This window comes from Mustelus asterias, chromosome X (assembly GCF_964213995.1).
Source record: "Mustelus asterias chromosome X, sMusAst1.hap1.1, whole genome shotgun sequence".
NCBI lineage: Eukaryota > Metazoa > Chordata > Chondrichthyes > Carcharhiniformes > Triakidae > Mustelus > Mustelus asterias.
Window position 1 is genome coordinate 1,367,358 of NC_135834.1, and position 144,179 is coordinate 1,511,536.

General features: G+C 44.6%; 3 protein-coding genes and 1 non-coding gene across 8 annotated transcripts in view; 2 read left to right on the forward strand and 2 right to left on the reverse strand.

Moving 5' to 3' along the window:
- Window positions 1-37,851: 37,851 nt before the first annotated feature.
- cdk4 (cyclin dependent kinase 4) lies at window positions 37,852-80,612 on the forward strand. 3 transcript variants are annotated; one of them, XM_078201020.1, is made up of 8 exons: window positions 37,852-38,099; window positions 55,793-56,050; window positions 60,785-60,920; window positions 61,832-61,999; window positions 62,469-62,578; window positions 66,051-66,101; window positions 67,064-67,199; window positions 69,617-80,612. In XM_078201020.1, exons 2-8 carry the CDS (start codon window positions 55,833-55,835, stop codon window positions 69,704-69,706), a joined length of 909 nt encoding a protein of 302 aa, XP_078057146.1. In that variant the 5' UTR covers window positions 37,852-38,099; window positions 55,793-55,832; the 3' UTR covers window positions 69,707-80,612. The 3 variants fall into 3 exon arrangements, with proteins under 3 accessions (XP_078057146.1, XP_078057148.1, XP_078057147.1); XM_078201021.1 differs by lacking the exon at window positions 37,852-38,099 and adding an exon at window positions 39,120-40,996; XM_078201022.1 differs by lacking the exon at window positions 66,051-66,101 and having other exon boundaries at window positions 37,878-38,099.
- On the reverse strand, window positions 79,872-98,292 carry LOC144481876 (tetraspanin-31-like). The gene is made up of 6 exons (XM_078201023.1): window positions 98,084-98,292; window positions 92,584-92,751; window positions 91,468-91,548; window positions 83,191-83,331; window positions 82,270-82,377; window positions 79,872-81,176 (listed from the first exon to the last, which is right to left on the reverse strand). The coding sequence occupies exons 1-6, from the start codon at window positions 98,144-98,146 to the stop codon at window positions 81,102-81,104; spliced, it is 636 nt and encodes a 211-aa protein (XP_078057149.1). The 5' UTR covers window positions 98,147-98,292; the 3' UTR covers window positions 79,872-81,101.
- Window positions 98,293-135,290: 36,998 nt separating this feature from the next.
- On the reverse strand, window positions 135,291-135,372 carry trnas-aga (transfer RNA serine (anticodon AGA)). Its single transcript has one exon. It is a non-coding gene; the product is annotated as a tRNA-Ser (tRNA).
- Window positions 135,373-139,766: 4,394 nt separating this feature from the next.
- LOC144481936 (uncharacterized) overlaps window positions 139,767-144,179 on the forward strand; it is an 11,676-nt gene continuing 7,263 nt past the window's right edge. The window contains exons 1-2 of one of the 3 annotated variants that reach the window (XM_078201106.1): window positions 139,767-139,792; window positions 141,101-141,203. The gene's annotated coding sequence lies outside the window, so the exon portion shown is untranslated. Of the gene's footprint in view, window positions 139,816-141,100; window positions 141,204-144,179 lie in introns of all 3 variants that reach the window. The other 2 variants (XM_078201105.1, XM_078201107.1) reach the window with 2 other exon arrangements.

Genomic DNA, 144,179 nt, shown 5'->3' on the forward strand with positions numbered 1-144,179 from the left:
TGGGCACCCCTGACCATTCCCGGGCCCAGCCCCAACCCGCTCCCCCCCACCCGGCCCAATCTCCAGCCACCCCGCCGACAGTTAACCACGTCCCCTGCAGTGCCAACTGCCCCAGCAGGCTGACCCTCCTCCCCACCCCAGCCTGCCCCGATCGCTGGCCTCCCTTCCTCTCCCACCAATCCTGACTGCAGAGAGGCAGCAGGACTCCCCACCCCCACCGATCGCCCCCTCAGCCCCATCCCCATCAGGCACAGCCGTAGGCGCCACCTCCCATGTGCACTACCCCCTTGGCACTGCCCCATGCCCGGTGGGCAATGCAAGGGGCTTGGGCATTGGCACTTTGCCCCTTGGGCAGTGCCGGGGGCACAGGCTGGAAGTGCTAGGGTGCCAATGCCCAGGTGCAGCCCCCCCACGGCACCCGACCTTTTGGGGAGCCCCGATTGCCCCCTCTTCACTCCAGCAGGGTCAGGCCGACAGTTCCCCGCAAGCGGGGAGCTACTGTAATACCCGCTGGAGTGAACCACTCTGTCGCGGGGGGGGGGGGGGGGGGGGGGAAGAGAGGCTGGTGGGCCCGGAGACCTCAGTCTCGGGCCCACTAATTGCATGTAAATCACATGCAAAATAAGATTAAAATTACTTCCATGCCTCCCTGCCAATTTCTGGCAAGGAGCAGACACCGCCGAAAATCCAGCGCTGGGAGACACTATTGCAACGGGAACACATGCAAATCCCGCATATTGTCCGCCGCGAGATTCTCCCAGCCTGCTAAAAATCAGCGCAGTGGGATGGGAGAATCCCGGCCATGGTCTTTGATATTATTGGCACACACCTACAATATTGAATATCGTCAATCAGAACAACATGCGAATACTGATGCTTTGACAAGATTGTCATTACAAATCAAGCAAGAACCTCAAGAAAATTTCATCAACATTCTATATTTCTCACAAGTGGATCGTGTACCTTTGACTTCATCTCAACTTCAGAGATGCACAAGACCCGATCCAGTGATAGGGATCGTTATGGATATGGTCCTAAAAGGAATGACAGAAGTACATCGTAAGAACCCAGACCTCAAGCCTTACATCACAAGCAGACTTGAGTTGACAGTCCAGAGCGGAGTTTTGTTATGGGGAATCCGAGTGATTATTCCTCTGAGCCTGCGTGGAAGAATCCTTGAACACGAGGGACATTCAGGTGTAGTAGGAATGAAGGAACTGCCATGTAGTTATTTTTGGTGATGATGTGGAGATGCCGGCGTTGGACTGGGGTAAACACAGTAAGAAGTTTAACAACACCAGGTTAAAGTCCAACAGGTTTATTTGGTAGCAAAAGCCACACAAGCTTTCGAGGCTCTGAGCCCCTTCTTCAGGTGAGTGGGAATTCTGTTTGTTAAACTGGTGTTGTTAAACTTCTTACTGTTATTTTTGGTGGCCAGGATTAAATGCACAAATTGAAAAGCGAGTGGGGCAATGTCAGTCCTGTGCAAAACTAAGAAACGCTCCACCACTACAACCCTTACATCCGTGGGAATGGCCAAAACAGCCATGATGTGGAGATGCCGGCGTTGGACTGGGGTGAACACAGTAAGAAGTCTCACAACACCAGGTTAAAGTCCAACAGGTTTATTTGGTAGCAAATACCATAAGCTTTCGGAGCGCTGCTCCTTCGTCAGATGGAGTGGAAATGTGCTCTCAAACAGTGCATACAGAGACACAAAATCAAGTTGCAGAATACTGATTAGAATGCGAATCCCTCCAGCCAGCCAGGTCTTAAAGGTACAGACAATGTGGGTGGAGGGAGCATTAAGCACAGGTTAAAGAGATGTGTATTGTCTCCAGACAGGACAGCTAGTGAGATTCTGCAAGTCCAGGAGGCAAGCTGTGGGGGTTACTGATAATGTGACATAAATCCAACATCCCGGTTTAGGCCGTCCTCATGTGTGCGGAACTTGGCTATCAGTTTCTGCTCAGCGACTCTGCGCCGTCGTGTGTCGTGAAGGCCGCCTTGGAGAACGCTTACCTGAAGATCCAAGGCTGAATGCCCGTGACTGCTGAAGTGCTCCCCCACAGGAAGAGAACAGTCTTGCCTGGTGATTGTCGAGCGGTGTTCATTCATCCGTTGTCGTAGCGTCTGCATGGTTTCCCCAATGTACCATGCCTCGGGACATCCTTTCCTGCAGCGTATCAGGTAGACAATGTTGGCCGAGTTGCAAGAGTAGGTACCGTGTACCTGGTAGATGGTGTTCTCACGTGAGATGATGGCATCCGTGTCGATGATCCGGCACGTCTTGCAGAGGTTGCTGTGGCAGGGTTGTGTGGTGTCGTGGTCACTGTTCTCCTGAAGGCTGGGTAGTTTGCTGCGGACAATGGTCTGTTTGAGGTTGCGTGGTTGTTTGAAGGCAAGAAGTGGGGGTGTGGGGATGGCCTTGGCGAAATGTTCGTGAAAAACAGCCATGGCAGAGGGTACACATAAATTATACTGGTCCAATAGAGGGACAGGTGTTCCTAGCAATTGTAGATGCACATTCTAAATGACCGGAAGTAGTGATCATGAAATCCACAACAGCAGAGCAGACTATTGAGAAGCTGGATGAAATACTTGCTAGATTTGATAGACCTGAGCAAATCATAAGTGACAATGGGACACAGTTCACTTCAAAGGAGTCTGAAGACTACTTGAAAGGAAATGGTATCCAACACATCAAGTCGGCTCCGTACCATCGATCTACAGATAGATTGGCCAAACGACTCGTCCAGTCACTCAAACACTCAGTCAAGGCATCATAGGACCAAGGTACATTGTCAAGACGAATAAACAACTTCTTGATATCAAACAGGAACACTGCACACACAACAACACAGAGTTCACCAGCGATGCTGCTTTTAAAAAGAAACCTAAGAACAAGTTTGACCTTTTGATACCACCTGATATTTCAGAGTGTTGAACAACACCAAAGAACACAGATTGCTTGGAGGGAACAGAACTCTAAAAAGAGAATATTTACTCAGGGGAATGAGAACTAGCAAGAAGCTGCAGAATCAGTGAAAAATGCATACCCTGGCGTTATCCTAGCAAAAACAGGTCCAATATCATACACAGTACAGATGGATGATGACAGAGTTCAGTGACATCATACTGACCAGATACCAGCCTCAGATAGTGAAATCACTGAAGCTTAACAAGAAATACTTATATTGGAAATGCTAAGTAATGATGCCTCTGAACAGAGACTAACCACAGAGACAAAACCAGATTCTGTTTCTGAAGAATCTTCAACACCAAAATAGTGTCACATGAGGAATTACCAACAGAAGAAAAACAGGACACTTGTTTGGCCAGGTTAAAAATTGCCCCTTAGAGTCCTGGGATGCGTAGGTTCGAGGGATTAGCGGGTAAATATGTGGGGGTAGGGCCTGGGTGGGATTGTGGTCGGTGCAGACTCGATGGGCCGAATGGCCTCCTTCTGCACTGTAGGGTTTCTATGATTCTATGATTCTATGACTTCAAAGGTCTTGAGTAGCCAAATTCCAGAGACTCGATGGGCCAAATGGCCTCTTTCTGCACTGTAGGGTTTCTATGGAGTACACTCGTTTGAGGTGTCTTCAGCTGCGCCATTTTTCAAAGAGTGATGGAGAACATCCTTCAATCTCAGGAACTACTGCAAAGGAACTTTTGGAGAGTTTGGAGAAGGTCTTACGGCTTTTTTCTGATGCTGGCGTCCAATTAAAAAGGGAAAAATGTATGTTCCAGGTCATAAAAGGCCATAAAAGGGGCTCCGACCCCAAGGAACTCAACGGAGTTGAAGTCTTTCCCAGGTCTCATAAATTACTACGGAAAATTGATACTGAACTTGGCAACCCTGCTGACATCCCTCCACATACTGTTGAAAGAAAATCAGAATTGGTCGTGGCAAATGCCACAAGAGAAAGCTTTTGCAAACATCAAGCAACAATCGCTGTCAACAAATATACCAGCCCATTATGATCCCCTGAGACCACTCATTGGGTAGGATTTTACGGCCCCGCTCATCCTGAAACCATAAAATCCTGCCCAAGGTCAACGGGACCTTTCCATTGCGCCCCATGCCCGCTCTGATTCCTGTGGCAAGTGGGGTGGTAAAATTCTGGCCATTGTAACCTGCGATGTCTCCCCCTATCGGTTAGGAGTGGTATGTTCACACCGGTTGGCACGATGGAACAGAATGTTGAATCGCATATGCATCACGAACCCTGGTGGGTGCAGAGGGGAGATATGCCCAGATCGAAAAGGAAGGTTTGCCATTGTAGTCGCAGTGAAAAAGTTCCACCATTACATCTCCGGTCGGCACTTCACCAGAGAGACTGATCACAAACCTCTGTTGAGCCTCTTCAAGGAAGACAAGGTGATTTCTCCCATTGCATCAGCCTGGTTCCAATTATGGGCACTGCTATTAGGTGCCGATGAATATACCTTAGAACATCATCCAGGGAGACATATAACCAATATAGATGCTTTGAGCCTCCTGCCGCTACCCACCAGTCTAATTTCTCCTCCGAAGATGGATGAAGTCTTCATGACTCTGAACTTCATGGACCAGTATCCGCCAACCAAATCCAGGTTTGGACTCAAAAGGATCCTACGCTGGCGAAACCACATCACATTGTCTCAAGTGGTAGGCTACAAGTGCATCTTATGGAGGATTTGAAACCTTATCTCTCTAAAGATCAGGAGTTGAGTACAGAAGATGGCATCATCTTGTGGGGAGCCCGGGTGCTTGTCCTGTGTCCAGCCCAGCGACCAATATTTCAAGAGTTGCACAATGACCACTCAGGAATTTCTCTAAGATGAAAATGCTCACAAGGAGCTTGGTCTGGTGACCTGGCGGAGACAATGATATCAAAAACCTGGTCAAGTGGTGCAAAACCTGCCAGGTAAACCTGAAGACCCCACCAGCAGTGTCGTTGCACCCTTGGGAATGGCTGGGGAGATCCTGGGGGCGAGTACATGCAGACTTCGCTGGGTCATTTATAGGCTCCATGTTTTTAATTCTCATCGACGCCCATTCAAAATGGATCGACATGCACCAGATGGCCTCTACTACCGCTTACAATACCATCGAGAAACCCCATCAGTCTTTTAGTACGCATGGTATATCTGAGGTTCTTGTGACAGAGAACGGGACCCCACTTACCAGTGGGGAGTTTCAGACCTTCATAAGTACGAACAGAGTAAGGCACATCTGCACAGCACCTTACCACCTGTCTTCAAATGGCCTGACTGAGCGGGCAGTCCAAACACTTAAAAGTGACATGAAGAATCAAACTACAGGCTCTCTAGAAACAAAATTTGCACGTTTCCTTTTAAAATATAGGACTATGCCGCATATGACGACGGGAATAGCCCCAGCGGAGCTATTGATGTGCCGACGTCTTCAGACTCGGCTGAGCCTGATGTTCCCAAATTTGGCCGGCAATGTTGAGTTAAAACAAGAAGCCCAGTAAAGGGGCCATGATGGTCAGAGACAAGATAAAGACTTCAAACCGAGAGATACGTTCCACGTGAGGAACTTCAACGACAGTTCTCCGTGGATCCCAGGAGCAATTCTCGAGAAAACTGGACCAGTGTCTTATAAGGTAAAAACCAGGGAGATCCCTTAAAGAAGCATGTGGATTAGGGATCACAGGGATCCCTCCGCAGAGGCAACTGTTTCTAAGAACATGCCACCATCAGAGACCTTCACACTGGCCTATGGACGGGAAACTCTGCCCTCTGAAAACTCACGAGCCAGTCCTCTGGGCGATGAAGATTCTGGCTCGGACATGGAGACAGAGGCGGCGGACACTCAGCCAAAGGTTGCACCGAAGTCGAGCCCCCTGTAGTGGCCCTTTGATGCTCTTCGCAGAAGAGGTGTTTACCTATCCATTACACGCCCCCCCAACTGGACCCTACAAGCAATGGAGATGAGGCCATGGGCAAAGAGATGGAGAAGGCCCCAGCGTTGTGGGAGCGAGGAGGAGTCCTCGGACCTGGGGGGTGGGGCAGCAGGGTGTAGGTGACAGGTAACAGTAACCCTTGGTAACAGGCAGTGGCCTACCCAGCTGGAACTCATTACCTGAGCCTTTCAGAGGGAGCACTGGTATGTACACCACGGTACTTTGCATTCTGTGATAAACGTTGTTCCTTTCCAGTCGGGTTTTCTTAATCATTATAGTCGGTATGTGCATATCAACAAGTGGGCATAAAACATCTCTCACTCAATTGTCCTGTTAACATCCCTCCATAAAATTCAGATTCTCATTGGGGCATAGTAGATCTAAATAAATATTGAATCAGCTGGCATCCCTATGATTTTAATAGTACTGTATTTAATCCATGTTGTATCTGCCCTTGGAGTGTTCGAGACTGACACCAAGTACAAAAAAGGAAAGTCAGGAATGTCACCCTGATCCTGGTCAGAATACAATTTCACCAAAAATATCAGAAAAATGGCTTTGAATGCTGGACAAAAGACACCTGGTGCATTAATGGAGAAACTCAAAAGAGAAGCCATTTCCACACCGGCCGCCTGTGCAGTTGCTGTGATGAGATTACCCACTTTGGGCCAAATTATGGGCAATCCTGTTCTGTGAACTCAGACCTCGTGGGACCTTGGCTGTGAATGAGACTGTCTGGTTCCATTTCACTTAGGACCTCAGTGAGCTGTTGGGGTAGACTTTTATCCTCTCTGTCAAAAGTGATTGGATCTCAGGTCCCAGAGGTGTAAGAGCCAACTTTAGCTCATTGCACCATGACAGCAACATCCTGAGGGATCGCCATTTCCTAAGTTTCAAGTACATGGCGGGGGCTAGGATTCTGCTTCTGAAGTCTCAAGATGTATTTTGGAATTGTGCACTCCAGCTTGTAATATGGGGGAATAAACCAAGGGCTGATACTCAAAGCTTAAAAAGAAAGTTGAAATGTATGTTTTCACACAAAAGGCAGAGTTTATCATGATTAGTGTTGTTGAAGCCAAATCTGTCAGATCATTTAAGCAAGAATTAAAGAGACCCTTGAGAAAGAACAAAATATAAAAAAGTACAGTGAAAGATCAGGGAATGGGATTGGTGTGATGGAACATAGAACATAGAACAGTACAGCACAGAACAGGCCCTTCGGCCCACGATGTTGTGCCGAGCTTTATCTGAAACCAAGATCAAGCTATCCCACTCCCTATCATCCTGGTGTGCTCCATGTGCCTATCCAATAGCCGCTTAAATGTTCCTAAAGTGTTTGACTCCACTATCACTGCAATGGATGGACTGAGTGCCTCCTTCCAAGCTGAAACTGTACAATCCAAGGATCCCATGATACTATGTGAAGAAAAGTCCCAGAGTCCTGGCCAAGCTTCCTCCCTCAACCAACACCCCAGAAAGTAGATTGTCTGTTCATTCATTTCACTGCTGACTGTCGCATCTGCCTAAAAAAGCAGCTACTGCACATCAAAATAATTTGCTGTCTATGAAGTACCTTCTGAGAGACATGATGAGACCCTATGTAATTGCCACTTCCTTTTTTCCTCTGATTAAATCAAAAAAACAGCCTGCTTGATCAGCACCCCACTCACTACCTTAAATATTCGCTCCCTCCATCAACGATGCACAGAGGCAGCAGTGTGTACCATTTACAAGATGACCCACCTACAGCAACTCGTGAAGTTTCCTTCAATTGCACCTTCCAAACCCCACGACATTTACATCCTTGAAGGACAAGGGCAACAGACGCATGTGAACACCACCACCTACAGATTCCCCCTCCAATCTGCACACCAGCCTGACTTGAAATTATATCACCGTTCCTTCACTGGATCAAAATCTTGGCAGTCCCTCCCTAACAGCACTGTGGGTGTATCTACACCACAGGGGCTGCAGCAGTTCAAGAAAGCAGTTCACCACCACCTTCTCAAGGGCAATTAGGAATGGGCAATAAATACTGGCCGAGCCACTGATTCTCACGTGCCATGGATGAATTTTTTAAAATCCAGAAAAACAAGGTAGTTTGGAGGAGCAAGGATTCTTGTTGGGACATGGGATTACCAGCGATCTCAGATGTGGAACTAGGCCATAGAGGGTGAGGGTGAAGATTTGGAAGTTGATATGCTAGAGAACAGGGAACCAATGAAGGTTGGAAAGTAAAGTGGGAAATGCATGTGCAAAACCTATTGCCTTATGACTGGCCCTTCATTGGGCTCGTGATGATGCCAAGCTGTTCTAGTTCTTCTCCTCCTCCAAAAAGTCTTTGCAATTTTCTCCTTTAAAGCAGGAGGCAATGAGGGTTAATACGCCCTTTTAATTCCAGCAGACACCTCAAAGCACTGGAGAAATATCACCAGCGGTGCCTTTGCAAGACCCTCCATATCTGGTGACAAGAAAGACAGCTCAACAGCAGCGTCCTCTCCCAAGCCGCTGGGCACGTTGCCCAGTATCGAGGTACAAATCATTCAAAACCAGCTCCACTGGGTGAGACATGTCATTCGTATGCCCGACACCAGACTTCCGAATCAATTGCTCCACATGGAATTCCCAGGATGACAATGGAAAAGCTTTAGGGATGTCCTCAAAGCATCCCTGAAGAGGTCAAACATCCCCGCCGACCATGGGAGACCCTGGTCTTTGGCCAACCAAAATGGAGAAGGCTCAATTGGGAAGGCGCCGAACAGATTGAGAAACTTAATCAGGATTGTGCAGAGGCAAGTCGAGGCATCAGAGAGGGTACACAAACCTCCAAACAACTAACCTACCCAACCCACTAAGCACCGCCTGCCCGACATGTGGCAGAGTCTGCAGGCCGCACATTGGGCTCACCAGCCATTTCAGAACCCATCAAACCAGAGTGGAAGCAAATCATCCTCAATCCCAAATGGTTCGGCACAGACAAGAAGGGCCAAAAGGCCTGTTTCTGAGCTGTAATTTTCTATGGTTCTATGGACAGCCTGAGAAGAAGATTCTGCACACTGCAGATGAAAATCACCTGTGACTGAGGCACAATTACAGTAATTAGTTATAAAATGTTATTTGTTGCTTCTGTACATTTATTTTAAGCTCGATGAATGAAGTGGTAATAAATGCACTGGAGTCTAGACACAGCACCTCTGCTGTGAATAATGTGCCTAATTACAATATGTGTTGCCCAGCTGTCCCAAAGTACGTGGGTGGAAATGTATTGCTGTGGAGATTCTTTTTAAAGTGTTTAAAGTAGAGTTGGTGTTCAAAATGCCCAAACAGCTATTCATTAGGAAAATGTAGGAATGGCTGTTTCAGCAGCGACAGAACCAAATGGAAACGAATATTAAATTTGAGCAAAAGGATCTCATGGTTTAGCTGGTAGATACATTGCCCAGGTTGGAACTGAAGCTTAAAGTGCAGGGAAGTCCCAATTCCTGGTCCATTGCCTTTTATCTCCTGTGCTCATGGAACCACTTTGGCTCCCTGTTCAGCAACATCTCAAGTTTATAATTCTCACCCTTCTTTTCAAATCCCTCCATGACCTGCCCCTCCCCTATCCCTGTAATCTCCTCCAGCCCTATAACCCTCTGAGATTTCAGCAACCCTCCATTTTGGGCCTCTTGAGCATCCCAGATTTCCATCGCTGCACCATTGGCAGTCTGCTGCCTGGACCCCTAAGCTCTGGAATTCCCTCCCTAAACCTCTCTCTCCTCCTTTAAGACACTGCTTTAAACAATCTCTTTGACCAAGCTTTTGGTCACCTGTCTTAAAATCTCCTTATCTGCCTCTGTATCAAATTTTCTTTGCTAATCACTTTCGCGAGGCAGCTTGGGATGTTGAACCGTGTGAAAGGTGCTATATGTGACAATTGTTGATGTTGTTGATTCATTACTGATCCCAATGGGGCGGTGGTAGCTATACAGTGATTGTCAGAATTGTGTCCGCCACTCTGGTACTCTGCCATTGATTGCGCCATTTGCAGAATTAGGGAACAGGGCCTGCAAGAGCAGGATTCTTCTGATGTGGTATGCGAGCATATCCATGGTGCCCCCACCAAAGACCCAGAGAAACACTAGCAGTCGCTGGTTGGCATGGAAAAGTAGGAGGGATGGCACGGCAATCTGTGTGGCAACGTGAACCCATTACAAAGGGGGTTTCCTCAAGCAATCCCACCTCACACTCAATTAACAATGCACTTGGAGCAAAGATGGATTAAAAAACTTTGTTGATAAATTTTAATTTGATGTGCCAATAATACAGAGTGAGTCAGAATTCCCGCAACCTCCTCCCCTCTACGCTCATGTCTGGTGTCACAATGCATTCCACTTTCCTTTGTTTTGAGGTTTAGTTGAAATACTGAGGTGAGGGAAGCCACATGATGACTAAACCAAATGTAATCCTTGGTTCCAGCACTGATAAATTGATGCATGACAACGTGCCATGAACATGAATCCAATAAAGCGATCAAAACAGACATAAATCAGTCAACAACAGTACACAAGATGGAACACAGCAATTTCAAAAGCAAACAGGGAGAGAGGGAAGCAAAGACACAGAGAAAACAAATTACTGACAATCTCTTGTAAAATCTCTTTTAACACTGCACCAAGATGACCTCTAGAAGTCGCTCAGCTGTAGCCTGGGTGAGAACCTGTTGCCATGCAAGAGATTGTAAAAGGGTCCCTCAAACCTCCTTGAACCGTCTCTTCAACCATACCCACATACCAGGCTCTGCTCCTGTTCTGGATGGACATGTCTCGCCTAATCCCAGAATACTTCAGGACATGGCCCTGGAAATAGTCGATCCATTGGTGGTTATTTTCCAAAATTGGACTCTGGACTGGTTCCTACAGCTTGGAGGGTAGCTAATGTAAGCCCACTATTCAAAAAGGGAGGTAGAGAGAAAACAGGGAACTATAGGCCAGTGAGCCTCACATCGGTTCTGGGGAAGTTGCTAGAATCCATTATCCAGGATTTTTTTTTTTTATATACCTTTCCAATTCAATCAAATCAAATCCAATTCAGAGTCTCAACAAGTTGAGACATTTCAGATCCAGGCTGACAAGACAGGACGGGAGACCAAAACCACCCTGTCCTGGGCCTGATCTACATGAGTCAAGCTGATTGGAGAAGGGGGAGGATCCTCCTCCAAGACTTGAGCTCATTTGCATCTTAGCCAAAAGGCCGAGATGCCACTTTTAAAAATTGCTTCATATGAAACACATGAAGCCTCAGTGTAACCTAATGACTTCAACCAAGTGCAGGCGATCCATACTACACTTGATCAACTCAGCATTTGGAAGGCAGTGGTATAATCAGACAAAGTCAGCATGGATTTACAAAAGGGAAAGCATACTTGACAAATCTATTGGAATACATTGAGGATGTAACAAGTAGAGTTGACCGAGGAGAACCAGTGGATGTGGCTTATTTAGACTTTCAGAAGGCTTTTGACAAGGTCTCATATAACAGACTCCTATGTAAAGTTAAAGCACATGGGATTGCAGGTAATGTCTTGAGATGGATAGAAAGCTGGTTAGCAGAAAGGAAGAAAAGAGTTGGCATAAATGTGTCTTTTTCTGATTGGTAGTCAGTGAGTGACTAGTGGGGTTCTGCAAGGATCTGTGCTGGGGCCTCAACTGTTCACATTATATATTAATGATTTGGAAGAGGAATTGAATATATTTTCTCCAAATTTTCAGATGATACAAAGTTGGGTGGGAGGGTGAGCTGTGAGGAGGATGCAGAGGTGTTTCAGCATGATTTGGACAGGCTGAGTGTGTGGGCATGTGCATGGCAGATGCAGCATAATGTGGATAAATGTGAGGTTATCCACTTTGGTAGCAATAATAGGGAGACAGATTATTACTTGAATGGGTGTAAATTGAGAGGCATGGATCCTCAGCGAGACCTTGGTGTCCTCGTGCATCAGTCTCTGAAAGTAAGCGCGCAGGTACAGCAGGCAGTAAAGAAAGCAAATGGTATGTTGGCCTTCATAGCAAGTATAGTAAGTGAGTATAGGAAGAGGGATGTTTTGTTGCAATTGTATAGGGCGTTGGTGAGGCCACACCTGGAGTTATGTGTGCAGTTTTGGTGTCCTTACCTGAGGAAGGATGTCCTTGCTACAGAGAGAGTACAGTGAAGGTTTACCAGGCTGATTCTTGGGATGGCAGGTCTGTCATATAAGGAGAGACTAAGTCTGTTAGGATTATATTCACTCGAGTTTAGAAGAGTGAGAGGGGAGCTCATAGAAATGTATAAAATTCTAACAGGGTTAGATAGGGTAGATTCAGAAAGAATGTTCCCAATGGTGGAGGAGTCCAGAACTACAGGTCATAGTTTGAGGATAAGGGGTAAACCTTTTAGAACTGAGGTGAAGAGAAATTTTTTTTCACCCAGAGGGTAGTGAATGTGTGGAATTCACTACCACTGAACGTAGTTGAGTCCAAAACGTCTGATTTCAAAAATAAATTAGACATAGCTCTTGGGGATAAAGGGATCAAGGGATATGAGAGGAAGAGGAAATCAGGATATTGAATTCGATGATCAGCCATGATCAGAATGAATGGCGGAGCAGGCTTAAAGGGCCAAATGGCCTATTCCTGCTTCTAGTTTCTATATGTTTCTATGTTTCTAATAAGAAAGGCTTCTGTTGTACCAAGCTATTGGCATACACTTGATTCCATGGTTATCGCTATAGATGCTTGTACCAGTTAAGCTAACTAACCCTAATCCTGACTCATTTACCTTTGCCATTTCTGAACTAGATCAAAGCTTTAAGAAAGGATTGTTTGACATAAAAAAAGTTGTTAAAGAACATTTTTAAAGAACAACCTACATCACGGCAAAGCCACATAATATTACTTTATTTTGTGCTTACAATGGTCATTGGGAGTGATCAGAAGGATCTGCTCAAAGATGTCCTGTTACAGCCATCTTTGAAACAGATCATACGAGTATATTCAAGTCTGTACAGATCTAATCACATCAGCCGTCTTTTATACAGATCTAATCAGACGGGTATATTCAATTCTGTACAGATCTAATCACATTCCTCAATACGATGGATTTCCTACCTTGTTACCCTATAGGTCTTTACCAGAATACAATTACACCCATAATTAAATTACTTATGTGGTTGGAGCTTTTTTTCCCCAGAGCATTCCATTCTTTCTATGCCTTCATTTTATTCGAGTCATGCTATCCTCTCTAACCCCTGTCAAGCCATGCGAACCCATATTTTCTGAGTTAACCCTTTACTTATATTCTACTTTCTCAAAGTAAACTAGACACATTGAATATGAGGGAGAGAAATATCTATCTTTGTCCATGAAAACTCACTGCAAAGGAATAATCGGAAGAAATTCTGTGAGTTAAAATAACCTTTTCCTTGTTTTCTCAATCCTGAAGGTGTTGTACTCCTCTAGAGTTACATCAAGTCTACAGGTCATTCCGCCCCTCTGCTCTGTGCTGATGTTTCTGCACCACATGAGCCCCCTCCCACCTCCCACTTTGTCTCACTCCCCATCACCATCTCCTTCTATTCCTCTCTTCCTCATGAGTTTATCCCTTAAATGCACCTACACCATTCACCTCAACCACAGTGGGAACAAGTCCCACCTTCTCACTGCTCTCTGGGTAAAGAAGTTTCTCGTGAATTCCCCTATTGGATTTGTTGATAGCCATTTTATGTTAATGGCCCTTAATTTTGTTCTTTCCACAAATGAAAATATATTTTATACACTTACCTTATCAAAACCCTTCATTATTGTACTACGTAAAAGTAAAGTAAAAGTGAAGTTTATTTATTAGTCACAAGTAGGCTTACATTAACACTGCAATGAAGTTACTGTGAAAATCCCTGAGTCGCCACACTCCGGCGCCTGTTCGGGTACATGGAAGGAGAATTTAGCATGGCAAATACACCTAACCAGCACGTCTTTCGGACTGTGGGAGGAAACCGGAGCACCCGGAGGAAACCCACGCAGACACAGGGAGAACGTGCAGACTCCGCACAGACAGTGACCCAAGCTGGGAATTGAACCGGGTACCTGACACTGTGAGGCAGCAGCGCTAACCACTGTGCCACCCCCGTACGTTACCCTGAGCCTTCTCATTTTTAGAGAAAAGAGCCCAGTCTGCTCCACCTTTCAGTACATTGCAGAAGCACTTGTTGCATTGGCACATTAGGTTACATAAGAACAGGGGGATTTCAATCCTCCTAGAAGTCACAATACAATGATAATTTTTAAAAGTTCATTCATGGAACGTAGGCATCAGTGACTGGGCCAGCACTTGTTGCTCATTCTGAATTGCCCTTGAACTGAGTGGCTTGTTTGGCCATTTCAGAAGGCATTTTTTTCAACCACATTGCTGCGGCTCTGGATTCACATGTAGTCCAGACCAGGTAAGGGAATTAGTGAATCAAATAAGTTTTTATGACAATCGACAGTGGTTTCATGGTAATCATTTGCCTTTTAACTCCAGATCTTTATTGAATTCAAATTTTACCATTTGCAGTGTTGGGATTCAAACCGGGGTCCCAGAGCATTAACCAAAGTCCAGTGACAACACCACTATGCCATGCCTCCCCTAATGAAGCTGCTAACTAATTATACTGATCAATTGCTATCAGTTAGTCTACAACAGATCCGGACATGACATGAGAAAAACCACAATGGTGGAGAGCTTTGGGGATCATAGGTCCTAAGTGACCTGTTCTCCCCAAGCATGCTACATTCACCACATGTCATGTCGCAAATTGTTCGTACTGGATCCAAAAAGAGCGGTTTGTTAACAACACAGACTCAATATCTTAAGTCCTGCAATGACTTTTCTCGTTAAGGCATGGAACAACATTGAGTAGGACATCCTGAACTGGGCTGAATCTAACATGCCTGCATGCATGTCAATCCTGGCTGATCTTTCATTCTTCTTCACCTGAGGTCACTGAGATTGGGATTAGCAATTAAGTTTAAAAAGAAAAGATGGCATGGACAAGTTGGGCCGAAGGGCCTGTTTCCATGCTGTAAACCTCTATGACTCTATGAGTCGAGGTGAACCAGAGCCTTGTATTTGAGTCGAGGTGAACCAGGGTTTTGTATTTGAGTCGAGGATGCTGTGTGTTCTTGTTGTCTTTTTGTTCCCAGATATCAATAATAATCACAGTGTTGGTTTGCAAAGATCAGAACTCATTGGGAGCGATTCTCCCAAAAAAGTTCTAAGTGCTGAATTGGCGGGAAAACTGGTGTCAATGATGATTGTTTTTTCAGTGGGCGTTCAGACTCGAATCTCCCACACCCTGTGCAATGCAGAGGTCACAATCATGAATATCATTAAAAGCTCGGGGTGGGCGAGGCCCATTCACACCAGAGTCTGAGAGTTCCGGAACTCTGTGCAGTGGCCCCACACTGTCAGCCTGCACTTTGCTGGGCAGCTCGATCGCTGGGCAGCCTGGGACCCCCGCACTGCTGCCCCTCCCCCCCCTCCCCCCTCCCACCGGCCCCCATGACCATTCCCGGGCCAGCCCCGAACACCCCCCTTGTCCTGGAGCACCCCGATCTCCAGCACCCCCCCACTCTCCCCAGCAGTGACTATCTCTCCCCCCGACCACCCCTAGGCAGACTCCCCCCTGGCAGACCCACCCCCCCCTAGCCTGCCCCTATCACTGGCCTCCCTCCAGCTCCGACCGATACCCATGCAGAGTGGCAGCGGGAACTTCCTACCCCCACAGATCTCCCCGTGGGCCCCACCCCCTAGACTCCTCCCCTTAGGCCCCACCCCTTTGGCACTGCCCCAAGCCCACTGGGCAGTCCTGTCTGGAGACAATACACATCTCTCTTTAACCTGTGCTCAATGCTCCCTCCACTCACATTGTCTGTATCTTTAAGACCTGGTTGGCTGTAGAGATTTGCATTCTAATCAGTATTCTGTAACTTGATTTTGTGTCTCTGTGCCCTGTTTGAGAGCAGATTTCCACTCCATCTGACGAAGGAGCAGCGCTCCAAAAGCTAATGGCATTTGCTACCAAATAAACCTGTTGGACTTTAACCTGGTGTTGTTAAAACTCTTACTGTATGTACATATAATACAGCAATATGTAACATCTCTCTCTCTTTAAAATGTAATGCCGTTAGCAATATAACGCTTCCAGTCATTAACGTTTATGTTATGATGGCTATGAAGGCCACAGGTATGTCCGAGGTGTAGACTGTCTTGTTGTACGCTGCAGGAGCTGTCCTTTTCTTTGGTACACAATAAAGGGTCTTTGGTAACGGGAAACTACCGACTGGCTGAATTACTACGAGGAGTAATTGGCGACAAAGCGAATTATTTTTCTCCATCTCTCCCTCCGGACGACATCCAGAAGTCAAGAATCTACTCACTAAGAAAAAGCCATTACGCCTCTTGTCAGAAAACTTGAACCCTATGATGAGTTTTGGGTGTGATTATTCTGGATTTGGCTGGTAGAGCACCATCTTCTGGTGGGATGTCATCTCTGCACTCTTCCAATTCTGGTCACTTGCTCTGATTTTAATCATTCCACCATTGGCAGATGTGCCTTCAGCTGCCTGGACCCTAAGCTTTAGAATTCCTTCCCTGAACCTCTCCACCTCCCTCTCTGTCCCTCAAACTTGAAACCTATCTCTTTGACCAAGCTTTTAGTCACCTGGCCTCATATTTTGTTCTGTGACACCGTGGCGCAGTAGTTATAACTGCTGCCTCACAGCACCAGGGACCCGGGTTTGATTCTGGTTTTGGGTGACTGTGTGGAGTTTGCACATTCTCCCTGTGTCTGTGTGGGTTTCCTCCGGGTACTCTGGTTTCCTCCCACACTCCAAAGGCGTGCAGGTGGATTGGCCATGGTAAATTGCCCCTTAGTGTCCAAAGATGTGTAACTTAGGTGGATTAACCATAGTAAATGCACAGGGTTATGGGGATAGCGTGGAAGGGAGGGGAGGGAACAGATTGGGCAGGATGACCTCTTTCTGCACTGTAGAGATTCTATGATTCCATGATAACACTCCAGGAAAATGACTTGGGAGAGTTTACTCTGTTAAAGGTGCTATATAAATCCAAATTATTATTGTTAGTAACCACCAGACTTAGGAGGAGACAAACAGGATCAATGGTTGAAATCTGAACACCTGTGGATGTTAAATAAAGACAGAATTACATTCAGCTGCAATTGCTTAATATCCTTTCAAAAATCGCCCTTAAAACCCACATACGAAGGCTGGACATTTAACTGAAGGATAGACGGCAGCTGTGGAACTGTAACCCCGTAAATTGAAGAGAGGGGAGAGATGCTAAAGAAAGCAATGCTCTGTGGGTTCTCAATGCAATATGTCAACGTCACAGAGCGACATCCTGTCATTATCCTTAATTACTGCAGAAAACTGCCTCCCTCTGTAATTTACACACAGAAAGAAGGAGCTATCTATAGCACAACCTTTACAAACAAGGATCTTTTCTCCTTGGTTCATTGTTAATGAGTTTCTGTACAAAACGCCAGTTCTGATTACAAATGTAACGCCACCTGTCAGAGAGGAATGATTTTGGACTTGGGGGAGTCGCTCTGTCCCAGTTTAGAAAACAATAGATTCTTTCTTCACGCTGGATTTCTCTTGTCAATAATTGGTGGAAACGGGAAGCTGTGACTTGCAGGTCAATTTGGTCATGTAGATTAAAAACTGAAAGGTAGTGCAAGGTATTAGACTGGAGATGGTGAGATTGCACTTCGCTTCTGAAGGAAGTGCAAGATCAGTAATTCACTAGCATCTGCCCGGATAACTAGCGATGAACATGTTGCCTTGTGAATGAATCATCAATGCATTGGTTTCTTTGGTCTATTTTGTTACCCGCTTCCTGTTAATTTCTTGGCCAAAACTCCAAACGGTCAGATAAAAGCAAAATATTGCAGATGCTGGAGATTTCTAAAATAAAATCAAAAAAACTGGAAAAACTCGACAATTCTGGCAGCATCTGCAAAGAGAGAAAAACTGAGTTAGCTGGCGCGATTTCCCCAAAGAAATTCTAAGTTCACGATGGGAGGGAAAACAAGAGGTTGGCCTGCCCATTTTTTGGGCGAGGTTCCTGAAATGAATTTACAGCTCTCTGGGCAAACACAGAGAAAGGTCAGGTGATTCACGCCGGATGGGGAGAGGGTGGGGCCATACAGGGAGATCAGGGCGGCACGGTAGCACAGTGGTTAGCACTGCTGCTTCACAGCTCCAGGGTCCTGGGTTCGATTCCCGGCTCGGGTCACTGTCTGTGTGGAGTTTGCACATTCTCCGCGTGTCTGAGTGGATTTCCTCCGGGTGCTCCGGTTTCCTCCCACAGTTCAAAGATGTGCGGGTTAGGTTGATTGGCCAGGTTAAAAATTATCCCCGAGATGTGTAGTTAGAGGGATTAGTGGGTAAATATGTGGAGGTAGGGCCTGGGTGGGATTGTGGTCGGTGCAGACTCGATGGGCCGAATGGCCTCCTTCTGCACTGTAGGGTTTCTATGTTCTATCAGTTGACATGCCCCCCTGACCCCCCCACAATAGGACATTGGCCCCGACCAAGCCAGCCCCACACCCCCGATGGCCTCTCCACCCCCACCCCCCATGGTCGCCCCAGCCTCTGATGGCCAGCCCTGACCTCTGGCCCCACATCAGCTCCCACCCCCCACCCCCAATGCAGACTTCCCCCTTCCCTCCCCTCTTATCCCCTCTCCCCCTGTTCTGGCTCTGACCCATCTGCCCCCATGAGGCCCCAACTCCTCGGCACTGCCTGGTGTTGGGTGGGCACTGCCAGACTGGTAGTGCCAGGCTGATGGTGCCAGGCTGGCACTGTCACAGTCCCAGGCTGGCACGGGGGCCTCAATGGTCTCCAGTCCCACCAGCGAGGCCATCACATCAGGTCCCGATTGCTGGGAGCCAAACATGATCCCCACGAATGGGAACCTTCACCGACAAGGTCGGAAATCCAAGTGAGCCTGGACAATTGCATCCCGGGCTCGCTAAATGGATTTAAATGACCTCATGAATATTGTAATCAGCCTCATGTCATTCCCCAGCGCATCAGAAAAAATGGCCCAGCTTTTGGTCTCCTACTTAAATTTCCTGCCCCGCTATGTTAGTCAACCAGCGTAGCAGGGCGGGCGAGGTGGGAAAATCGTGCCCAACATTTCAATTTCAATGTGACTCTTCTCTGGAACTGAAGAGAGGCAGAAATGTGATGGGGTTTATGCTGTTGAGAAAGGGGGAGGGTCAGGTGAGGCTGTAAAGTGCCCAGTTGGTAGATGAGGTGCAGTTCCTCAAGCTTGCATTGTCCATGCAAGATGGTGTGTTCCGGATCACTGAGTCCGGGTTGCTGCTTTTACATGCATGTTGTAGTCCATAGCTATGGATAGTGATGATTGAGGCTCCAACTTTCTTTGCACCACATGGTTAACCAGGTTGTTACTGCCTGTCGTTTTGGAATGATTTGCATGTTGATAATCAACCTGTTTGGCCATGTTATGAATGCACCTTTCTTGGCCATTAAGTCCTGCAGTGAGACTTGAACCATCTGGATAAGAATGGTTCAATTAAGCAGACGCAGCATGGATTCATGAGGGGAAAGTCGTGCTTGACGAACTTGTTGGATTTTTATGAAGATGTGACTAGTGCGGTTGATGGAGGGGAACCGGTGGATGCGGTGTTTTTGGATTTCCAAAAGGCATTTGATAAGGTGCCTCACAAAAGGTTGCTGAAGAAGATTGGGTCACACGGAGTTGGGGGTAGGGTGTTAGCGTGGATTGGGGATTGGCTATCTGACAGGAAGCAGAGAGTTGGAATAAATGGGTGCTTTTCTGGTTGGCGGATGGTAACTAGTGGCGTGCCGCAGGGATCGGTACTGGGGCCTCAACTATTTACCATTTATATAGACGATCTGGAGGAGGGGACTGAGTGTAGGGTAACAAAGTTTGCAGACGACACAAAGATAAGTGGAAAAGTGAATCGTGTGGAGGGCGTAGAAGGTCTGCAGAGAGATTTGGACAGGCTGAGTGAGTGGGCGAGGATCTGGCAGATGGAGTATAACGTTAACAAATGCGAGGTTATTCACTTTGGAAGAAATAATAGCAAATCGGATTATTATCTAAATGGAAAGAAATTACAACATGCTGCTGTGCAGAGGGACCTGGGGGTCCTTGTGCATGAGACGCAAAAACCCAGTCTGCAGGTGCAACAGGTGATCAAGAAGGCAAATGGGATGTTGGCCTATATCGCGAGGGGGATAGAATATAAAAGCAGAGATGTCTTGCTGCATCTGTACAGGGCATTGGTGAGGCCGCAGCTGGAATACTGTGTGCAGTATTGGTCCCCTTATTTGCGGAAGGATATATTGGCCTTGGAGGGAGTGCAGAGAAGGTTCACCAGGTTGATACCAGAGATGAGGGGTGTTGATTATGAGGAGAGACTGAGCAGATTGGGTTTGTATTTGTTGGAATTTAGAAGGCTGAGGGGGGATCTTATAGAGACCTATAAGATAATGAAGGGGCTGGATCGGGTAGAGATGGAGAGATTCTTTCCACTTAGAAAGGAAACTAGAACTAGAGGGCACAGCCTCAAAATAAAGGGGGGTCAGTTTAGGACAGAGTTGAGGAGGAACTTCTTCTCTCAGAGGGTGGTGAATCTCTGGAATTCTCTGCCCACTGAAGTGGTGGAGGCTACCTCGTTGAATATGTTTAAATATGGATAGATGGATTCCTGATTGGTAAGGGAATTAGGGGTTATAGGGATCAGGCGGGTAAGTGGAACTGATCCACTTCAGATCAGCCATGATTTTATTGAATGGCGGGGCAGGCTCGAGGGGCTAGATGGCCTACTCCTGCTCCTATTTCTTATGTTCTTATGTTCTTATGTAACTCAGAGCTTCTGGCTTAACGGTAGGGGTGCTACCCACTGCGCCACAAAGCTTCCTTGTAGCACCTGTCCCAAGCCTCCGCTCAGGAGCGTGAATCAGACAGAAATTGACGTGAGCCTCATAAAGACATTAGGACAGGTGACCGAAAGAGGTAGGTTTAAGGGGCGCCTTAAAGGAGGAGAGAGAGAGAGGCAGACAGGGAGAGAATTCCGGAGCTTAGAGCCCAGGCAGATGAAGTCATGATGTCAATGGTGAAGTGATGGACGTAACAGCTGGTTAAGAGTCTAGAATTGGAGAAATTCAAAGATCTCGGAGGGTTGTAGGACTGAAGGAGGTTACAGAGATTAGGAGGAGTGAGGTGGCAGCGAGGGGGGGTGGGGTGTGTGGATTTGAACACGAGGCATGAGGATGAGAATTTTACATCCACAGTAACTGATTGATTTGCAACCAACCAATATAAACGATTCACCACCATGTTTAAACCCATGCGGCAATCCATGAAACAGCCTTAATTGCAACTAAATGTGTTTTAATGGGCCGCACGGTGGCACAGTGGTTAGCACTGCTGCCTCACAGTGCCAGGGTGCCAGGTTCAATTCCGGCCTCGGGTCACTGCCTGTGTGGAGTTTGTACGTTCTCCCCATGTCTGCGTGGGTTTCCTCCGGGTGTTCCGGTTTCCTTCCACAGTCAAAAAAGATGTGTGTGTTAGGTGGATTGGCCATGCTAAATCGCCCCTCAGTGTCAGGGGGATTAGCAGGGTAAATGCGTGGGGTTATGGGAATAGGGCCTGGGTGGGATTGTGGTCGGGACAAACTCAATGGGCCGAATGGTCTCCTTCTGTACTGTAGGGATTCTATGATTCTAATGCATGGACTGGCACTTCTACATGAGAGTAAGTCGAGGTTAAAATCAATGCCAGACTCAAAGTTCCCGGTGTCTTTAGGTTGTCATTAATATACATCAGTTTTCATTTCATTTTTCTTCTTACACCACTGACAATAAATGTAATATAGTTTAACGATAAGTTGCATGCAAGAGACCTCGCTAAGCAGCATTTCTATAGCTCTTTCTCCCTCGGGCAGACACCAGCTCCTGCCAACTGTGAGCTATCCCTGAGGCAGAGAAGAGCTTGTTGCATGGGGATTTCAGCATTTCCTAATGATGACCAATATTTCAAAGATATAATTTCTTCCCCCCTCCCAATAGTGATTAATTCTAAAATATCTGATGTTTTTGCCTTCTCTCCCCACCCCCACCTCCAAATCAAAGCGTGTGTGATGTGAAACCTTCGGAAAACCCTCAAGGCTGTTGATTAGAAAATAGCAACATGCGTGTAATTTAGACTAAATTCTGCGAGATGAGAAAGTTGGAGGCTGTTTTGCTGACTTCTCAAGGCTATTTATTGTTGCAGAGTGATCCCAGGACAGTTATCATTTAAAGGGGTAAAGCATCATGACACAATGTTTGCAAACCTTTGGGGAGAGGTTCAATTTCTGAGGTGGGGAATGCATTTAGGGGGTCTGTGGGAGTGTACCCGTATCTAGAAGGGTTCCCCGGGAGTGTGTCAGTAATTTCTAGAGGTTCCTCTTGAGTGTGTCAGTATTTAGAGGGGGTCCTGGGAGTGTGTTAGTAATTAAATAGGGTCTGTGGGTGTGTGTGTGATGGGAGTGTGTAACTACAGAGAATTGCCAGGAGTGTGTCAGTATTTACAGAGAGTCCGTGGGTGTGTGTCAGTATTTATGAGGGAGTTGTAGGAGTGTGTCAGTATTTACTAGGGTCCCTGGGAGTTTGTTTGTATTTAGTGGGGAATCTAGGGAGCATGTCAGTATGTAGAGAGGATCTCCGGGAGTGTGCCAATATTTCGAGGGGATCCCCGGGACTGTGTCACTATTTAAAAGGGGTTCCAGATTGCAGCACTTGGCTTTTTGTCACCAAGAGAATGGTCTAAAGGCCTGAAGGGCCATCGTGGGCACACCACTGAACTTGGGCCTATTCAACACCCAGCCTGAAAGTCACCCCCACAATTACCGATTGGAGCTTTTTGCCCCTCATTTTCTTGATTGTGATTTTATAGCCAACATGCACAAGGTGAAGAGAACAATCTGTTTGTTCATCAATATCTCTTGTTATTCAGTACATCCACGCAAGAGCAAGGGCAAAGTGTTTGAAATATTTAACTACACTGAATGGACAAAATTTAAGAACCGTTTCCGGGAGTACAATACCAAGCTAACCATCCTGCCGGGGGAAAGCTCCGAATACACCTCCTGCTCCAATCTGAAGCTTTAGTCCACAGTAGTTTCTTTTGAAGTGTAATTTTTGTTTTGAGATAGGTCCACCTTGTGGTGCATTGTTCTTTCCCTGTGTTGTTTCTCATTTGTTTTGCCTTTGCGCCAGGTTCTGTTTCTTTACTTATTTCTCATCAGCCCAGTACTTGTGTACTGGCTGTTTTGCAGTCCATTCTCAGCTGAGCACTGCAAGTTTTGAGATGTTAGGTTTTAAGTAGTGATTTATCCTGACTTGCACCAAGTGCTGTTCAGCCATCACGCCTATGTCCCCTGACCTACACTGGCTCCCAGTCCAGCAACGCCTCCATTTTTAGAATTCTCCTTCTTGTTTTCAAGCACTTTTAGATGAAATACTAAACAGAGGCCCCATCTGCCCTTTCGTCTAGACATAAATGACACACTGCTCGATTTCAAAGAAGAGCAGAAAATTCTCCCTGATGTCTTGGGGCAGATATTTATTTGTCAACCAACACCTAAAAGCAGACATCTGGTCATTGGCACATTGCTGTTTTTGGGAACTTGCTGTTCGCAAACTGGCTACTACAGTACTGCAAAATACAGCCTATTTTTCCTGGGGAAATTCAATGTGCCTCTTTGATTAGTGCTTAAATACAGTAAGAGTGCATTGGCCCAGAGAAAAACTGTGAAGTGTGTGTGTTTATGTAATGTTTCTATCTCAGAGTAAGTCATCAAACTGGAGATCAAATCCTCCAAATTGAACTACTTCAAGAGATACAATAAAGGCATCCAAGGATTCAGTAACTTGGAGGTATAATCATTATTTTCCACTAGTGTCAACTGTGATTCAGTGGGTAGCACTGTCACTGCTGAGTCAGAGAATTGTGGCTTCAAATCTCAGTCCAGAAACCTGAGCATAAAATCCAAGCTGATGCTCTCAGTGTAATACTGATGGTGTGCTGCACTGTTTGAGAGTCTACCCTCTGTATTAGATGTTAGACTGGTGCTCTGTCTTCTCAGGTAGGTGTAAAAGACTCAGTGGCACTATTTAAGAGAGCAGGGGTTATGTGAATTAATTTGAGGTACAGTCGCTGTTATTAGGTAGGAAATACAGCAGCCAATTTGCACACAGTGGAGCCTAATAGACAGCTCATGTGCGAATGACCAACTCATCTATGTTGGTTGAGGGATGATAGTTGGCCCCAGGACATTGCCCTGTTCATCGTCAAACAGTGCCCATGGCCTGCTTATATCCACTCAAACCGGCAGCTCTGCATTCAGTTGAATGTTTGAAATTAGAGAATCTTTCAGGGTTCTTCAAAGAGGGATGGTGAAGACATACAGCTTCCGTAGATTGGGGATAAAAATGAATGGAATGGCTGCATTATATTATTTCTATCAGATTGAGAACAGCAGTTGGGAACTGCTTATTGTTTTTTATCACTTGAGGAGTTGGGTAAGCTGAATGACTATTGTAAAAATACATTGGCCAGAATTCTCCAATCCGCCCGCCACTGGAATTTTAGTGGACGGATTGCGGAGAATGTGAAACGCCATTGATGGGAATTGGCGGGAATTTCTGGCTTTTAGACCAGCGCGGCTGGAGAATTCCGCCCATTGTGTGTCACAGCTCCTGCTCACTTATTCTCTGAACTGTCAGGCAGTTTGAGACAAATCAGTCTAGTTTCTTCTACCATACAGCTATTCTACCAACTTTTGAATCTATTGAGGCTGGTTGGGGGTGGAGGCGGGGGGCAGGGGGCGGGGGGGGGCAGTCAGATGAGTGCACAGGATAAAACTAATAGTTTAAACAAGCTGAATAGCATCTTTGATGCTGGCTGTGGCTCTATGGGTAGCACTTTTGCCTTTGAGTCAGAAGGCCATGGGTTCAGATCTATGCTGACACCTCAGTGCAGTACTGAGGGTGTGCTGTACTGTCGGAGGTGCTGCCTTTAGGATGAGATTTTATTTCAAGGCCCTGTCTGCCCACTCTGGGCAGATCTTGTAACACTTTTCAAAAAACAGCAGTGTTCTAAACAATACATATCCCTAAACCTGTATCCCCCCAAAAAAGGATAATCTAGTAATTATTACATTGGTGTTTATGGAAGTTTGTTGTCTACAAATTTGTTGCCATGTTTCCTACATTAGAACAGTGGCTACATTTTAAAAGGACTTCATTGCCCGTAAAATGTTTTGTGATGTCCTGAAGTCATGAAAGCTTCAAGTTTCTCTCCTCAATCGCTATGCATGCTTGGAGTTAACTTGATATTATTCTCTTTATGAAATATGGAAACAGTCAGAAACACAGAAAGCAAAAAATATCTAGAATTAAAAAGAGTAAAGAAATTATGAGAAAGTAACAACCTGGATTGTACTCAGGTGCACCAGGGCTATTGTTTTTGGTGTCTGGTTGAATTCAGTTATCACAGAGTAATGATCCAATGACAATACCAGGGGTGACAGGACAGGGAAATATTAAAGGTATGATGTGTTCCAAATGGAAGGTTCTATTCTACACCACTGGCATCAAAACTTTATACAGGATACTCAACAGTGAACAAAATCACTGCCCAACTTTTCGGACTGGAGGCAGGTTGCTAGCGGAGTGCCACAGGGATCAGTGCTTGGTCCTCTGCTCTTTGTGATTTTTATTAATGACTTAGAGGAGGGGGCTGAAGGGTGGATCAGTAAATTTGCTGATGACACCAAGATTGGTGGAGTAGTGGATGAGGTGGAGGGCTGTTGTAGGCTGCAAAGAGACATAGATAGGATGCAGAGATGGGCTGAAAAATGGCAAATGGAGTTTAACCCTGATAAATGTGAGGTGATTCATTTTAGTAGGATTAATTTAAATGTGGATTACAGGGTCAAAGGTAGGGCTCTGAAGACTGTGGAGGAACAGAGAGATCTTGGGGTCCATATCCACAGATCTCTAAAGGTTGCCACTCAAGTGGATAGAGCTGTGAAGAAGGCCTATAGTGTGTTAGCTTTTATTAACAGGGGGTTGGAGTTTAAGAGCCGTGGGGTTATGCTGCAACTGTACAGGACCTTGGTGAGACCACATTTGGAATATTGTGTGCAGTCGTGGTCACCTCACTATAAGAAGGATGTGGAAGCGCTGGAAAGAGTGCAGAGGAGATTTACCAGGATGCTGCCTGGTTTGGAGGGTAGGTCTTATGAGGAAGGGTTGAGGGAGGTAGGGCTGTTCTCTCTGGAGCGGAGGAGGCTGAGGGGAGACTTAATAGAGGTTTATAAAATGATGAAGGGGATAGATAGAGTGAACGTTCAAAGACTATTTCCTCAGGTGGATGGAGCTATTACAAGGGGGCATAACTATAGGGTTCATGGTGGGAGATATAGGAAGGATATCAGAGGTAGGTTCTTTACGCAGAGAGTGGTTGGGGTGTGGAATGGACTGCCTGCAGTGATAGTGGAATCAGACACTTTAGGAACATTTAAGCGGTTATTGGATAGGCAGATGGAGCACACCAGGATGATAGGGAGTGGGATAGCTTGATCTTGGTTTCAGATAAAGCTCGGCACAACATCGTGGGCCAAAGGGCCTGTTCTGTGCTGTACTGTTCTATGTTCTATGTTCAAATGCTTCATGAATTACAGCTTGTAAAAAAAAAAGACCAGCTTTGACAGTACAGGGCTGGCTGCAGAACTCTGCAGTGAAAGAATGATGTATGGTCAGTCATGCTTAATGAACTACATCAACCATCACATTTCCTAATGCTATTCAGATTTATTGAGCCAGAACCATTTTAACGAATATTTTCTGGTGAAGGATTCCACTGGATGAATTACTTCACAGAATCTCAGACAGGGCTTTATTTATCGAGCCTGGCAAGCAAGGGTGTGAATTTGTTTAACGGGCACATATACTGTCATAGGCATTTTGTGATGGAGCACTTGAGTGTGACAATTCATTTGAACCATCCGAAGAAGAGGCTGAGCCACTTACTACCTCAGAATGAAATGTTGTACATCTCACCACGTCAGTGTATTGAAAATGCTGGGCAGTGGCCTTCGCTATGCTGAAACTGACAGGGGAAATATCTTCAACCCTGTGAAACTGATGAGAAACATCTTCAACACTGAACCTCGCAAGGGAAACATCTTCAACACTGTGAAACTGACAGGGAGAACACCTGCAATGTGCTGAAAGTCACAAGTTGAATATCTTCAGTCTATTGAGGTCGGGTGTGAGTGCAGCATGCTGATAGGGCAGGGAAGAGCAGGAAGTGACCACAACAGTTAGCTAAGTCCTGGGATATGTTAATTCTTGGTCCTCATAACAATATTCCAGGTCAGAATCCTGCCCGAACCAAGAAGGAATGATAAGAAACAAGTGGGATTTTGGATGGCAGAAGGCCGCCATTGGAGACCCAAACATAGTCTAATTAAATTTCATCTGTTTAGAATAATGGTGGATTACAAAAGGAATTTGCAGTTCAATAGCATCGTGAAAGTCCCAAGGTGCGTCAGAGGAGTGTTATCAAACAAAATTTGACACGAAGGGAATTGAAAATGGATGAGAATTTTAAAATCAAGGTGTTGCTTAACTGGATGCTGAAGAGGTCAGAGAGCATCGGGTGAATGGGACTTGGTGCAAATTAGGATACGTGCAGCAGATCTTTGGATGAACTTATGTTTATGGAAGATGAAAGATGTGAGGCTGGCCAGGTGTGTGTTGAATAGTTAAATAGTGTGTTAATAGTCCAGGTTAGGGCATGGATAAGGGTTTCAGCAGCAGATAAAATGAGGCTGGCTCAAAGTTGGCCGATATCATGGAGGTGGAAATAGACAGTTTTAGCGATGACATGGATATGTGGTCAGAAGCTCATCTTGGGATCAAATACAACATCAAGGTTGTGAACAGTCTGGTTCAGCCTCAGAAAATTGCCAAGGAGTGAATGGAGTCCGTTTATCTTTTACGGTACTGATCAGGAATATTCCCTGTTCTGTTGCTGTTGGCCAAGTTATTGTCCATTGATGTTAGTTCTCAGAGCAATAGTATAAGCTGTTTTCTCACAAAAAATGGTCTTCAGGCAAAAATAGGTTTTCAAGTCTTGGGAAGAAATGTTCTTCAATACACATAAAGTTAATTGCAAAATGCTTAATGAGTGAGAGAAGGAAAAGAGAAAAGACTTACATTCATTTCGCACCCTTCACAACCAGAGGATGTCCGAAGAGCTTTATAGCCAATGCAATCTGCATTGAAGTCAGCTCACTATTGTACTGCAGGAAAGGCAGCAACCAATTTGCACACAGCAAACTCCCACAAACAGCATTGTGATAATTGTCAGATAATTTGATTTTTATGATTTTGTAACTCTGCTGCTGTTCTTTGAAATGGTGCCATGGGGTCTTTTATGTCTGCTTGAGAGGGCACTTGAAAGACAGCACAGCACCTCTGACAGTCACTCAGTGCTGCACTGGAGTCTCAGCCCTGACTTTTGTGCTCCCGTCTCTGGAGATCACTGGATAATTTCCTTGGTGAATTTTTCTCAGCCCATATCATCTTCTTCAATGACTTTCCTTGCTCAGACCTTCCACAACCAGAAGAAATAGATTATTTCTATTAACTCTACAAACTCCTTTAATCATCTTTAACACCTCAATCAGATTACTCCTTAATCTTCTATACTTGAGGGAGCAAAAGCCTAGACTATGCAACCTCATAATTTAAATGAGTACTGGGGAGAAAATAAAGCACTTCTATTACAAAAGAAAGCAGAGGTTTAATAGCCTTTGGGATATTCTACTGGCGTCTTGTATGAAAATGATTGATGTCCTCAAATGATTCACGACACACAAGTGAACAAGCGTGACTGTGTCCCTTTCATCCACTGCTCTGCTTAGCCCCATCACTCAAGGGCTGTCAGCTTTAGATTGGATACATTTGTGCCCGGTTGTTCTGCCTTGATAACAAATACTGTGGTCCAAAGTGTGCATCCAATAACTCCAGACTGGATCAGTCTATTATTGGTGTGTATTTTGTATTAGCAATTCATGAATGTTGGATGTCGTAATAACAGCGCAGTCTCAGCACCAACAGCTCAGTTTGTGCAAATTAACTCTTGTGTTCTGGCATTTTACATATTTTATTTTGGTTTATGTGATAACCCCCATGAGATCAATGGGGAGTCACTGATTGATCTCCCTGCGGGATTTGCTGTGGTCTGCCCAGCTGAAACTCATTACCTGTAGTCCCAGGCAGGGACTAGTGCGTGTACAGCATGGTAGTGGTTTTACTTTGCATTCTGTAATAAACTATGTTCCTTTCCAGTCAGGCTTCCCGATGAGGAACAAGAAAAGTTTTGAATAGCCTTGCCTTTCAACGAACCCGGTATGACAGTGACGGGGAGATATTGAAAACGCTGCTGTTTGGGAAACTGAAAACTTATAATGCAGGTGTGGAGGATTGGTCCCAGTACGCCGAAAGAATGAGATATTTCTTCCGGGCAAACAGGAGAGAAGGGGACTACCGGCAAAGAATCATTCTCCTTACTGCTTATGGAGCCCCAACTTTCAGCATCATAAGTAGTTTAACCGACCTGGCAGCCCCAGATCCAGATACAGACAATGTGAGTGGGGGGAGCATTAAGCACAGATTAAAGAGATGTGTATTGTCTCCAGACAGGACAGCTAGTGAGATTTTGCAAATCCAGGCAAGTTGTGGGGGTTACAGATAGTGTGACATGAACCCAATATCCCGGTTTAGGCCGTCCTCATGTGCGGAACCTGGCTATCAGTCTCTGCTCAGCGACTCTGTGCTGTCGCGTGTCGTGAAGGCCGTCTTGGAGAACGCTTACCCGGAGATCAGAGGCCGAATGCCCGTGACCGCTGAAGTACTCCCCAACAGGAAGAGAACACTCTTGCCTGGTGATTGTCGAGCGGTGTTCATTCATCCGTTGTAGTAGCGTCTGCATGGTTTCCCCAATGTACCATGCCTCGGGACATCCTTTCCTGCAGCGTATCAGGTAGACAACGTTGGCCGAGTTGCAAGAGTCTGTAACGTGTACCTGGTGTTCTCGCGTGAGATGATGGCATCCGTGTCGATGATCCGGCATGTCTTGCAGAGGTTGCTGTGGCAGGGTTGTGTGGCTGACCTTCTTGGAAGACAAACACGGGACACAGTGGACAGAGTACCCTTCGTCGTCCAGTACTTCCCCGGAGCGGAGAAGCTACGGCATCTCCTCTGGAGCCTTCAACATGTCATTGATGAAGACGAACATCTCGCCAAGGCCATCCCCACACCCCCACTTCTTGCCTTCAAACAACTGCACAACCTCAAACAGACCATTGTCCGCAGCAAACTACCCAGCCTTCAGGAGAACAGTGACCACGACACCACACAACCCTGCCACAGCAACCTCTGCAAGACGTGCCGGATCATCGACACGGATGCCATCATCTCACGTGAGAACACCATCTACCAGGTACACGGTACCATGAGGACGGCCTCAACCGGGATATTGGGTTCATGTCACACTATCTGTAATCCCCACAACCTGCCTGTCCTGTCAGCTTACGCCGACGACGTGCTCCTCATGTTCACGGACCCGGCTGACCTGCGGAGGATGCGAGAATGCCAGGCGGTGTACTCCGCCGCATCCTCCGCCAGGATCAACTGGGCCAAGTGCTCCGGACTTCTTGTCGGTCTCTGGGAGACAGACCCCCTTCCGGAGGAGCTCAGGCCTTTCATCTGGAGCAGCACAAACCTCCTCTACTTGGGGGCCCATCTCTGCCCAGCCGAGGAATCCTGGCCGGCGAACTGGCGGGAGCTGGAGGCCAAAGTCTCCGCCTGCCTGAGTCGCTGGACAGGACTGCTCCGAGTGCTGTCCTACGGGGCGCGAGTTCGCGTCATAAAGCAGCTGGTCGCCTCCATGCTGTGGTACCGGCTGGTCCCTTTGACCCCTCCCCCTGGCTTTGTCGCCAATATCCAGAGAACCCTCGTGCGGTTCTTCTGGGGCAATCGACTGCACTGGGTCCCTGCTGCAGTTCTGCATCTCCCACTTGAGGAGGGCGGACAAGGTCTGATGTGCCTCCGCACTCAGATAGCGACCTTCCGCCTCCGGGCCCTGCAGAGTTACCTTTACGTTGAGCCCCCTCCACGATGGTGTGCCATGCCGACGTATTTCTTCCGCCAGCTCCTGCATATCAATCTGGGGCGCGTTTCGACCTCCCTGCAGGAGTTGCCCGTCTTTTACCAGGACCTTCTCACTGTCTGGAACACGGTCGCCCCGCGACGCAGCTCTCCCCCGTCAGGAGTAGTGGCTCTCGTGCGAGAGCCGCTGCTCAGGAATCCGCTCCTCCAGCCGTATGACTTCAGGTGGCTGGCGGAGAGGAGGCTGTGGACGCCGGGGTGACCAGAATCGGGGACGTGCTCGATGGCGGAGGGGCGGGCTGGATGAGCCCCCACGTGCTGGCTGAGCGCGCAGGGGTGTCCGTCTGGCATGCGGCCAAAGCCATCCAAGACCTTAGGACGGTCGTGCTCGGCCCCGAAACTGCACGCAAACACGAGGCGGCGCAGGCGTGCGGTGGGATCCCGCCCGAGCGTTCCCCTGTTTGGACGGAATTCCACATTGGCCCAAAACCTCAACCCCCCCTCCCTGGGTGAGGTGCCCCACAGCCTGAGCCGCCTCGCGGAAATGTCCTCCGTGCCTTTTTCTACCGCGCGGAGGCGTTTCCTGTACGGGCTGCTGCTGCACACCTTCCACTACCGCGTCCTCGCCCGTCGCCCGGATACACCTTGGCGGGCCTTGTTGCTGTCGGGCGGCGGAGGTCCCCAGTGGAGGTCCCTCTACGGAGGGATCTCCCCCAATTACATCGGGGACCTGGGGTGGAGGGTGATGCATGCAGCAGTTCCGCACAATCGTAGGATTCACTGGTTCACGGGCTCCGAAGCTTGCCTCTTCTGTGGCCTTGTGGAGTCCGTGGACCATGTCTATGTTGTGTGTCTTAGGCTGCACTCCCTTTATGTTTTCCTCAAAAACCTTTTATTGATGTTTTGTTTGCACTTCAGTCCCACGCTCCTGATCTACGGACACCTGGTGCGGAGAGGGGAGGGTCGGGATGGCGACCTCCTCGTGAACCTACTCCTGGGCCTGGCGAAACGCGCCATTTACCGGTCCAAGCAGCGGGCGATCGAGGGGGCCGTCCATCCTGACTGTCTGCCCCTCTACCGCGGCTACGTTCGCGGCCAGGTGTCCCTGGAGAGGGAGCATGCGGTGTCCACGGGCGCGGTTGACGCCTTCCACGCCCGTTGGGCACCGCAGGGGTTGGGGTGCATTATAGACCCCGATAATCACATTATGATTTGATATTTTTAAGTTTCCTTTGTACTTTGATTTTTGTTCGGGCTGTTCCCCCTCCTTTTGGGGAGCTGCCCCTTTTACTTTGTCCTGATTTAATTTGAGTTTGTTTATTTGGTTTGAACATAAGAACATAAGAAATAGGAGCAGGAGTAGGCCATCTAGCCCCTCAAGCCTGCCCCGCCATTCAATAAGATCATGGCTGATCTGACGTGGATCAGTTCCACTTACCCGCCTGATCTCTATAACCCCTAATTCCCTTACCGATCAGGAATCCACTATCCGTGATTTAAACATATTCAACGAGGAAGCCTCCACCACTTCAGTGGGCAGAGAATTCCAGAGATTCACCACCCTCTGAGAGAAGAAGTTCCTCCGCAACTCTGTCCTAAACTGACCCCCCTTTATTGTGAGGCTGTGCCCTCTAGTTCTAGTTTCCTTTCTAAGTGGAAAGAATCTCTCCATCTCTACCCTACCCAGCCCCTTCATTATCTTATAGGTCTCTATAAGATCCCCCCTCAGCCTTCTAAATTCCAACGAATACAAACCCAATCTGCTCAGTCTCTCCTCATAATCAACACCCCTCATCTCTGGTATCAACCTGGTGAACCTTCTCTGCACTCCTTCCAAGGCCAATATATCCTTCCGCAAATAAGGGGACCAATACTGCACACAGTATTCCAGCTGCGGCCTCACCAATGCCCTGTACAGATGCAGCAAGACATCTCTGCTTTTATATTCTATCCCCCTTGCGATATAGGCCAACATCCCATTTGCCTTCTTGATCACCTGTTGCACCTGCAGATTGGGTTTTTGCGTCTCATGCACAAGGACCCCCAGGTCCCTCTGCACAGCAGCATGTTGTAATTTCTTTCCATTTAGATAATAATCCAAATTGCTATTATTTCTTCCAAAGTGAATAACCTCGCATTTGTTAACGTTATACTCCATCTGCCAGATCCTCGCCCACTCACTCAGCCTGTCCAAATCTCTCTGCAGACCTTCTACGCCCTCCACACGATTCACTTTTCCACTTATCTTTGTGCCGTCTGCAAACTTTGTTACCCTGCACTCAGTCCCCTCCTCCAGATCGTCTATATAAATGGTAAATAGTTGAGGCCCCAATACCGATCCCTGCGGCACGCCACTAGTTACCATCCGCCATACAGAAAAGCACCCATTTATTCTGACTCTCTGCTTCCTGTCGGATAGCCAATCCCCAATCCACGCTAACACCCTACCCCCAACTCTGTGTGACCCAATCTTCTTCAGCAACCTTTTGTGAGGCACCTTATCAAACGCCTTTTGGAAATCCAAAAACACCGCATCCACCGGTTCCCTTCCGTTTGACCTTAAAAGAGGCCACAACTTGCCTGGATGTGCAACATCTCACTAGCTGTCCTGTCTGGAGACAATACACATCTCTTTAACTGTGCTTAATGCTCTCTCCACTCACATTGTCTGTACCTTTAAGACTTGATTAGCTGTAAAGACTCGCATTCCAATCATTATTCATGTAAATTGAGTTTGTGTCTTTGTGCCCTGTTTGTGATCAGAACTCCCACCCACCAGACGAAGGAACAGCCTGTTCCAAAAGCTAGTGGCTTTTGCTACCAAATAAACCTGTTGGACTTTAACCTGGTGTTGTGAGACTTCTTACTGTGTTTACCCCAGTCCAACGCCGGCATCACTACATAATTTCCTACATTACAACAGTGGCTATAGTTCAAAAGTACTTAATTGGTTGTAAAGTGCTTTGGGACATCCTGTGGTTGTGAAAGGTGCTATATAAATGCAAGCTTTTAAAAATGTCATCTTCAAGTATGAACTTGACTTACTCTTCCTTCCAAGTCAGAAGGTCATGGGGTCAAGCCCCCATATAATTGAGATTGACAATTTTGTCTGATTACGCTCCTGTGAAGTGCCATGTACCATTATAGATGCTACATAAATGCAAGTTGCTGTGGGCATATCAGTGTAGTACTGAGGGAGTGCAACATCGTCGGAGATATTGGCTGGAACTTTCCGGCTGTTCGCATCGGCGAGATATTCTGGTCCCCTCATGGAGCACCCCCGCCTTGGGTTTCACGGTGGTGAGAGGTACATTCAACAAGAAACCCTGTTGACAATGGCAGGACCAGGAGATCCCGCCGCGGTAAAGCATGCGGTAGGTTGTGCGGAAAGTCCCATCAACTGTCTTTCAGATGAGGCCTTACACTGAGGTGCTGGTCACGATTTAAAGAAGGGCAGGGAAAGTTCTCCCTGATCCTGTCAACAGTTGTCCCTCAACTAGCACCACCACAACTGGTCAATTGGTCCCCATTGCTGTTGGTGGGACCTTATTGCATGCCATTGATCTTCTGCATTTGTACCTGAACAGCAATGACTGCACTGTAAAAATAATGTGGAATGTCGGCAGCACAGTAGCACAGTGGTTAGCACTGCTGCCTCACAGAGTAACTGTCTGTGAGAAGTTTGCACGTTCTCCCTGTGTCTGTGTGGGTTTCTTCCGGGTGCTCCTGTTTCCTCCCACAGTCCAAAGATGTGTTGGTTAGGTGGGTTGACAATGGTAAATTGTCCCTTAGTGTCAGGGGGATTAGCAGGGTAAATATGTGGGGTTACGGGGATAGGGCCTGGGTGGGATTGTTATCGGTGCAGGCTCGATGGGCTGAATGGCCTCCTTCTGCACTGTAGGATTCTATGTCTCAAAGATGTGACAGGTGCTATATAAATACAAGGTTTTCTCTTTCTTCCCACAAGTAGGACGAATAGAAACACTTGTAAAATGTAAATTAGATACCAAAATATGCTTTATTTTTCCTTTTAGCGATAAACAAGATGTCAGAGGTCACCTGAGAGGGAATGAATTCCCGATACGCTCTGCTGGTGTGGTGTGTGATTGCTTGCTGTAGATTTGCACTTGACAATATTTAATGTTATCTGTTGGTACAGTGTCATTAAAATATCATGTGGGGAGGGGTATTCTGCTCATGCTTAATGAGAATGACCTCCTGTGCATCACCAATTTCCTTTACTCCAACAATGGTGACTATGTCTAGGCACCGCAACCCTAAGCTCTGGAATTCCCTCCCTAAGCATCTCTATGTCACCTTCCTCCTTCAAGACACCCTTTAAAGCTTACCTCTTCAATCAGGTTTTTGGGTCACCTTCATTCTCACTTTACATGGCTCAGTGTCAATTTTCATCTGATAATGCTCCTGTTAAGACCTTGGGATGTTTTTGTACACTAAAGGTGCTATATAAATGCAAGTTATTGTTTTTGGTGGCTCCTCTGTTCAACAAAGACAGGCAGAAAAATTCTTCCCATGTACTACTACAGAGGTGAGGAACACAGTGAGAGCGGATCCAATGAGCCCGCATCCACAAATATCACTTTGAATAGGCAAATGTATATCACAGGAGTGTTTTGGGGAAAAAAGTCCATTTCTGATGGCTTGGTGTTGGGGGAAAAAAATTGCTTGGCAAAATATTTGTAGAAAGTGAGACCATTTTTGACACAATGGCTATCAAGTGAGAGGATGATATTTTAATATCAGGATTTACATCACTGCATTGTGCTTTGACAAAGGGTCATCTGGACTCAAAACGTCAGCTCTTTTCTCCTTACAGATGCTGCCAGACCTGTTGAGATTTTCCAGCATTTTCTCCTTCGGTTTCAGATTCCAGCATCCACAGTAATTTACTTTTATACTGCATTGTGCTTGGTTGATAAACTTCAACTCCAACTCAGAGCAAACAAAGCTATCAGTGAATCACACAGTGCAGAAGAGGCCCTTTGAGTCTGCACCGATGTGAGAAACACCTATCCTACCTACCTAATCCCATCTACCAGCACTTGGCTTATAGCCTTGAATGTTATGACATATCAAGTGCTCATCCAGGTACTTTTTAAAAGATGTGAGGCAACCCACCTCCACCACCCTCCTCAGCAGCACATTCCAAACCATCACCTTGAACTTGTGTCCCTTTGTGACTGGCCCTTCAACTAAGAGGAACAGCTGCTCCTTATCCACCTCGTCCATTCCCCTTATAATCCAGACTGACATTCCTGCTGCAAGGAGTGCTGTACTGTCAGAGCTGCTGTTTTAAAGCAAAGTTTATTTATTAATCACAAGTAGGCTTACATTAACACTGCAATGAAGTTACTGTGACAATCCCCTAGTCACCACACTCCAGCACCTGTTCAGGTACAATGAGGGAGAATTTAGCATGGCCAATGCACCTAACCAGCACATCTTTGGAGTGCAGGAGGAAACCGGAGCACCCAGAGGAAACCCACGCAGACACGGGGAGAACGTGCAAACTCCACACAGTGACCCAAGCCGGGAATTGAACCCGGGTCCCTGGTGCTGTGATAGCCACGTTCCGCACACGAGGACGGCCTCAACCGGGATCTTGGGTTCATGTCACACTATCTGTAATCCCCACAGCTTGCCTGGACTTGCAAAATCTCACTAACTGTCCTGTCTGGAGACAATACACATCTGTTTAACCTGTGCTTAATGCTCTCTCCACTCACATTGTTTGTACCTTTAAGACTTGATTACCTGTAAAGACTCGCATTCCAATCATTATTCTGTAAATTGAGTTTGTGTCTTTATATGCCGTTTGCGAACAGATCTCCCACTCACCCGATGAAGGAGCAGCACTCCAAAAGCTAGTGGCGTTTGCTACCAAATAAACCTGTTGGACTTTAACCTGGTGTTGTGAGATTTCTTGCTGTGAGGCAGCAGTGCTAACCGCTGTGCTGCCCCGATGAGACAAGCCAAGTATTTCCTCACAGGTGGGTGTAAAAGGTCCTACCAAACTATTCAAAGATGAGCAGGGTAAATTCTTCCCAGTGTCCTGGGACTAATATTTACCCTCCTCCAACGCCACCTAAAAAAAGCAAATGGAATGGTCAGTATCTTTGTCCTATTACAACTTTGCTGTGTGCAATTTAGTTGCTGTAATTTAGCTGCCATAATAAGAAGTTTAACAACACCAGGTTAAAGTCCAACAGGTTTATTTGGTAGCAAAAGCCAGTGTGGCTTTTGCTACCAAATAAACCTGTTGGACTTTAACCTGGTGTTGTTAAACTTCTTACTGTGTTTGCCCCAGTCCAACGCCAGCATCTCCACATCATGTTCCATAACAGACATTGCAATTCATTATTGTGAAGTTTTTTTTTCCCGCTTGAAATATCGATTCTGTTTTTTCTTCTAAATGAAAATGGTTGCCCCCACAAACCAACCTCCTCAAACTTTCCAGAAGCTGCGAATGACGACAATTATAACTGTTTTTCACCAATCAGAACAGGAGGATGGAAAAACAGCGGCAACGGGCCAGCCAGTCACTTACCACGAATTGGATTCCACCAATAAGCAATAGCAGAAATGAGTCAATTTCTCCTGTCAATCATGGCAGGCGGAAGGACAATACTCAGAAGAGTTGGGACTGACCTCATGTGACTGTTAACTAAAAGAACTTTTCAGTTCCAGCAGCAGATTTTAATTAATTAAAAACACATTTTAAATGCTTATTGATTGCAAGCCATCGTGAAAAGTCTACATAGTCCATGAACTTGAAAGAGTATGATTTTTATTGAGTGATTTTTTTTTGTTCCTTTCGGAAATCCTGGAAAACTTCACTGGAAGCTTATTGTGCATTGTAAGTATCTTGCTGGCGTTTGCAATTTAATTCCTGGATTTTGAAAGGTTTGATCGCGGGGGAGTGATTTCTAAATGGCCAACACAGCGAGTCTGTGCTTCCAAGAGGGAAAGGAAGCTTGTTGATTTTCATTGAAATATGGTGGAAAACGTCGATAGCGAATTGTAACCTCCATTGAGTTTTTTTTTATATTTTAAAGGGATCCTCTCTCCTTTTTGCAGCTCTTTTAGGATCTCTGGGTGGATGACAAAAGGATTGCTTAATGCTGCCACGTGCGAAAGGACTAATATTTAATTTTCCGGAAAATAAAGCGAGGATTTAATCCCACTTTTTAAATCTCTGGCCGAATGTGTGTCTCTGGTTTGGGTGAGGGAATAAGAGATGTTTCTCTCTCTGTCCCTCCATTTAGTTTTAACCCTTTTCAGAGTTTGTAACTCCGGGTTATATAAGACTAGCAGCGTGGATTGACTTTCAGTTTATCATTCTGCAATGATTTCCCCCCCCCCCCCTAGTTTCTTTCCACGCGAACCAGGGACTCAAAACAGCTCTGGGTTTTGTTGGAGGGGACTGTCTTGGCAAGATGGCAGCAATGAATGGATGCATTTCTCCCCCCATTAGTAATCGCTCTCGGATCTGCCACTGCTTTCAGTAACAAGTCGCTATTTGAAGGTTGAAGCTTTGTAACCAGAAATGTGTCTCTTGTATTTCAAAGATCGCTGCGATTCGATGGAGGGGTGGGTAGCGTTCTTGCAGAATGAGCGTCTGCAGAAAGGGTGTCTTGGATCAGGGAAGCTGCTTTAAAGAGAGGATCTTTAGGAGGTCGATCGGATTCCGAGCGCTGGGAAAGGCAGAGATGGACCTGCAGGCGACGAGATTAAATCCGTGTCGAGTGAATTTGAAATCCTGGCCTGGAGGGGGTGGTAGAGGTGGAGCAGTGATTGGGGGGTGGTGGATTTTTCATGATCCAGCGGCCACGAAACAGTTAAAGGAGGCCCTGGGCAGAGCTGCAGGAAATCGCCGGAATTGTTGCTGCTCTGTCTAGCCTGCAGTTGGGGCGGAGAGTTGCTTTTTATTCTCCAGGGCAGATAGTAATTGTCCAGAGGTTGGGTAGCATGGAAATTTGCAGGAGACGAGGATGTGATTGGCGAGAACCCCGTTGCGTTGGCCTTAAAAGCTTTGGAAGTCGAAAAACCATGTCATGGCCAGGTTAAGGGTGACTAGTGTTCGGGGCTTCAAGGTCGCGGAGGGTGCATATTCTGGTGGCTTTTAAAATCATTGCCATTGCCACTCCCAAGTGCAAGATCCCAGAGGTGGGGAGAGGCTCAATGTGGGTTGACAAGGGATGTGTTGTGGGGTTGGGGTGCGTTATTGACCCTAATAATCACATTTTAATTTGATGTTTTTAGGTTTCCTTTGTACTTTGATTTCTGTTCCCCCTCCTTTTGGGGAGCTGCCCCTTTTACTTTGTCCTGACTTAATCTGAGTTTGTTTATTTGGTTTGACCTAAAAAGAGGGCAATTTATTTCTGTTTAAAAAAAAATCATAAGTGGCACAGTGGTTAGCACTGCTGTCTCACAGTGCTAGGGACCTGGGTTCAATTCCGGCCTCTTGTCACTGTGTGGTGTTTGCACATTCTCCCCGTGTCCGCGTGGGTTTCCTCCGGGTGCTCCAGTTTCCTCCCACAGTCCAAAGATGTGCAGATTAGGTGGATTGGCCATGCTATATGGCCCCTAGTGTCAGGGGATTAGCAGAGTAAATATTTGGGGTTATGGGAATAGGGCCTGGGTGGGATTGTGGTCAGTGCAGGCTTGATGGGCCGAATGGCCTCCTTCTACACTGTGTAGGGATTCTATAATGGGAGGGAGGAAGACAAAGGAAACTAAGTGGGCAAAAACGAGAGGCAGTAGTGTTGCCCATAAATTTTATTCATTAGTCACAAGGCTTACATTAACATTGCAATGAAGTTACTGTGAAATTCCTATGGGTGTTGGTGGCCAGGCCAGCATTTATTGCCCATCCCTAATTGCCCTTTGAAGGTGGTGGTGAGCTGCCGCCTTGAACAGCTGCAGTCCTTGAGGTGTAGGTGCACCCACAGTGCTGTTAGGAAGGGAGTTCCAGGATTTTGATCGAGTGATAGTGAAGGAACTCATTTCCAAGTCAGGATGGCGAGTGGCTTGGAGGAGAACTTTGGAAGGTGCAGTCTCAGGTGCCTTGGTGAGTTGCTGCAGTGCATCTTCTAGATGGTACGCACTGATGCTACTGTGTGTTTGCAGTGGAGGAGTTTGTGGATGGGATGGAAATCAATCGGACTGCTTTGTCCTGGATGGTGTCAAGCTTCTTTGTTGTTGGAGCTGCACTCATCTAAGCAAGGGGAGAGTATTCCATCTTGCACCTCACTTGTGCCTTGCAGATGGTGGACAGGCTTTGGGGATTCAGGAGTGAGTTGCACTCTGTCGGATGCCTAGCCTCCAACCTGGTCTTGTAGCTGCAGTATTTCTAGTTCAGTTTTTGGTCAGTGACCTCTGGATGTTGATGGAGGGGCGATTCAGCGATGGTAATATAGAGTGACGGTTAGATTCTCTCTTTTTGGAGATGGTCATTGCCCCACACTTTTGTGTGATGCTAATGTTGCTTGTCAGCCCAAGCCTGGATAGTGTCTGGGTTTGCTTCATTTGGACATGGACTGCTTCAGTATCTGAGGAGTCACGAATGGTGCTGGACATTGTGCGATCATCAGTGAACATCCCCACTTCAGACCTTCTGATGGAGGGAAGGTCATTGATGAAGCAGCTGAAGATGGTTGAGACTAGGACACTACCCTGAGGGACCCATGCGGTGATATCCTGGAGCTGAGATGACTGACCTCCAACAACCACAACCATCAACCTTTGTGCCAGGTATGACTTTAACCAGTGGAGAGTTTGCCCCCAGATTCCCATTGACTCCAGTTTTGCTAGGGCTCCTTGATGCCACACTCAGTCACGTGCTGCCTTGAAGTCGAGGGCAGTCACTCTCACCTCATCCCAGGCCTTCAGCTGTTTTGTCCAGGTTTGAACCAAGGTTATAATGAGGTCAGGAGCTGAGTGACCCTGGCAAAACTCAAACTGAGCGTCAGTGAGCAGGTTATTGCCGAGCAAATGCTGCTTGATAGCACTGTTGATGACCCGTTCCATCACTCTATTGATGATCGAGAGTAGACTGATGGGGTTGTAATTCGTTGGGTTGGATTTGTCCTGCTTTTTGTGTACAGTACATACCTGGGCAATTTTCCACATTACTGGGTAGATGCCAGTGTTGTAGCTGTACTGGAATGCCTTTAGATAAGGAAGGTCCTTTTTTTTTTAAGAGGCTGTTTTCACCTTGCTACTTTGATTTTTGTTCGGGCTGTTCCCCCTCCTTTTGGGGAGCTGCCCCTTTTTACTTTGTCCTGACTTAATTTTGGCTGGTTTTAGCTGGGGGAAGGGTAATTATGAGGCTATTAGGAGAGAATTAGGAAACATAGGTTGGACTAGGAGATTACAGGGACTGGGAACGTCCGACATGTGGAGTTTTTTCAAGGAGCAGCTACTGCGAGTCTGTGATAGGTATGTCCCTGTCAGGCAAGGAGGAATTGGTAGGGCTAGGGAACCGTGGTGCACCAAAAAAGTTTATTTGTTGGTTAAAAAGAAAAAGGAGGCTTATGTTCGGATGAGACGTGAGCACTCGGGTAGTGCACTAGAAAGCTTTAGATTGGCTAAGAGGGAGTTGAAGAGCGAGCTTAGAAGGGCTAAAAGGGGACATGAGAAGACTTTGGCGGATAGGGTTAAAGAGAATCCTAAGGCGTTCTATAGGTATGTCAAGAACAGAAGGTTGGTTAGGGCAAGTTTAGGGCCAGTTATAGATGGCAGAGGGAAGTTATGTGTGGAACCGGAGGAGATTGGTGAAGCATTGAACCAATATTTCTCTTCGGTGTTCACGTAAGGGGACATGAATATAGCTGAGGAGGACACTGGGTTGCAAGGGAGTAGAATAGACAGTATTACAGTTGATAAGGAGGATGTGCAGGATATTCTGGAGGGTCTGAAAATCGATAAATCCCCTGGTCCGGATGGGATTTATCCAAGGATTCTCTGGGAGGCAAGAGAAGTGATTGCAGAGCCTCTGGCTCTGATCTTCAGGTCGTCGTTGGCCTCTGGTATAGTACCAGAAGATTGGAGGTTAGCGAATGTTGTCCCATTGTTTAAGAAGGGGAACAGAGACTTCCCCGGGAATTATAGACCGGTGAGTCTCACTTCTGTTGTCGGCAAGATGTTGGAAAAAATTATAAGGGATAGGATTTATAGTTATTTGGAGAGTAATGAATTGATAGGTGATAGTCAGCATGGTTTTGTGGCAGGTAGGTCGTGCCTTACTAACCTTATTGAGTTTTTTGAGAAGGTGACCAAGGAGGTGGATGGGGGCAAGGCAGTGGACGTGGTATATATGGATTTTAGTAAGGCGTTTGATAAGGTTCACCATGGTAGGCTTCTGCAGAAAATGCAGATGTATGGGATTGGGGGTGATCTAGGAAATTGGATCAGGAATTGGCTAGCGGATAGGAAACAGAGGGTGGTGGTTGATAGTAAATATTCATCATGGAGTGCGGTTACAAGTGGTGTACCTCAGGGATCTGTTTTGGGGCCACTGCTGTTTGTAATATTTATTAATGATCTGGATGAGGGTATAGTTGGGTGGATTAGCAAATTTGCTGATGACACCAAAGTCGGTGGTGTGGTAGACAGTGAGGAAGGGTGTCGTAGTTTGCAGGAAGACTTAGACAGGTTGCAAAGTTGGGCCGAGAGGTGGCGGATGGAGTTTAGTGCGGAGAAGTGTGAGGTAATTCACTTTGGTAGGAATAACAGATGTGTTGAGTATAGGGCTAACGGGAGGACTTTGAATAGTGTGGAGGAGCAGAGGGATCTAGGTGTATGTGTGCATAGATCCCTGAAAGTTGGGAATCAAGTAGATAAGGTTGTTAAGAAGGCATATGGTGTCTTGGCGTTTATTGGTAGGGGGATTGAATTTAGGAGTCGTAGCGTTATGTTGCAACTGTACACAACTCTGGTGCGGCCGCACTTGGAGTACTGTGTGCAGTTCTGGTCCCCACATTACAGGAAGGATGTGGAGGCTTTGGAGAGGGTGCAGAGGAGGTTTACCAGGATGTTGCCTGGTATGGAGGGGAGATCCTATGAGGAGAGGCTGAGGGATTTGGGATTGTTTTCGCTGGAAAGGCGGCGGCTAAGAGGGGATCTTATTGAAACACATAAGATGATTAGAGGTTTAGATAGGGTGGATAGTGATAGCCTTTTTCCTCTGATGGAGAAATCCAGCACGAGGGGGCATGGCTTTAAATTGAGGGGGGGTAGTTATAGAACCGATGTCAGGGGTAGGTTCTTTACCCAGAGGGTGGTGAGGGATTGGAATGCCCTGCCAGCATCAGTAGTAAATGCGCCTAGTTTGGGGGCGTTTAAGAGATCCGTAGATAGGTTCATGGACGAAAAGAAATTGGTTTAGGTTGGAGGGTCACAGTTTTTTTTTTTAACTGGTCGGTGCAACATCGTGGGCCGAAGGGCCTGTTCTGCGCTGTAATGTTCTATGTTCTATGTTCTAATTTGAGTTTGTTTATTTGGTTTGACCTAAAAAGAGGTCAGAGTTGAGAACTAGGGTGGGGTTGGTCTCAAGGTAATGGATTTAGAACTGGGATGAGAGACTTTTTCTTTGCTCCGGAGGGTTGCAAATCTTTGGAACTCTTGGGCTCTTCCAAGTACCTTCAAAAGCAGCTTTGCCACTGACTGTGATCAACTGGGCATCAATATTTCCTGGCTGCAGGTGGGGTTGGCATTCAACTGTTTGGTACAGTAACCCTGGTGCAAAACCCAGGGTAGGGTAACATGGCATTTTCATGAAGTGCATTTCTGACCTCAGATTCTGCCATTTTGTTTGTGATTGCTAGGCAAATTGCCAGTTCCTTCCATGCAAATTATCCTGTAACTTTTTAAATGTAAAATTCACTCTTTGTCCTCCTGCCCTGTTTATTTCACTTTTCACATCACCCTAAATGGGAAAGATCTGAGTGCCAATCAGATAAGACTTGTTTTTTTTTGCTCGGTGGACTTTTTTGCTGCAAGTACTTTGAGCTAATGTTGGGTTTTATTTGATTAAAACAGAGAATCTTTCTTCGTGTAAGAGCAGTTCATTTTTGTCAGTCATGTTTCAGATGATGCTTATGTTTGCTTTGGCGTGTTACTTGAAGCAGCCTGATCTCCCACCCTAGATTTTTCCAGGGCTTATCAGGAGGAGTTCACTCGAGCCGTAACTTAAAAGTGAGGGGGAGCGGAAAGCGAAAGAAGAGCAAGAATGTTAATTTTAACTTCTCTGCCTGATTATGAATCAGCTGACCTCTAGTTTTGTGAGTTGCCCATTTGACCAAGCTGAATCATGAGATTAATTGCAAGTGCGTTGAAAACTCTTTTTCTTTTCTGACGAGGAAGTGAGCAATGCAAGGGGAAAAAACCCCACCAAATCATTTGGAAATACTCAGCAGGTCTGACAGCAAGAGATAACATTCCAGGTTGATCACCATTCATTTTTGTAGTGTGATAATGAGCAGATAATCTGTTTTCACGATGAATCTCTGGAGTGGGACTTGAACCCACAGAGCTGATATCATTGCCTCCAAAGGCATGAGCTGAACTTAATGGCTCTGAAGGTTTCCTGTGTTAACTGGCCTGTGCCTACCCTACAACAAGGTTAAAAATTATTTATGATAGACAAAGGTCCTTCGGCTCCAATTCATTCCAAAGATGTGTCGGTTAGGTGGATTAGCTGTGGTAAATGCACAGGGTTATGGGAATGGGGGGGTGGGGAGGTGCAGGGAGGATGTGTGGGGGAGGTGCAGGGAGGATGTGTGGGGGTGGGGGGGGGGAGGGAGGATGTGTGTGGGTGCATTCTGGGCCTGGGTAAGACGCTCTTTCAGAGAGTTGGTGTGGTCTTGATGGGCCAAATGGCTGCCTTCAGTACTGTCACAGAATGTAGTCACAGAATCCCTACAGTGCAGAAAGAGGCCATTCGGCCCATCGAGTCTGCACTGATCACAATCCCACCCAGGCCCTACCCCCATATCCCTACATATTTACCCGCTAATCCCTCTAACCTACACATCTCAGAACACTAAGGGGCAATTTTAGCATGGCCAATCAACCTAACCCGCACATCTTTGGACTGTGGGAGGAAACCGGAGCACCCGGAGGAAACCCACGTAGACACGAGGAGAATGTGCAAACTCCACACAGACTGTAGGGATACTATGGTACATTTCATGTGTTTGACCTGCATACGCCTCTTCCAATCCCCCTACTTTATCTCGCTCACATCACCATATCCTTTTATTCCTTTCTCCTTCGTGTTTATCCAGCTTCCCCCATTAAATATATTGATATTATTCACCTGAACCACTTGCGGTGGTAGCGAATTCCATGTTCTCACCATTCTCTGAATAAAGTTTCCCCTATTGAATTTATTTGTGACTATCCTATCTTGTGTTAATGACCCCCTAGTTCTGATCTTGTCTGTAAATGAAATCATCGTCTGTACATACAAGCAAACCATTTCATAATTTTGGAGGGGAGCCAAACTGTAGGACTTTGAGCTGTTAAATTTGGCTGATGACTCAGGAGGGTGAAGATGCCATAAAATAGGCAGTGTCGCTTGCAGCTTTGATGCTCTGTTCTGGCTAGTCTCAGAGTGTGCATCATAGCTCTGGAGAAATAGAAACAAATACTTAACTAGCAATTTCTGTTTTTCTTAAAAAATTATATCTTAATTTTGAGCAGAGCTAGCCAGTGCAGCTTTCATGTATCTTCTGGCAATGTACAGTTGATGATGTGGAGTTGCTGGTGTTGGACTGGGGTAGGCACAGTAAGTAGTCTCATAACACCAGGTAAACCTGTTGGACTTTAACCCAGTAAGAAGTTTAACAACACCAGGTTAAAGTCCAACAGGTTTATTTGGTAGCAAAAGCCACACAAGCTTTCGGAGCTCTAAGCCCCTTCTTCAGGTGAGTGGGAATTCTGTTCACAAACAGAACTTATAAAGACACAGACTCAATTTACATGAATAATGGTTGGAATGCGAATACTTACAACTAATCAAGTCTTTAAGAAACAAAACAATGTGAGTGGAGAGAGCATCAAGACAGGCTAAAAAGATGTGTATTGTCTCCAGACAAGACAGCCAGTGAAACTCTGCAGGTAGCCTGCAGTTGATAATGGAACAGACACGGCTGTTGCCATCCAGATGGCATTGGTTGCTGCACATGAGGTTCATTTAACGTAAAAACCTGAAATCTTTGTTTGAAAAGATAAGTTGAGGGTAATGGGGCTAATAGTTCTTAAGCTGGCACAGATGATGGGCTGAATGTTTTCTTCTGTGCTGTATTGTATGACTAATTTGGAGCCTGCGTAAGAATTTAAGCCATTTTCAGCAGCATTTCATTTTTTTTAAACTGCTGCCACCAAATTGGTGAGTTACCTGGAGAGTGAAACTGCTTTTGAATCTTGTGCTTGTCCAAGACTTAGTTGTAATATCACTGTATACCAAGGCAGCCTGTGATGTGACAATGAAATACAAGAGAGATTAGAATTTACATAGCACCTTTCATAGCCTTTGGATGTTGCAAAGCCCTTTGCAGCCAGTGAAGTACTTTTGAAGTGCAGTAGGATCAATCTGCACAGCAAAATCTCTTGGAGCAGCAATTTTAATTACAACCAGGTAATCCTGTTTTTTTTATGATTATGGGGTAAATATTGGTCCCAGGACACCAAGGATCACTTCCGTGTACCTCTTTGAAACAATGTTGCGGAATCTTTGCCCACCCAAGAGGGCCGGGATTGGGGGGGGGGTGGGGGTGCTCACGTTAATGTTGTCTTCGAAAGACAGCATCTCATGTAGGCAGCAGGTGTTTCTAAATGATGTGGTGTTCTCGAAGTGCGTCTTGTCGGGAGATGGGGAGGCAGAATATAAACTGGCCTTAAGCTCCTCACGGCTTCCATTTTTTTTTGGGGCCTGTTCCTGTGCTGTAATTTTCTTTTGTTCTTTTAGGGGGTTTTAGTTCAGCCGGGTAGCGTGGTCGGTGCAGGCTTGGAGGGTCAAAGGGCCTGTTCCTGTGCTGTAATTTTCTTTGTTCTTCTAGCCAGACTGTCTGGCCAAATTCTGCAGCCTCGCCCACAGTGTCTGTTCCTTTATGCAACTATTTATTTTTCTCTGCGTATTATTGGCAATAGGGTGGAGCAGCTCTTTAGTCATCTGCAGCAAGATAATCCACTTGTGTGATTCTGCAACCTTCTCCAGCTTTGTGTCCCACCCCAGTATCTCCATTTCTCAAATTGTTGCCTCTATAAACTCTCCTCTCTCTCCCTCTACCACTAATGACAGATCTCTTGGCCATTTTAACCCCCACCTCCTCCCAAAAAAAAACTTTGTCCCTGGAAATTTCTTTTACAAGGGGTGACCTGAAATGCCTTGATATGCTTGCAATCTTTAAGGTGATTGCTTGGGCACGTAATTCAAATGAGATCACCTCTCATTTTTTATAAACTTTAAAGAATATTGGCCCAGTCTCCTCAATCCCTCCTTTTTAAATAGGGCAATCCTGCTATCCCTGGGATTAGTCTGGTGAACCTTTGTTCCCCTCCTTCTATTGCCAGTATATGCCTCTTTGGCTAAGGAGATCGAAACTGCACACAATACAAGTGTGATCCAACCCCAGGTTCTATATAACTGCAACAAGATATCCTTATTCCTATATCCAAATCCACTTGCAATAAAGGCTTCCATTTGCCTTCCCAATGGCTTGTTGCACCTCCACCACAGCAGATGGTGAAATTTGAATTCAATAAAAATATCTGGAATTAAGTCTAATGATGACCATGAAACCATTTTTTTTGGTTGTAAAAACCCATCTGGGTCACTAATGTCCTTTAGGGAAGGAAATCTGCCGTCCTTACCCGGTCTGGCCTACATGTGATTCCAGAGCCACAGCAATGTGGTTGACTTATAAATGTCTTCTGAAATGGAGGTCGGTTCAGAGACGGGCAATAAATGCTGGCCCAGCCAGCGACATCCACATCCTGTAAAATGAATTTTAAAAACCACTAGCATTCAGTGACTTATGATCGAGCACCAGGGCCCTTTTGGACATCAACACTTCCCAATTCTATCCATTTATGAAATACTCTGCATTTGTTTTTCCTACCGAAGTGGAGAACTTCACATTTTCCCACATATTCCATCTGCCATGTTCTTACCCACTCTCTTCCTTGAAGCCTCTTTGCTGCATCCTCACAGCTCGCTTCCTAACTAGTTTTGTGTCATCAGCAAACTTGGCTGTGGGGATGAACTATTATATTTCCAAGTCATTGATTCAGATTGTGAATAGCTGGGGCCCAAGCACTGATCCTTGTAGTGCCCCATTAATCACAGCCAGCCAACCTGAGAGTGACTCGTTTATCCCCACTCTATTTTGTTTGTTTAACCAATTCACAACCAAATGCCAGTATGTTTATCTCCTCCCCCCACCCCAAATCCTATGTGCTCTAATTTTTCCCACTAATCTTTTGTGTGAGACCTTAATGATAGCCTTCTGAAAATCCAGATTCACTACATCCACTGGTTCCCCTTTTACCTATCCAGCTATAACATCCTCAAAGTACTCCACCTAGTATGCCAATGATGTTTTCCCTTTCATAAATCCAAGTGTCCAGTTATCGCTTCCTTTATAATCCAGATTCTCTTTTCTGTCCCCTGTGCCCCCCAACACACACACACAGTATTTGTTTAGCTTCTCTCCCATTTCCTTTTTATCCATTATACAATTTCCATTCTCTGCCTGTAATGGGCACACCTTTGTCTTTAACTTCTCCTTTCTGCATACCCAGAGAAGCTTTTACAGTCTTTATGTTCCTTGCTAATTTACTTATTATTTTCTCTCTCTCTCTCAATGTTTGGTTCTCCTTTACTGAATGATAAAATGCTCCCAATCCTGAGGCTTACTTTTTTGGCAACTTTATATGCCTCTTCTTTTGATCTAATAGAATTCCTAACTTGATAGCCGTAGTTAGATCACTTTTTTCCTGCTGGCTTTTTGTACCTTAAATGTATTCTTTGAATTCTAGCCATTGCTTGTCTACCACTGTGGTTACTTGGCCACAAAAAGGTAGTCGAGCGCATTTGTGATATTCACTCATCTTTTGAAATACAGTACAGAATGGACTCCGAACTGGAGGCAGCTAGTTTCACAGGCCCCTTGTGGTTGCAATAGACTCAGAAAAGCCCATGTTACTGATGATGTCACTCGGGCATGCTCATATCCATATACATTTTATTATAGCACTTAGAAACATCATGAAACTCGTGTCTCAACTATACATCAGTCTTTCAGGAGCTTTGCAACTGTGCTGTGACCTGCGCAGTGCCACTGGTGACTCAGTAGACACTGAGGCTTATTTTGATGGAGCTGGACTTGTGGGTTGTTAGGGACCAGATCAGAAACTCCAAGGTATGTTATGAAGTTAACCGAGACATCAACTTTTTCTTTTGATTTTAGTATTAGGGTGAGTATAAGGAGTTTCACCAGGTATGATTCAACTGACTCATGCTTTTATTAAAGCAAACTTTATTTTTAACAATGTAGGTAAAACATAACAGAATTACCAATTTAAATACTTAAACATGGCAAAGTATAATTTTTTTAACAGCTATCCATCTCTACTGTTCCAATTTAATCAGTACCTCATAGACTCAACACATTCAGAACCAGTTAGCACCAAAAACAGATATGTTCCTGTGGATGTTAGATTTCCAGCCTTTTAACACCTCTGTATGAGAGCCAGAAGACAGATGTCTGTCTTGATCTCTGTCCAATCACTTCCAGAAAGAGATCCACCCCCAAACAACAGAATCTCAAGGAGATTTATTTCCTGGCAGATTCCAGTCTCCAAATCTAGAGGAAAAGAGGCTCTGCTTTCTAAACTCCAAGCAGCATCCAAGCTTAATTTCTGTGTAAGCCTCGTTCCATCCAGTTATCTGATTGTTCTGTCAATCAACCTAATCAAGTCTGAATCTACAAAACCCCAGGGGAAAACACTAAACAATAGCAATAGTCCAGATTAAAACAAACTAGCAATTAGGAGCACATATTCTGCTGCAGTGACAATGCAGAGTTGCTGGATACAGACCCTGCGGCACTGGTGTATTAAAACCAAAGATTCTTAAACCACTCTTTTTGGTTGAGAATAACCCGAGGCAGCAATTGTTGATTACTGCAAAAATTCCTTGCGTAGACAGTAATTTAGGTTGAAATGTCTCTCCTTCCCACTCTCTCTCTTGCTTTGACATTGGACACAGCTGATCCAGGTAGCGTGGCCGAGCGGTCTAAGGCGCTGGGTTAAGGCTCCAAACTCTGCGGAGCCGTGGGTTCGAATCGCACCGCTGGATTTGAGTTTATGGGCGGCACGGTAGCACAGTGGTTAGCACGGCTGCTTCACAGCTCCAGGGTCCCGGGTTCGATTCTTGGCTCGGGTCACTGTCTGTGTGGAGTTTGCACATTCTCCTCGTGTCTGCGTGGGTTTCCTCCGGGTGCTCCGGTTTCCTCCCACAGTCCAAAGATGTGCGGGTTAAGTTGATTGGCCAGGTTAAAAAAAAAAAAATTGCCCCTGAGATGCGTAGGTTAGAGGGATTAGCGGGTAAATATGTGGGTGGTAGGGCCTGGGTGGGATTGTGGTCGGTGCAGACTCGATGGGCCGAATGGCCTCCTTCTGCACTGTAGCGTTTCTATGATGATTCCTCTCTGAGGTGAGACTTGAATTCCCAGCCATCAGTAATACAGCTGCTAAGAGTCCAGTAGTTTGTGGTGTGATATGATATTGGAGCCAGAACCATGAGAGCTTAAAGTATCATCTGCCATTCTCCCCGATTCTCCTTTTCAGTGTCTGACCAGCTCGCTCTGCTAAAGTTGTTTGAAGCTGGATCAAAAGATGCAGTAGGCACATGGCATATTCTATTCCTTTGCATAAACTCTTGGAACAAATCACTTAAATGTTGTACCATTACCAGAAACGAGAGAATCTGGTAAACCGTGAGTTGCAAAAGCAAAAACTTGGCATAGCTTTTCTATGCAGTGAGCGGAAATGTTGTTTGTGATGTGTACTTCTAATCATTTGAAATATAGGTCTATGATGGCTAAAAATATATGAGCCATGTAAAGCCCTGCAAAGTCCACATGAAGACTAGACCATGGGCAATCAGGCCACTCCCATGGATGGAGTGGTGCTGGTGCCACCATCTTGTTGATTTGACACGTCAGAACAAGATTTCACCTTTATTCTCCCAAGTCCTGATCCACATTAGGGTCACAAGACATAATGACCTGGCTAAACTTTTCACTCGTGTGTCTCCCAAATGAATCTCAAGAACCTCGTGCAAAACTTGTGAACGACCAGGGCGTTGGGTGACCTCTCTGGACCCCCAAAGAATGCAACCACTTTGCATTTGGTCTCAACAGGCCAGCCCAGCATAAGGAATCTCTTCACCTCCAGTGGTCCCCAGCATCTCTGGTGTCAGTCTCCAGCAAATTCCCTTCACTCCACATGATATCAAGAAATGGTTGGAGGTACTGGATACTGCAAAGGCAATGGGTCCTGATAACATTCTGGCATTGGTACTGAAGACTTGTGCTCTAGAACTTGCCGCTCCCCTAGCCAAGCTCTTCCAGTATAGTTACAACACTGGCATCTACCTGACAATGTGGAAAATTGCCCAGGTCTGCCCAGGACAGATCCAACCCAGCCAATTACCACCCAATCAATCTACTCTCGATCATCAGTAAAGGGATGGAAGGGGTCATCAACAGCGCTATCAAGCAGCACCTGCTCAGTGCCGTCCAGTTTGAGTTTTGCCAGGCATTCCGCTCCTGACCTCACTACAGCCTTGGTTCAAACATGGACAAAAGAGCTGAATTCCAGAGGTGAGGTGAGAGTGACGGGCTGCATTCGACCGAGTGTGATATCAAGGAGTCCTAGCAAAACTAGAATCAATGGGTATCGCAGGCAAACTCTCTGCTGGTTGGTCATACCTGGTACATAGATGGTTGTGGAGGGTTAGTCATCTCAGCTCCAGGAGACCCTCGGGATAGTGTCCTGAGCACAACCACCAGCTGCTTCATCAATGAGGTTAGAAGTGGGGATGTTCGCTGATGGTTGCACAATGTTCAGCACCATTCGCATCTCCTCAGATACTGAAGCAGTCCATGTTCAAATCCAACAAGATCTAGACAATTTCCAGGCTTGGGCAAGTAACACTCGTGCCACACAAACAAAGTTGGAACAGCTTTCCAGAACATCAGGGACTCTAGGCAAGCCACCAATAGCAGATTCCCCTCCCTCCCCTCCCTCCCTCCCTCCGATGACCAGCAAAATGTCCAACACCTGCGAGACATTTCAGCTTGATGCCCCCTTCTAAAACTCAAATCTGCAGCTCCAAACTGAAAATGGGGAAAAAAACTCATCACCTGACCTGACAACCATTTTTTCCCCCTAACAATGCAGGGTCGTAAACATAAACCCCCATTTAGGCAGCATCTCTCCAGTCAGGCTGGCAACATAATGAGAAAACAGCTGAAGCCAAAAAGGCCTGCTTACAACTACAGAAAAAATTTAGAGAAAAAACCTCTTTAAAGGTACACTAACGTCACACTTGGATGAGTGCAACTCAAGAAGCTTGACACCCTCCAGGACAAAGCAGCCTGTTTGATTGGTACCACACCCACTCCCTCCCTCCAGTGACGCTCAGTAGCAGCAGTGTGTACTATCCACAAGATGCACTGCAACAATTCATCAAAGATCCTTAGACAGCACCTTCTACGACCGCTTCCATCTAGAAGGACAAGGGCAGCAGATACATGGGAACACCACCACCTGCAAGTTCCCCTCTGAGCCACTCACCATCCTGACTTGGAAATATATTCCGTTCCTTCACTGTCACTGGGTCAAAATCCTGGAATTCCTTCCCTCACGGCATTGTGGGTCAACCCCCAGCACGTGGACTGCAGCGATTCAAGAAGGCAGCTCACCACCACCTTCTCAAGGGGCAACTAGGGATGGGCAATAAATGCTGGCCTAGCCAGCGACGCCCATGTCCAATGAATTTTAAAAAAAACCTGGGGGATGGAACAGGATGGTGGGCCTGTCCATTGCTTAATCTGTCGCTGGAGAATTTGAAAGTGTCTCGAGCAAGCAAATTGACTGGAGGAAATAATGTCTTGGTTGGCATATCTGGTAAAGGAAGACCACTCGACGTGTCTGTATTTGCATTGTCCTTTGTCTTCCCTGCCCTATTCACATTGTCAGCTTACCAATATAACTTTGTGTGAACCTGGTGTGGTATTCTCGCTGAGGCCATGGGAGGAATACACTTGGGATTCACTGAAAAAAAACTCAGTGGCTTGTGGGCAATATATAGTGAATGAACAACCATAAAGGTACTGATGAGACTGTTACAGCAAAGATGGTGGCTAAACACTCCTTGTCTAACTGACTATCCCTCCTGCTGTTGTCAGTGTATGTGATGCAAAACCAATGGATTTTTCTGACTCATACTCCCATCAATGAGAGTCTTGCTGCAACACCTTAGGGCAAGGCATCGCATGACCGAATGAGTTATCTGTCTTGATCAAAGTGAACCAGCAGATTAGCTGCTTGTAACAGTGCAATCAGGTCCTTGAAAGCTTACTACAACAACCATCATACCGTTTTTCATGTAGCCTCCCAATCTGCCTCTGCTAGCTTGCCCTTCATACCTTCGTAGTTTCCTTTGTTTAGAACAAAGAGCCTAGTTTTGGATTGAACTATATCACTTTGAAACTTCATGTAAAATTGGGTGGCACAGCGGTTAGCACTGCTGCCTCACAGCTCCAGGGACCCGGCTTCAATTCCGGCCTTGGGTCACTGTCTGTGTGGAGTTTGCACATTCTCCCCGTGTCTGCGTGGGTTTCCTCCCACAGTTCAAAGATGTGCGGGTTAGGTAGATTGGCCACGCTAAATTGCCCCTTAGTGTCAGGGGGACTAGCTAGGGTAGGTACATGGGGTTATGGGAATAGGGCTGGGTGGGATTGTGGTCTGTGCAGACTTGATGGGCCAAATGGCCGCCTTCTGCACTGTAGAGATTCTATGAATTATATTATGGTCACTCTTGCCTAAAGGCTCCTTTACAATGAGGTTATTAATTAGCCCTTTCTCATTACAATACTCGGTCTTAAAAAATGCCTGTTCTCTAGTTTTGTTCCTCAACATACTTTTTTCTGGAAAACCATTGTATGTGCATTCCAAGAATTTGTTGTCCTCAACATTAGTGTTAATTGTGTTTTGCCCAGTCAATAGATTGAAGTCCCCCATGATTGCTGTGGTATCCTTGTTACATGCATCTCTTTCCTGATTATACCACACCCTACATTACCACTATTGTGGCTTATAAGCAACATGGGTTTATTGCCCCTTGCTGTTGCATGGCTACACCGAAACTGATTCTGCATCTTGATCTTCTGATCTAAGATCCCCTCTAATGCACTGATTCCATCCTTTATTAACAGTGTGCCACCTTTTTTTTTAACCTGTCCTTCCTAAATGCTGAATACCCTTGAACATTTGGTTCCCAGCCTTGATAACTCTGCAACCACCTCTCTAATGGCAATTACAGTGGAGCCCCGTTATAACACGATGGTTGGGGTCCATAAAAGCGGGGTCGCGCTAAATTTGCCAATTATTAGCGGGGGGAAAAAAGGGTCCAATAACACCATCGCGTTATATGCGAATTCGCGTTAAATCGGGGCTCCACTGTACTCCCAATTTGTGCTGTCAATTGATCTGCATTATTACGAATGCTGTGTGCATTCAGACCTATTGCCTTTAATCCAGTCTTGCTATTTTCACAATCTCTAGCCTTAACTGCTGGCACACTTAGTTTGTACGCTCTGTCCCTTCCTGCCACACTCTGATAACCATTTCCCTTATTGTTATTCTGCTCTTGTAAACTATTACAGAGAAGGTTATAACATCTTCCCCAACCATTTAGTTTTCAAGCCCTTTCTACTGTCCTAGTTACACTGGTCTCAGCACGGTTGAGGTGAAGGCATTCTAATTGTGGTTGACTCTTAAAGCTCCCTCTGAAATGGCATTGTAAGCCACTTGGTTCATGGGCAATAAATGCTAGCCTGCTAGCAATACCCACGTCACATGAATGAAAAAGAAACTGATATTGGCATGGCTGGCATTTACACATTCCTAATGAGCCACTGTCTTGATCGCTCAAGTCTGTGGTGAAGGGGCTCTCACAGTGCTCCTAGAGAAGGAGTTCCATAATTTTGACCCAGTGGTGATGAAGGAAATGCTGGTATGTTTAGGTTAGGATGGCGTGTGAGGCTTGGAGGGGAGCTTGCAGATGCTGGCATTCCCTTGTGCTTGCTGCCTTGTCCTTCTAGCTAATCAAGATTGTTGGTTTGGGTTCTGTTGAATCTTGGGCCTCGCCTGTTGTGAATAATAGGTGTTTGAGCATTATCCTGGCGAGTGACTGTGAAGAATAAAAGTAGGCCTGTTTTATTGTTTTAAATGCTTTTTTTTCCCTTCCAGGTGTTGGTGAGGAGGCGAAAGGCCTGTGCTTGGTGGGACAATGGAGCAGAGTTCCGTCACTCAATATGAGCCGGTGGCAGAGATTGGAGGAGGAGCCTATGGCACTGTCTATAAGGCACGAGACTCGCGGAGTGGGAAATTTGTCGCTTTGAAAAATGTGCGGGTCCAGAGGGATGAAGATGGTCTGCCACCGTCAACTGTGAGAGAAGTGGCCCTCCTGAAGCGGTTGGAGCACTTTGATCATCCCAACATTGTGAGGTGGGGGTGCTTGGACTTGGATCCTGGGTTTGGTCTTTGTGGGTCTGATGGATGCCACCTTGCTGTGCCTTTGGATCGCTAGGGAGGGAGCAGTGGTGCTGTGCGTGTTGGGGGGTGGGGGGAGCAGTGGTACTGTGCGTGTTGGGGGGAGGGGGTGACCTGACGGAAGGATATTCCACTGAGTAGATTTTACACTCTTTTTTTCAGTGAGTAGCACACTTTCCACGAAGCCAGAAGGTTGCGGGTTAGGATCCCACTGGAGATTTTGAACACCAAAGTCTAGGCTGATGTTCCCAATGCAGTACTGAAGGAGCATTGCACTGTCATAAATGTTGTCTTTCCAATAGGGTGCTCAACTGAGGCCCCGTCCACCCCTTGGGTGGATGTAAAAGATCCAGTGGCTACTATTTTGAAAAAGAGCAAGCAATCTATCCCCAAAGTCCTGCACTGCATGGTGAGATGCCTTGAGGCTATGCCTCTTGTGCTGCTAGATTCTGGGTGATTTCTGAAGTTAGGTGGACAACCTGTTAGGATGGAGGTGAGGTGATATCTTTAATTCTTGAGACGGCATGTCAACAAAAGCTGAAGCATCTTCCTTTTAAAATCAGCTGATGTGATTTTAAGGACATAACATGGAAGAGAAGGTTATATCGTGGTCAACTTTGGAATTGAGTGGACAAACAGCAGAGTTGCCTCTCCATGTGATCTAGAACATAGAACAGTACAGCACAGAACAGGCCCTTCGGCCCACGATGTTGTGCCGAGCTTTATCTGAAACCAAGATCAGGCTATCCCACTCCCTATCATCCTGGTGTGCTCCATGTGCCTATCCAATAACCGCTTAAATGTTCCTAAAGTGTCTGACTCCACTATCACTGCAGGCAGTCCATTCCACACCCCAACCACTCTCTGCGTAAAGAACCTACCTCTGATATCCTTCCTGTATCTCCCACCACGAACCCTATAGTTATGCCCCCTTGTAATAGCTCCATCCACCCGAGGAAATAGTCTTTGAACGTTCACTCTATCTATCCCCTTCATCATTTTATAAACCTCTATTAAGTCTCCCCTCAGCCTCCTCCGCTCCAGAGAGAACAGCCCTAGCTCCCTCAACCTTTCCTCATAAGACCTACCCTCCAAACCAGGCAGCATCCTGGTAAATCTCCTCTGCACTCCTTCCAGCGCTTCCACATCCTTCTTATAGTGAGGTGACCAGAACTGCACACAATATTCCAAATGTGGTCTCACCAAGGTCATGTACAGTTGCAGCATAACCCCATGGCTCTTAAACTCCAACCCCCTGTTAATAAAAGCTAACACACTATAGGCCTTCTTCACAGCTCTATCCACTTGAGTGGCAACCTTTAGAGATCTGTGGATATGGACCCCAAGATCTCTCTGTTCCTCCACAGTCTTCAGAACCCTACCTTTGACCCTGTAATCCACATTTAAATTAGTCCTACCAAAATGAATCACCTCACATTTGTCAGGGTTAAACTCCATTTGCCATTTTTCAGCCCAGTGGCACGGTAGCACAGTGGTTAGCACTGCTGCTTCACAGCTCCAGGGTCCCGGGTTCGATTCCCGGCTCGGGTCACTGTCTGTGTGGAGTTTGCACATTCTCCTCGTGTCTGCGTGGGTTTCCTCCGGGTGCTCCGGTTTCCTCCCACAGTCCAAAGATGTGCGGGTTAGGTTGATTGGCCAGGTTAAAAAATTGCCCCTTAGAGTCCTGGGATGTGTAGGTTAGAGGGACTAGCAGGTAAAATATGTGGGGGTAGGGCCTGGGTGGGATTGTGGTCGGTGCAGACTCGATGGGCCGAATGGCCTCCTTCTGCACTGTAGGGTTTCTATGATTCTATGATGATTCCTATCTATGTCTCTTTGCAGCCTACATCTGTGGTAACTTTACAACTCTATCGTGGTTGGAGCAGTTAAAGCTTAACTGGAGTGCTGTCAACCGATTGGTTGATGTCAAAACAGACCTGCAGCACCACCTGGATTGTATTCGAGTCCATCGTGTGCTGATCAATTTCTGGGTTATCAAGTGGTCAGAAGTACATCCAGATTCATCAGTAACTGTGCTTGTGAAGGATCAATGTCGCCACTGAATATCAACCATTGCTTACCATCGTTACTCATAAAGGTCTTATTTGTTATAAAAGGTTGTCTTTTGGAATAGCATCCACACCAGCCCTACCCCAGAGGTTGATGGATCAGACTTTGAGTGGTCTCTTTGGTGTCTAGTTACCTGGATGGTCTAGTTACAGGGTTCAGTGAACAAGAGCACTTGAATAATTTGGAAGCAACGTTGAAACGTCTTCAAGCACGTGGTCTGTGTATCAAGAAAGAAAGGTGTGACTTTTATCAGGCGTCAGTCCAGTATTTGGGTCACGTTATTGATAGTAAAGGCCTACATAAAACACCTAGGAAGATGGATGCTATTTTAGAAGCACCATATCTGACAAACGTGACACAATTGAGGTCCTGTGGCAAATTTGTTCCTAACTTGGCTATATTACTGAAGATGTGGAGATGTCGGCGTTGGACTGGGGTAAACACAGTAAGAAGTTTAACAACACCAGGTTAAAGTCCACCAGGTTCTGTTGGACTTTAACCAGGTGTTGTTAAACTTCTTACTATATCACTGAAGCCATTGCATACTTTACTGTGAAACAGTCACGGGGATTGGACAGCAGAATGTGAGACTTTGTAGTCGTCTGAAGTATTGGTTCATTTTAATCCGAAACTACCATTACTGCTTGCTTGCAATGCTTCACATCTTCTGCCTTCGGGAGAAGAATGACATTTTTTCTTCGCATGCTCGGACTAATGCTGAATTTAACTGCTCAGCTAGAAAAAGAAGCATGGAGTATAAGGTGCACGAAGGTTTCTTCATTTATATAGTCACCATTTCACATTATAAACTGATCATTGATGCTTCACTATTATTTTTGGGCCGTATGAAGGCATAGTTAGTTGCTAGTCGATTGCAAAGATAATCATTGATCTTATCTGCACGCTCCTGCTAAGAGTATCATCAATCAGATGCTGATCACGCTTACCTTTAACCTATTGAGCAGATGCCACCAACTAGTTTTACTAATATTCTTTATTATTTTGCTAGTAGATCATACTACAGCTTCTCCAGTTCAGAGACATGTATCAGAAATGATCCAGTGATAGGGAAGCTGATGGATGTGGTATTGAAAGGAATTGTAGCTGGAACACGTTGTCCACATTCTGGTTTGAAACTATGGGTGGGATTTTATGGCCTAATTTGTCCCGAAACTCTCATCCTGCCAGAGGTCAACAGACCCTTCCATTGCCCGCTCTGATTCCCGTGGCAGGCGAGGCGATAAAATTCTGGCACGTGTCAAAAAAGCTTGTTGGCCATCCAAGGTGGGTTTCTTTCGTGGGCATTCCCAGTGATCATTCCTTCTAGTCTGCGTGGAAGAGTTCTTGAACAACTTTATGAAGGACATTCTGGTATAGTCCGAATGAAGGAATTAGCAGTTATTTTTGGTGGCCGAGTTTGGATACTCAGATTGAAGAAAAGGTGTGATAGTGTCAAGACTGTGCATAAAGAAATACACCGTGTCTCCTTTACTTCCTTAAGCCACTTACCTTACCTCCTGAAATGCTATGGCAACAACTGCATGTAGATTTTGCCGGTCTGTTTGAGAGTTACATGTTGTTAATCATTGATGCACACTCAAAGTGGCCAGAAATTATCATGAGATCTACATCAAACCATTGAATAACTTGATCAAATGTTTGCAAGATTTGATAAAACCAAAACAGATTGTTAACGATAATGGTTCACTTCACAAGAATTTGCAGATTATCTCAGGAAATAGTACTCAGCATACAAACTCCACACTTTGTCCTTCAACCAGTGGATTAGCTGAAAGATTCGAACAATCTGTGAAATGTTCTTTAAAAGTTTCAAAAAGTACAAGGTTGTGTGAAAAGCTCTTTGGCCTCTTGTAGAAACCCTGAACTACTCCAAAGTTGAGAACTGTGTTTTATTTATTACCTCCTGAAACCTGAGAGCATCAACAACCATCTCCAGTTGCTCGATGAGCAGTAACCACACTCATTTTAACATGGGGATCGAGTGTAAGCGTATAATTATGTCACAAGTAAGAAATGAGTACCAGCCATAGTTTTAGTGAAAACGGGTCCAATTTCTTTCACTGTTCAAACCAACTAGTTCAGTAATGCCAGCTGATCTATTGTTGTTATCTCAAAATTATTTCTCAGCAACTTCTTTAGTCCTACGGAAGACCTGGTTGAATCGGAGTTGCCTGATATCTTGGCTACTATACCACGTGAGAATGATGCAGAATTACTTCCAAGAGAAGTCAGTTCCAAATCATACTTCTGAGGTTAAGAAGAGCCAATTCCAGGACGTTGTATGCAAGAAAAAGATGAATGGACGCTGTCCTGATTGACTTTCTTATTGACTGTGTATCATATTGACTAATGCATCATTATTAATCCTATGTATAACATCATAGTAATTTGTTTTCATGACCCCACGAGGGGGAAGAGATGTTATTTAAAAGCGTTGCAGGTTGCTTTAAGAGCTGGTCATGTGATTTGATGGTGTTGCACAGCTAGCTGTTTTACTTTTCAGTTTGTACTCTGTAGTTACAACAAGGTCAATTCCTGTAATGTTCTATCGCATTCTCTGGTCCTACAGTGATTGCCTGTCTTTCTATGTTGCTGCAGGTTATTTGATGTTTGTGCAACAGTGAGGGCAGACCGAGAAACCAAAGTCACTCTGGTGTTTGAGCATGTTGACCAGGATCTGAAAACCTATCTGGAGAAGGCTCCATCCCCGGGTCTACCAGCGGAGACTGTAAAGGTAAAGAACATTTCGAGGCAGAACCTGCTGCTCTCCCAACTGACTGACCTGCCAGTGACTGAAAAAAAGGTTGTGATTGGTGTGCCTGCCATTGATTCTCATTGTGTCATAGATGGCAGTGAGGTCCTTGACAAAAACCTACTGCCTGATTTAGTGTTGAGTTCAGAGAATACATTTTGTATCTCTGCTGAAACTTGTCTCCGCACAATTTGGCTTGAAATAGAATTGATTTTATATGCAAGTCAAAAACTTCCAGCCTCTCTCCAAGGTAATGTGAAGTACAAACACAAAATGCTGGCGATGCGCAGCATGTCAGCTGACATCTGAGACAAGTAAAGACAGGTTACCTTTGCGCCTTTCTGGTTCAGCAACGCCTGGATTTCAAAATGATCATCCTTGTGTTCAAATCACTCCATGGCCTTGCACCTCCTCTATCTCTGTAATCTCCAGGGAATCGTAGAGGGATGTGAGAGTCTGTAATCTCCAACTCTCACATCCCTCTACGATTCCCTGCACTTCTCCAATTCTGGCCTCGTGTATTCTCTCCATCACCACTACCGTTGACAACTGCCTGGGCCTTAAACTCTGAAATTCTCTGCCCCTTTTTTAGGACACTGTTTGAAACCTCTTTTGACTTAGCTTTTAGTCACTTTCCCTAATATCTCCTTGTGTGACTGTTAAATACTGTTTGATAATTGCTCCTGTGAAGCATCCTTGATTTTTATCATGGTAAGGGTGCTACATAAAATGCAAGTTGTTTGTGTCCTTGTGGATGTGAACCCTATGCTCTGTCTTGTTTTACCTAAACATCCTTCACTGGGGTGTGTGGTTTGAGGGGGTGGGAGTGGATTTGTGTTCAGCCCCTGCATATAACTTCTCTTAATGGAATTGCCATTCTTATTTTTGGGCAGGATTTGATGAACCAATTGCTGAAAGGCCTGGCGTTCCTTCATTCCCACAGTGTGGTGCACCGCGACCTCAAACCAGAAAACATTCTGGTGACCAGCCGGGGACAGGTGAAGCTGGCTGACTTTGGCCTGGCTCGTATCTACAGCTGTCAGATGGCCCTCACTCCAGTGGTAAGCACGAGACTGCGGTTGAAGGCTGTTGTTGTACAGCCGTGTGGAGGGGGCAACTTGGATGCTGGAAGAGGTGAATTGGTACTGGGGGCAGATAGACCAGGGAAGTCACCAGTTCAATTCCTACTTCCAGGCTGGGTGAACTGGTCCTGGTGGCAGTTGGGTTGCTGGTTGATGTGCCTCAACTGGGATTAAATTGAATCGCTCTTTCAAAGAACCAACACCGGCACGATTGACTTGAATGGCCTCCTTCTGTGCTGTACTGTTTGATACTTGCTGCCCATATTCCTCAATAGCCTTGCCCAATTTAAAAAAAACTATGAATCTCGGTCTTAAACTCCGATTCACCCTCCACCTCCGCAGCCTTTCGAAGAGAGGGTTGGGAAAAGATTGCATTGAGAATCCTAAATGACGCCATAACTCTGTTGCTTTATACTTGATTGCAATCTGATGTGTATGACCCCACCAGGTGGTGACCCTGTGGTACCGTGCCCCGGAGGTACTATTGCAGGCAACGTACGCCACTCCTGTTGACTTATGGAGCACAGGCTGTATCTTTGCTGAGATGTTTCGACGAAGGTTAGTACTGAACAAAACCCGTTTCTCAAAAGATAGAGCCACGGAGTGCAGTGTCCTTCGAGACAGTTTATGATGCAGATCCAGCTTGTTTATTTACCGAGTGCAAACTAGAGATTTTAACCATGGTGCTGATGTTCCAGTTCAATGTTTTCCTGGTACTGGAGACATGATGGCTTCAGAATTTCAAACTCTTCCCACCTTTTATGGGTAGCTTTTTTTAAAAAAAACAAGGAACAAAATTTGTATTCTCCCTCTTTCCCCATAGCTGTCGCATAGTATCACAGCCGGAATTCTAGATCCCGTCTCTATACAGTGACTTCCCGGAGAGTTGGATTATACCCTTTTGGAATCCAGTCAATGTGTCTCTCACGATCGATTCCTGAGTGAGGTGACTGTGCCTTGGGCAGCTGTGGGCTTGTACCCTACAAAGGGGAGCAGATGAGTGAGTGGATTTGGAGGGGACCAAAATGGGTTAGGGAGATTCCCAGTTAAAGCCAGGTCAAATTTCATAGTTTTAGCTTGTGTGTCTCAATCATGCAACTGTCTCCCCAAACTGGAAAGCTCCGAATTATGCACACTAAAGGGTTTGGAATTTTGTGTTTTATGTTTGAATTTTGCTTGCAGGATTCTTTGAAGTGGGTAAGTGCTTTAATTTTTCATTTTAGATCTGTTGCTTGGGTTAACTAAAGAAATTAACAATGCATTTGTGCAGGGTTTGGCCTAGTCCAGTTGAGGTTACACCACTGTGTTGGACCAATGAATGTCAAATTTGTATCATCCTTTTTCTTTTCTCCAGTCAAGCTAGAAAGGACCCATGTACCAAACCAATATGGCTCCAGTGTATTAAGTGGGCTACTTGCAGAGCCTCTTTATTTTAGTGGGAGTGGAGGAGAAGTCTTGCATAATTCTGTTGCTGCCACCCAGAAATGACTGCTATCTAGAAGAGCACAGTTTGAATTTCTATACTACACCAGTCCTTGGCAGATCTACATCTGAGAGGACATGCGTTGAGATTTAAGTGTGTCTTCCATTGCTGCTTCAGTGGGCTTGTAATTTAATTTCAAAAGTTGAGGGAAGTCTGAATTTCGTGACATTGTCATTCTATTGCATTAGGTGCTATAGATTCATAGATGCTGTCAATTATTTCAATACCATCTGGAAATTTTGGTAGAGTCTCTTGGGAGAAATGCAGCAAATAATGGGTTTTAAAAAGTAGCTTAGACATGGAACTCGTGCCCAAGCTTCTTTCAAGATGATGCTTTGAACTAATCTGTTACTTGTTTAATTAAAGTTTATTTATTAGTCACAAATAAAGCTTGCTTTAACACTGCAATGAAGTTACTGTGAAATTCCCCTAATCGTCACAGTTCAGCGCCTGTTCGGGTCAATGCACCTAACCAATGGAGGAGCCAAGTCAGCCAATTCAAACACACAGCAATTTTCCCTCCTGCCTGTCATGGGAATCATTAGCAGGCGGGCGGGACATAGACCAAGCAAAGGCTTATTGGCTTCGGGCAGTATTTTCTGATCTTGGCAGAAGCGTGGCTGGGCAATTCTGTCCTTAATCTTGGTGTGAATTTTATTCACCTGCCTGTCAGATGTGACTTCTACCTTTTTAGTGTGCAGTTATTTAAAATCTGAATTATTGGGGCTTTTAATTTATCAGCTGACAAAATTGCAAAGTTTTTTTAAAAATCTGGAACTTTTCAAAGAATTTCCAATAGTATTAGCGCAAAGTATTTGGGGGGGGGAGTTTAACACTGTCGGACATGCTGGGCCACCTTCATGCACACCTTCATGCTGAGCATGAAGGTATGTGTACAGGAGCCACAGAGGGACAACCTGCCTTAGGCTTTCCCCTGACAGACATTGAAGGGTAGTTTTCAGTTTGTACCAGTTTTGAAACTTGTTCTTGTATACGTATGGCATGTTGTGGCCTGTAACTATGTACAAACCAGGGACCTCAGCTGAATTCTGCATGACTTACTGACTTGTTGTATTTACCCTTAACAACAAGGACAGTAGCAGCTGTTGTGCATCTTAAAGTGACATGGCTTTATTTGAGGGAGGTTTTTAATCTTTCCCATAAATTAAAGGACTGGTTAGTGTAGTTTTTAATCCTTTTGCCTTTTTGTGCCAATCTATTTAACTACTATCTTTTTCCATTGGTTCGATTTAGTCAAGTTGTCTAACTGCATGCTCTCTGGTTTTCACACTGTGTTTACAACAGCTTGCACTTAGTGTTCAGGTTCCTTTTGCTCTGCCTCAACACATAATCTAAACCTCCAACTAGAACGGTGTACTGCACCAGCATGAATCCTTTCCATTTTCTTCATTATTCTGTAGTTTTATTCATTGAAATGTGGGTGTTGCTGGCAGAGCCAGCATTTATTGCCCTTGAAGATGGTTTCTTGAATTTTCCTCCTTGAACCACTGCAGTCCATGTGGTGCAGGTATGTTGACAGCGCTGTTGGGGGATTCCAGGTTTCTGACCCAGTGACAAGTGAAAGAACAGATTTATTTCTAAGTCTTGATGGTGTTTGACTGGTGGGTGGTGTTCGTATGCGCCTGCTGCCTTTGTTCTTCTAGGTAGTGGAAGTGCTGTCAAAGGAGCCTTGGCAAGTTGCATTGCATTTTGCAGATCTCTTAAACCACCACATTGTGCTGCATTGTCTTGGAGGCAACTATTCGCTGTGCCATCCATCTAGGACCTGGCTGCTCCTTCACTTGGGATACTCCGCACCCAACAGTGAAGTCTTTCATGGGATTTGAACACGGGTTTCCCCAAATCCTGCTGCCCCCACCCCCTCAGCAGAGTTATTGAGATCTGTCCTGAATAGAGGTTGATCAGAGCTTCCACATAAGCAAGCAGGTTGCATGTCTCTCCCCTACAGCACTGAGATGAACCTTTATTGAGTGTAAGTCCTTTGTTCCTTTTACACTGGTTACATTGGGAGCACTCTCCTCGAGTCAGAAGGGTTCAAGTTCCACTCCAGGACTTGGGCACAAAAATCAAGGTTGATACTCCAGTGAAGTGCTGACGGAGTGCTCAACTGTTGGAGATGCTGTCTTTTGGATGAGATATTAAACCAAGACCTTGTCGTCCCTCTCTAGTGGACCTAAAAGCACTATTTTGATGAGCAAGTGGAGTTATCCTCTGTGTCCAGACCAATATGTGTCCCTCGATCAATGTTGCTGACAAAACAGATTATCTGGTCTTATCACATTGCTTTTTGTGAGAGCTTGCCTTGCGCAAATTGGCTGCTGCATTGCAACAATGACTGGACCCCAAAAGTGCTTTGGGGCATCATGTGGTCATGAAATGCGCTAAATAAATGCAAGTCCTTTTTTCCTCTAACTCTTTCTCCAAAAACGGTTCACGTCTTGGAGATTTCTTACTGTGAATGGAGGTATGTTGAGCCAGTGAGGTAGTATTCAAATGAAGTGTAACTAACTGACTGTCTTTTTACAGGCCCTTGTTTTGTGGGAAATCGGAAGCTGACCAACTAGGAAAGATTTTTGAGTAAGTGTATTTCATCTGTACCAGTGGATTTCCAATTTCCACAGTGGGTGGGGCCCCAGACCACGCTGAGGTTTGTCCTGGGGTGCATAGTGCAACTCTGGGGAAAAGCTCTGGGAAATGGCAGCACGGTAGCACAGTGGTTAGCACTGCTGCTTCACAGCTCCAGGGTCCTGGGTTCGATTCCCGGCTCGGGTCACTGTCTGTGTGGAGTTTGCACATTCTCCTCATGTCTGCGTGGGTTTCCTCCGGGTGCTCCGGTTTCCTCCCACAGTCCAAAGATGTGCGGGTTAGGTTGATTGGCCAGGTTAAAAGAATTGCCCCTTAGAGTCCTGGGATGCATAGGTTAGAGGGATTAGCGGGTAAAATATGTGGGGGTAGGGCCTGGGTGGGATTGTGGTCGGTGCAGACTCGATGGGCCGAATGGCCTCCTTCTGCACTGTAGGGATTCTATGATTCTAAGAGAGAGCCAAAGATTCAGGCTTGATAGAGAAAGGTAGCACCGACGTGTATGGAAAATGGCTGAAATGTATTAATTTGTTGAGTTTGTGATCTTCTGGCCAATAGTTATCCCTCAATCAACATCCCAAAAAATAGATTCTCGTCATTAACTCATTGCTTGCTGTGCGCAAAATTGGCTGCTGCATTTCCTATATTGCAACAAAGGCTACGTTTCAGAAGTGCTTCATTGACTATAAAGTGCTTTGAGATGTCCTGAGGTTGTGAAAGGCGCTAAATAAATGTAAGTCTTTTTTGTCTTGACTGATTAGTGGTTTGGTCCCTTTGCACCTCATTGGTTACTGGCCCTAATTGATGATAGATTTCTGACCAATGACCTCTGAGAAAATTGGTGCACTGCATTGGCTAAAGGCGCAAATCTTTTATTATAATTGAATCTTCCAGTTGCTCCTGGTTTTAGCGTGTTCGACACTGGTAATTGAGAATGGGAACTTCTCTGCTTTCAGCATGACTGGACTCCCAGCAGAGGAAGACTGGCCAGAAGATGTGACGCTTCCACGAAGCGCATTCACCAACCGGCCTCCGCAGTCGGTCAAGTCCTATATACCTGAAATCGATGACTTGGGAGCAGAGCTGCTACTGGTAAGGTGGATTCTTGGGCAGAATAGCTGTAAATTCTCAATTTAAGAATGGAATGCTAGGATCTGAAGAGTCGGAGCCCAGAGGCTTACAATTTTTTAAAAACTTCAATTGACTGACAATTCTTGCCTCAAAGTAGCTGGATTCTGTGTCCCAAGAAGTGGACTATGGGAGGGTAGATGTCTGACCTGATTGCCAAACTACAATCTGATTCCCTCACTGCCACCAGACATTTGTCTGTAGGTTGTCACAAAATAAATTACAACCCCCCCCTCCTAATTTGAGGCTGAAAAGCCAAGTTTCTCCAGTTAGTCTGTACACAGGGGCGGCACGGTAGCACAGTGGTTAGCACTGCTGCTTCACAGCTCCAGGGGCCTGGGTTCGATTCCCGGCTTGGGTCACTGTCTGTGTGGGGTTTGCACATTCTCCTCGTGTCTGCGTGGGTTTCCTCCGGGTGCTCCGGTTTCCTCCCACAGTCCAAAGATGTGCGGGTTAGGTTGATTGGCCATGCTAAAAAATTGCCCCTTAGTGTCCTGAGATGTGTAGGTTAGAGGGATTAGCGGGTAATATGTGTAGGAATATGGGAGTAGGGCCTGGGTGGGATTGTGGTTGGTGCAGACTTGATGGGCCGAATGGCCTGTTTCTGCACTGGAGGGTTTCTATGATTGCGTTTGATAAGGTCCCCCATGGTTGGCTTATGATGAAAGTGAGGAGGTGTGGGATAGAGGGAAAGTTGGCCGATTGGATAGGTAACTGGCTGTCTGATCGAAGACAGAGGGTGGTGGTCGATGGAAAATTTTCGGATTGGAGGCAGGTTGCTAGCGGAGTGCCGCAGGGATCAGTGCTTGGTCCTCTGCTCTTTGTGATTTTTATTAATGACTTAGAGGAGGGGGCTGAAGGGTGGATCAGTAAATTTGCTGATGACACCAAGATTGGTGGAGTAGTGGATGAGGTGGAGGGCTGTTGTAGGCTGCAAAGAGACATAGATAGGATGCAGAGCTGGGCTGAAAAATGGCAAATGGAGTTTAACCCTGATAAATGTGAGGTGATTCATTTTGGTAGGACTAATTTAAATGTGGATTACAGGGTCAAAGGTAGGGTTCTGAAGACTGTGGAGGAACAGAGAGATCTTGGGGTCCATATCCACAGATCTCTAAAGGTTGCCACTCAAGTGGATAGAGCTGTGAAGAAGGCCTATAGTGTGTTAGCTTTTATTAACAGGGGGTTGGAGTTTAAGAGCCATGGGGTTATGCTGCAACTGTACAGGACCTTGGTGAGACCACATTTGGAATATTGTGTGCAGTTCTGGTCACCTCACTATAAGAAGGATGTGGAAGCGCTGGAAAGAGTGCAGAGGAGATTTACCAGGATGCTGCCTGGTTTGGAGGGTAGGTCTTATGAGGAAGGGTTGAGGGAGCTAGGGCTGTTCTCTCTGGAGCGGAGGAGGCTGAGGGGAGACTTAATAGAGGTTTATAAAATGATGAAGGGGATAGATAGAGTGAACGTTCAAAGACTATTTCCTCGGGTGGATGGAGCTATTACAAGGGGGCATAACTATAGGGTTCATGGTGGGAGATACAGGAAGGATATCAGAGGTAGGTTCTTTACGCAGAGAGTGGTTGGGGTGTAGAATGGACTGCCTGCAGTGATAGTGGAGTCAGACACTTTAGGAACATTTAAGCGGTTATTGGATAGGCACATGGAGCGCACCAGGATGATAGGGAGTGGGATAGCTTGATCTTGGTTTCAGATAAAGCTCGGCACAACATCGTGGGCCGAAAGGCCTGTTCTGTGCTGTACTGTTCTATGTTCTATGACCTCAGTCTTTTGACGCAAAGAATAAGCCCCCAGACTCTTCTCCTGAACTGTTGCCAGGGTTGAATGTTGCCAGTTTGTCCTGGTGACTCCTTGTTGCTGTCTGACCGGAGCACTGAAGAGTTGGAGCACAGCTCCCTCCAATTTATGCTTTGCTCCTTGGCTAGTTTTCTTCCATATTTAATTCACTTAGTTGCTTGCAGCTTCAAGGTTGCTGGATGTGCTCATCGAAGAGGTTGAATGGTTACCCTTCATCGAACTGACGGTTCTGGTTGCTGGTTTTCCAAGCTGACTAATGCCAGACTATATTGGAAAGACCCAGCAGGTCCACCAGCTGTGGAGAGAAAAGGCAGGGGTTGGGGGGGCCCAATATGTAATTGACTCTTCAGTGTTCTTTGAAATGGGTCTGGCAAGCCTCCCCATTAGTAAGTGCAACTAGGGGTTGGCAATAAATGTCAACCTTGCCGGTGACACCCACAGAGAATGATTCATTTTTTTTTTTTGAGAACTGTTTAATTACAAAATAGTTTAATGTGACATCAGAGAGGTATGTTTATTAAACTGAATATTTGGAAACTCACTGACATTTTGTTTTCTCTTCTCAGGAGTTACTGGCATTTAGCCCTTATAAAAGAATCTCGGCCTTCAACGCCCTGCAACATCCTTATTTCCAAGGCCAAAGTCCCACGGTTTAAGACTAGTAACCTGTGGTGGAAAGAAAAACTGCCTGTGCCTTTGCCTGCAAGCCACCACCTGGGTGCTACTGTTACAACTGTCCTACAGATGTGCACAGCTGGGGGGAGGGAGGGGGAGGGTGGGTGTGCAGAAAACCAAACATTAACCAACTTGAGTTTGTCATAATTTGGGAAATATCTTTCTTTCCCTTGTGTTGACTTGTAAGGCTCTTGTTCCTTTGGGCAAAGGAAGTGGAGCTTGGAATGTGTCATTGGGTAGTTCTTTGAGGCAGTTCTTGCTCCGCTGGATTGCAGTTCTTGGCCAGTTAGAATGAGATCTCTTCTCCTCCAGCTCTCTGCATGGTGTTATTTTCTTGATAAATCCCAATTTGCCCTCTGTTCACATGGTAAAACTAAACTGGCACTGAATGTGAGCAGAAGGAATTTGGTGCCATTGGAAGAGGTACCTATCTGCTGCCTCCCTTGCTTCCATTTCTCTCTCCCACCCCCAACCTGTTTTCCACTCTCTCTCCAATTGGTAGGTTGCATTATCTCTGGCATGGCTCTAGACAATGACGCTTCCTAAACTGATGATTTCCATACCAAGAGGAACTAAAGATTTTAATGCCAAGATTACATGTTGCTTCACACTGCCCGGCAGTAATTCTTCTGTCTCCCCTAGCCGCCATTTAACTATTCATTGAACTTCTTAAAGGAGCCATGCCCCATAATTCCTGAGTGTTTTGATATTTAACATCATGGTTGACTTCTGGATGCTCCAAAACACTTTACAATCAATGAAGAACGTTTGATGTGTGGTTACTGTTGTAATGTAGGGGAAATAGCAGCCAGTTTGCGCAAGCAAGCCCCCACAAACCGAAATGTGATAAATGACCAGATCATCTGTTTTTGGGGATTGATTGAGGGATAAATAATGGGGATACCAGGGAGAACTCTCCTGCTGCTTTTCCAATTGTGCCATGGGATTCTTGCGGCCAGGCAGGGCCTTCGTTAAATGCTTCATCGAAAAGATGGAACCTCGGGCAATACGATGTTCCTTCAGTACTGCACTGGAGTGTCGGCCTAGATTTTGTGCTTATGCCTCTGGAACAGGGCTTGAACCCACAACCTTTTTGACAACTCCAAGGTAGGATGAGGCACAGAAGTACCTCTGCAGCTGCGGACAGCCGACAAACGGGGTTTTCCATACAAATCTGTCTCCCCTTCGTGTTCTAATATTGTCTTCCTGGCTGAGCTACCTCTATGCAGCCTGTCCTGAAACATGGGAAGACGAGCAGATTTGTGGCTAGCTCCGTCTGCCATCCAACTCTTCACATCCAACTCTTGTGCAGCAAGAAGCATGTTCGCCAAATGTAGTCGCAAGGTGGTTAATGGAGCTGGAAGTATTTGATTATCAAAAGTTTCACTCAATTGTTTGTATTTTCCCCATGTCAACTAATTGAGTTGCTCCATGATTGTAGAACTGTGCAATATAGATTTAAAATTCTAACACACACCCTCCTTGCCAAATCGTCTGCTTTTTACTGGTGCATGGGAGCCATGGTTTGGGGCAGATGAAGACACCCATTTGTCGTACTGAATGTCAGATACAGTGTCTAGAACTGGAACAGTATCAGTCTGAATAAAGACCCATTCCACACATTGAAGGCCAGTCTGTGGTTTACTCAATGGGGAAAATGCACAATTCCGAATCTGGCAAAGAAAATCAGCGTGCCCCAAGCTAATGCAAAACTTGGCCTTTTTGTGTCGCAGCAATTTCTGCACTTGCTGGACTGCATTTGGGATCCAGGAAAGAGATTGACCTGCATAATAGCCTGGGTAGAGTAAGTGTGACAATTCCCCATGTGCTGTCATTGTGTTCTATCTACAATCTGCTTTTTCAAGCGTCAAAATGTTCCTCTGGTTGGGCAAAAATCTTCCAGAATACCCCACAACCTGCCATTCTGGGATGAATTGCTGAAACTGGCCGTGAGAGTGTTACTGGCAGATTTTTTTTTCTTCACTAAACTGCAAAAAGTACCAACTTTAGCTGCAGTTTTGGGGGAAAACGTTCTCCACTTGACTCACCCCTGGCTTATAGGTAGTTCCAATGTGATTTTGATCCATTATGCAGTGCTGCCTCTGTTTCAGGTTGGGAAATTGACCTGAAATGAATTGGTTGCAAACCTGTTGGCAAAGTGTGCAGTCCAGAGTCCATTACATGTAGCGTGTGTATATGTTGTTCCCTTTTTTCTTATTAGTACAATTTTCTGTTGTTAGTGCACAGGCAGGTGAAGTAACTGTTACTGAAGCCATCAGTTTTTGTTCCAAAACTTGCTTCCTAAATGGCAGCAATAAGGAAGTCACTTCATTCAGTTACACAAGTAATTTTGGGCAATCATTCTTTATTTCACTGTCCAAGTTTAGAATAAACAAAACTGGCTGTGCAGATACCAAAAGAGAAAATGCTGGAAAATCTCAGCAGGTCTGGCAGCATCTGTAAGGAGAGAAAAAGAGCTGATGTTTCGAGTCCAGATGACCCTTTATCAAAGCCATGTCTGGCTATCCAGATAGTCCAAACGTTGCTTTCATAAATTCTGCTTAAGTGGTCCCTTCCATCTCCTCCCAGTTGTGCAATACTGAACTCTCTCTCAATGTTGGAAAGGATCATAAATTGGATCCACCCATTAAATTGGATTTAGGATCCTGACGCTTGAGTTTGTTATTGGATTCCGGGTATTGAAATAGTTTATGTAGTAATGGTCATCTGGCCCTAGAGGGCCTCGGAATGCTTTCTGAAGTTGGTATATTCACAGCTGGTAGTGCCATCCTCATTTTTATTTGCGTCACTTGGATTTCTTTGGTGCTGATCAGTTGGAATGCAACTGTCTGTACATTTTAATACGTGACCAGATCTAATGCTGTTGTTTGTAGCTTACTAACCAGGATTGTAGCAGGCACTAATTTGTTTTCCAGCAAGGAGTGGTCTTCACTTCTCACAAAGCAGTTCATGTTAATCGTTGGGGGCAGTAAAGTACTGTCATGGGTTAGGGCTTCCCTTCTCTGTCTATAGTGACAGGTTAATTAGACCTGTTGCTCACTTCAAACCTGTCCGTGCCCACTCCCACCTCTGCCTTTCCCAGGGATCAATCCCAGTAATGAGGCCAGAGAGTGGCAGTCTTCGAATGCCATCTTCCAGTTGGCTATGTGGATAATTATGACTGATTTAAGCCTGCAATTAAAATATTAGGTTGGCCTTCACCTGGGGCATGGTATAATATGAACATACAACTAGAAACAGGAGTAGGCCTGATCACACAGTAAAATGCTCATTACTGAGTGATTTGATCGGCCAAATGGCCTCCTGTGCCATAATGACACTTTAACTCTAGAATATGGTCGTCTACTGGAGGTGAGTTGTTAGGTAAAACTGATGTGATAAAATGGACTGTGTATTTGTGTGTGAAAGCTTGGTTAACATGGGGAGTACAGTATAACGAACGGGATTTACTATTTATAAATATTGCAGTTGATTTCAACCTGCTGTTCTTGAAAATTACCCACAAAGCTGACTGGACCCTTTTGGTGTCTTTGATACATGGAGGAAACAATGGATGAGATCTTCCAGTCTCTCCCACCCAGGGCCCAGAAATTCCCACCCGAGGTCAACTGACCTTTTTAATGGTCTGTTAAATTGTCCATCCTGCCTGTGACGGTTACCATGTGGGGGAGATCGGAAAATTTACCCCAACATGCCTCTATTCTGTAAAGTGAATAGATATATAAACAGAAGCTGCTGGAAACACTCGGGTCTGGCAGCATCAGTGGCGGGGGGAAAGTGTTAACATTAACATAACCTTAACAGCTTTTGGGGGGGGTTTCAGGTTTCCCCTGCCCCTGAATGGCCTGCCTGTAATGTTCTGCCCCCCCCCCCCCCCCGCTGTTCTGTACTCCCTCTCGCAACCACTTATGAAGATAAGGCACGAGTGTCGGTGGATCTCTTTTACCTGCAAGGGCTCTTAATCTTCAGGAGGTGGAAAAAGTGTGCTTGTGACAGTTGCATTGCACACCAGTATGATTGTAAAAGCAAAGCTTGTCCTTTAGTAACACAAGCTACCCAATCATCACCGAAAGCCACAAATATATCTGTAATTAACGCTTGGAGGGGCAGTATTCATTGTTTTATCACTTGGTGTTACATTATTTAAATACACTACACTCTGCAATATAATAAGACTGTGTTGGTGTCAGTTTGAAATAAAGTTCTCTTGCAATCTGTGGGATGAGATTTTAAAGCATGGAAATGTGACCAGATTAGGTGAACATTAAATTAAGAGTGTTCCATTAAGTTCCAGAATAAGACTACTGGAAACATTAAGCAGATTCTATACAATTTACAAATGAGTGTCCTTATCTAATATGCAATGAGAAAGGAAGGATGGATATAAGCAACAATTTGTAATTACTATCCTAGTTTCAAAGTTGGGTGGGTCTATGAATGGGGAATTACTAGTTCCCAGTTCTTTCAACACCCTCCAAAAAAAGTTTCCTGTCTTTATGAAAGGCATGATCTTGAATGGTATCATGTGGAAGATAGTTTTTATTACTGTACAACATTAGAATAAAAGGAAAGACTTGGCAATAATGGAAACGATCCATTGTTTGTTTGGAACTTGAGTGCTATCTTGTCTGCTAAAATATTTGAAGGCTGCTTAATTCAGAGGTGTCAGAATAATGTGATGTTTAGGTATCTGGTGTGGAAACGTAGCAGTGTTTCTTCAGAATAGACTACTTTGAGCTTTGAAACAAAAACAGAAAATGTTGGAAAATCTCAGCAGGTCTGACAGCATCTCTGGAGAGAGAATAGAGCTAACGTTTTGAGTCTGGATGACCCTTCATCAGAGCTAAGAGCAAAGAAAAATAAGGGATTTATACTGAGGGGGTTTGGGGGGGGGGCTGTAATTGGACAAAGGAAATGTAAATGATAACTTAAGAGTGCTAAAAATGTCCATTAAATGATCAGAATGTGAATGACTGACAGAACAGAGATGCTGATGGTTAAGGGACTGCCTGAGGAATGTGGCTGTTGCCCTGAAAGGTTTGGGGGTGGTGGAGGGAGTGTGCAAGATGGAGAGTGAGAATGAAGGGTGATAATGGATGAATGTGATGAAAAGAAATAATGAAATAAATGGAAATGTGGAGGGGAGAGTTCACGCTATGAAGTTGTTGAACTCAAATGTTCAGTCTGGAAGGCTGTAAAGTGCCCAATTGGAAGCACAGTATTTTGCTTTTATCCTAGTTTGAGCTTTCCTGTTTTAAATGCAAGTTTGGCCCTTGTGGTATTGCTTTGGTTGAGGTTCTTTGTCTCCATTTTGATCCAATTGTCAAGCTGCTACCTTGGGGGGACAGGGGGGGACTTCTGCCAAAGCTGTGAGCTGACAGTCAGGTGACTTGGCTTGACTTGCTCTCCACCTCCCTGCAAGAAGTACCTGGCCTCCAGTGTTTACCCCACATTTGATGATATTCAGGAAAGTTACATACCTCCTTCAAGTTAGTGGTTCTGAATGCCACTAAGTGGTTGCAGAATGTACCAGTGATCGTGCCGTTCAGGTACTTGGCTTGTTTCAGTTTGTCACAACTCAACCTAACTCTGATTAGTGGCTCCAATTGCTTTGGTTGGCCAGCTCAACTTAAGAGTAGCCTAGGAGTAACTGATAACCCTAAGTCCACTGTTCAGCCAAAAAAATGTATTTCTTGGGGTAATGTAATTTCCTGCTTGTCCTTTTTATTGTAGTCTTACCCTTCCTCTTTCACTAAGCATAATTGGCCAGAGTCAAATGGGATTGCAACAATTTAAAATAGATAGATAGCACCGATGGTGATTACATATTAGTCAGTTGCGATTGTAACTTGCACTTTGATATGCATATTGTAGTCTGCAGCTATGGATAGTGCTGGTAGTTTCCAACTCTTTAGATGGCTGATCAGGAACCTCTTTCTGCTGCCTGCTGTGGGTACATTGGAAGGATTTGCAAGTTAATACTTGATCTATTTGGTCATGAATGCAGCTTTCTTGGCCATTAAGTCCTGCAGTGGGACTCTATACCTGAAGCTTCTGGCTCAGAGGCAGGGACGTGACACACTGCACCACAAGACCTCTGACCACTATACTTAACCCGCTATATGTAACAAAAAATAGAATGCACTTGGCATATTCCCAAATCTCTTATTGACCTGGTTATTTTGACCATTGGAGGTCAGCTATTTTGGAGTCTGGCATTCAACCAGCTCTGTTGTACACTTTCAGTAATGTAACTGTCAATATTTTTAAAATGTTTGTATTCCAGCCACTTCTAAGATTGATAGGCCAGACATGCAGCATAGTGGCATGTGTTGAAGGGAGACACATGAGCTGAACATGTCCCTATATCTCAGTTGACTTAATGTGGGTTTGAAGTTACAGAAGCAAGTAGTGTAGATTCTGGAAATGTGAAATAAAACTGATATTGGAAATACTCCAGTCTGCAGCAATTGTGGAGATAATGTTTCGGGTAACTTTTTTTTTCATGAACACGGGAAAAGGTTAGATGTGCCAAGTTTTAAGCAAGTACAGAGGCAGAGAAAGGTGGGAGAGGGGAAAAGAAGAAAAAGGAAGGTCTGTCATTGGTTGGTTGAGTGGAAGGCTGGCGTGATTAGTGATGATGGTGAAAGGCAAAAGAAGGTATTGGAACAAATGAAGAAACAAGGAGGATGTGAATGAAAGAATCTATACCAGCTGCTCTCATCACAAAATAGGGCACATCAAATTCTGAATGCTGCAACGTGCCCAGTTGAGGTGCTGTGATAAAGTTGCTACCTCTTCAAAGGTGCTAGAAATTGTTCCACTTGCACTGGAGCAGATGGATCTTGGGTTAACTTTGCTTGCAATGGAGTTGGTATAGGTGTAAAAATAGCAAAACAATGTTGCGTGCATACATGTTGTCTGCCCATGTATTTTGGCATATGGAAATATGCAGTATGTTAAGACTGTATACTTAAACTATCCAAGGGATTTCATCCAAATAAAATGGAGATAAAATACTGTTCCAAAAGTTTGGGGGTACAATTTTGGACTGATGGAGGAGAGTTCCAGTCGGTGTTTTGTAACTTATTCAGCCAGGAAAGCAATTTTAATTTTGTCCAAGGAATGTTTTGTAACTTTACAGATAATGCATAGGTCTAATATTATGTTGTCTATACATAATTGCCAGTTTGTTTCTGGAGTAAAGTCAGCTTATCCATTCATTGTTGAAACGAAGTGGAAACTTGGAAAAACATGGGTGCAGAGGTTTTCTTGTTAACTTGAACATTGTTGCTTTGATACGGTTTTGCAACTTCCTTTGCTGATGTTGAACACCCACTTCTTACCTACCATGGAGTGGTGAGCTTGCCACCTGCTATGTTACAAAAAAATCACAGCATCAACCTGTAGTGTAGTACAATATGATTTAAGAGCCATACCCTTTAATCTTTTCCAAGATGACAGTGGGGAATCTCCAAATCAAAATATGGAAACTTAAGTTTAAAATTTGCATTTGTTTTGAAGTTCTGTTGTGTTTCAGAAGTTGAAATAAACCCCCTTCTCCATTTTCTTTAATGACATGATTCCCTGAACTTGCTCCTCGCCAGGTCTGAGCCTTATGGTCTTTTTGCCTCTTGGGGAAATTCCAGACTTTGGTGAGGTATGGAATGGTGGAACCTATATTTGTACTTCTAATATCCCATATTGCATGGTGCCCCTTTGACTGCCACATGCTACAAAGTATTGACAAGAGTATTATTCATTAGTGAAGCATTTATTGCAAAAGTTTGTTTTCACTTTTTATACAATAAAACATTTTAATGTAAATGTGTTGGTCTGAACCTCTGAAATTATGCTGGAACAGAAGATAGCCAAACCTTTGAGCAAAATCAGCCAAGAATTTCCTCAAAAGGCTTTAGTTTCCCCACAATCATTGAAAATGCACAAGGGTTGTCTCAAGAATCAAAGTATTTCTGACCGTGTTGCCGAGTACTATTACAAATTCCAAGTTTGAAGTACATCCAAATTAATATGTTGTCAATCCTAATAACACAGGGCAGACACTTCCAGAGAAGTTCTACTAATTCCTTGCTCCTGCAGGTCACAAGAACCTGCAGCCACTGAGGCATAACACTACCTGTTTGACCCTGCCTGTGCTTCCAGAACCACCACTCAGCTATTGCCTGGTCTACTAACCAGCAACCACAAACTATTCGAGTTGGCAAAAGAAAATTCGTCCCCTCTCCTCTTTCTCCCTCTCTTTCCCCCCCCAAATGCCAGAAAGGTCTCCAAAAATGTAGGATCAATGTCAACCAAACTAACATAACTCATGGCCAACATAATATCCCAACCATCTCTTGTGCCCCCTGCTGGATTCTCTCCATTGCTACATATCTCTGCTATAGAGACAATGCTTTCAATTATTAAAAAAATCAGTACACCACTGTCTCACCCAGTATATTGCCTTTACAAAATGCAATGAGGAAAATCTGCCCGAATCCAAAATATTTTGAAACCACAGATGACAGCCCAGTTCTATGGATATGGGCTGGGGGAGATTTTCAATATATGCATTTGAGTCTCAAGCAAACGCCTTTTCCTTCAAAGGCAGCAGTTCCACTTTTGACAAATATAAATTCGAGATGTACACTGGGCGATATGGCAGCACAGTGGTTAGCATTGCTGCCTCAGCACCAGGGAGCCGGGTTCAGTTCCTGGCTTGGGTCACTGTCTGTGGAGTCTGCATATTCTCCCCATGGGTGCTCCAGTTTCCTCCCACACCCCAAAGATGTGTGGGTTAGGTGGATTGGCCATTCTAAATTGCCTCCTACTGTCAGGGGGCCTAGCTAGAGTAAATGCATGGGGGTAGGCTGGGTGGGATTGTGGTCGGTGCAGACTTGATAGGCCAAATGGCCTCCTGCACTGTAGGGATTCTAATGAATATTCAAAAGATCAAGCTCTTTTTATCAGAAAATATTCTTGTGCAAACTGTTCAAGCATTTAATGTATAATTTCATTACTAAAATAGTATAGAATACCCATGTGGATTTGGGACACCCATGGAATTTGTACACATTGTGAATGGAGGATTAATGATTATTGCTAGTTTGGTTTATTTTTAAAACTTAATTCTCAATTTACTGCCCATCTTGAGTTGCAGTAGGTGGTGGTGGCCTGCTTAGCCACTGCCAAAGTCTGTTACAAATCAGAGGCCTCACCAAGGAAGACAGCAGCTTTCCATCCCTAAAATGTACATTGGGGATCCAGTTTTTTTTTTAAAGTGACAAATAGCTGTGGTCACTTTTACAGAAAATTTTTGATATTTTAAAAAACTAAATTCAGGTTTGCTTGTAACTACTATAGTGAGATATAACTACCATGGTGAGATTAATAGCCCAAGTTTCTGGATTACTGGTTCAGCAACATAACCATAATGGTTACTATAATTACTCAACAAAATTAAAGGAGTATTTAACATTCATTCTTCCACACCATTCATTAACAAAATACTATGTTGGTTTAAAAAGCCAATGGGGTGTTTTCTAAACAGCACGTAACAATGTGCACTTGAGTTCAAATGGTACTGTACACCTAATTAGCACAGGTCTTTTTTATACCACTGATGCTTGCATGGATCCAGCTTGCAGTGGAGTTACTTGTACGATTCCTGTTGTAATCATTTTCCCCCTCCTCATGGTGGCAATTCTCACAAAGTCTGTTTTAGGTTAGCAACATGTGGGCACATCGCTGACAATCATATCCTGCTCTTTAACTTCCATTGTCTAGTTAGCAAAATTCAGTCACTGAGCTGCTTTTTCACTGATGAACCTTCAAGGCTATTTTTGCATGAACAAGTAATTAATATTCAAAATCTGAAGCCTTAAACTCCTGATTAGCTTCCTTTCTACTCCCAACAGCTCAGTGGAAAAGAAAGTTGAAAACATTCACAAAGGGTTATTATTTTTAACTCAGAAAATGAAAGCAGACCTATGCTAATCGAACGGGTTCTGATTCAGCAGTTTGGTGATTGCATTTATCTAGTTGAGGTATGGACATTATATCCATATACATTGGTGGCACATCATGTGAAGTGAGGTGAAGGCAGCAGACACTTCCCAACCAGGGTTTTGGACTGGATGGTCATGTTTATTAGCTCAATTACAGTGTAGGGTCCTTATAATACTAATGCTGCAGTTTGTTCATAACTTGAGAAAAGACATTCCTCCATCTCCTTGCATTCTAGTTGTGGAGCATAGCTCTGTACAAAGGAAGGAGACAGTATAGCCTCAACTTTAACAAAATTAAAACATGGCTCCATACATCTTGAGAATACTCCCTTAAACAATTCGGAAGAATGACAAAAATCTAACTATTATGATACATCACATTTCAGTGGTACCAACATAACTATATTTTAAACATTGAAGCCAGACAGTTGATGGACATGAGCCATTATGACAGTCTGAACCAGGACTTGAAAAAATTATTTTAATTTAACTCTTCAGTTATTCTTTTTCCCTCCCTCTGCCTACAGCCACCCCACCCCACCCCCCCCAAAAAAAATTAAAGGCAGTCTGCTCACTTTAAATTGCCAGATTAAATGGCGCTACAACTTGCAGCTAGCTCACAGGCAAGTTAGCAGAGAAGTTCAACTCCTAGGGCTGGTCAGGCATGAAGCACTAACCAGAGCATACATGGGTAAGATAGGAAGTTGGCTTCTGCTTTGACGAACATATAGCCAAAGAAGTGGGTCTTGTGGAACTAATTGTGAATTTGAAATCAGTACAGCTGCTCCTACTGATTCCCCATTACCATCAGGTTTAAACTTATGATTGTGACAAGTGTTCCTTGTAAAAGTTATCTGTATAATAAAAAAGGCTCTTTCGATCAATTAAAACCTTTTATTTAAAAGGAAGTTTCTCTCCTTGCCTCCCAATTTCCCCCCTCCATTAACACACCTAAAAACATTAATAGCTGTAATTATGCATTATTAGTCTGAAGAAACAGCAAGCTCTGGACTAATTTTAAAAATTATTTCAAAGTTTGCACACATTTTTCAAGTTCTGGTTCTTACACAAATGTAGCCATATAACCAGGGGCTTCACATCAAGGATGGAGCATTCAGTTAGCACAACCCAAACATCACTGAGTCTCATCAGCCGTGGCATCACAATAATTCATGCAGTCTGGCCAATTTGCTCCATCCCATCATGCATTAGTGAAGCGAAGTGGACATCATTCTTCTGCCTTCTGTACCCATGTGAGCTTTGATGAAAATAATCCCTGGGAAAGATATTTTTTGACTAGCAGCTAGAGGATACAACGGTCATGAGTGTGCAGAGAAAGGGGAGGGTTCTACAAAAAGGCACTAGGGTTTGCTCGAGGGTCCTTCTGGTTCCTAAATCTCACAGCTAGCCAAACTCCAAGGATCTGGGGAGTACAAACACAAAATGAAGATTAGTATGCCTACATGTTTTTCCTCTCCCCCCAGTATATCACATAACACTCATATACATAAAAATACACTGACTATTGACATAAGGTAATTATCTAGGTCGGTGGTGACGCTCACGAAGGGTCATAGGTTCAAGGTGAAGGGGGGGGGGGGGAGGTTTAACACAGATATCAGAAGGACATATTTTACACAGAGGGTGGTGGGGGCCTGGAATGCGCTGCCAGGCAAGGTGGTGGAGGCAGACACACTGGGAACGTTTAAGACTTATCTAGATAGCCATATGAACGGAGTGGGAATGGAGGGATACAAAATGGTCTAGTTGGACCAGGGAGCGGCACGGGCTTGGAGGGCCAAAGGGCCTGTTCCTGTGCTGTATTCTTGATCTAAGAACAATAGACATCCCAGAGCAATTATTTGGCAATAATCTGATCAATAGGTTCAGATCATATCTATTAGCGAGCGAACATCCACACATTGAGAGGATATTATAACATTTATAATCACTCCAGGATATATTTTTGTTGTGAATTTCACAGGGCTGCTTTGATTCTTAACAGCTCTGTAGAATTTAACCCCGGCATCACTCATCATTAATGCCAATGATTAAGGAATTAAACATTGTAGCTGTTACGTCACAAATTTATTTTTAAAATTGCAATTAATCACTAAGGATATTGGATTGGTAAACATTTTATTTGCTAATTCCTACAGCCCCTCAAGATTCCTCCTTGGGCAGATCTTTCATGGCTCGGCTGACGGTTCCCATGCTCACCACTGCCTTGCTTAAGGTCTGGGACAGACATTCAGCCTAATGTCAGCCAGGTTTTCCAGAGTCTCGATTTATATTTTAAAAATATCCAATATAACTGAGAAACAATTAAAATAGCCCAAGACTGGATTGTTGGTAGTCCCATGTGGCATCTGTGAACATTAGGATTTCACATCTAAAGAACCGCAATTGCTTACATTGAGAAACCAATTTTTATTTTTAAAACTGTACCTCGCCCAAGTTATTATGAAAGCGGAGAAACTATTTGTTACTTTACAACGCAACACAACAAACCTCACCTCAGTAAAGCTGAAGAAAAGTCCGACTCCACCCAGGATCCTCAGAGCCTGCCCAGAATGCGTTAGCATGACATTGCCACAGCTTTTACAACCAGTTGTTTTGCAGGACTGTCGAAGAAAAACTAAATTAGACGCACACCATTTGGAATGCAAACTTAAAATACTTTCACCAAGCAAGAAAGATTTAACATTTAGTTTCTAGTCGCTTCACTGAATAGCATAAAAGGTAGCAAGTTGCATAGAAAAGCCAATTTTAACTTTTGGGTTGGGGGAGATTTGGGGATGATTGATCTTTCTAATCTTGCCTTCTCCCACCCCATCCCACTTTTCACCACCAGCATCATAAGTGAAATCTGACTCAAACTTCTAACCATTCCCAAACTGGGGGCAGTGATGTATTTATTTCTAAACAGGTAATTTTAAATAAGGACTCAATTCATCGAATCCCTACAATGCAGGAGGCTATTCGGCCCATTGAACCTGCACCAACAAAGCATCTTACCTGTGCCCTGTCCCGATAACCCCACATATTTACCCCGCTAATCCCCCTAACCTACACATCTTGGGACACAGAGGTAATTCTTTAGCATAGCCAATCCACCTAACCTGCACATCTATGGGAAGAAACACCCAGAGGAAACCGATGCAGACACGGGGAGAATGTGCAAACTCCACACAGACAGTGACCCAAGGCTGGAATCGAACCCAGGTCTCTGGCACTGTGAGGCAGCAATGCTAACCACTGTGCCACTCCATTGGAACCTGATGTCATATTTCTGACTACAAATAGGTTGCTAGGGTGCAATAAAGGTCCATTTGCTGGAACTTCTATGGAACAAGTATGTACCAAATATTACCCTTTAATGCTGTCCAGGGAACTGCCTTTATACAACACCAATAATCCGATGAGAAATTACTCACAGCTTTACACAATGAATAATCAGTTGCATAGATGGTAGCATTCTCTGTATCATTCATAAATCCACAGCAATTCAGCTGGAGTTCCAGATCTTGTCTGGTTGGATCTGACATTCTGTTCCAGGTCAACTTTAGCAGATGCTCCTAAACAATAATAAAACAGAAAATCAATGTGTCACAACACACCGACTTCGACCGAGTATTTTCTGAAGTTTACTATGCTTTCCTTTAGCATAGCAGCATTCCAAATGGGTGGGATGGATTGTCAATGAGGTTAGCTACAAAGATTGGACTTCAGTTCACAACCAAAGTGTTTGGAGTGATGGAGTTTTTTTCCCCCAATATCCTGTTAACTTTTTGTGGAAACTCATTTCAGGAGAGGTGTGGTTTTGGGTATTTACAGCACTAACTTCTGATCCATTTCAAGTTCCAATTCTGATTGGAAGATCAGGAGGGCAGAGCAAGAGAGAGGGAGTGCTTTATCTCTGGATCCCAGTTTGAGCCCATTAATCTAGGCTTACATTGGCTATGTTTTTGAAACTGCTAATTTCTGATAAAGATGAATCTCGGTTTAATGCCTTAACATTCAGGTCCCATTGCCATGTGGAATTATGATGTTGTGGTGATAACAGAGACCTGGCTCAAGGAAGGGCAGGACTGGGTGTTAAATATTCTTGGGTACAAGGCGTTCAGAAGAGGAGGAGGGGGGAGGTGGTATTAGTTAAGGAGAGCATTGCAGTGTTGGAGAAAGAGGATGTCCCAGGAGGGGTCAAGGTCAGAATCTGTTTGGCTAGAACTCAGGAACAAAAATGGTGCATGCAATCATCTTGCTCGGTGTAGTATGTAGGATTGCCAACAAGTGGGAAGGACATAGAGGAACAAATTAGCAGGGGAATTTACAGAGGTGGAAACATTATAGAGTAGTTATTAAGGGGGACTTAATTAACCCTACCTCTATTCTAGTCTATATTTGGGCAAAGGGCAGAGAAGGGCAAGCGTTCCTAGATTGTTTTAAGGAAAGTTTTCTACAGTAGTATGTATCTAGTCCAACAAGAAAGGAACAATTGCTGGACCTGATTCTTGGAAATGAGGTGAGCCAGATAGATCAAGTGTCAGTGGGGGAACATTGAGGAGACAGCGATCATTGTATCGTAAGGTTTACGATGGCAGTAGAAAAGCACAATAGGCAATCCAGAGTAAGAAGAATTAGCTGGGGGAGAGCTCGCTTCAAAGGGACAAGAATTGAGCTGGGCTGGATAGACTGGAACCAAAGGTTGGTGGGAAAAACTGTAACTGTACAATAGGCTACCTTCAAAACGAAATGGTTCAGACACAATCAAATTGGAAAAGGTAGGGCAAACAAATCCAGAGCTCCCTGGATGAAAAAGAAAATAGAAATTAAGATGAAGAAGAAAGTCTGCTCATGACAGATGTCAGGTAGAAAATACAATTGCGACCAAGAGAAATTCAGAATGTTCAAAGGGGAGATGAAAAAGTATATTAGAAAAATGTAGAGGGATTGTGAGAAAAGACTGACAGGCAACATGAAGGGGAATCCCAAAGTCTTCTCTGGACATATAAATAGTAAATGGGTGATAAGAGGAGGAGGGCCCATTAGGAAAAGGTAATTTATGCATGGAGGCAGGAAGTGTGGCTGAGGAATTAAATGTAAACTTTGCATCAGCCTTTATCAAAGAGAGTGGATGCTATCCAGGCCATGGTAACAGAGGAGGAAATTCTGTCACTAGAAGGGTTCAGAATTGATTAGGAGAAAGTGTTGGATAGATTGTCGGTCCTTAAGGTGGACAAGGCACCGAGATTCACCCAACAACACTGAAGAAGGTGAGTGTGGAAATTACAGGGGCGCTGGCCAGAATCTTTCAGTCTTCCCTAAACTCAGAGGAGGTGCCAGAGGACTAGAGAATTGCAAACATTGTGCCCTTATTCAAAAATGGTTGTAAGGATAAGTCCAGCAATTACAGAGCAGTCAGTTTAACTTCAGTGGTGGGGAAGCTTTGAGAAACAATTATTTGGGATAGAATTAATAATCACATGGAAAAATGTTGATTACAAAGAGCCAGCATGGATTTCTAAAGGGGAAATCGTGTTTAATTAACGTGGAGTTTTTTGAAGAGATAACAGAAAGGGTTCATAAGGATAATGCTGTTGATGTGGTATACATGGATTTCCAAAAGGCAGTCAATACAGTGACAACACAACAGGTGTTTTTGATTAGGGAAAACATCACGGCTGTACTGAGAGGGGATATATTCGAGGGTTCACCCACTGAGTCTATATGGGTAGAACTGAGAAATAAGAAGGGGGAAATTACTTTGATAGGGTTGTACTGTAGGCCCCCAAATAGTCAGCGGGAAATTGAGGAGCAAAAATGTAAGGAGATTACAGATAGCTCCAAGAAAAATAGAGTGGTAATAGTCGGGGATTTTAACTTTCCCAACATTGACTGGGACAGCCATAGTATTAGAGGGTTGGATGGAGAGAAATTTGTTCAGTGTATTCAGGAGGAATTTCTCATTCTGTATGTGGATGGCCCGACTAGAGAGGGGACAAAACTTGACCTCCTCTTGGGAAATAAGGAAGGGCAGGTGACAGAAGTGTTAATGAGGGATCACTTTGGGACCAGTGACCATAATTCCGTTAGTTTTAAGATAGCTATGGACAATGATAGGTCTGGCCCAAAAGTTAACATTCTAAATTGGGGCAAGGCCAATTTTGATGGTATCAGGCAGGAACTTTCAAAGGTTAATGGGGGGAGTCTGTGGGAAGGCAGAGGGACATCTGATAAGTGGGAGGCTTTCAAAAGTGTGATAATCAGGGTTCAGGGTAAGCACATTCCTCTTAGAGTGAAGGGCAAGGCTGGTAGAAGTAGGGAACCCTGGATGACTCGGGATATTGTGGCCCTGATCAAGAAGATGAAGGAGGCACATGACGTGCATAGGCAGCTGGGGTCAAGTGGATCGCTTGAAGAGTATAGAAGATGTAGGAGTAGAGTTAAGAGAGAAATCAGGAGGGCAAAAAGGGGACATGTGATTGCTTTGGCAGATAAGGCAAAGGAGAATCCAAAGAGCTTCTACAAATACATAAAGGGCAAAAGAGCAACAAGGGAGAGAGTAGGGCCTCTTAAGGGTCAACAAGGTCATCTATGTGCGGATCCACAAAAGATGGGTGAGATCCTAAATGAATATTTCTCATCAGTACTTACTGTTGAGAAAGGCATGGATGTTAGGGGAAATAAATGGTGATATCTTGAGGAGTGTACATCTTACAGAGAAGGAGGTGCTGGAAGTCTTAAAGCACATCAAGGTAGATAAATCCCCCGGGACCTGATGAACTGTCCAAGGACGTTGTGGGAGGCTAGGGAGGAAATTGCGGTTCCCCTTGCAGAGATATTTGAATCATCGGCAGCCACAGGTGAGGTGTCTGAAGATTGGGTGGCAACGGTTGTGCCTTTCCTTAAGAAGGGTTGCAGGGAAAAACCTGGGAACTACAGACCGGTGAGCCTAACGTCTGTAGTCGGTACGTTGTCAGACGTTATTCTGAGAGACAGGATCTACAGGCATTTAGAGAGGCAGTGACTGATTAGGGACAGTCAGCATAGCTTTGTGAATGGAAAATCATGTCTCACAAATTTGATTGTGTTTTTTTAGAAGGAGTAACCAAGAAGGTAGATGAGGGCAGTGCAGTTGACGTTGTCTACATGGACTTTAGCAAGGTCTTTGACAAGGTCCTGCATGATAGGTTGTTGCAGAAGGTTAAATCTCACAGGATCCAGTGTGAGGTAGCAAATTGGATACAAAATTGACTTGATGACAGAAGGTGGTTGTCAAGGGTTGTTTTTCAAACTGGAGGCCTGTGACCAGCGGTGTGCTTCAGGGATTGGTGCTGGGTATTTGTCATTTATATTAATGATTTGTATGAGAATTTAGGAGGCATGGTTAGTAGATTTGCAGATGACACCAAGATTGGTGACATAGTGGACAGTGAAGGTTATCTCGGATTGCAACGGGATCTTGATCAATTGGGCCAGTGGGTTGATGAATGGCAGATGGAGTTTAATTTAGATAAATGCGAGGTGATGCATTTTGGTAGGTCGAACCAGGGCAAGGCTTATTCAGTTAATGGTAGGGCGTTGGGGAGAGTTATAGAACAAAGAGATTTAGGGGTACATGTTCATAGCTCCTTTAAAGTGGAGTCACAGGTGGACAAGGTGATGAAGAAGGCATTTGGCATGCTTGGTTTCATTGGTCAGAACATTGAATACAGGAGTTGGGATGTCTTGTTGAAGTTGTACAAGACATTGGGATGTCTTGGAATATTGTGTACAGTTCTGGTCACCCTATTATAGAAAGGATATTATTAAACGAGAAAGAGTGCAGAAAAGATTTACTAGGATGCTACTGGGACTTGATGGTTTGAGTTATAAGGAGAGGCTGGATAGACTGGAGTGTAGGAGGCTTAGGGCTGATCTTATAGAGGTCTATAAAATAATGAGGGGCATAGATAAAGTAGATAGTCAACATATTTTCCCAAATGTAGTGGAGTCTAAAATTAGAGGGCATAGGTTTAAGGTGAGAGGAGAAAGATACAAGAGAGTCCAGAGGGGCAATTGTTTCACACAGAGGGTGGTGTCTGGAACAAGCTGCCAGAGGTAGTAGTAGAGGCGGGTACATTTTGTCTTTTAAAAAGCGTTTCGTCAGTTACATGGGTAAGATGGGTAGAGAAGGATATGGGGCAAATGCGGGCAATTGGGACTGGCTTAGTGGTAAAAACTGGGTGGCATGGACAAGATGGGCCGAAGGACCTGTTTCCATGCTGTAAACCTCTATGACTCATACAGACATGTGAGAAAAGTTATAGCTCATGGAATAAAAGGGACAATAGCAACATGGATAAAAAATTGACTGAATAATAGGAAACAGTGAGTAATGGATATTATTTGAGTTGGAGGAAGGTTTGTCGTGGAGTTCCCCAGGGGTCGGTATTGGGACCCTTACTTTTCCTAATATATATATTAATGATCTACATCTTGGTGCACAGGGGGCAATTTCAAAATTTGTGGATGACACAAAACTTGGAAGTATTGCAGCCTGTGAAGCGGACAGAGTAGATCTTCAAAAGGACATAGACAAGTTGGTGGAGTGGGCAGATAGATAGCAGATGACGTTCGATGCGGAGAAGTGTGAGGTGATGCATTTTGGTAGGAAAATCATGGAGATATAATATAAGGGGTAGGATTCTAAAGGGTGTGCAGGAGCCCAGGGACTTAGTTGTATGGGTGCATAGATCATTGAAAGTGGTAGGACAGGTGGAGAGAGCAGTTAATAAAGCATATAGTATCCTGGGCTTTATTGATAGGGACATGGAACTCAAGAGCAAGGAGGTTATGCTGAACTTATACAAGATATTAGTTAGACCTCAGCTAGAATATTCTGTACAATTCTGGGCACCACACTATCGGAATGATAGAGTGCAGAAGAGGTTTACAAGAATGGTTCCAGGGATGAACCTGGGATGGGTGGCACGATGGCACAGTGCTTAACACTGCTGACTCACAGCACCAGGGACCCAGGTTCAATTCCAACTTTGGTGTGGAGTCTCCCCGTGTCTGCGTGGGTTTCCTCCGGGTGCTCCGGTTTCCTCCCACATTCCAAAGATGTGCGGTTTAGGTTGATTGGTCAAGACAAATTGCCCCTTAATGTCAGGGGGATTAGGAGGGTAAATATGTGGGGTTACAGGGATAGGACAGGACCTGTGTGAGATTGTTGTCAGTGCAGGTTCGATGGGCCGAATGGCCTCCTGTAGATTCTATGATGAGAAACTTCAGCTATGAGGATAGATTGGAGAGGTTGGGACTGTTCTCCTTGGAGAGAAGGCTAAGAGGAGATTTGACAGAGATGTTCAAAATCATGAGGGGTTTGGACAGAGTAGATAGGGAGTAACTATCCCTGCTCATAAAAGGATTAAGAATGAAAGGGCACAGATTTAAAGCTATTTGCAAAAGAAGCAAATGTAATGGGAGAAAAAACTTTTTCACACAACAAGTGGTCTGGGATGCCCTGCCTGGAAGTGTGGTGGAGACAGGTCCAATCGAGGCTTTCAAGAGGGCATTAGATGATTATTTGAATAGAAACAATGTGCAGGGGCATGGGGAAAAAGGCATGGGATTAGCACTAAGTCATAATACTCATTTACAGACACGATGGGTCGAATGACCTCCTCCTGCACCATTACAAATCTGTAATTCTGTACTAATTGAAGTACAGAATTCTGGCAAACATTCTTCAGTTAATCAACACCACAATAAACAAATCATAGTATCCTACAGTACAGAAGGAGGCCATTTGGCCGATCGAGCCTGCACCAACAACAATCCCACTCAGGACCTATCCCCATAACACCACGTATTTACCCTGCTAATCCCCCTGACACTAAGGGGCAATTTATCAAGGCCAATGCACCTAACCAGCATGTCTTTCAGACTGTGGGAGGAAACCGGAGCACCCGGAGGAAACCCACGCAGACACGGGGAGAATGTGCAAACTCCACATAGACAGTCGCCTGAGGCCAGAATTGAACCCTGGTCCCTGGCCCTGTGGGGCAGCAGTGCTAACCACTGAGCCACCGTATGATGTGCCATGATATATAAAGTCACCCTGGTTTAAAAATAATCCACACCCTGTATGCTAAATAGAATGACATGCGCTTCCCTCCCTTCCATTAGTAACATTAACAAATAAGAGACCATTATCCCCATCTGTCAGGGTTCGGTTCCAACTTTGATCCTACAGATGAAAGATAAACTGTTTAACACACAGTGTGGCACAGATGATCCTTTCTCCGGTAGTGGTGAAATGATTGCTCTGCTAATTTCCCACCTTTAAAATAAGCAGTTCCAACTCGCTTCAGCTTTTCAGCAGTCTCACCACATTTTTTCCTTTTTTTTTATAAAAACTGTTTTCCGCACAAGTGAATAACAGCCACAGCTATAGCCAGTATAGCTCAGGTCACATTCAAAAGCACTGAAATCTACTCAAACATATCCAATTGGCAAGTGCCTCTATTCTGACAGTAGATCTTTTATGATTGCCTTTGGGATCTGTGCAAAAAGGTTAGAAGAGGAGCATTTTAAAGAGGTTCGCAATAATTGAAGGAGTGTTTAAATTTAAAAATACACACTTGGAGACAGTGGCATGCTAAAGGGTCTTAATCTGATACAGCAAAATAAAGAACTGCCAACACAAAATGGGATTTGTGATTGCATTATATCAGCTAGTTATACTGATTTTAATCACGTATAGCCTCAAGAGGAATCCATCTTTATTTCCTTGAATACCTGTAGCAAGTAAAGATGAATTAAATATTTAGTTAACCAATATTAGAATCTTGGTGGTTTATCATGAAATAAGCCTACCTGCACAGTTTGAATTTTCAAATATCAAATTAGTAAAATTCATCAGATTAGGTGCAAGATATAATGCTATTCCATAAATTGAGCTATTAATCGAAGCAAGCAATTGTAATTTCACATTTTCATTAAATAATCAGTGTGTGCACATATTAGTTCAAAAATGCATCAGCCAGTCCTGAGCAACAAAGACCAGAAAGGTCTCTGAGTTGCCCCCTTCCATGTCCCAAGTTCGCTGCTCTCAGGTAGGGCAGAGGTACAAGTGCTACAGCTGGCCTCTGCCTCTGGATTAGAAAGGGGTTTCCTTGGTCATGAAATCTCCCAATGACTCCTACTGATGCAAGTCAATATTTGACAAGGACAAGAGCAGAACTTAGTTTCTAGAAGTTCAGGTTGGGGAGGGTGAAATGCTCCTATTGGCAATCTCTATTCCAAAGTAGCCCGTATTGCATGGGGTGTGAACTTAGACCCATCTTGTAGTAAATGCAGGTGGGTAAGTATAATTGAAAGGGTCAGAAAACATCTTGGACTCTCTAAAAAAAACAGAAGATGCTGGAAACACTCAGCAAGTCAGGCAGCATCTGGAGAGAGAGGAAGGTTGGTGGCCTTTTTGCCATATCTCAACATTGAATGTTGTGCTGAGGATTGTGTAGAAACACACCATGCATTTAAAACAGTTTTTATAAAGTAGGAAATAGATCACTGCATCTAGGATAAGCAGTCTGTTGAAGAGATAGATGTCTGGACTTGCTGAGCTTCCTACATCATATTCATCATTTGCAACAGACCAGGCCTTTGTTGAGGGCAACAGAGTTGTAGTGACATGTAGTGTAGTGACATGTAGCAAAATGTACCTGTTGACTGCGGTTCAGAGCTAGACACGAGCAGGAGACTCCAAACTGAATCACAAAGACCAAGAATAAAATAACCATGTACTGGAGTGAAAGCAAAGTCAAGGAAACAAGGAGGAAAAATTAATCGAATATACTGTATTTCTAAAGATTTCTCAGAGCTCAGTTCTAATATTTTCTTCTGATGACATTTTCAGCTTATGAACACTTGTCTATTGTTTTCACTTTTGTCTCCAAAGCAAATACTCTCAGGTAAGACAGAACACAGATTCAATGCAGAGCAAAGGCTTTCATTACAGTGTGTCAACATTGTGCCTTAAACCGAAACTTAAGAAACACACTAAAGCTCCCCCGTCCCATCCCAATAATTGGATTGGTACTACCCCAATCTATTACAGTCAGCATAAGAGACTTCAATGTGCAGTGACACTGTGATACATCTCAGAGTCCTTCCCCTAAAAACTTTGCCTGTTCTACCACAGGCAATTTAATATCTGCTCATTTATTTCATTTGGTAAATTGGTCGCTTAAACATATCCATATAATTAACTTGTGTGCCATTTTATCAGCAGGTGTGAGTATTGTGCCAGCATGCATAAAATAGTCTGGAACTGTTCCAATTGGTGCAGCTAGAAATAATCTCCCAAAGGTTTGGAAGGAGACCATGTGAATATTTCATCCATCTCTTGTACTGCATGTTACCAAAATCCTAATAATGGCAGGCATAGCCTCAGTAACATGCTCTGTTCCAGGGCATATTTTTGACACTGAGAGGATGCCTCTGACAAGTGCGTATGAAACATGATGATTGTTTCTCAGTTTATTCACGCAGCATGCGACTCACAAAGGCTGCTCCCATCATTGAGCTTGGGATTACTGGCGTCAGAATAATCAGCCTGATTTTCAATTCAAATACAACTCTGGGTCTTTTTGGCCAGAAGGTTTAAAGCAAGCTTCAGTATGATTCTTTTCAGTTATCCTTTTAAGGATTTTTGCTGCATTTTTCTTTTCCCAAAGTCCTAGGAGTGGGACATCAACCTAATTGGTTACAAATGGAAGAATACCTTACAAGAGTCATACTCTGTTTTTAGAAGACCAATTAAATCAATGAAAGGATACAAAGAACAGCATGACCTGATGGTGATTGACTGCTCCAATAAGTCCAACAACAGCAATAAGAAGCAGGAAGACACCCACAGCAATGACTCCACCAATGACGTTTATACTGGAAACAATGCCGTAACTTTTGCCCCATGCTGCTACTCCAATAAGTAACAGCCCAACCAGCTGCAAGAGAAACAGGAATAACAGTCACATCCATATATTGGCGATTAACGTTACTCTAGAATAGTACGAGTATATTAAAGGAAAAGAACAAATGCCTCACATCCTCAAGATTTCCCAAAGCATTTTATAACCACAAACTAACTTTTTGCAGTTTAGTCACTGGTTACGTAGTTAAATGAAGGGGGGCGGGGGAGTGTAGAGTGGGATCGCAACCAAGTACATTGTCATCAGACATCTGCACAACACTTTTCAGCAGGAGTCACTGGACTGTGTAAGAGCTCACTCATGCAAGGCACTGAGGCCAGTAATGGTGCCCCTAACCACCAACAGCTCAGCACAAAAGCAGTAATTGAATCCGAGATTTTCCTGATCTGTATTATCCAGTTCTAATTGAGGCACCAAGGGAGGTCTGCCCCACTCCCTTTCATATTTAATTGCATTGTGTTCTTTTTCCCCCATTATGCGTGGTAGCATCAGAAGTTCTTTAGTTCTCTTCCAAACCTTTTCCGTGAACTCTGCTCATTTCTCAGATACTCTGCAAGGGCTCCTTGGGATATTGATGTTAAAGGCTCCATATAATTGCAGATTGTTGTTGTATGACTAGAGCAAAGATATTACCCTTTGCTCCTGTCACTATGTCAGCTACGTGGCTAAAGAGATGCAAATATCAAAGATCACCATGTTGCACAAGTTGATCAGGCAAAGGTTAATGTCTCACAAGTAGTTAGATAACATTCAAATTTAATCAATGTTAGAGTTGCTTTAGCATGTTAGAAATCTATCCTAAATAGAATAATTAATTGCTTATTAGATCTTGTCATTTTGATTTTTTTTTGCAAAACTTATCTCCACATATCTATAAACTCTCCTATCCATATTCATAACCACCCCTCTTGGCTTTGCCATCTCCAATGGTCACAACTCCCATGGTCTTTATCACAGACAAGACCACTGTACCCCTCATCACCCTGCCACCTTCCAACCCCGCTGCCTTCCTTGTCCAGCCCTGGGCCAAAAACCCCTCTTGTACTTACAACTGCTAGCCAAATCCCAACTGCCTTGACCTGGCCCTCTGTTCACCACAATACTTATGCAGCTATCGATCTGCCCCTGCAAATTCCTGGTCCGCCACAGCCTCCAATTTTAAATTCTCATCAGAGTGCTTAAATCATTTTATAGACTCAAGCCTCCTCCTCTCTGTCACATCCTCCAGGCCAACAACCACACAGCCCCACACTCTTTGTTCTTCTAATTGGCTTATCACCATCCCTCGCCCAATCTTGCAATTGGTGGCTTTACTTTCAGCTGCTTAGGCACTGCAATGGGGCGGCACGGTAGCACAGTGGTTAGCACTGCTGCTTCACAGCTCCAGGGTCCCGGGTTCGATTCCCGGCTCGGGTCACTGTCTGTGTGGAGTTTGCACATTCTCCTCGTGTCTGCGTGGGTTTCCTCCGGGTGCTCCGGTTTCCTCCCACAGTCCAAAGATGTGTGGGTTAGGTTGATTGGCCAGGTTAAAAAAATTGCCCCTTAGAGTCCTGGGATGCGTAGGTTAGAGGGATTAGTGGGTAAAATATGTGGGGGTGGGGCCTGGGTGGGATTGTGGTCGGTGCGGACTCGATGGGCCGAATGGCCTCCTTCTGCACTGTAGGATTTCTATGAGCATGTATTTCAATTTCCTTCTTAAACTGCCCTTCTGCCTTAAAAAACCCAACTCTTCTACAAAGCTTTTGTTCAACCCTCTCAAAATCTCCTCCTCTGGTATTTTTGTCAAGTCCCTGAACTGCCTTGAAATGGTCTTCAATCTCAAAAGGGGCTATGGAAATGAAAGTAGTTGTTACCATGACTGAATTAAGTCTATTTTCAGGTGAGTACTAAATGGCCAGGATTGTCATTTAAACTTTGATGCTCTTTCAGAACAATAAAACCACCTGCAGAAGGATCATTTAGATCTGAAACATTAACTCTTGTTTCTCACCAGACTTGTTGAGTTTATCCAACATTTTTTGTTTACATTTAAGGCCACCTGAATGCTGGTTTGTGGTTACAAATTGTTTACCTGAATTCAGACTGGTTCTGAAGGTCTGGGAGCATTCAAAGATATTCACGTTTATACAGACATCACAGCAGGTCATGCTGTTATCAAACTCCCCCTGTTTGCATATATATTAGTGGGGTGGCACGGTGGTTAGCACTGCTGCCTCACAGCGTCAGGGACCCGACTTCGATTCCCGGCTTGGGTCACTGTCTGTGCCGGGTCTGCACGTTCTCCCTGTGTTTTCCTCCCACAGTCTGAAAGACGTGCTGGTTAGGTGCATTGGCCGTGCTAAATTCTCCCTCAGTGTAACCTGAACAGGCACCGGAGTGTGGCGACTACGGGATTTTCACAGTAACTTCATTGCAGCCTACTTGTCACACTAATAAAATAAGCTTTAAACTTAATGCTAATGTAACAAATTTGCACCATGATAAGTTCTTTGCTTTCGTCAAAAATGCAGCAGCCACCAGGTTTTCCTCCAATGGTATGAACCCATGGCTCAAAAATAACACAACGTACAAATCGTTGAATGTAACAAATTCCACAATTCAAAAGAATGACATAAAATGTACAGCACAGAAACATTACTTTTTAAAAAAAAATCGAGTCCTATGTCTTTTTTACATAATTATGCACCGGCTTGATGTGAAGAGGAAGCAGTCAGCTGTATTATTCTACAGCTTTCTCTTGAGAGAGAGGATGCAACGACAACACAAAGTTAGGGAAAATGTTCAGTGACTCTATACTGCCAAATGGTACCTCTGGAATCTTTCATTTCACATCAAGAACTTAACAGAGTTTTTCCACAGGTACGGAACTTTTGATTTGGAAATAAAAATACACAGATCTTCGAATATAGTTAATTCCACAATTCCAAACAGAAAGGAAATGTCCTTCCTGGCCAGGTCTTCCAATTCATGCCTACCTGCCTGCCTGCCGCCTTCCCCCCCCCCCCCCCGAAGAAAAAGCTGCAGTGGAACCAAGCAGCCAATAGGTTGTCACCAACAACATTATGCTTTCATCAGAATAACAGATTTGAAGCAACATTTGACCGAATCATCCAAATACAAAAAAGTTGAAATCAATATTTAGAGGACAGGTACTGTAATGGGCATAGGATGACTTGGACCATCATGAGCTGCATCATAGAGCAACCATCATAGCATTCAAATAACAGAATGCAAGAACAGAGCTCAGTTTATTATTTTAACGTTTCTATTTTAATCACAGACTGTAAAATACCACATTCAGGATAGTTAGAAAGCTAAAATTCAATTTAAAACAAGGTGCTGTAGATTTAAAACAAGGTGCTGTAGGTTTAAAACAAGGTGCTGTAGGTTTAAAACAAGGTGCTGTAGGTTTAAAACAAGGTGCTGTAGGTTTAAAACAAGGTGCTGTAGGTTTAAAACAAGGTGCTGTAGGTTTAAAACAAGGTGCTGTAGTTGAGCTTGGAGGCCAAACGGATTTAACGTGAACAATTCACACACTTTTCTTTAGCATCACTGAAAGCAGCAGCCATTCTACTGAAAGTATGTAACTATAATCTTCGATGCTCCAAACATACCACTTTATGGCAGTGGTGTGGTATTATCGCTGGACTAGCAATCCAGAAATCCAGAGTAATGCTCAGGGGACCCGGGTTCAAATCCCACCATGGCAGATGGTGAAATTTGAATTCAATAAAAAAAATTAAAATTACAAGTCTAATGATGACCATTGCAGATTGTCATTGAATCTGATTCATTAATGTTCTTTAAGGAAGGAAATCTTACCTAGTTTTGGCCGACATTTAACTCCAGATCCACAGCAATGTGGTTGATTCTTTAAAACACCCTCTGAAATGCACTCAGTTCAAGGGCAATTAGGGATGGGCAATAAATGCTGCTAAATTGCCATGGTGTTATTGTAGTGACTGTAAGCTATTCCATCACAAGAAACATCACAGATCACCTGATATCCACATCTGAACTTTCAACAGGGGTCACTGGATAGTGATCGGCAAGCTGACATTTCCCTTCCTAACCCATGGACAGACGAATTTCAGCACTGCTACCACTGCCTCAGTTGAGATGAGCCAATTCAGCAGAGCAGGGGCAGAGATGACAGTCTCCCCTCAGTTAGCTCCTCACCGAATAAATTTGCTGAGCTGTCAAAAGATGCAGGTTTCATGGTGTTTTACAGCTTCAGGACAGTCCCAGGCCTTTGAGCGATGCAGGTTGTCAACAGATAAAGGCATCCTAGCTCATCAGGTTGCCCCTTCAGAGTTGTGAATGAAATGCATATAAAAGCTACATTCTTTATCATCTCCACAAACCATAAATACCCAATGCATCAACAGAAGTACTGAACCAGATATTAGAAAACCAAACTATTGGATACAATTATTGATTTAACTTCTGTTTGTATTTTCTGACTGTATTTTGTATTTTCTGACTATTTTGTATTTTCTATCAGTGCCTATCATTACACGGAAAGCACCACAAACATTTTCTTACTACATTACAACAATGATTCCACTTTAAAAGTGTTGTATTGGCTGTAAAGTTCTGGGATCTGCTCGGGTTGAGATACGCGCTACAAAAATGTCACAGGTCTTGTAACAGATGCATCCGAGGATATAAAGGGAAGTTACAATGGAAATTGCAAGTACTGGCCATAATCTCCAATCCTCCTTGGATAGGGGCTGGAGGGAGAGAGTGCTAGATGATTAGAGAATTGGAAATGTTCAAAAAAGGGTGAGAGGATGAACTCAGCAAATAGAGGCCAGTTTAACTGTGTTGGGAAAGTTTTCAGAAACAGTCGTCCGGGACAAAGTTAGCAGCTACTTGGACAAACGTGCATCAATCAAGGAAAGCCAGAATGGATATGTGAAGGGATCCTCATTGGCACAAAGGTGAAGAACCAGAGGACACTGATTTAAGGTAAATGGTAAAAGAACCAAAGGCAACCAGGTTAAAACATTTTTAAAACCTGGAACATAATGTCGTGAGTCAATCGAGGCATTCAAAGGAAATTGGATAACTACCGACAGAAACAGGACTACCAGGAAGAAGAGTGGGGGGGGGGACGAGGCGTGCTGCTCTTGCAGACATGATGTGGAGGTGCTGGCGTTGGACTGAGCCAGCACGGACTGAGTGGCCTATTTGTGCTGTAAATGTGTCCGTCTTTCTTGTCACTGAGTTTGGGACGGAAGGTTGCTGCGCATGCTCCCGGTCCCGGGTCAGGATTGTTCCACACAGGAGCCGCCTCAGAGATCGCGCCGGCCTCGCACAGGGCCCCAGTACCCGCTCCACTTACTATGTACACCACATTTAAAGCGATGAGAGCATTCTTGGAACAGGTGAATCCGCCGCACACCATTTTGACTGCTGCCTGTATCTATGCCTTCCTTCCTTCCCTCAGCCAGCTACCAGTGTCCCTTAGGCCCCACTTCCACCGTCATCCACGACGCAGGGCAGGCCCCACCCCCAGCTCATTGGTGGCGCGGTCGTACCTGTCACAGTCACTCTAACCTCTGATTGGCTAACCCCTCTGTCAATCATCCGGACTGAATAAACCTCGCCATTGTTCCCGCCTTATCAATGCTCCTTCGCTGATTGATCAGTTTCTCCTGATACCTGGCGGGACCTGCCAATACTCTGGTCACCAATTGGCTGTCCTGACTGTCAATCACGTTGCAGTCTGGCGGTATAATTCTGTCAACATCGACTCGCCATTTAATAAACTGCTGGTGGTACGGAAGGAAGTTGTCCTCTGCACAGAGAAGTGGGTTCAATTAATTAAACGACCTAGTTTTGATGATAGAGCCTGCCCCAAACATTAAGCTCTATTTTCCAACTGTTTTTCTGACTATTTAATATTTTCTATCAGTGCCCATCATTACATGGAAAGCACCACAAATATTTTCTTAATGTAACCTTCCAGAAACATTTCAGAGAGTGCCAGTCTACCCACAGAGAATTTGAGAGAAATGGGATTAAATTAAAATTTGTATATATCTCATTTAGGGGTTCTTCTAGGAGAATGAGGGGTGACCTGATGGCGGCCTTTAAGATTAGGAAAGGTTTCAATAGGATAGATGGAGAGAAAATGTTTCCACTTACATAGGAATTAGGAGCAGAAGTAGACAAATTTAGCCCTTCGAGCCTGCCCCGCCATTCAGTCAAATCATGGTTGATCTCTCCCTGGTCTCAAATCCACCTTCCCCATAACCCCTTTTTTATCAAAAATAAATCAATCTCCTTGAAACCATTCAACGATTCAGACTCCACCGCGCGATGGGGCAGCGAGTTCCACAAATTCACCACCCTCTGTGAGAAGTAGTTCCTCCTCATCTCAGTTTTCTGGTATCCCCTCACTTGTTGGGAGATACCAGAACCAGTGGGCAATAAATGTAAGATACTGTAACAGCAAAATACTGCAGGGGCTGAAGAGCTGAAATAAAACATAAAGAGCTGCAAAAACTCAACCAGTCTGGCAGCACCTGGGGATTGTGAAACAGTTATATGGTAAAATATAAGCTAGTCACTGATAAATCAGGGGTGTGGAATTCAGGAGAAGCTTCTTCCCCACAGAGTGGGGAGAATGTGGGACATGTTCCCACAGGGAGTGCAGTCGATAATATAGATGCATTTAAGAGGGAAGCTGGATAAACACATGAGGGAGAAAGGAATAGAAGGATGTGTTGACAGGATGAGAGAAGAGGCTAGTATTGGGCATACACTAATTTGGCTGAATGACCTGTTTATGTGCTGTTAGTTTTATGTAATTTTTTTGTAATTCTATGAAAAGATCCCCATATATAATCCTCAGTGAAAAACCAACTGATAATTGCTGTGCATCAAACAGAATTAAAGTTGTGCCCTGCACATGGTGGTAAATGTGAGTACCTGTTGTTTTCAAATTGGTTTGCACCCACATTAAGTTCCAGGGGAAAGATTGCCTGTAAAGTGGCAAATCCAATAGCTCTTACCAAGTAAATTGTGTCCACCTCATCATTGGTAACCTCAGCAAAAGTACTGAGACAGACTAATAAGGACATAGGGATCGAGGAAGAACATACTGAGACAGACTAATAAGAACATAGGGAGCTAGAAAGAAAGTACTAAGACAGACTAATAAGGACAAAGGGAACTAGGAAGAAAGTTAAGAAATCGGACCTCAAAGGTAGTGATCTCAGGATTACTACCGGTGCCACATGCTAGTCAGAGTAGAAATGACAGCAGGATATATCGGTTGAATACGTGGCTGGAGAGATGGTGTCGGGGTGGGGAGGTTTCAGATTCCTGGGGCATTGGGACTGGTTCTGGGGAGGTGGGACCTGTACAAATTGGACAAGTTACATTTGGGCAGGACTGGGACTGATGTCCCAGGGGGACTGTTTGCTAGAGTGGTTGGGGAGGGTTTAAACTAATATGCCAGTGGGGTGGGAACCTCTGTAGGGAGTCAGAGAAGGAGGGAGCAAAGACAAAAACAAAAGGTAGAAAAGGGAATAAGAAAAGTGATAGGCAGAAAAACCAAGGACAAAGTTCAAACAGGGCTATAGAGAAAAATATTGGGAGTGAGACAAACAATGTTAAAAGGACAAGCTTAAAGGCTCTGTGCCTTAATGCATGGAGCATTTGCAATAAAGTCGATGAACTAATCGCGCAGATAGATGTAAACGGGTACAATATAGTTGGGATTACGGAGACATGGCTGCAAGGTGACCAGGGATGGGAATTGAATATCCCAGGATATTTAATATTTAGGAAGGACAGGCATAAAGGAAAAGGTGGTGGAGTGGCACTGCTGGTTAAAGAGGAAATTAACACAATAGTGAGAAAGGATATTAGCTCTAACAACGCGGAGTCTGTATGGGTAGAGTTGAGAAATATCAAGGGGCAAAAAACATGAGTGAGTGTCATATATAGACCCCCAAACTGCAGTGGTGATGTTGGAAAGGTAGTAGTCACAAAATTAGAGATGCATGTGATAAGGGAATATCGGTGATCATGGGTGATTTTAATCTGCACATAGATTGGGCAAATCAAATTAGCCACAATGCTGTCGAGGAGGAATTCTTGGGAGTGTATATGGGATAGTTTTCTTGACCAATATGTGGAGGAATCAACTAGAGAGCAGGCCGTCTTAGACTGGGTACTGTGTAATGAGAAGGGAATCATTGCCAATCTCACTGTGCAAGACCCCTTGGGGATGAGCGACCATAACATGATAGAATTTTTTATCAAGATGGAGAGTGAAGTAATTGATTCAGAGACTAGGGTGCTGAATCTTAATAAACTGTGAGGATATGAGGCGTGAGTTGGTCTTGATAGATTGGGGAGAGTTACTTAAAGGGATGACAGTGGATAGGCAATGGCAAACAAAGAACAAAGAACAATACAGCACAGGAACAGGCCCTTCGGCCCTCCAAGCCCGCGCCGCTCCCCGGTCCAGGATTGAATCCTGAATCCAGGATCCCCGCCCAATTTTCCAGCCTATCTACATACCAATATCCTATCCACCGAGCTGTTCCCCACAGCTACGATGCTTTGTTCATTACAACCTATTAACTCACCCCCACCCCCCCATTCCAGACCATGTGATCTCCAGGGAGAGGCGAAAACCCAGAGTGAAAAACCCCAGGGCCAATATGGGGAAAACAAAATCTGGGAAATTCCTCTCCGACCCCCTGAGGCGATCGAAACGAGTCCAGGAGATCACAATGGCCCTGATCGGAAAATGCTTCCCAACCCTAGTCATTTCCACTTCCACGAGAAACAAGGAACAATTAGCCCGCGCCGCTCCCTGGTCCAAACTAGACCACTCTTTTGTATCCCTCCATTCCCACTCCGTTCATATAGCTGTCTAGATAAGTCTTAAACGTTCCCAGTGTGTCCGCCTCCACCACCTTGCCCGGCAACACATTCCAGGCCCCCACGACCCTCTGTGTGAAATATGTCCTTCTGATATCTGTGTTAAACCTCCCCCCCTTCACCTTGAACCTATGACCCCTCGTGAACGTCACCACCGACCCGGGGAAAAGCTTCCCACCGTTCACCCTATCTATGCCTTTCATAATTTTATACACCTCTATTAAGTCTCCCCTCATCCTCCGTCTTTCCAAGGAGAACAACCCCAGTTTCCCCAATCTCTCCTCATAACCAAGCCCCTCCATACCAGGCAACATCCTGGTAAACCTCCTCTGTACTCTCTCCAAAGCCTCCACGTCCTTCTGGTAGTGTGGCGACCAGAACTGGACGCAGTATTCCAAATGCGGCCGAACCAACGTTCTATACATTCAAGGGATGCATGGGGGAACTGCAGCAACTGTTTATTTCTGTCTGGCACAAAAGCAAAATGGGTAAGAGGGCCAATCCATGGCTTACAAAGGGAATTAGAGAGAGTATCCGATCTAAGGAAGAAGCATACAGATTGGCCAAGAAAAATAATAGGTCTGAGGATTGGGAGCAGTTTAGAATTCAGCAAAGAAGGACCAAGGGATTGATTAAGAAGGGGAAAATACAGTATGAAAGTAAGCTTGCAGGGAACATAAAGACTGACACTAAGAGTTTCTATAGATACGTGAAGAAAAAGAAGTTGATGAAGACAAATGTAGGTCCCCGACAGATAGAAACGGGGGAATGTATAATAGGGGACAAAGAAATGGCTGAGCAACTGAATACCTACTTTGGTTCTGTCTTCACAAAAGAGGACACAAATCAGATGCCAGAAATGTTGGAGAATGCAAGATTTAGTGAGAGGGAAGAACTGAGGGAGATCGACATTAGTAGAGAAATGATGCTGGGAAAATTGATGGGATTGAAGGCGGATAAATCCCCAGGGCCTGATAATCGACATCCTAGAGTACTTAAGGAAGTGGCTGTAGAAATAGTGGATGCATTGGTGGTCATCTTCCAGGATTCTATAGACTCGGGAACAGTCCTTGTAGATTGGAGGGTAGCTAATGTCACTCCAATATTCAAAAAGGGAGGTAGAGAGAAAACAGGGAATTATAGACCAGTAAGCTTAACATCGGTAGTGGGGAAAATTCTCGAATCCGTTATCAAGGACTTTATAGCAGAGCATTTAGAAAGCTGGATTAGGATTGTTTTCGCTGGAGTTCAGAAGAATGGGGGGGAATCTCATAGAGACTTAGAAAATTCTAACAGGACGAGACAGGGTGGATGCAGTGAGGATGTTCCCGATGGTGGGGGAGTCCAGAACCAGGGGTCACAGTCTGAGGATTCGGGGTAAACCATTTAGGACGGAGGTGAGGAGACATTTCTTCACCCAAAGAGTGGTGAGTCTGTGGAATTCGTTACCACAGGAAGTAGTTGATGCCAAAACATAGAATGTATTCAAGAAGCAGCTAGATATAGCACTTGGGGCGAATGGGATCAAAGGTTATGGGGAGAAAGCAGGATTAGACTATTGAGTTGGACGATCAGCCATGATCGTAATGAATGGTGGAGCAGGCTCGAAGGGCCAAATGGCCTCATCCTGCTCCTATCTTCTATGTTTCTATAATTGGCGGGATCTTACGGCCTCACTCATCAGAAAACCGTAAAATCCCACCCGAGGTCAACGGACCTTCCCATTGTCCACCCCTCACCTGCTCCGACTCCCGTGACAGGTGAAACAGTAAAATTCCGGAGAAGTCTGCAAAGGGATGTAGGTAAGTTAAGTGAGTGGGCAAACATTTGACAGATGGATTATAATGTGGGAAAATGTGAACTTGTCCACTTTGGTAGGAAGAATAGAAAGGCAGCAAAGTACCTAAATAGAGAGACTGCAAAGGTCAGAGGTACAGAGGCATCTGGGTGTCCTGGTACATTAATTACAAAACATAAGCATTCAGATACACCTAGTGATTGGGGTGTTTTGCTACAGTAGAACAGGGCATTGGTGAGACCACATCTGGGAAACTGCTTTCGTCTCCTTATTTGAAAAAGGATATAATTGTGTTCGAAGCAATTCAGAGAATGTTCACTCGCTTGATTTCTGAGATGAAGGGGTTATCTTATGAGGAAAGGTTGGACCTGTATCCATTGGAGTTTAGCCGAATGAGAGATGATCTTATTGAAACATATAAGATCCTGAGGGGACTTGACAGGGTGGATGTTGAAAGGATTATTTCTGCTTGTGGGAGAAACTGGAACTAGTGGACTCATTTTAAGAATAAGGAGTCTCCTATTTCAGATGGTGATTAGGATATTGTTTTTCTCCGAGAGTCCTGAAGCAGGAATGTGGAGTTGAAGCCACAATTAGATCAGCCTTGATCTATTCAAATTGTGGAACAGGCTCGAGGGGATGAATGACCTATTCCTGTTCCTAATTCATATGTTCATATGTATGTAATGAAGGAATAGATTTAGATATTTTCCACTTTTACACCTGTAAAGAACATGCAAATCTCTTTTCCAAATTCAAATGTCTCATATTATGACAGGGTCTGGTTCATGATAATCTAGTAATCTAGATGTATGGTCATTTGATCCTTGATTAAAGACCCTAAAATATTCCCTATCACAGATATTAAATAAGCTAACTGGCCTCATTGTAAAGTATTTGCAGTACTTGTTATTGCCATAAGTGGTGCTAAAGGTAGGTATTTTCAATGTCAAAGTTGCCACACTGGTTATCAGACAATTTCTGCTATTTATTTGTAAAGGGAAAAAAATACAAGGAGAGCACACTTTAAAATGGCTGCTTGGCGCATAAAGAGTTAACTGGGAAATAAGCCAAAAAGCAGACACCGGCTCCCACTTATCAGAAATCACTTTAAGTCAAAACCTAACAGACAAGCCATTTCCAAATCACAGACAGTGACTCATAGCAAACAAACACCTCAGGAAGCCAAGCCAAGGGTCAAAACATCTTTTAAGATAAAGAAAACCCGAAACAAAGAGGATAGATTAGCCTTGGGGAAAGCGGGAAAATATGAATGCGAGGAAACCAATTAACACCTGAATAAGCCGAAACTAACTATTGATAGATACAGACATGAGGAAATGTACCCATTCATAAGAACAATACTATGTTAAATGTCTATATCTGTTTGTACTTGCTTAAACAATGTGATAATGTTCAAATCACTGGTTTACCCATTGTGTAAAGGGTATAAAAATGGACCGCTCCCGACATTCTAGTGAGAAAAGGTGTTCTACGAACTTGTGCCTTATCTCCCAGAGCTCCGTTTAATAAATCGTATTTTCTGAATCTCAAAGTCTGACTACTAGTGGATTTTTCCCACAACAAATTGGCGTAGTCGGCTAGGATCCTATTACTGGTGAGATCGATTGGCCACGGTCGCAACCGGGGTAGAGATCGCGGAATCTGTGAGAGTCGGACTGGATCAGAAAATACGGTTTATAAGGGGGAAATATTTGTACTGTGTATTTGTGATAGTATTTGTTATAGTGATAAGTACTAACTGCTGATAGTAATAAGTAACTGTGATTTGTGCTGATCGACAAAAGGACAAGGTAGTGCCTGTCTCAAAACCTCTGCCATAGACTGGCTATTAAGAGCAGAAATCTGCCACGTGAAGGTCAGGAATTGAAGTGAGTGAGAGACACCAAGGGCACTAAAGGATTGTGAAGCACAAAAGGGCAGAAGTCGGTTTAACATCACCCACTGTAGTGGCGAACAGACGCAGAGTTGCCAGCTGATTGCATGAAAGTATTGAGAAGTTGAGAACTGTACTGTCAATGTTGTGAAAAGCGGGGCGGAACAGGAGTTTGATCAACTCTGACCTAAACCGGACTCCGGTGGAGAAGCACATTGGCGAAGTGGTAATCGTGGAAGCCGTGAGAACAACTTAAAACCCTGTAACGGCAGTGAAACACGGTGTGAGAATAGCAATAGTGGCCGGGGGTAGTGAAGTCCCTACGGTAGAGAGCACACTTTACTAAAGAATAATCGTGGCTGGGGTTAGTGAAATCTGCGAAATGGCAGATAGTGAAGTTAAAAGGGGATCTGCAGGTTCCCTGATTGAAATCTACATGACAGACAGGAAGGAATTAATAAAGAGAATGCAAAAGGATGGCTGGGATACTTCTCAAACCTTAGAGCAGCAGAGAAAGTGGATAAAGTAAAAAGAAACAGAACGAAGAAAATAGGAATAATGTTAACAGATCAGTGAGCAGGTCTAATTGAACAAGTAGTTGCCTCTACGAGGAAATGGAGGGAAGATAAAGAGAGAATTAGAGAATTAGAATCCCGAGTGAGGGAACTGGAAAAACAAAATCAGGTTTTAGAAAGGCAAGGGGGAGGAGAAACTGATCCTCTACCTTCTTATGAGTCCACCCAGCAAGGACCAACCGGTCCCTCAGAGGAATAGGAACAGCTGGAACACAACTTAGCGCCCATAACTAGAGGGGGGACAGCAGCGCGACCAAAGGCAAATTATAAACCCTTTACCCCAGGGGAGAGACAGCAGATAATGGCTTCCCTGGGCAAATTACAAACCAGAAGCGCAAACACTAAATTCTGGGAAGAATTAGACACAATCTGGGTAGGACACCAATTACACCTAAGAGACGTACACCAGCTGGTCAGGGCAGCCTGTCCAGCGGATAAGTGGAGGCAGGTAGCAGGGGGACCCGTTGCCCCTATAGCACAGGATTATAGTGGGGGACGGTGGACACATGTAATTCCCCTAACAGCAGAGATAGATGCCCAACAGGCACCCTTCTTACAGTTTAAAGAAGAAATTCAGAGGGTCTTAGGGAATGCTCCCACTAACTGGAGCAGAATTACCACCACAAGGCAGCTAAAGGGAGAAGGAGCCTCTGAGTACGGGGAACGATTGTTCCGAATATACCAAGAGTGCTCAGGACAAGGGAATCCAGGGCGAGGAGATCGAGTGTTCATCCAGGCTTTTAAGGATGGACCCTCTAGTTCTCACCAGGTCATCCTAAAAATGGGAGTGATTATGTCCCAAGATTATGATGAATTGGTAGAATGGGCTAGTGGCATACCTGGAGATGGATAGGAGAGATCTTAGTTTTTGTATTTCAGTGTGTTTGTGAGATCTGGTAGCTTGTCGAATGTAGGTGGTTGTTGTTGTATTAGATTGAGAGCAGGGAGCTGCAGAAGCCTGTTTGTTCCTGTGGAATGTCTGTTGCAGGCAGTGGGTGCAGTGCATTGCACCTTGGTTTAGCCACAGGGGGGCTGGGGGAGTGTTAAAACTGTTAAAGATTAAAGTGATAAGATTTCTTGAATTTACTTCTGTTTTGAGTTAATTACAGTTTGGAAGAAAGAAGAATAAAAGCGACCGTCTTAATCAATGTTCTGTATTCTCTTTGAATGTTTTACTCTCATCCCAGTTTGAAATGTTAAGTTTGAATGAAAAAGGATGTGCTGTGGAATGACTTTTGGAAGCTTCCATGTGTGTCTGTGTGTGTTTAAACAAAGTGGTTGCGTGGATGTTTTGTTGTTGTTTGCTTTAATGGTTTAATGTTAAGAAAGGATTTAAACCTTGGAAGGAACCATGTGCTCTTTCCTTTGTCTTGAAGTAGAAATTATAAGAGTTAGTTGAGAAGTTAAGAGAAGAAAATAAGTAATTTTGTGGAAAGGTAGAAAAGCAGGAACAAAAGACTGAGGTAAATATATTGTCTATGAGTCAGTTTAAAGTATATCAAGTCAGTGAAATACAGTATTAATCGCAGAATATCGCGATTTACGAACGTCAGATAGTTTAATATTCTGAACTGGTTAAAATTATGTACTGCCGTCGGAATTTCATGTGCCATTTATTGTTCAAGGTTTGCCAAATATAAAAACACTGCAAAGCTTAAAATCTAGCCAGTTAAGAAACCAAAATGTTCCTAATCAAATAACTGGTATGTATTGTACCTACTTTGATTTTGATTCGGCGCCTGTTATTTTTCCTAGAGTGTGGGGGTTTTGATCTGGAGCTCAGTTTAAAAATGGAAACGGCTTGAATTAAAAGGGTTTGGATATCACGGTTACGATGTGTAAAGTGGTATGATACAACTGCCGCTTGATTATTGATATTATACAGTATAGCACTGCCATATAGACACAAGAATAACATCAAATCCTGAAAAGCCTTAACCAACTTTGTATGATATATTTATATACTATATATTGTGTATTGATAAAGACATAATTATTTTGTGAAGTACTGTGGTGTAGCGCTTGCACGCAAACAAATGATCAAATTAGAGATAATGTAAGAGTACATCATATAAAGATCGGAACTGTATGGCATGTGATTTTAATGGGGAAAGCGATGTCTTTTGATAAGATTACATACAAATGAATGGATGTCCAGCTGCAGCCAAAAAAGGCCAGTACAAAGTGTTATTTAATTCACACTAAGCTTTCTATGGAAGGGGGATATATAGTTAAATGTATAATGCACTAGCTAAAGACATACAAACATCAGGGAGAAGGTGGACAGAGGTATTGCCCACTATTTTAATGAAATTAAGAGCTACCACGAGCCGGACAACCGGATTAACCCCTTATGAACTAATGACAGGACGGGCGATGCAATTACCAGAAAGCATCATAACAGGTGGGACCGATGTCGGTCCACTAAAAGATAAAATCAAGAGATACGTTCTGGACCTGAGCACCCAGCTAAAAGGGATGCGCAAATTGGTAAAAGATAATCAGGAAATAAAAGACGCAGAGAGAGAGCTGGAAATGCTCCCTGACGTCCCAACAGTGGGAAGTCGCATCCTAGTGAAAACACTACCTGACAAACCAGGGTTTGCACCAAAGTGGAATGGGCCACATTAAATTATAATTAATGGGGACACCTGTACCAGTATAGACATAAGAGGGAAAGGTGTCTGGAAGCACTGGACGCAGCTGAAATTATACAAAGGAGATAAGTAGCTAAATTGATGAACTAACAGAACTGCTTTCCTCAACACAGGCAAAGACTGCAAGCAAGAGCCGGCATGCGCGGGTTAATAAATAAAATAACTTGTAAAAAATTGAATTGTAGTGTTAAGTTTTATGACTGTTGCGGATATGTATGTAATCGCGTATGTAACTGTATTATTTTGCGTTGTGGCAACTGCAAATTTGACTGGGCTGGAACATAAGAACATAAGAAATAGGAGCAGGAGTAGGCCATCTGGCCCTTCGAGCCTGCCCCGCCATTCAACAAGATCATGGCTGATCTGAAGCGAATCAGTTCCACTTACCCGCCTGCTCCTCATATCCCCTAATTCCCTTATCGATCAGAAAACTATCTACCCGTGATTTAAACATATTCAACGAGGAAGCCTCCACCACTTCAATGGGCAGAGAATTCCAGAGATAACTTGTTTTACAAAGCTCACATACATTTACACGGGAATCGAACTGTATGTTACCCGTTAACACAATCTGTAGAAGCCCTATTTGTAGCCACCCCTGGGTGGACCCCTCATGACTTATATACTGTAGATATATCAGATACACCCTGTAAGGGACAAATTGGCAAATATAAAAGAGGTTTACAGGGGAGATGTGTGGGACTTGTAAACCCCACAGATCCTACATGCGGGGGTCCCAACAGGAGGGAGGAAAAGCTTGTCCAGATACTGCAAGCTATCCGCTTTGTTTCACGGGGCAGGGATGGGGATGTGCCTATGCCTTAGTCCCTAAGAATGATTCTTGTGTACAGACACAGTGTGTCCGTCAATATTGTCGGATTAACAAGGGACAGATTACTTGTATTTGTGACAAACGGAAATGTTTAAATATAACCATGGGAAGACAGCTTATTTGCGGGCAATGTAATGGAACTCACGTAAGCTCAGCCAAATGGACATACCCCTTTGATACTTACCAGGTGGTGGGATCAAACGGGAAGCCAAATAAGCTGAACAATTGGCAGTATGAGCAAACTCATAATCAGGACACTAAATGTTACCGGGCTAAGAAGGGGTATGTGTTCCTCTTCAATGGTACCTACATGACAGAAACACCAAACCTCCCAAACCGTTTTGCGGTAGGAACAATCGGGCCACTGACTGTTCCATGCCCTCAGAAGGGGTACATTCGGAGGAGAATAGTAACCCGGGCTATTAGCAGGGAATTCTGCGCTGACTAGGAAGCCCCGGTACACTGGGATCCTCACTGGGGTATGGGTTCCTCGGAGCTTTATCTCTAGGGGGGTCAGCCGGGGTAAATGGAGCAAAGAATAGAAACCATATTGTTTGTGGGCTAACAATCCTGGGAAACAGCACTTCAAAAGCATTGGAGGCTGTTAACCAAGAAATGGCTGAACTAAGATTGTATGCTCAGCAGACACGATACGCGGTGGACTACCAGTTAGCACAACAAGGGGGAGTATGTGCAATCATAGGCAACAAATGCATTACCCATGTCACAGATGAGTCTTACAACATTACACAGGTCATCAATGACATCAGGAAACAACTTGATAACTTTAGACAGGGACCCAGGAGAGGAAGTAGTTGGCTGGCATGGCTGGTGGGAGAATCCTGGGAATCGTACCTGTTACATGGATTGGTCATACTCATTGTCATTATAATTGTCTGTTGTCTGACTGTGGGATGCCTTAAAGTCTGTTTTAAAATAATGTTGACAAGAATTGTGCCAGGAGCCAGTGTGTATATCGAAGAAGAACCCCTAATGAAGATCCCCGAAGACATCGGAAGAAATGAAGATACTGGAAGAAATGAAGACATCGAAAGAAGGAGAGAAGAACGAAGATTTGTATATGTGAATGTATGATTGTTGGTCTGGGGATTGTTAAAGCTATAATCCGACCAAAAGGAGGGACTGTAAAGGGAAAAAAATACAAGGAGAGCACACTTTAAAATGGTTGCTTGGCACATAAAGAGTTAACTGGGAAAGAAGCCAAAAAGCAGACACCGGCCCCCACTGTTCAGAAATCACTTTAAATCAAAACCTAACAGACAAGCCATTTCCAAATCACAGACAGTGACTCATAGCAAACAAACACCTCAGGAAGCCAAGCCAAGGGTCAAGACATCTTTTAAGATCAGGAAAACCCGAAACAAAGAGGATAGATTAGCCTTGGGGAAAGCGGGAAAATATGAATGCGAGGAAACCAATTAACACCTGAATAAGCCGAAATTAACCATTGATAGATACAGACATGAGGAAATGTACCCATTCATAAGAACAATACTATGTTAAATGTCTATATCTGTTTGTACTTGCTTAAATGATGTGATAATGTTCGAATCACCGGTTTACCCATTGTGTAAAGGGTATAAAAATGGACCGCTCCCGACATTCTAGTGAGAAAAGGTGTTCTACGAACTTGTGCCTTCACTCCCGGGGCTCCGTTTAATAAATCGTATTTTCTGAATCTCGAAGTCTGACTACTAGTGGATTTTTCCCACAACATATTGATCTGTTGCCGTGAGATTGTACAATGAGCTTCCCACAGTTGACTCAATGTTTTCAGCCACCATTTTGTGTCAGTACCAGATACTTCTTGGCACGGTAGCACAGTGGTTAGCACTGCTGCTTCACAGCTCCAGGGACCTGCGTTCGATTCCCGGCTTGGGTCACTGTCTGTGTGGAGTTTGCACATTCTCCTCGTGTCTGCGTGGGTTTCCTCCAGGTGCTCCGGTTTCCTCCCACAGTCCAAAGATGTGCGGGTTAGGTTGATTGGCCATGCTAAAATTGCCCTTAATGTCCCGGGATGCGTAGGTTAGAGGGATTAGTGGGTAAATATGTAGGGATATGGGGGTAGGGCCTGGGTGGGATTGTGGTCGGTGCAGACTCGATGGGCCGAATGGCCTCTTTCTGTGCTGTAGGGTTTCTAAGTTTCTAGTGTCCCAAATCGAGGTTTAAATAAAATGAACTAAAAATAAAATTCCAGACTTCACAATAGCATTATTAAATGTACCCATCAAATAGTCTTTTCAGTCTTTTTATGCCATCATTAAAGATTCTACTTGAAGGTCTCAGCTTATCCCAAAGATTTGTGCTTGGACTTTATATTTTCAACTGAAACTGTGATTCTAAACTGAATTTGGATAGTCCATTCTGAGCATCTTGAGTTTATCAAGTTTTTCAGAATCCGTCCATGCTGTTCTTGACTCACACTTTCTGTATAGTTTTCATAATTGTGAAGAGTAAGAGGAAAGATTGCAGCAGCTTTACTGAAGGTACTAAGGTGAAATTTATATTGAGCTTTTTCACTGTGAGAGATAGGTGACAGTGCTTGAGGGAGAACGAGTTACAGAGACTTAAAGGGAAGAGGCAGATATGGGCTTGAGTGAACAGTTCAAAGGGAAAAAGAATACAGTGATAAGTGTAATGTGTGGTAGGAAGGGTTTTAGGTAATGAGTAATCTGAAGATAAAGGGCTACAGTTGCAAAAGGCTGGGGAGGAAATAAGAGGTACTGGGGAAGGGGAGTTACTGAGGGACATGTTTTCCCTGCAACCACCACCCCAGATGCAGCCATTGGACAAGGAGTAGGAACTCTCAGGTGAGGCAGCAGTCGGTGCCTCACCACCTGACTTTTCTGACACTCTCTTGCCCAACTTTGCGTGGGATTGTGAGATTCTGCAGCCTGTACTGCAGGGAAACTGCTTCAAACTATATGTTTCCCAGGTTACACCAATTCTATTGAAATTTCTCAATAATTATTATGCAAAATCAGGGTAGAATATCTGCCTTGAAATAGAGTTTGAATTCGATCTCTGCATCTTGGTCTGATTATCCTTGGCCTTCTAACCCCATTTTACCTGAAGACTACACTTAGCTCTCTGTGTGCATTGCTACAAGAGGTCATCCAATAGTTAGATATAAAAAAAGTTTCCTTTAATCTGAATTTACCAGAGCTAGTCCGACCAACAGACTTTGATGGATAGGCAGTCAGTGAGTACATTACACATGCACAAGAACCTGCATCTGTACAAGCTGCCAGCACATTTGGGGTTGGAAATATTAAGATGACTATTATTCCACTGTTTCGGGGAAATGTTCACATATGTGATCATGAGATTTAAATTAAATGCAAACCAAATGATTTTTTTAGCATATAACTATGGGTACTTCTGTTTTTTTGTGGTTGCAGGAAAAGTCAGCAATTCAAACAGCAATGTGACCTTCAAGAAGTAGAAATTGCAAATGCTGTAAGTCTGAAATAGAAGCACAAAATGTTTATTCCTGTGCACTATTATTAGCAGTATCCTTTTCCAGGGTGCTTTTTGGACATGTCCTAGCCAACACATCAGCTAGCAGGGAACATTCATGAGTCCAAACTTCAATTACTAATCATCTACGAACACACTTTCAAGTTCCGATATCATTTTGACCTCGTCTCCTGAATTGGTTGATTGTACTGAGACAGGATAGCTGTTTTATTGGTCAAATTTTATGTCATTACATTTTTATTCATTCATGGGATGTGGCTGTTGCTGGCTAGACCAGCATTTATTGCCCATTGCCCTAATTTCCCTTGAGAAGGTAGTGGTGAACCATCTTCTTGAACTGCTGCAGTCCATGTGGTGTAGGTACATCCACGGTGCTCAGAAGTGTGATGTAATGCTCTCCACTTGCCTGGATAAGTGCAGCTCCAACAGCACTAAGGGCAGGATTTTGACCCAGCAGCAGAGAAGGAATGGAGGCATAGTTCCGAAGTCAAGATGGCGTGTGGCTCAGAAAGGAACTTGGTGATGTTTCCATTCATCTGCTGCCCTTGTCCTTCTAGGATTAATGTTGATGGAGCCTTGGTGAGTTGCTGCAGTGCATCTTGTAGTTGGTACACACTGCTGCTACTGAGCACCAGTGGAGGGAGTGAATGGTCGCAGGTGGTGAATGGGATATCAATCAAGCGGGCTGCTTTGTCCTGGATGATATCGAGCTTCTTAGTGCTGTTGGAGCTGCACTTATCCAGGCAAGTGGAGAGTATTACATCACACTTCTGACTTGTGCGCTGTAGATGGCGGACAGGCTTTGGGACATTAGGAGGTGAGTTACTCTCTGCAGAAGTCCCAGCTTCTGAACTGCTCTTGTAGCCACAGTTAAAGGTAAAGTCACTATAGTCCCAGATGACCATAGGCTGTGACTGGTGGTGATTTAACTTGAGGATCACCACACCTCGGGCGAAAGGCAAACTTGAAAAGGTGGGCCTCCATGGATAACCTCAGTCAGTACAGGAACTGAACTCATGCTGTTGGGATGTTCTGCATCACTAACCAGCTGTCCAGCCAACTGAGCTAAACTGACCCCCAGTAAGCACAGTATTTATATGGCTGTTCCAGTTAAGTTTGTGGTCAGTGGTGACCCCCAGGATAATATCCTCCTAAGATTATACAAATTGAGAGAGAGAGACCCCTCCCCCACCCCCACAATCATCCACAAATGAGAAATATGATCAGATAATCTGTTTTATGATGTTAATTGAGGGATAAGTATTGGCCAGGGGACTGGGAGAACTCCCCTGTGCTCCGAAAGCTAGTGGCTTTTGCTACCAAATAAGCCTGTTGGACTTTAACCTGGTGTTGTGAGACTTCTTACTGAACCTGAAACATAGTTTCATTGGCAATGTCTGAATAGCAATGAAAATGGGAGCAGAAGAATAAAATTGGAAGTCAGTCCAATATTGATTAGGTTTCGAAACTGCACTTTTCCTTTTATTTCTTTCTGCTAGAATCTGGAGAAAAAGCACACATTAAATCTTGCCGTTTTTGATGTCCAGTCTCAGGAGTCTCTTCTATCTCCCCTGTCTCTTCTATCTCTCCTGTCTGGGCCGAATGGCCTCCTTCTGCACTGTAGGATTCTATGATTCTAAATACAAGATTTGCTTATGGTTTCTATTTCAAGTCAGCTGAAAAAATTGACCTTGTGCTCAACCGATGGCTTCAGGCTACTTTTGGATTATATTCTCTTGAGGTTCTCCTAAGAATTGGAAACACATAAAGAGGTTGCTGAAATGTAACTGCATGGAGACCACATCACCTAACAGTCAATGTTGATTACTGACAAAGTGGCCCAGTAGATGTAGCTCTTTGACAAATAATCAGTCTTGTCACTTCTCTTGGATGCTACATAATCAAGGAGAAGATTCAGTTGCCTCACTTAAAATAAACATAAACATCACATTGAATGCACAATACTTTGTCCTGGTACTTTTAGCAAGTGTTGAGTAAGCTGGTCTTGTTGGGTTGTAGAAATTTGGAGTTTCTATTTATTAAAGTAAGAAAACCTCTATTTTAATTTTAATTTACAGTTAAGTGTGTTGAGCTATCCTGACTGCAAAATGCAGATGTTCTTCCTCACGCTCGATACAGATGTGCGAGGAAAAATCAGCGAAAAAATGTCATGTCTTCTCCTTGTATCTGCTGCCTGTGGTTAATTCTGCACAGTGAATACATTTTATCATTCAGAAGCCTAGGTAGAATGGAGCAGCGCTATGTAGCACCTTACTGCAACTCCCAAGTGCTTCACCTACAATTAATTACTTTGAAGAGAAAGCAAGTTTAGCAGCTAACCGTACACAAGGTCCCACAAACAAGATTCTGCTGGAACTCCATAATCTTGGCAACAGCCATATTGATCTTCATGTAAGCTCTTAAGTGGCAAAGTGTTTGACCTCTGAAGGCTTATTTTTGAGAGGAGAAGGGAAGGGTGAACTGAAATATAAAATAAGCTTTGTATCAAAATAGTGAAGCCTCTTTCCTTAAATCTACAAACAGAGAGCCAAATCTCCCCAATTCTAACAATTTGAGCTGTGATGGTATCAGGAAATACAGAAAGAATTTGCATTTGTATAGCACATTTCTCAATCTCAGGGCATCCCAGAGTACTTTACAGTCAATGAAGTACTTTCGAAGTGGAATCACTGTTGGAAATGCAGCAGCCAATTTGCACCTAGCAATCTTCCACAAATGAGAAATATGATCAGATAATCTGTTTTATGATGTTAATTGAGGGATAAGTATTGGCCAGGGGACTGGGAGAACTCCCCTGTGCTCCGAAAGCGAGTGGCTTTTGCTACCAAATAAACCTGTTGGACTTTAACCTGGTGTTGTGAGACTTCTTACCGCTTAATATAGTGCCATGGGATCTTTTCTGCTCAGTTGAGAGGGCAGATGGAACCTCTATTTAACATCTTAGGTGAAAGCTGGCATCTCCAACACTGCAGCGCTTCCTCAGTACTGCACTGAAGAGATCCCTATGCCCAGATGTGTGTTGTGAATGCAACTTTCTTTAGTTGTAGTATAACTTATGAAGATTAAGTTAGGTACTCCCCATACACTCTATCTAGCCCGAAAGGCAGTAAATACCATGCTTGTTGGACTGTTGCAGTCCAGCTAAAGCTAATAAAGTGAGATCCATTGACAAGATAATTACACAGAAGCAGAAATACACAGCAAGTTACTGATAATGTATTGAATCGATCCACAAGGAAATAAAATATTCTCAGGACATATTTCTTACAGTCCAATAATCTACTGGACCTCTGGAGTAAGCTGTAGACGTCCAAGGCGTACAGATGAACGTGAGTGAGATGATAATTTTCAGCCTTTTTACTGGCTGCAGAACTCTCTAGTTCTCAGACTTCGGCAAAGCCATCTACTGGGATATTGCTTAAAACTCAGACTTACTGTGTAAATATGTTGACCTTGTCTTTGTGGGACATTAAAGACTACTTTTACCATTATCAGTTATAGAACATAGAACATAGAACACTACAGCGCAGTACAGGCCCTTCGGCCCTCGATGTTGCGCCGACCTGTGAAACCAATCTAAAGCCCATCTAACCTACACTATTCCAATATCATCCATATGTTTATCCAATGACCCTTTAAATGCCCTTAATGTTGGCGAGTCCACTACTGCTGCAGGCAGGGCATTCCACGTCCTTACCACTCTGAGTAAAGAACCTACCTCTGACACCTGTCCTATATCTATCACCCATCAATTTAAAGCTATGTCCCCTCGTGCTAGCTATCTCCATCCGAGGAGGGGCGGCACAGTAGCACAGTGGTTAGCACTGCTGCTTCACAGCTCCAGGGACCTGGGTTCGATTCCCGGCTTGGGTCACTGTCTGTGCCGGAGTTTGCACATTCTCCTCGTGTCTGCGTGGGTTTCCTCCGGGTGCTCCGGTTTCCTCCCACAGTCCAAAGATGTGCGGGTTAGGTTGATTGGCCATGCTAAAATTTCTCCTTAGTGTCCTGAGATGTGTAGGTTAGAGGGATTAGTGGGTAAATATGTAGGGATATGGGGGTAGGGTCTGGGTGGGATTGTGGTCGGTGCAGACTCGATGGGCCGAATGGCCTCTTTCTGCACTGTAGGGTTTCTATGATTCTATGATTCTATGAAAAAGGCTCTCACTATCCACCCTACCTAATCCTCTGATCATCTTGTATGCCTCTATTAAGTCACCTCTTAACCTTCTTTTCTCTAACGAAAACAACCTCAAGTCCCTCAGCCTTTCCTCATACGATCTTCCCACCATACCAGGCAACATCCTGGTAAATCTCCTCTGCACCCTTTCCAATGCTTCCACATCCTTCCTATAATGCGGCGACCAGAACTGTATGTAATACTCCAAGTGCGGCTGCACCAGAGTTTTGTACAGCTGCAACATGACCTCCTGGCTCCAAAACTCAATCCCTCTACCAATAAAAGCTAACACTCCGTACGCCTTCTTAACAACCCTATCAACCTGGGTGCCAACTTTCAGGGATCTATGCACATGGACACCGAGATCTCTCTGTTCATCCACACTACCAAGTATCTTACCATTAGCCCAGTACTCTGTAATCCTGTTACTCCTTCCAAAGTGAATCACCTCACACTTTTCCGCATTAAACTCCATTTGCCACCTCTCAGCCCAGCTCTGCAGCTTATCTATGTCCCTCTGTAACCTGCCACTTCCCTCCGCACTGTCTACAACTCCACCGACTTTAGATCATCCGCAAATTTACTAATCCATCCTTCCACGCCCTCATCCAGGTCATTAATAAAAATGACAAACAGCAGTGGCCCCAAAACAGATCCTTGCGGTACACCACTAGTAACTGAACTCCAGGATGAATATTTCCCATCAACCACCACCCTCTGTCTTCTTACAGCTAGCCAATTCCTGATCCAAACCACTAAATCACCCTCAATCCCATGTGTCCGTATTTTCTGCAAAAGCTTACCATGGGAAACCTTGCTGAAATCCATATACACCACATCAACCGCTTTACCCTCATCCACCTCTTTGGTCACCTTCTCAAATAACTCAATAAGGTTTGTAAGGCACGACCTACCCTTCACAAAACCGTGTTGACTATCCCTAATAGTTATGACAGAGGGGCTATAACTGAAACTGTTAATGTTTTTGGATGCTGACAGACTGGTTCTGTACTGCTCTGTCTTGTTTCTACTTTGCCTTTCTGACCTTTTAGTTTAATATTGGGTCTTTCAGTCCAACACGAACTTTCAAATGTTTCAAGAATTTTTAAAAATTGCACAACTTCTGCAATTTAAAGATAAACATTGATTTTTAAAGTCCAAAATCATTAGCTGCTTGACTAGAATTTTTATGATGCCTCCATAAAGTCTCGGCCTTGCCCTGGTTATCTATTTACTCAAATTGATCTGTGAGCACAATTTTCTCAAGGCCAGGTTTTGAAACATTTACCATCAATTTTATTGACTGGTACCAACACATCAATTTTCTCCACCCCCACACACACTGAGATGAGTCCCATCAGAGCAATGATACCAAGCCATTGGTAGAGTAGTGAAAATAGAGCTGCTGTCTCAAATATGATGTGTGGCAAAGGGAGACCTCCAGGGGGAAATAGGAAAGAAAAACAAAATTTCCTACTGGACGGAAAATGTCCCTACAGAATCTTCATAAAACATTCTTGAGAATCAGACAGTGATAACCATTGATGGTGTACTGTCGCCCTCTAGTGCTCCCTATTAGAAAAGATTGTTCGTGTCGGTGCTTTGGTTAAAATTCAGACTAATTAAACCAAAGAAAATGCAGTATTATTTTATCTTTCTCCTATTTATTCTTTCTATTTCAATTTCCAAATTTTAAAAAACCTTATTATTTAGTGTTGCCCAAACCATTGCTCCCTCCCTTCTTTCCTACATTTTTCAACCCAAGTACAGTAATATCCTGCAAAATGGACCTTCACCCAGGTTTCTGAACCAATGCGCAAATACTGCCATTCAGTCTGACTAGAATCTTCCCATTTGTTCACAAGATCATCAGACTACCCAAGAACCTAGCACAAGACCTGCATCACCGATTGGGCATATTGTACTGGGAGAGAGGAAAAGGGAAGGATTTGTTTTGCCTTGTTACAACTGAGTCACAATTGGGTTACAAATGAGTCACTGAGGGTAAGATTCATTTTCAGGGCAAAAAAATGGGCAGTAAGACGAAGGCATTTGGAGCCTAGCTTATAGATGATGTATATGAAAGGATAATATTATGGAAAAGAGGATCAGTAAGTGGTTGCTACGGTCAAAGACAAAATATTTATTTTAGGCATTGGTGCTTACAGTAGGCAGAGGTGTGGTGCTTCTTGCTTCCTGAGATATGCAGTGTATAAACTAAAGAGAAACGTGTTCATTATCTTTCACTTATTCAGATAAACTGAGGGAGGAACAAGAGGGAACAACCCTCTTACACCCTCTTTCACCCTCCATCACCCTCCTTCACCCTCTTACACCCTCCTTCACCCTCTTACACCCTCTTACAAGCTCTTGCACCCTCCTACACACTCTTTCACCCTCCTTCACCCTCTTTCACCCTCTTTCACCCTCCTTCACCCTCCTTCACCCTCCGTCACCCTCTAACACCCTCTTTCACCCTCTTTCACCCTCCTTCACCCTCCTTCACCCTCTTACACCCTCTTACACCCTCCTTCACCCTCTTTCACCCTCCTTCACCCTCCTTCACCCTCCTTCACCCTCCTACACCCTCTTACACCCTCTTACACCCTCCTTCACCCTCCTTCAACCTCGTTCACCCTCTTACACCCTCCTTCACCCGCTTACACCCTCCATCACCCTCCTTCACCCTCCTACACCCTCCTACACCCTCCTACACCCTCTTTCACCCTCCTTCACCCTCCTACACACTCTTTCACCCTCCTTCACCCTCTTACACCCTCCTTCACGCTCCTTCACCCTCCTTCACCCTCTTACACTCTCCTTCACTCTCTTACACCCTCCTTCACCCTCCTTCACCCTCCTTCACCCTCCTTCACCCTCGTACACCCTCCTACACCCTCCTTCACCCTCTTACACCCTCTTTCACCCTCCTTCACCCTCCTACGCCATCTTACGCCCTCATACACCCTCCTTCACCCTATTTCACCCTCCTTCACCCTCCTTCACCCTCCTACACCCTCTTACACCCTCTTACGACCACTTACACCCTCCTTCACCCTCCTTCAACCTCCTTCACCCTCTTCCACTCTCTTTCACCCTCCTTCACCCTCCTACATCCTCTTACACCCTCTTACGACCACTTACACCCTCCTTCACCCTCCTTCAACCTCCTTCACCCTCTTCCACTCTCTTTCACCCTCCTTCACCCTCTTACACCCGCATTCACCCTCCTTCACCCTCCTTCACCCTCTTACACCCTCCTTCACCCTCCTTCACCCGTCTTCATCCTCCTTCAACCTCTTACACCGTCTTACACCCTCCTTCACTCTCCTTCACCCTCCTTCACCCTCCTTCACCCTCCTTCACCCTCTTACACCCTCTTACACCCTCCTTCACCCTCCCTCACCCTCTTACACCCTCTTACACCCTCTTACACGCTCTGTCACCGTCCTTCACCCGCCCTCGACCTCTTACACCCTCTTACATCCTCCTTCACCCTCCTTCAACCTCTTACAAGCTCTTGCACCCTCCTTCACCCTCCTACACACTCTTTCACCCTCCTTCACCCTCCTTCACCCTCTTTCACCCTCCTTCACCCTCCTTCACCCTCCTACACACTCTTTCACCCTCCTTCACCCTCTTTCACCCTCTTTCACCCTCCTTCACCCTCCTTCACCCTCCGTCACCCTCTAACACCCTCTTTCACCCTCTTTCACCCTCCTTCACCCTCCTTCACCCTCCTTCACCCTCTTACACCCTCTTACACCCTCCTTCACCCTCTTTCACCCTCCTTCACCCTCCTTCACCCTCCGTCACCCTCCGTCACCCTCTAACACCCTCTTTCACCCTCTTTCACCCTCCTTCACCCTCCTTCACCCTCCTTCACCCTCTTACACCCTCTTACACCCTCCTTCACCCTCTTTCACCCCCCTTCACCCTCCTTCACCCTCCGTCACCCTCTAACACCCTCTAACACCCTCTAACACCCTCCTTCACCCTCTTTCACCCTCCTTCACCCTCCTTCACCCTCTTACACCCTCTTACACCCTCCTTCACCCTCTTTCACCCTCCTTCACCCTCCTTCACCCTCCGTCACCCTCCGTCACCCTCTTTCACCCTCTTTCACCCTCCTTCACCCTCCTTCACCCTCTTACACCCTCTTACACCCTCCTTCACCCTCTTACACCCTCCTTCACCCGCTTACACCCTCCTTCACCCTCCTTCACCCTCCTTCACCCTCCTTCACCCTCCTACACCCTCCTTCACCCTCCTACACCCTCCTACACCCTCTTTCACCTTCCTTCACCCTCTTACACCCTCTTACACCCTCCTACACACTCTTTCACCCTCCTTCACCCTCTTACACCCTCTTACACCCTCCTTCACGCTCCTTCACCCTCCTTCACCCTCTTACACTCTCCTTCACTCTCTTACACCCTCCTTCACCCTCCTTCACCCTCCTTCACCCTCCTTCACCCTCTTTCACCCTCTTTCACCCCCTCCACTCTCCTTCACCCTCCTTCACCCTCTTACTCCCTCCTTCACCCTCTTTCACCCTCTTACTCCCTCCTTCACCCTCTTTCACCCTCCTTCACCCTCATTCACCCTCTTACATCAACTTTCACCCTCCTTCACCCTCCTTCACCCTCTTACACCCTCCTTCACCCTCCTTCACCCTCCTTCACCCTCTTACACCCTCTTACACCCTCCTTCACCCTCTTTCACCCTCTTTCACCCTCCTTCACCCTCATTCACCCTCTTACATCAACTTTCACCCTCCTTCACCCTCCTTCACCCTCTTACACCCTCTTCACCCTCCTTCACCCTCCTTCACCCTCCTTCACCCTCATTCACCCTCTTACATCAACTTTCACCCTCCTTCACCCTCCTTCACCCTCTTACACCCTCCTTCACCCTCCTGCACCCTCCTTCACCCTCTTACACCCTCTTACACCCTCTTTCACCCTCCTTCACCCTCCTTCACTCTCCTTCAACCTCTTACACCCTCCTTCACCCTCCTTCACACTCCTTCACCCTCCTTCAACCTCTTACACCCTCCGTCACCCTCCTTCACCCTCTTTCACCCTCTTTCACCCTCTTACACCCTCTTTCAGCCTCCTTCACCCTCCTTCACCCTCCTTCACCCTCCTTCACCCTCCGTCACCCTCCTTCACCCTCTTTCACCCTCTTTCACCCTCTTACACCCTCTTTCAGCCTCCTTCACCCTCCGTCACCCTCCTTCACCCTCTTCCACCCTCTTTCACCCTCTTCCACCCGCTTTCACCCTCCTTCATCCTCTTACACTCTCTTTCACCCTCCTTCACCCTCCTTCACCCTCCTTCACCCTCTTACACCCTCCTTCACCCTCTTACACCCTCCTTCACCCTCCTTCAAAACCCTCCTTCACCCTCTTACACCCTCCTTCACCCTCCTTCAAAACCCTCCTTCACCCTCTTTCACCCTCCTTCGCCCTCCTTCACCCTCTTTCACCCTCTTTCACCCTCCTTCACCCTCCTTCAAGAACCTCCTTCACCCTCTTTCACCCTCCTTCGCCCTCTTTCACCCTCTTTCACCCTCCTTCACCCTCCTTCACCCTCCTTCAAGAACCTCCTTCACCCTCTTACACCCTCCTTCACCCTCCGTCGCCCTCCTTCACCCTCCTTCACCCTGTTACACCCTCTTTCACCCTCCTTCACCTTCTTACACCCTCTTACACCCCCTTTCACCAAAAGCTCACTCTACAATTTAATGAGGGGATAAAAATACACTAGCCTTCCCTTTCATAAGCAGGTAAGGGGGAAGCCTGGGTGAGGTAAAGGGATAGGGTGGGTGGTAAGGTGGGTAAGAGGGTACGGTGAATGAGGTAAATGAATAAGGGAGGTAGGATGGGTGAAATGGATTGGTAAGTCGGAGGGGTCGCGGAGTTGGGGATGTCAAGGGGGAAATCAGAATTTGAGGTTGGATCATGCTGGGTTGGGAGATGGAGTCTGAGGGTTAGGTCAGGGCGGGGAGGGGGTGCCGTGATTGGTTGTATAGTTTTCCAGGAGTTAGACTAGAATTTTCTGCCTAACATTTTCAGGGGAACAGGACAGAACCATCTGAAGTCTCCAAATCTTAACTCTGAGTTGGAAACTCTTGTGGAGGGTCCTCGGGCACAGGGGATTGCCCACTGGAAATTCAAACTTCCGAGGGAAATTCCATAGAGTCATGGCATTGGGAATTCTGAAGGATGCTGTCAGGTGTTTGGGGACTACTCACCTATTTGGAGATTGGAAGTTCTGGACCATTAGGTTTTGCTTAATGAGCATAATAATAATTCAAGGGTTTTGCTCTGAAGTTTTTTATCTCTTTGCACTTGTGTTTAGGTGGCAATTATTCTCCTTCTAAGCACATATACATTATAGAACATATTGCTCCCTGATCAAGGAGCATAATGGCATTTGCCTGAAATTCCCTCAATTAACTTAGCTGGATAGATAATTGAGGGGCTTGCTCTCTCATGCTCACTTTCGTGTGCGCTCTCACTCCAATGCTCCTGCTCTCCCATCCCTCGCGAGCTACCAGTCAATATTAGCATAGAGCCAGTGGAGCTGCTATCTGAGTAATCACTGCACTGGAGGAGCACAGACTCCAGCAGCAATGTGCAGTGGCTCCGAGAGAAGACCCTGCAGAACAAGACCAGGGTGCCACAGGGCAAAATCAAGGGCTGAAGACTGCACTCTGCAGGGGGCAGGAAGGTGCCGAAGAAGACCAAAGTTCTACTGGACTCGTGTCCTTCGTGGAACTGTCTGACAACATCTGCCGTCGAAGACACCACCTCACGAAGGAGACTCTGGCACCATTGCCATGTCCTTATGGACTTGGTGCCAATGGCGCAGATGACACCCACTTCCTGTGGCCTTTATAGTAATGGAGACCCTCAATGTCTACGCCACAGGGTCCTTCCAGGGAACCTCTGTGGGATTTCACAGACATCCGCCCATAAGTGCATCCACAGGATGGCGAGTGCACTGTATGCACAGGCTCTGGACCACATCTGCTTTGATCTGGACCAGGCCTGGCAGGATGAGAGGCTTATGGGGTTTGGGATCCTAGCTGGTCTGCCAAAGGTGCAGGGGACCATTGACTGCACGCATGTCGTTTTCCACGCCCTGTGGCACCAAGGAGCTCCCTTCATCCTATCGTTGGCTCGATTCTCTCTCCACAGATGCTGTCAGACCTGCTGAGTTTTTCCAGCATTTTTTTGCTTTTGTTGTGTGAGAGATAAGTGTTGATATGGACACCAGGGATAACTCTCCAATCTTCTTTGAAATCGTGCCATAATGTGTGGACTCATCTGAAAAGCAGCACCTCTGATAGTGCAGTGCTGCACCGGAGTGCCCGATGGTGCCTAGAAGTTTGTGCTCAAGTCCTGGAATGGGCCTTGAACCCAGAACCTGCTGATTCAGAAGCAAGAGTGTATCCAAATGAGCTGGCACCAATGATGTAAAGTAGTAACACTGCTAATAACAAAATGCCAAGTGACTTTGGAGCTTATCGTTTCAAGAACTAGCAGACAAAAGTGGAAACCTTTTTTCAGAAAGCTTTACACGGGTTTCATGGATAACTTAGGGTGGCATGGTGGCACAATGGTTAGCACTGCTGCCTCACTGCGCCAGGGACTCAGGTTCGATTCTCAGCTTGGGTCACTGTCTGTGCGGAGTCTGCACATTCTCCTTGTGTTTGCATTGGCTTCCTCCGGGTACTCCGGTTTCATCCCACAGTCCAAAAGAGGTGCTGGTTAGGTGCATTGGTCATGCTAAATTTCCCCTCAGTGTACCCGAACAGGTGCCGGAGTGTGGCGACTAGGAGATTTTCACAATAACTTCATTGCAGCGTTAATGTAAGCCGACTTGTGACACTAATAAATAAACTTTAAACTTGCATTATATTCTTCTAAAAAGTAACAACAATTACTGGGATTTCCATAGCATCTTTAACGTACTAAAAACATTCAAGCTGTTTCGCAGGAATGTTGCGAAACAGAATTCGACATTGTAGTGTAACAAGGTAAGGTACGAACTCCAGTTCATGAACTAACAACAGTTTATTAACAGAACAACTGTACACATTATGGAACAATGTCTTAAGCTCCCCAGGTCCAAAACTCCAACTGCTGGAACAAGCTCAGGCGAGTCTGAACTGAGGTCTAACTGAGGTCTTTTACAGGTTCAGCACAGCCTCCTTGCTCTTGTACTCTATGCCCCTATTGACAATGTTATGATCCCAGCTGACTACTGGACAGTCAGGTCTAACAGCAGAACACCGGCTCAGTAGATCATAACTTTTATTTCTTTTTATTATTTAGAAATGTAGATGAACAGAATAACAAGGTAGTCAATTAACTTTAAACAAAAGACTAAAACCTTTGTTAAAAAAATAACTCTAATGCACCACTACTTCACCCCATCTAACTTCACAGATGTCTGCAGATCTGTAAGGATGACACAAGTTACAAAATAGATCTTATGCTCTAATGTTTTCAGTAAGTACACAGTCAATGTAAACCAACAAGCCACCTGTGGTCAGATACACCACTCTCTGAAACTAAGTGACAGATGCCACCCAAAGTAACTTCAGTGGATTCTTCTTCAAATCCCCCCAAATGTTTGTCACACTGTGAGAAAACTAGTCTCACTGGGACTCTTGCTTCCACACGAGTGTCTCTAAGCTCCACTCTAAATAAAAAAGCAGCTTTTGGAATCTTTTCCCAAACAACGCTTTCTCTCAGATGCCTTCACCAAGTATCCCCCTCCAATATTTCAATGTTTCCTTTCATTATTCCTCCATTCTCAGCCATGCCAACAGTACACCAGTGCTTCATAGTCTGTATGAAGGTGACACCAACTTTAGTATTATATCAGATGTCTGGATTCTCGTGAGCAAACTTTACCATGTCCGCACCTAGCAACTCTGTCTTTAACTGGGAGCCTCTCTCTGCTCCTCTCTTTAACTTCGGGAGCAGTAGCTTGTTCAGATTCAGGTTTTTTTGTCCCTTTAACTTCTGTCTTCCTGGCACTCCTCTTTTCCTCCTTGGTTTCTGACGGTGATTTATCTTGTGGGTCCCTGCATTGCCTTACCTCTACTGGCAGCCTCTGTGAACTCCGTCTTGCTTCTTGGGTTAACTGGTTGCAACTGAAACCCAGTGCTTCTATCATTCATTGTGGGCCTCTGAATATAAGCAACCTTTTTTTTAACCTCTATACCTCTTACAACATCGTAAACTTTAAAGTAAAATGCAGGGACAGTTTAAAGTGAAACCACAAACCCACAGGCGGGCAGTTTTGTTTAAGCAAAATTAAAGTTTTGGCCCTTTCTCAGCGCACAAGCACAGAAACACAAATTAAACTTAAACTCATGAATTATTGTCCAATGCCCACAAACATAAACTATTTCATTCCAGTAAAACCCAAGATGCTGTATTCTTTATTAATTGCTACCTACACTTGCCCTCCTAACAGCAATGATCAATGCAAATATACGTCCAGTCCCTCTGATCCTGCACTCCGTTAACAATTCTACCAATTATTTTATATTGCTTCCTCATGTGCATGTTTCCTGAAAGTATCAACTCACACATCTCTGCATTGAACTTAATCTGCCGCCTATCTGCGCACTCCACCATGGTCCGTTTTTCAGTCCCAAGCTCCCCTCCTCACAGTTTACGATGTCTCAAAGATTTCTGCGATCAACAAATTTTGAAATTTTCCTCAAGACTGCAAACACCTAGATCATTCATATACATCAGGGAAAAGCAAAGATCCCAATACTGACCGCTAGGGTTCTCCACTACAGACATCCTCCAGCCTTAAAAATATCCATTACTCATTGTTCATCCAATTTTGTATCCACATTGCGACTTTCCCATTTATTTTATGAGCTTATGCCACAGGTCTGTGTCACTGCATCAGATGATTTTTGAATATCCATGTCCACCACATCAACAGCAGAACCGTCATTGACCCTTTCAGTTGCTTCTTCCAATTCACAGCAATATAAAGCCAGTCGCAATCGGCATTTTTTTTTAACTACCCAATGAATTTAGTTTTCCAGTGTCACTATTAGATTTACCATTTCCCTTTTGAACTCAGCATGGGTCGACTCAGCGTAGTTCAATGATCAACTGACCCTCCGACCCTTAGCTGAGGGTTGGAGGGTCAGTTGATCATTTAACTACGCTGAGCTGAGTTTAACACTTGTGCTCCAGTCTGGAGCCGCAGACTTGACTAAATTGGATGGACCCACTATTTTAGGTTGTGGTTACAGGCTCCTGGCCCTCTCTTCATCCACTCCAACAAACTGAGATAGCTGGGAATTAAACCCGTATCATCTGCTTAGAAAGCAACTATGCTCGCTATGATATCACCATCATTGCATTTAGGGACTCCTGTGGTGTAGGTGCGCTCACAGTGCTGTGAGAAAGAGAGTCCCAGGAGTTTTGACCCAGTCACTGTGAAGGAACGATGATATATTTCCCAAACAGCATGGTGTGTATCTTGGAAGGAAATATCCAGGTGGTGATGTTTCCATTCATCTGCTGCCCTTGTCCTTAGGGATAGAAATCACAAGTTTGGAAGGTGCTGTGTAACGAGCCATTGGGAGTTGTTGCACTGCATCTTGTAGATGGTACACACTGCTAGCTCTGTACCTCTGTGGTGGATGGAATGAGTGTTGAAGGTGGTGGGTAGAGTACCAGTCAACAAGCAGAGTTATCCTGGATGGTGGCGAGCTTCCTGAATCTTGAGCTGCGCTCATGCAGACAAGTGGATGGTATTCAATCAAATTCCTGACATGTGTCTTGTAGATGGTGGAAATGTTTTGGGAAGTCAGGAGGTGAGTTACTCTGTACAGAAATCCTGGCCCGTAACCTTCTCTTATAGCCACAGTATTGATATGTCTAATCTGTTTCTGATCAATGGTAACACCCAAGATGTTGATAGTGGGGGATTCAGGGGATGATAATGCCATTGAATGTAAATGACTGTATTCTCTCTCGGTGGAGATGGCCATCGCCTGGCACTTGCCAGCCCTTTCCTTAATATTGTTCAAACCTTGCTAAACATGGACATGTTCTGCATCACTATCTTGAGGAGATAGGAATGGTGCTGAACATTGTGCAGTCATCAGCGAACATCTCCACTTCTGACTTTATGATGGAGGAAATGTAATTGATGAAGCAGCTGAAGATGGTTGGGCCTGTTGTCATTCCCTGGAAATGAGATGACCCTCTCTACACCCACTCCAACAAACTGAGATCGTTGGGAATTAAACCCGTGTCAACTGCTTGGAAAGCAACTATGCTTATTATTATATTACCGTCATTACATTTAGGGACTCCCGTGGTGTCGGTGCACCCACAGTGCTGTGAGAAAGCGAGTCCCAGGATTTTGACCCAGTCACTGTGAAGGAACGGTGATATATTTCCCAGTCAGGATGGTGTGTATCTTGGAAGGGAACGGCCAGGTGGTGATGTTTCCATTCATCTGCTGCCCTTGTCCTTCTTGGGATAGAATTCACCAGTTTGGAAGGTGCTGTGTAACGGGCCATGGTGAGTTGTTGCACAGCAATTTGTGGATGGTCCGATAACCACAACTATCTTCCTTTGTGCTGGTGTTACTCCAACCGGCAGAGAGTTTTTTGTCTCGCTTCCATTGACTTCAGTTTTTCTCTGGCTCCTTTTTGCTACATGTGGTCATATTCTGCCTTGATGTCAAGGGCAGACACTCTCATCTCACATCCTGAGTTCAGCTCTGCTGTCCGTGTTTGCATCAAGGCTGTAATGAGGTAGGGGACTGAGTGACCCTGAGTAAGCACAAGCTCAGAGTCAGCGAGCAGGTCATTGCTAATTAAATGCTGCTTGATAGTCTCGTTAGCCTTCCACTAATCTGCTGATGATCGAGAGTAGACTGATGGGGTGGTGAATGGACAGATTGGATTTGTCCTCTCTTTTTTTGTGTACGGTCATACCTGGGAAATTTCCTACTATTTTGGGGAAACATCAGTGTTGCAGCTGTATTGGAACAGCTTGGCGAGGAACAGAACAACTTCTGGAGCAGTAATCTTCAGTACAATTACTGGAATATTGTCAAGATCGGTGGTCTTTGCAGTATCCATTACCTTTAGCTATTTCTTGACATCATGTGGAGTGAATCGAATTAGCTGATGACATATCTGTGATGCTGGGGACCGCTGGATGGTTCAGCCACTGAATTGAATTACTAATATTTGAGCCATATCTTATGCTACATAAATCCAGAATGTAGTGTTACAGTCATAGCTAGGGTGTAGAGAAAGACCAACTTGGGTGAGGTATAGTATCGTAACTTGAATCAGTTCACCACTAGTGCTAAGTTTCTGACACAAAAATAGATCCAGCTATTTTTCTGGACTCTTTCCTTCCCTTCCCTATGAACGGTATGCTTTGGCACTAATAAATGTGACAATAATAAATCAAATACTATCAAACCCTTTCTTTTGAATGAAAAAGGCAATAGTCAGCATTGAAACAATTGAACAATTTGCTATCACTGGTTTGCCTACTGGGGGAAACCACTTTTACACCTCTCAAAATGTATATATTGTTTAATTGTCCATGGGACATGGGTGTCGCTGGCTAGACCAACATTTATTTCCCACTGCTGATCATTAATCTGAATTTAATGAGTTTCTCACTTTCCCATTTAGTCTGGGTGACAATAAAGTGCGAGATTCAGGAGTGAAACTATTATCTATTATCTGCGGCTCTGAGGAATCCAGACAGTAAAATACAGAAACTGCAGTAAGTATCAGACTGTGTGAGATTGTGTTAATAATCAGTGGATGTCTGACACTGTAAATTATCATCAGTGTCAGTAATAGTGTCATTAATAATCATTCCACATCATTCCTGTCAGTATTCGTGTTAAACATCACGGATTCACTCTGATTCCTGAAATCTTTCTCTCTCTGATCTCCAGTTTGGAGAGGAACAGCCTCAGATATTCTCACCTCTGCTCTCAGTACAAACCAGTCAGTGATGTGTCTGAACCTGAGTTACAATAAACTGCGAGATTCAGCAGTGAAAGAATTAACTAATCATTTATAATTATTTTCAAAACAATTCATGAGAATAAAAAAGATGGACAAGACAATTAAATGTTTATAGAATTACCAGATATGGCTGGTCGCCTTTTCAATTTAGTTTAATTTGTCATTCAGATTATAGATGTTTATGTCTGTTGGCTTCTCAGTTTGATTAAACATAGAAAACTGCTGTATATTGGTAAGGCAGCTTACAAACTACATTGAATTCTGATGAGTTTTATCCCGAGGGATTCACACTCAAATTTATGTTAAACGGAGCTTAAGGAGCAGCTTAAAAGAGAATGCAGAGATCGAAGTGGGGAGGGGTATGAAGAGAATTCCAGAGCTTACAGCCCAGCAGTTCAAGGCACAGCTCAGCTGGCAATGGCAATAATCACAGTGCACAATAGTCTGAATGATACCCTATTAATAATGGACAATGTTTTTAAGAACACAAATAATGATACTAAATATACCATTGCTCTCAATATTTGTGTTATTAAAAACACTATCCGCTATTAGTAGACACATAATAAGCTTGGGAGCAAAGTTGGAGACCATGAAATAAAAGAGACAAAGGCAGCCTGGATATGAAGTTATCTGAGTGACAGGAAACAGGCAGGAGAGGTGAACTGTACTTTTTCATTTATGGGAAGCTGACAGTGGCTTTCCCCAGCAACCAGTACTGTGTTACTATGACTGATCTTCTTTACATACAAATGAGACTTGGGTTTATCTAAAAATGAGATGAGAAACCTGGTGAAGCTCCAGCACGCGGCCACCAGACCACAGAGCGGACGCAGCACATAATAGACCGAGCTCAATCACACCAAAACCAATGGATCAGATCAGAGATCTGCTGTCTTGCCATATCCAGTCATAAATAGTGTTAGACATGCCACAAATGTTGGACATGCCGGTTACATGAGGCGACATGGTGGCACAGTGATTAGCACTGCTGCCTCACAGCGTCAGGCACCAAGGTTCAATTTCGGCCTTGGGTGACTTTATGTGTGGAGTTTGCACATTTTCCCAGTGTCTCTGTGGGTTTCCTCTGGGTGCTCCAATTTTCTCCCACAGTCCAAAGATGTGCAGATTCGGTTGACTGGCTATGCTAAGTTGTCCCTAGGTGTCACAGGGTGTGTAGGTTCAGGGGATTAGTGGGCCATATATGTGGAGTTACAGAAATAGGGCCTGGGTAAGATAATCTTTCAAAGAATTGGTGAAGACTCCTTTCCTGCAGCGTATCAGGTAGACAACGTTGGCCGAGTTGCAAGAGTATGTACCGTGTACCTGGTGGATGGTGTTCTCACGTGAGATGATGGCATCTGAAGAAGGGGCTTGGAGCTCCGAAAGCTTGTGTGGCTTTTGCTACCAAATAAACCTGTTGGACTTTAACCTGGTGTTGTTAAACTTCTTACTGTGTTTCTTCCATTGAGTCAGTGTCTAATCCAATTTACTATCTCCCCATGTATACTTGGTGACTGAACCTTCCTGACTAACCTCCCATGAGGGACCTTGTCAAAGGCCTTGCTGAAATCCAGGTAGACAACATCCACCGCCTTCCCTTCATCCACTTTCCTGGTAACCTCCTCGAAAAACTCTAATAGATTGGTCAAACATGACCTACCACGCACAAAGCCATGTTGACTCTCCCTAATAAGTCCCTGTCTATCCAAATATTTGTAGATCCTATCCGTTATCACACCTTCCAATAACTTGCCCACCACCGACGTCAAACTTACTGGCCATTAATTTCCCGGATTTCTTATGGAACCTTTTTTAAACAACGGAACAACATGAGCCACCCTCCAATCATCCGGCACCTCCCCCGTGAATACTGACATTTTAAATATGTCTGCCAGGGCCCCTGCAAGTTCAACACTAACTTCCCTCAAGGTCCGTGGGAATACCCTGTCTGGTCCTGGGGATTTATCCACTCTGATTTGCCACAAGACAGCGAGCACCTCCTCCCCTTTAATCTGTTAAGGTTCCATGACCTCCCTACCTGTTTGCCCTATTTTCGTAGACTCCATGCCCGTTTCCTCAGTAAATACGAATGCAAAAAAACCATTTAGTATCTCCCCCATCTCTTTTGGTTCCATACACCTTGAACATTGGTAACGTGCCTGCTTCCACCACCTCCATTGGCAGTGCATTTCAGGCAGCCACCACCCTCTCAGTGAAAACTTTCCCCACACACCTCCCTCCAAACTTTGCTCCTCTCACCTTCATCCTGTTCCCTCTTCTAGAAAAATTTTCCACCCTGGGAAAAAAATCTCTGAGTATCAACCATGACAATGCCTCTCAGCAAAAATATATTCCGGTGATAAAGAAGGACTGTAAGAAAAGGGATAGCCAGCCGTGGATAACGAAGGAAATCAAGGAGAGTATTAAATTAAAAACCGATGCGTACAGAGTGGCCAAAAATAGTGGAGACTTAGAAGATTGGGAAAGCTTTAAAAAACAACAAAGAATGACTGAGAAAGCGATAAAGAAAGGAAAGATAGATTATGAAAGTAAACTAGCTCTAAAGATAAAAAATAATAGTAAAAGTTTTTACAAATATATAAAAAGGAATAGAGTGGCTAGAGTGAATGTTGGACCCTTGGAGTACGAGAGGGGGGATTTAATAGTGGAAAACGAGGAAATGGCTGAGACTCTAAATAGGTTTTTTGTGTCGGTCTTCACGGTGGAAGTCACAAATAGTTTACCGAATATTAACGATAGAGGGTGGGTAGGAGGAGAGGTACTCAATACAATTATTGTCACTAGAGAGGCAGTGCTTGGTAGACTAACAAGACTGAAGGTGGACAAGTCCCCAGACCCGGATGGAATGCATCCCAGGGTACTGAAAGAAATGTCAGAGGTAATAGCGGATGCGTTAGTGGTTATTTATCAAAATTCACTGGACTCTGGGGGAGTGCCAGCTGATTGGAAAACGGCCACTGTTACGCCGCTGTTTAAAAAAGGAAGTAGACAAAAGGCGGGTAACTACAGGCCGGTTAGCTTAACGTCTGTAGTTGGGAAAATGCTGGAATCCATCATTAAAGAAGAAATAGCAGGCCATCTGGATAAGAATGGTTCGATCAAGCAGACGCAGCATGGATTCATGAGAGGAAAGTCGCGTTTGACGAACTTACTGGATTTTTATGAAGATCTGACTAGTGCGGTTGATGGAGGGGAACCGGTGGATGCGGTGTTTTTGGATTTCCAAAAGGCACTCGATAAGGTGCCACACAAAAGGTTGCTGCAGAAGTTTGGGGCACACGGAGTTGGGGGTAGGGTGTTAGCGTGGATTGTGGATTGGCTATCCAACAGGAAGCAGAGAGTTGGAATAAATGGGTGCTTTTCTGGTTGGCAGATGGTGACTAGTGGCGTGCTGCAGGGATCAGTACTGGGGCCTCAACTGTTTACTATTTACAAAGATGATCTGGAGGAGGGGACTGAGTGTAGAGTAACAAAGTTGGCTGACGACACGAAGATAAGTGGGAAAGTGAATTGCGTGGAGGAAGCAGAAGGTCTGCAGAGAGATTTGGATAGGCTGAGTGAGTGGGCGAGGATCTGGCAGATGGAGTATAATGTTGGCAAATGCGAGGTTATTCACTTTGCAAGAAATAATAGCAAATTGGATTATTATTTAAATGGAAAAAAAGTACATCCAAATTTCAAGTTGAACAGATTCCGGTTAATTCTGCGCTTGAACACACGCCCCGATTTTGCAGCCCTGGCTGCCAGACTTCCAGATGGAGCAAATGTTCCACAAATGGCAAATGCATCCAGTCTGCAAAATGGCAACATGTTGACAATATTCCGACTGAATTTCGGAACATACTTTACTATTTTTGCAGAAAAAAATATTTCATATAAACCGGGGGGTGAACATCAAATGCAGGTTGTGTGTGCCCGAGCCAAATCCCATGAAAGTCATTTAAAAAGAAAATGCCATTCCATCAGGTCGAAGATGCGCGATCAGCCAGCAGTGAAAAATGTCAACTTCTGAACTTCATGATGCAACTCAATAGAAAAAAGCAGTTGCTCATCGTGGGCTCAATTCCCAATGTTGGCCGGTTAGAGCGTGGTGCTAATAACGCCAAGGTCGCGGGTTCAATTTCGTTTCCCGGGTCGGTAGTTTTTGTCACCACAGGCTGTTTTTCTTCGCGTGCTTCCTTCCCGTCACGGTGCAGCTATTTTTCTCCTTGATAACTTTTAAACTGGGAAAATTTCTTCGAACCATTCTGACAAATTGACCATCTTTTCAAACTTCTGTGCCAAAAACCGGGAGGACGAATATGAAAGGTTACTCGGTGGGAAAGGCGTTTTCTTTGGAAAGAGTGGACTGGCGGAGAAAGATTGAGCTTCATCTCATTAAATTCACAACAGAGTGCTGACGTAATGTTGTTCATTTGGCTACGAAATCGTTTATGAAAGCACTAGATCATGCTCAGGTGGTAACATCTGCAGTTTGACCTCAGTACGGAGCCTTACGGCTGATGCTGGCTGGTCACCACTCTTCAGAAAAGACATTAGAAAGGGGACAGATGATACTTCATGGGAGGTATACAATGATAAAATAATTCCGGTGTGAGGCTATGTTGGAGAAGTTCGGGTAGTTCCACGTCGAACATAGAAAATTCGAAGATGTGCCAGGGGGGGGCTTCTTCATGCAGAGAGTGGTGGGAGTGTGGAATGAGCTGCCGGATAAAGTGGTAAGAAAAACTTGGACGGGTTCATGGATGGAGGGATATGGTCCAAGTGCAGGTCAGTGGGACTAGGCATAAAATGGTTCGGCACAGACAAGAAGGGCCAAAAGGCCTGTTTCTGAGCTGTAATTTTCTATGGTTCTATGGTTCTAACTGTGATTTTCCAGCTGATACGGGATTTCGACAGAGTAAACAGTCAAAATGCTCACTCTCCGCGCAGGTGCAAAACTGTAGTTGTCAGATGCAAATTTGTTGAGAAAACATCTCGAGAGGATCGGCATCAACTTCACGCAAAGTTGGTGGGATCTGCAACCATTCAACATGGAAAAGTGATGGAAAGCGCCGTCCGTTCCAACGAGACGGAGTGAAACTTAAATGAGAAATACGTAATCAGCAGGATTCGAACCTGCGCGGGGAAACCCCAATGGATATCTAGTCCATCGCCTTAACCACTCGGCCATGACTACACTGCAGGCCCCAACGAATCATACTGATATCCACTCAATAATTCTTAGAGCCGGCCTCCTTGATGTGATGCTGACCTCTTGTGATGGATGCAAATGCGATTAATTTCTCTGCTCATGTCATGCGTCTGTGTCCTTTCCCCATGTCGGCTCAATTTCATCTGTCGTCTAACGCCCTTTTCATTCGGATACAGCAGATGGGTGGATTGAAACAAACATTTGCAAGCATTCTATATATATATATATATATATCCATACACTCAGAACGAGATGTAACACAAACTTTACATCTTTACACAACTTTACACAAACGTTTGGCAAGTAAAAAATATGGGGCCTGCACTGCTGGTTAAAACCACTTCACAGCAGTATTGGGAGCAGCTGCTCCTGTGAGCTGGGTGTTGGCTATGTCTCGGGCCTGTGCTTCGAGCTTTCAACCAATTACAATTCTCTGCAATAATAATACAAATTGCAAGGGCCCTGTTGTGAATGTATTATTAGTTGCTGGTACTGTGTTTATGTTAGTTTGCTGTTTTATTATTTTATCACTGTGATTTGTTTGTAACCCCGGAAGGTGTAGCCTACAGAGGATTTGATAAATCCCGGGAGGCAAAACCCCAGCAGGGCAAAAATCCTGAAGGCAGAGCCCTGTGAGGTTGCAGATAACTCCCAATCGTCAATTCTTATTGTAATAGAGTTGTTTGTTACTGTATCAAGGATGGTATATTATTTGCTGTACTGTGTTTATATTAGTTTGTTGTTTTATTTTAATGCCTAACCCCCGGAAGGTGTAGGCTCGGAAAGGGCAACCCTGGAAGTTGAAAGCCCCGAAGGGGAAAATATGGAGGGTGAAGCCCTGAAAAGTTACAGATTACTCGCAATGGACCCCATTCTCATTGGAAGGGAGTTGTTTGTTACTGTCGTAAGGATGGTGTGTTAGCTGTCGGTATTGTGTATATATTAGCTTGCTAGTTTATAGTCATTGTTAATTGCAACCTCGGAAGGCCTGGCTGCAGATAACTCGCAATGCATGCTAGCTGTTGATATTGTATTTATATTATAATATGTTTTGTTTGACATCTGGATGAGCTCTTTGTAACCCTGGAAGTTGTAGCCTGGGAAGGCGTGGCCCCGGGAGGCCTCAGAAGGTGAAACCCCAGAAGGTTACAAATAACTTATAATGGACCCTATTTTTCATTTGGGCTAGGAGTTGTGTTTTTTTTACAGTATAAAGGACGGCATGTTTGCTGTTGTTATTGTGTTCGTTTGTGCTGTTGCATTAAGGATGGCATATTAATTGTTGACATTGTGTTATATCGGTTGTCATTTTACAATTTATCATTGTGAGACTGTATTCTGATTTAGAACCATAGAAAATTACAGCTCAGAAACAGGCCTTTTGGCCCTTCTTGTCTGTGCCGAACCATTTTATGCCTAGTCCCACTGACCTGCACTTGGACCATATCCCTCCACACCCCTCTCATCCATGAACCCGTCCAAGTTTTTCTTAAATGTTAAAAGTGACCCCGCATTTACCACTTTATCTGGCAGCTCATTCCACACTCCCACCACTCTCTGCGTGAAGAAGCCCCCCCTAATATTCCCTTTAAACTTTTCTCCTTTCACCCTTAACCCATGCCCTCTGGTTTTTTTCTCCCCTAGCCTCAGCGGAAAAAGCCTGCTTTTGTAAATTGAAATTGTAATGTATTTTCGTTTGTACTTGGATGAACTGTTTAAATAAAAAGATTGTCTCCTTTTGATGGAGCAATTAGGGTGACATTGGGATTCCCCAGTGATCACAGCATAAATCAGCACAATCATTGGCTCTTTCTGAGCACTAATAGAAGATCGTCCAAACAAATCAAGAAAACAGACCAAAGTTATTATGAAGACAACCAGAAACAGGATTGATTCTTAATGTTTAAATAATGTTTTGTATCTGTCACTGGGAGAGAACAGAATTGGATTAGATTTTGAATCTCAGTGACATTAATGACATGGATTTCAAGAATTTCACTGCACACTCCTGAGTCACTGTTCATTCCCACATTATCTTCTCCGTAATCTGACCAATCTCCCGTGATTCCATCCAGAGAGATGACGGGACATTTTTGGTGAGGGCCAGGATCATTTTTCAGACGATGGACAGCATCTCGGTCGCGAGACAGTGACTCAGGAAGGCGTACCAAGATGATGAAATAAGTTAACAAATACTCAATTGTCTGGTAGTGTGACCGAGTGGTGTAAGGCGCTGGATTTGGGCTCTCCTCTCTATGAAGGCGTGGCTAAATTTTCGCCTCAGTCTCCAGTAAGAATTGAACTCGCGACCACTGGTTTACAAAAGCTAGCGATGTAACCAGTGAGCTATGAAAGTAATTACGTACCGAAGTTTTTAGTAAGTTTACCATAAACCGTGAAGCGAGAGACAGGCTGCATTTTCTGTGGGTGAATTTGATCAGTGTGGAAATGTCTGAGATGGAGAACAGGGAGTTAAAAAATGCGACTTGAAAGCAGCAGAATGGGCGTATCAAATTCTTGTGTGATCAATGTTTGTACAATATGATTTTCTTCTGAGGTTATTGCTTATGTTACATCTCTGACTTTTCCAACTCAGATACAAGTTCATCCAGCTGGAAAATTAATGTTCTTTCTCCCTTCACAGACTCTGACTCAAAGCAGAAAATGTTGGGAATGCTCAGCAAATGTTCAGTGACAAATACTCTGAATTCGAATCATTCTGAAATTTCAAGCATCTGACATGTTTCTACCAGTTTTGAACAGGAAATTTTTCATATGTGAAGCGAATGTGATAACCACTACACAACAGAGATTAGAAGGGAAGCAGATCCGATTTACTAAAGGAGCAATTAAACTGGTTCCACAAGCCCGTCAGTTGCACACAGCAATTTATTGTCTCTGCTGGTTCCTCCTGTCAAAATGGATAATGATACATTTCACTGTATTAAATTTTAGCAATCACATCTTCAGCTAAAGGTTAAAAGAAAGGAAGTCAATGGTATCGATCTGGCAGTGGTGGAATTCGATCCAACTTCTCCACAAATGATGCTGCCGATAAGTTAGTGTCTTACAGCACTCATCAACATACCAGCAAAAAGCAGCTGGTGTCATATCTGGTATTTATGTTAGTTTGTTTTATTTAATCATTGTGATTTGTTTCTAACCCCTGAAGGCGAAAATCCGGAAGACAAAGCCCTGGTATTGGCAGTGTATAGGATCAATGAAGTAGGATTGGGTAAAATGTCCCATTGAGCCTTCGCCACCATCGAATAATATCATGTCGGATCCACAGCCTCAACACCAATTCCCCATCCCAACCCAATATTATCTTAGAGTCCAAAAATCTCTCTCCACCTCAGCTTTCAATATTCTTATCAACTGAGGATTCTGGGATTGGGAAGTCTGAAGTCTGGGATACAGAATCCCAAAGAGTCACAAGCCTTTGTGTGAAGAAATGTCTCCTCACCTCAGTCCTAAATGGCTGACACATTATCCGGAAAATGTGAGCCCAATTCTTACATTTCTAACAAAAGTGTAGGGATATCATAGAAACCCTACAGTACAGAAAGAGGCCATTCAGCCCATCGAGTCTGCACTGATCACAATCCTACCCAGGCCCTACCCCATATCCCTAAATATTTTACCCGCTAATCTACGCATCCCAGGACACTAAGGGGCAATTTTAGCATGGCCAATCAACCTAACCCGCACATCTTTGGACTGTGGGAGGAAACCGGAGCACCCGGAGGAAACCCACGCAGACACGAGGAGAATGTGCAAACTCCACACAGACAGTGACCCAAGCCGGGAATTGAACCCAGGTCCCTACAGCTGTGAAGCAGCAGTGCTAACCACTGTGCTACTGTGCCGCCCATGGGAGTAGGGCCTGGGTGGGATTGTGGTCGGTGCAGACTCGATGGGCCGAATGGCCTTTTTCTGCACTGTAGGATTTCTATGATGCTACCAGACCTGCTGAGCCTTTCCAGCACTTCCTGTTTTTATGTAACTGTTTATTGTACAGAGGAGCTTTAATACTTTTATTATTGTATGAAGGAGAGTCACCCGGACTCGAAACATTAATTTGGTTTCTCTCTCCACTGATGCTGCCAGAATTCCTGAGACTTTCCAGTATTTTGTATTTCAAGTTCAGATTTTATAGCATTTGCAAAGTTTTGCTTGTATAGTAATTTCATATCTTGATATATTGGTTTCAATCTTCATTGGATCACAAAACATGACATTATAGCAAAAACATCAAGTTCCAATGGCGGGGCTGTCACCCAGCATTCACAGCGGCTCAGAAGGTGCCATATCTTCCCTGCTAGGATCTTGCACATGCGTATTATGAGGATGATTTGAGCATGCGCTTTGCGATCTTTCCCCTGAGCGTGCGTCGTGCTGCTCTGTGAGTAGATCTGCGGAGAGCGGGTGAGAAAATGGCGAATGCACCATAATAATTAATAGGTCGGCGGGAGGAATGGAGCGGGCGGGGAGGGTTCATAAACACTTGGTGCAGGCCGTAGGCCCGGAATCAGAAACTCGCGGCCTCGCGTTTGTAGCGAAAAGACCGGCGATGGCCCGGGGAGCGGCTGTGCAGCAGGGCGCATGCGCGCTCACCGTGCTACAGGCAGCAGGAGGAGAGAAAGTTGTGAATAAGAACTTAAGAAATAGGAGCAGGAGTAGGCCATCTAGCCCCTCGAGCCTGCCCCGCCATTCAATAAGATCATGGCTGATCTGATAGTGGGTTCAGCTCCCCATAACCCTTAATTCCCCTATTGATCAGAAATCTATCTACCTGTGACTTAAACATATTCAACGAGGTAGCCTCCACTGCTTCAATGGGCAGAGAATTCCAGAGATTCACTACCCTCTGGGAGAAGAAGTTCCTCCTCAACTCTGTCCTAAATGGACTCCCCCTTATTTTGAGGCTGTGTCCTCCAGTTCTTGTTTCCTTTCTAAGTGGAAAAAATCTCTGCCTCTACCCTGTCTAGCCCCTTCATTATCTTATATGTCTCTATAAGATCTCCCCTCAGCCTTCTAAACTCCAACGAGTACAGGCCCAATGTACTCAATCTCTCCTCATAAGCTAAGCCCCGTCATCTCCGGTATCAACTTGGTGAACCTTCTCTGTACTCCCTCCAAGGCCAATACATCCTTCCACAAATAAGGGGACCAAAATTGCACACACTACTCCAGTTGCGGCCTCACCAGTACCTTGTACAATTGCAGCAAGACCTCCCTGCTTTTATACTCCATCCCCTTCGCGATAAAGGCCAACATTCCATTTGCCTTCTTGATCACCTGCTGCACCAACAAACTGAGTTTTTGCGATTCATGCACAAGGACCCCCAGGTCCCTCTGCACAATAGCATGTTGTAATTTTTCACCATTTAAATAATAGTCCATTTTACTATTATTCCTTCCAAAGTTGTCAACGTTATACTCCATCTGCCAGATCCTCACCCACTCACTTAGCCTATCCAAATCTCTCTGCAGACTTTCCGCATCCTCCACGCAATTCACTTTCCCACTCATCTTTGTATCATCATTCTATCCTGGACACTCACTGATGGGTTTTGGAAATTCCTTTTACAGGGGATTAGAAGAGGGCATTTACATACAGAAAACTCAAAACAAGCGAAATGTTTGTATCTTCTCAATGTATATCCTGGACTGACAGTGCTAGATTTTTTTGTAACCTTTTATTTTACAGAATGGAAAGGATATGCAGACTGGAAACGCAAGCCAAGCATCACATCAAATTCTGACAAGAGTCACTCGATTCATTGGAACCTGTATATTATCAGCATCTGAGTGTAAGTACTAAGTTGTGGGTCATCACAATGTTTCTGTGGTGTAGTTGTTATCACATTTGCCTCACGCACAAAAGGTCCTCTGTTTGACCACAGGCAGAATCATTTTATGGGCGGCATGGTGGCACACTGGTTAGCACTGCTGCCTCTCAGTGCCAGGGACCCAGGTTTGATTCCTGGCTTGGGTCACTATCTGTGTGGAATCTGCACGTTCTCCCTGTGTCTGTGTGGGTTTCCTTCTGGTGCTCCGGTTTCCCCTCAGTCTGAAAGACGTGCTGCTTAAGGTGCATTGGCCATGCTAAATGCTTCCTCAGGTTACCCGAACAGGCGCCGGAGTGTGGCGACTAGGGGATTTTCACAGTAACTTCATTGCAGTGTTAATGTATGTCTACTTGTGACACTAATAACTGAACTTTTAAAATTATCACTCACTGTGTAAAATTTCTTCCTCAAATCTGTGTCCTGTGATCCTTTTACCATCAGCTTTTCTTTACTATTTTATCTAAATCTGTCATCAATATCTAGTTTTTTATTATTCTTTCATGGGATGTGGACATTGCTGGATGGGCTAGTATTTGTTGCCCATCCCCAATTACCCTTGAACTAAGTGTCTTGCCGGGCCATTTCAAAGGTCGTTTAATAGTCATAGAATCCCTACAGTGCGGAAGGAGGCCATTCGGCCCATCAAGTCTGCACCAACCACAACCCCATCCATGCCCTATTCCTGTAACCCCGCTTATTTACACTGCTAATCACCCCTGACATTCAGGTTAATTTACCATGGCTAATCAACTTAACCCGCACATCTTTGGACTGTGGGAGGGAACCGGAGTACCTAGAGGAATCTCGCACAGACACGGGGAGCATGTGTAAACTCCACACAGATAGTGACCCGAGGCCAGAATTGAACCCGGATCCCTGGCGCTGTGTGGCTTCCATGCTAACCACTGTGCCACCGTGCTGCCCACATTGTGTGGATGGCACAGTGGTTAGCACTGATTTGATGTCCCTCCTCGTCTGGCCTTCAAGTGACTCCACATTGTTGTGGATGTGGAGTCACTTGAAGGTCAGAGGAGGAAGGACGTCAGATTTCCTTCCCTAAAGGATATTAGTGAACCAGATGTTTTGTGCGACAATTGACAATGGCTTCATCATCAGAATTAGTTTTAATTACAGATTTTACTTTACATAATGCTATCAAATCCCCCCTCAATCTCATTTTCTACATGGGGGGGGGGGAAAGTTCCTGCTTCTCTAAACCAACTGATTAAATGAATACTTTACCGGGGGTAGATGGTCTCCAGGTCATGATGACAGATGAGAAAACTCCATCACTAGATGGGTTCCGAATTAAGAAGGAAAACGTGTTTAAATGAGAAATAAGAAGGGGGAAATCACTTTGATAGGGTTGTACTATAGGCCCCCAAATAGTCAGCAGGAAATTGAGGAGCAAATATGTAAGGAGATTACAGATAGCTCCAAGAAAAATAGGGCGGTAATAGTCGGAGATTTTAATTTTCCCAACATTGACTGGGACAGCCATAGTATTAGAGGGTTGGATGGAGAGAAATTTGTTGAGTGTATTCAGGAGGAATTTCTCATTCAGTATGTGGATGGCCCGACTAGAGAGGGGGCAAAACTTGACCTCCTCTTGGAAAGGGGCAGGTGACAGAAGTGTTAGTGAGGGATCACTTTGGGACCAGTGACCATAGTTCTATTAGTTTTAAGATAGCTATGGAGAATGATAGGTCTGTCCCAAAAGTTAATATTCCAAACTGGGGCAAGGCCAATTTTGATGGTATCAGGCAGGAACTTTCAATAGTTAATTGGGGGAGTCTGTGGGAAGGCAAAGGGATGTCTGGTAAGTGGCATGCTGGCAGAAGTCGGGAACTGAAGGGCAAGGCTGGCAGAAGTCGGGAACCCTGGATGACCCGGGATATTGAGGCCCTGGTTAAGAAGAAGAAAGAGGCACATGACGTGCATAGGCAGCTGGGATCAAGTGAATCTCTTGAAGAGTATAGGGGGTGTAGGAGTAGAATTAAGAGAGAAATCAGGGGGGCAAATAGGGGACACAAAATTGTTTTGGCAGACGAGGCAAAGGAGAATCCAAAGAGCTTCTACAAATACATAAAGGGCAAAAGAGTAACAAGGGAGAGAGTAGGGCCTCTTAAGGATTAACAAGGTCATCTATGTGCGGATCCACAAGAGATGGGTGAGAACCTAAATGAATATTTCTCATCCGTATTTACTGTTGAGAAAAGCACGGACGTTAGGGAACTTGGGGAAATAAATATTGATGTCTTGAGGAGTGTACATATTACAGAGAAGGAGGTGCTGGAAGTCTTAAAGCGCATCAAGGTAGATAAATCCCCGGGACCTGATGAGGTATATCCCAGGACGTTGTGGGAGGCTAGGGAGGAAATTGCGGGTCCCTTAGCCGAGATATTTGAATCATCGATAGTTACGGGTGAGGTGCCTGAAGATTGGAGAGTGGCAAATGTTGTGCCTTTGTTTAAAAAGGGCTGCAGGGAAAAGCCTGGGAACAACAGGCCAGTGAGCCTCACATCTGTGGTGGGTAAGTTGTTGGAAAGTATTTTGAGAGACAGGATCTACAGGCATTTAGAGATGCAAGGACTGATTAGGGACAGTCAGCATGGCTTTGTGAGTGGAAAATCATGTCTCACAAATTTGATTGAGTTTTTTGAAGGGGTCACCAAGAAGGTAGATGGGGGCAGTGCAGTTGATGTTGTCTACATGGACTTTAGCAAGGCCTTTGACAAGGTATCGCATGGTAGGTTGTTGCATAAAGTTAAATCTCACGGGATCCAGGGTGAGGTATCTAAATGGATACAAAATTGGCTTCTTGACAGAAGCCAGAGGGTAGTTGTAGAGGGTTGTTTTTCAAACTGGAGGCCTGTGACCAGCGGTGTGCCTCAGGGATCAGTGCTGGGCCCACTGTTATTTGTCATTTATATTAAT

What these genes read in the sequence shown, in the direction of transcription:
- cdk4 (XM_078201020.1), top strand. Translation starts at nt 55,833, where the DNA reads ATGGAGCAGAGTTCCGTCACTCAATATGAGCCGGTGGCAGAGATTGGA. An exon ending in TACCAGCGGAGACTGTAAAG is followed by an intron (nt 60,921 to 61,831) that starts GTAAAGAACATT and finishes ATTTTTGGGCAG; the next exon opens with GATTTGATGAACCAATTGCT. An exon ending in CAACTAGGAAAGATTTTTGA is followed by an intron (nt 66,102 to 67,063) that starts GTAAGTGTATTT and finishes CTCTGCTTTCAG; the next exon opens with CATGACTGGACTCCCAGCAG.
- LOC144481876 (XM_078201023.1), bottom strand. Translation starts at nt 98,146, where the DNA reads ATGGTGTGCGGCGGATTCACCTGTTCCAAGAATGCTCTCATCGCTTTA. An exon ending in ATCAGGTCATGCTGTTCTTT is followed by an intron (nt 91,549 to 92,583) that starts GTATCCTTTCAT and finishes CTTTCACTCCAG; the next exon opens with TACATGGTTATTTTATTCTT. An exon ending in ATTATTCATTGTGTAAAGCT is followed by an intron (nt 82,378 to 83,190) that starts GTGAGTAATTTC and finishes TTTCTTCGACAG; the next exon opens with TCCTGCAAAACAACTGGTTG.